This window comes from Dendrobates tinctorius, unplaced genomic scaffold (assembly GCF_039654945.1).
Source record: "Dendrobates tinctorius isolate UK_male_01 unplaced genomic scaffold, ASM3965494v1 ptg000353l, whole genome shotgun sequence".
Taxonomy (NCBI): Eukaryota; Metazoa; Chordata; class Amphibia; order Anura; family Dendrobatidae; genus Dendrobates; species Dendrobates tinctorius.
This window is the reverse complement of record NW_027362019.1, coordinates 2,058,821-2,202,999: the sequence shown is the minus strand read 5'-3', so window position 1 is coordinate 2,202,999 and position 144,179 is coordinate 2,058,821. Positions and strand designations below refer to the sequence as shown.

Here is a 144,179-nt window from a genome sequence, read left to right as displayed (position 1 = left end):
GTGGATACACTGCTTGGGTTATTGAGTAAACCTGTGGATACACTGCTTGGGTTATTGAGTAAACCTGTGGATACACTGCTTGGGTTATTGAGTAGACCTGTGTATACACTGCTTGGGTTATTGAGTAGACCTGTGAATACACTGCTTGGGTTATTGAGTAAACCTGTGGATACACTGCTTGGGTTATTGAGTAGACCTGTGGATACACTGCTTGGGTTATTGAGTAAACCTGTGGATACACTGCTTGGGTTATTGAGTAAACCTGTGGATACACTGCTTGGGTTATTGAGTAAACCTGTGGATACACTGCTTGGGTTATTGAGTAAACCTGTGAATACACTGCTTGGGTTATTGAGTAAACCTGTGGATACACTGCTTGGGTTATTGAGTAGACCTGTGGATACACTGCTTGGGTTATTGAGTAGACCTGTGGATACACTGCTTGGGTTATTGAGTAGACCTGTGGATACACTGCTTGGGTTATTGAGTAAACCTGTGGATACACTGCTTGGGTTATTGAGTAAACCTGTGGATACACTGCTTGGGTTATTGAGTAGACCTGTGTATACACTGCTTGGGTTATTGAGTAGACCTGTGAATACACTGCTTGGGTTATTGAGTAAACCTGTGGATACACTGCTTGGGTTATTGAGTAGACCTGTGGATACACTGCTTGGGTTATTGAGTAAACCTGTGGATACACTGCTTGGGTTATTGAGTAAACCTGTGGATACACTGCTTGGGTTATTGAGTAAACCTGTGAATACACTGCTTGGGTTATTGAGTAAACCTGTGGATACACTGCTTGGGTTATTGAGTAGACCTGTGTATACACTGCTTGGGTTATTGAGTAAACCTGTGGATACACTGCTTGGGTTATTGAGTAAACCTGTGGATACACTGCTTGGGTTATTGAGTAGACCTGTGTATACACTGCTTGGGTTATTGAGTAGACCTGTGGATACCCTGCTTGGGTTATTGAGTAAACCTGTGGATACACTGCTTGGGTTATTGAGTAGACCTGTGGATACACTGCTTGGGTTATTGAGTAAACCTGTGGATACACTGCTTGGGTTATTGAGTAAACCTGTGAATACACTGCTTGGGTTATTGAGTAAACCTGTGAATACACTGCTTGGGTTATTGAGTAAACCTGTGAATACACTGCTTGGGTTATTGAGTAGACCTGTGGATACACTGCTTGGGTTATTGAGTAAACCTGTGGATACACTGCTTGGGTTATTGAGTAAACCTGTGAATACACTGCTTGGGTTATTGAGTAAACCTGTGAATACACTGCTTGGGTTATTGAGTAAACCTGTGAATACACTGCTTGGGTTATTGAGTAGACCTGTGGATACACTGCTTGGGTTATTGAGTAGACCTGTGGATACACTGCTTGGGTTATTAAGTAAACCTGTGGATACACTGCTTGGGTTATTGAGTAAACCTGTGGATACACTGCTTGGGTTATTGAGTAAACCTGTGGATACACTGCTTGGGTTATTGAGTAGACCTGTGGATACACTGCTTGGGTTATTGAGTAAACCTGTGGATACACTGCTTGGGTTATTGAGTAAACCTGTGGATACACTGCTTGGGTTATTGAGTAAACCTGTGGATACACTGCTTGGGTTATTGAGTAAACCTGTGAATACACTGCTTGGGTTATTGAGTAAACCTGTGGATACACTGCTTGGGTTATTGAGTAAACCTGTGGATACACTGCTTGGGTTATTGAGTAAACCTGTGGATACACTGCTTGGGTTATTGAGTAAACCTGTGGATACACTGCTTGGGTTATTGAGTAAACCTGTGGATACACTGCTTGGGTTATTGAGTAAACCTGTGAATACACTGCTTGGGTTATTGAGTAAACCTGTGTATACACTGCTTGGGTTATTGACAGGGCTGTGGAGTCGGTAAGCCAAACCTGCGACTCCGACTCCGACTCCTCAATTTCCCTTACACCGACTCCGACTCCAACTCCGACTCCACGACTCCGACTCCGACTCCCACACATATTGCTTATATTTAAGTGAAAAATTTATTGCAGTACAATGTGAACCTCAGACATTTAATCATTTTTATGATCCAATAATCAAGATATTTAGATAGAACAGAATATATATTGGTGTACTACCCGGTTTTCATTCTTTTTGGTACAGATACGATAAGGATAGACAGATATGGATAAATGGATATATAGATAGAGCAGATTTCTAATCTGCTTTTGCTATTGAGAACATTATCTATGAGCTCAAAAACCTTTCAGGTGATGCGGTTTTTTAAAAAGATGATCAGCTTTTGCAGCTGAAAAACGTATCCTCAAAAAACACAGGAAAAACGCTGTGTGTGAATGTAGCCTTAGATCAGGAATAGAACAGCCATTTATAGGACATTTCATAACTTTCCCAAACTCCTATGAAAAAATATTCAGCACATCCTGCATTGAATTACTGTACCCAATTTATTATATATTTTAGGAGTCGGAGTCGGTCCATTTTATACCGACTCCAACTCCGACTCCGACTCCACCAAAATGAGCACCGACTCCGACTCCACGACTCCGACTCCGACTCCACAGCCCTGGTTATTGAGTAAACCTGTGGATACACTGCTTGGGTTATTGAGTAGACCTGTTTATACACTGCTTGGGTTATTGAGTAGACCTGTGGATACCCTGCTTGGGTTATTGAGTAGACCTGTTTATACACTGCTTGGGTTATTGAGTAGACCTGTGGATACCCTGCTTGGGTTATTGAGTAGACCTGTGGATACCCTGCTTGGATTATTGAGTAAACCTGTGGATACACTGCTTGGGTTATTGAGTAGACCTGTGGATACACTGCTTGGATTATTGAGTAGACCTGTGGATACCCTGCTTGGATTATTGAGTAAACCTGTGGATACACTGCTTGGGTTATTGAGTAGACCTGTGTATACACTGCTTGGGTTATTGAGTAAACCTGTGGATACCCTGCATGGGTTATTGAGTAGACCTGTGGATACACTGCTTGGGTTATTGAGTAAACCTGTGGATACACTGCTTGGGTTATTGAGTAGACCTGTGTATACACTGCTTGGGTTATTGAGTAGACCTGTGTATACACTGCTTGGGTTATTGAGTAGACCTGTGTATACACTGCTTGGGTTATTGAGTAGACCTGTGTATACACTGCTTGGGTTATTGAGTAGACCTGTGGATACCCTGCTTGGGTTATTGAGTAGACCTGTGGATAAACTGCTTGGTTTATTGAGTAGACCTGTGTATACACTGCTTGGGTTATTGAGTAGACCTGTGGATACCCTGCTTGGGTTATTGAGTAGACCTGTGGATACACTGCTTGGGTTATTGAGTAGACCTGTGGATACACTGCTTGGGTTATTGAGTAGACCTGTGGATACACTGCTTGGGTTATTGAGTAAACCTGTGGATACACTGCTTGGGTTATTGAGTAAACCTGTGAATACACTGCTTGGGTTATTGAGTAGACCTGTGGATACACTGCTTGGGTTATTGAGTAGACCTGTGGATACTCTGCTTGGGTTATTGAGTAAACCTGTGAATACACTGCTTGGGTTATTGAGTAAACCTGTGTATACACTGTTTGGGTTATTGAGTAGACCTGTGGATACACTGCTTGGGTTATTGAGTAGACCTGTGTATACCCTGCTTGGGTTATTGAGTAGACCTGTGGATACACTGCTTGGGTTATTGAGTAGACCTGTGGATACACTGCTTGGGTTATTGAGTAGACCTGTGGATACCCTGCTTGGGTTATTGAGTAGACCTGTGGATACACTGCTTGGGTTATTGAGTAAACCTGTGAATACACTGCTTGGGTTATTGAGTAGACCTGTGTATACACTGCTTGGGTTATTGAGTAAACCTGTGGATACACTGCTTGGGTTATTGAGTAGACCTGTGGATACACTGCTTGGGTTATTGAGTAGACCTGTGTATACCCTGCTTGGGTTATTGAGTAGACCTGTGGATACACTGCTTGGGTTATTGAGTAGACCTGTGGATACACTGCTTGGGTTATTGAGTAGACCTGTGGATACACTGCTTGGGTTATTGAGTAGACCTGTGGATACCCTGCTTGGGTTATTGAGTAGACCTGTGGATACACTGCTTGGGTTATTGAGTAGACCTGTGGATACAGTGCTTGGGTTATTGAGTAGACCTGTGTATACCCTCCTTGGGTTATTGAGTAGACCTGTGGATACACTGCTTGGGTTATTGAGTAGACCTGTGGATACACTGCTTGGGTTATTGAGTAGACCTGTGGATACACTGCTTGGGTTATTGAGTAAACCTGTGAATACACTGCTTGGGTTATTGAGTAGACCTGTGTATACACTGCTTGGGTTATTGAGTAAACCTGTGGATACACTGCTTGGGTTATTGAGTAAACCTGTGGATACACTGCTTGGGTTATTGAGTAGACCTGTGGATACTCTGTTTGGGTTATTGAGTAAACCTGTGAATACACTGCTTGGGTTATTGAGTAGACCTGTGTATACACTGCTTGGGTTATTGAGTAGACCTGTGGATACTCTGCTTGGGTTATTGAGTAAACCTGTGAATACACTGCTTGGGTTATTGAGTAAACCTGTGGATACACTGCTTGGGTTATTGAGTAAACCTGTGGATACACTGCTTGGGTTATTGAGTAGACCTGTGGATACACTGCTTGGGTTATTGAGTAGACCTGTGGATACACTGCTTGGGTTATTGAGTAGACCTGTGGATACACTGCTTGGGTTATTGAGTAAACCTGTGGATACACTGCTTGGGTTATTGAGTAGACCTGTGGATACACTGCTTGGGTTATTGAGTAGACCTGTGGATACCCTGCATGGGTTATTGAGTAGACCTGTGAATACACTGCTTGGGTTATTGAGTAAACCTGTGTATACACTGCTTGGGTTATTGAGTAGACCTGTGGATACTCTGCTTGGGTTATTGAGTAGACCTGTGTATACACTGCTTGGGTTATTGAGTAGACCTGTGGATACACTGCTTGGGTTATTGAGTAGACCTGTGGATACACTGCTTGGGTTATTGAGTAGACCTGTGTATACACTGCTTGGGTTATTGAGTAAACCTGTGTATACACTGCTTGTGTTATTGAGTAGACCTGTGGATACTCTGCTTGGGTTATTGAGTAAACCTGTGGATACACTGCTTGGATTATTGAGTAAACCTGTGGATACACTGCTTGGATTATTGAGTAAACCTGTGTATACACTGCTTGGGTTATTGAGTAGACCTGTGGATACACTGCTTGAGTTATTGAGTAGACCTGTGTATACACTGCTTGGGTTATTGAGTAAACCTGTGTATACACTGCTTGGGTTATTGAGTAGACCTGTGGATACTCTGCTTGGGTTATTGAGTAAACCTGTGGATACACTGCTTGGATTATTGAGTAAACCTGTGGATACACTGCTTGGGTTATTGAGTAAACCTGTGGATACACTGCTTGGGTTATTGAGTAGACCTGTGGATACACTGCTTGGGTTATTGAGTAGACCTGTGGATACACTGCTTGGGTTATTGAGTAGACCTGTGGATACACTGCTTGGGTTATTGAGTAGATCTGTGGATACCCTGCTTGGGTTATTGAGTAGACCTGTGTATACCCTGCTTGGGTTATTGAGTAGACCTGTGGATACTCTGCTTGGGTTATTGAGTAGACCTGTGGATACACTGCTTGGGTTATTGAGTAGACCTGTGGATACACTGCTTGGGTTATTGAGTAGACCTGTGTATACACTGCTTGGGTTATTGAGTAAACCTGTGTATACACTGCTTGGGTTATTGAGTAGACCTGTGGATACTCTGCTTGGGTTATTGAGTAAACCTGTGGATACACTGCTTGGATTATTGAGTAAACCTGTGTATACACTGCTTGGATTATATAAATATATAAATTAGAAAGGAGATCCAACACAGATAATTTATCCATACAAAAATTATATCCAGACAGAATACCATGTAACCATATTAACTGCTTAGGCTAGCATACACGTGCTCCCCAATTAGAGCGTAAGAAAAGTCTGACACTTGTAAAAACAGGTTGTCATAATCCAGTCCAGCTCGAGTAATAGACAGCCATAGTGAATGCTTAGGCCGTCAGACATCTGCTCCCCAATCAAGCCATAGGAGAAATTTGACACTTATCATAGAGTTGTTCCAACGCGTTTCCCCCTGTGTTCTTCAGGTTCCTCAGGAGACATCAATCTCTCTCCATTTAGTCCTAATGAAGGACTCTAGAGATTGTCTATCCCCTGACCAAAGGACGAGGATGTCAGCAATGTTTCTTCCCTAGAAGATTAATGTCTTGGGGCACCAGATGACATCCTTGTCCAAGCGTCCATGGGAGAACGAACCATGCGCTCTGGGGCAGAATGACAACAATGGAAATAACTTCATTAGATAACAATGCACATAATGATAATTTAATATTAACCGTCGGTGCTACTCTTTATATCATGTTTAGAAAAATATATTAAAGAAGCACTGTGTAACAAATGTTTTAAAATACATGTCAGTAAATGGATTCAGCTATTGCTTACAATAAAAAAAAAAATTGGTGAAGGAAAAATCATTTGTTGCACATGCATGGTTCGTTCTCCCATGGACTCTTGGGCGAGTGGCCATTTCACACATCTGCGCACGCGCTGGCTCAATAACGGAGGCTGATCGCCTGCGTGTCACCGGACTGCAGTCCGGAATGTCCGAGTATGGGGGATTCTAACGGCACATGCGCCGCACAATGGGCAAATACACGTCATCTGATACTGACGTGTGTATTTGCCCATTCGTCGTGCCTCTGAATTGTAAGCCGTACCAATCCATCCCCCAACACACATCTCCTGTTGAAGACATAACGAAACGTGCGTTGGGGCGGTGGGAAGTCGGCCAACAGCTGATGTGACTTCCATGTAAGTGCTGTATTTTTTTACGTTAGCTCCTCTCCTGTTTGGAATATGTTTTGGAAAGTTCTGTCCGATGTTCGTACATTATATGTAGGTGATCATGCCATACTTACCTAATACCAATGTCTCCAAACATGCTCGAGTGCTAACAGAGTGTCTTCAGTGTGCTCGAAAAAAATGTTTGAGTGCCCATGGCTTCATGTCTCTGGGGCTGTTAGCCTAACACCCTACAGACATGCTGCTGCGGGGACTCTAAATATTTTTCTAGCACACCGAAGACACTCAAACCTGCTTGGATAAGACCTTATCCAGGCATGTTTGCTCATCACTATTTTTTTTTATCAGCACCTATGCTTCACCCACACACCTTCCCTTGTTGACTCATAACAGGGCTGGTCATGGAATGTGGCATCAGTTTCAGAAAATTATAACATTCACGATATCTTCACTCCTGACGATCACAGGCATTCAATATTGACGTCATGTATTTTTGGGGGTGATTTTTATAATAATAATTTTATTTCTATAGCGCCGACATATTCCGCAGCACTTTACATTTCAGAGGGGACTTGTGCAGACAATATACAGTACATACAGTACAGCATAACAATAATCACATAGATCATAACAGATACCAAGAGGAGTGAGGGCCCTGCTCGCAAGCTTACAGTCTGAGGAAAGAGGTAGACACGAAAGGTGGGTGGTAACAGTTGCCCTGATTGTATGGACTAGCCATAATGTTAAGTGTGTAACAGTACAGACACAGAGGGCTAATGGATGCATAAAGCATGTGGGAAGATGATACAGGGAACCTGGTTATTGTAAAACTTTTGGCTGTGCCACACAGGGATAGATTAGGTTAATGTGTTGAGGCGGTAGGCCAGTCTGAATAAATGCGTTTTCAGGGCACGCTTAAAATTGTACGGACTGGGGACTAATCGTATTGACCTGGGAAGTGCATTCCAAAGAATTGGCGCAGCACGTGTATAGTTTTGGAGACGGGAGTGGGAGGTTCTGATTATTGAGGATGCTAACCTCAGGTCATCAGCAGAAAGGAGGGCACGGGGTAGGGTGGTAGATTGAGACGAGGGAGGAGATCGTAGGGTGGTGCTGAGCCATGGAGGGCTTTGTGGGTGAGGGTAATAAGTTTGAACTGGATTCTGGAGTGGATGGGTTACCAGTGTAATGACTGGCACAAGGTAGAGGCATCAGTGTGACGATTGGTGAGGAATATGATCCTGGCTGCAGCATTCAAGACAGATTGGAGAAGGGAGAGTTTGGTAAGAGGGAGACCGATTAGAAGAGAGTTACAATAGTCGAGACGAGAATGAATAAGAGAAACAGTAAGAGTTTTTGCGGAGTCAAAAGTAAGAAAAGGTCGAATTCTAGAAATGTTTTTGAGGTGCAGATAACAAGAGCGACCCAGTGAACGAATATGGGGGGCAAAGGAAATCTCAGAGTCAAGTATGACCCCAAGACAGCGGGCCTGTTGCTGGGGAGTAATAGTGGAACCACACACAGAAATGGCAACGTCGGGTATAGGCACATTAGTAGAGGGAGGAAACAAGACGAGTTTCGTTTTTGACAGGTTCAGTTTCAGATATAGTGAGGACATGATATTAGACACAGCGTTTAGACAATCACCGGTGTTTTCCAAAAAGACAGGCGTGATGTCAGGAGAAGAAGCGTATAATTGGGTGTCATCAGCATAGAGATGGTACTGGAAACCAAATCTACTGATTGCTTGACCAGTAGGGGCAGTGTACAAGGAGAAGAGGAGGGGGCCTAGAACCGATCCTTGAGGAACCCCAACAGTAAGAGGAAGGTGAGAGGAGGAGGAACCGGCAAAAGATACAGTAAAGGAGCGGTCGGAGAGATAGGAGGAGAACCAGGAGAGAACGGTGTCCTTGATGCCGATGGAGCGGAGCATAGTGAGGAGGAGCTGATGATCCACCGTGTCAAATGCTGCAGAATGAAAAAAGTGGTTTGGTACCGTGTTAGCCAGTAGAAAAAAATATAAAGTGCTCTCAGTGAGAGAAACAAAATAGGAATCTTGTGGGTATGATACCTTTTAATGGCTAACAAATAATAGTGAATGTTGTTACAAAGCAAGCTTTCGGGACTGCTTATGTCCCTTCATCAGGCTGATATGACAAAATATTTGAAGAAACCTTATTTATATACAGTTTAAAGCACAACATTTCAATAAACAAACAATGAGCTTGAAGAGAGAATCCTTAATTAGGTAAGATCAGATAGGTAGTATGAAAAGTTCTGAAGATCAAAGGGCTACTTGGAGTAGATAGCTCAGATATGGTAATGGGTCATATGATCTTCATATGATATGATATGATCTTCAGAACTTTTCATACTACCTATCTGATCTTACCTAATTAAGGATTCTCTCTTCAAGCTCATTGTTTGTTTATTGAAATGTTGTGCTTTAAACTGTATATAAATAAGGTTTCTTCAAATATTTTGTCATATCAGCCTGATGAAGGGACATAAGCAGTCCCGAAAGCTTGCTTTGTAACAACATTCACTATTATTTGTTAGCCATTAAAAGGTATCATACCCACAAGATTCCTATTTTGTTTCTCTCACTGAGAGCACTTTATATAAATGCTGCAGAGAGATCCAAGAGAATTAGCATGGAGTAATGACCATTAGGGCCCCGTTACACGCTAACTATGTCCCAGCGATCCCACTAACGATCCGACGTGGATCGGATCGCTGGGACATAGTTAGCTGATCGCTGGTGAGCTGTCACATAGACAGACTCAACAGCAATCGGGACCAGCGAGCAAGCTGGTATCCAAGGTAAACAGCGGGTAACTAAGAGCCGCGCGGCTCTTAGATACCAGCTGTTTACCCAGGATACCAGCTCCCAGTGTCGCTGATTGTTGGTCTCTCGCTGTCACATGCAGCGATGTGTGCTGCCCAGCGGGAGACCAAAGATAGAATTATGGCCCAGACCATTAGGCAACGATTAACGATCAGCCAACTGATCATTGATCGTTGCTACATGTCACACACAACGATGTCCTTTCGACATCGCTGCAACGTCACCAAACTGGTTTACTGGTGTAAAGAGCGGAAACGGATTGTAGAGGGTCGAGAAGAGAGTTATCAGAGAAATTGCAGATAAGACGGGAGTGGACCAGGCATTCCAGTTTAGAGATGAAGGGAAGTTTAGAGACAGGTCTATAGTTAGCGGCACAGTTTTGGTCGAGGGATGGTTTTTTAAGTAGTGGATGTATGATGGCATGCTTAAATGAGGAGGGAAAGATACCAGAAGAGAGAGAGGTTTAATATTTTTGTCAGATGGGCGGTGCCAGCAGGGGAAAGGGACTGGAGGAGATGTGACAGAACTGGGTCACTGGTGCAAGTGGTTGGGCGAGAAGATGCAAGGAGCCTGCTTACTACTTTTGTGACTGGTTCAAAATCAGAGAGTGAGCTAGATGCAGTGGGGGAGGGAGGACAGTGCATGGTATGAGGGGATTGGGAGATAATTTCCTGTCGGATATGGTCAATTTTTTCTTTGAAGTAGTTGGCCAGATCGTCAGCTTGAAGCTCCGTGGTTGGGGCCTGTACTCTTGGGTTGAGTATGGAATGAAAAGTGTCAAAGAGACGTTTAGGGTTGTTGGACAGTGAGGTGATGAGGGTGTTGAAATAGATTTGTTTGGAGAGGTGAAAGGCAGTGTTTTTTCTAAGCATAAACTTATAATAGATGAAATCTTCGTGTAGATTGGATTTTCTCCACAGATGTTCGGTGCACCTGGAGCACCGCTGCAGGAAACGTGTTTGCAGGGTGTGCCAGGGTTGTCGCCGTCTGCGTTGTGTTGTTCTATGTATAGGAGGTGAAATTTCATCCAGGGCACTTTGCAGTGCTTCAGTGCACAATCAGGACATGAGAGGGGCCAATGATGACTGCAAGTTGTTCTTAAGTTTCTGGGTGTTAAAGGCCTGTATGGTTCTATAAATATGGACAGTGGGGGTGACCTGAGCAGGATGACAGCTCTTGATAGAGAATGAAAGAAGATTGTGGTCAGAGAGCGGGAGAGGGGAGTTTATGAAATCATCCACTGCACAAAGCCGAGAGAAGACCAAGTCGAGGGAGTTTCCATCTTCATGCATTGGAGAGTTAGTAAGCTGCAAAAGGTCGAACGAGGAGGTTAGAGATAAAAGGTGAGTAGCAGATGGGGAGAGGGGAAGAGCAAAGGGGATGTTGAAATCGCCCATGATGAGGGTAGGGGTGTCACAGGAGAGAAAATGTGGAAGCCAAGTGGCAAAATGATCCAGGAACTGATGGGAGGGGCTGGGAGGACGATACACCACCGCCACTCGCATGGAGAAGGGGTCGTAGAGTCGACAGCATTGACCTCAAAAGAAGGGAAGACTAGTGAGGGTAGTGGAGCGATAACCTGAAAGCTACATTTTGGTGATAGGAGCAGACCAACGCCTCCACCTTCTCTATTGTCTGATCTTGGGGTATGAGAGAAGTGTAGTCCCCCGTATGAAAGAGCAGCAGCAGCAGCGGTAGTGTCTGACTGCTGGATGCAGGTTTCAGTAAGAGCCAGGAGGTTAAGAGAATTTGAAAGGAAGAAGTCATGGATGAAGGAGAGTTTATTACACACTGAGCGAGGATTCCAAAGGGCACAATTAAGAGAGACAGAAGGCATACAGGTAATATAAGATTAGAGGGGTTTCTGAGTGTAGCAGTTGGGGGGTTTGACTTTCTATAACATGGGGGACCAGGGTTGGGAGCAATGTCTCCTGCGACTAGGAGAAGGAGGATAGAAAAAGTGAGCAGATTGTTAAGTCATTTGTGAGAGCGTCTCTGATGTTGAATGGTGGGACTGAATGGATCTGTGCAATTTAGCAATGTGAAAAGAGCGTGAGTGCTATACATAGGAGAGGAAATAATAATAATAATTTTTATTTCTATAGCGCCAACATATTCCGCAGCACTTTGCATTTCAGAGGGGGTTTGTACAGACAATAGACATTACAGCATAACAATAATCACATAGATTATAACAAATACCAAGAGGAATGAGGGCCCTGCTCGCAAGCTTACAGTCTATGAAGAAAGAGGTAGACACGAAAGGTGGGTGGTAACAGTTGCCCTGATTGTAAAAGGAAAGGACTAAGGGGCCGATATAGATGGAGTGTAAAGAGTTAATGCCAGGGTGGTAGATGTGTATGAATGCAGCGGTCAGGAGATAAATTATACAAATGCATATGGTATATATTTGTTGTAATCCAAATGTACAGAGAATAGATGTATATAAATGTCTTACCTGTCTCCTGCCCTGTTATAACTGCCTCATACTTTGATCAAATGTACTTCTATTAAATGCCTTCCCCAAGCTAGGTCTGAATATATAGGAGTCTAAGGCTTAGATCTGTTTTTTTTTCTCGTTAATAATCAATCAAAGTAAACTAGGACAGCAGGGCACAATAAACGTGATCAGATAAACCACTGTCCAGGCCTACATGCATTATAAACCACTTTGAAATGTTTCTTGACCTCACAACATAAGTGTTAGGCATCGGGTTCCTGTCGCTGCGCAGCAGAAATCCCGAGCCTTGGCTCCTGCGGTCTCCCATTCAGTCCCTGCCACAGAGGAGGCTGCTCAGCAAAGACGTCGTTCCCGGCGTCTTGATCAGGCCAGTGCTGTCGGTTCAGTTGCTGTTGCCATCTCAAGGTCCGCTATAGCAGCCTGCACTGGTCAGCCGCAAGCAGCTCCTGGGACTAAGTCCTTCTTTTGGGCTACTGAGCATGCCCGCGGGATGACCTCTCATTGGAGGTCGGAGGTGACATGATCTGGTCCTCAAGCGCTAAGATTGGATCATCAAGGGGGTCCCGGAAGGACACTGCTATAAAAGGTCCGCATGGCCGTTCGGCCATGCGCTAGTATAGGCTCTTATTTCTATGTGTGTGAGTGATGATGGATGCATGAGACTGGTGACTGACTTATTATGACTCCCCTCCCTTGGATACGCATGTAATAGGGAACTGTTGTTAGAGTCCGTGCCTACCAGTGGCATTGCCTTGCACCACAGTGCTTCCAGGTCAGCACCTCACTTAGCGCCATATTGTGTGATCCAGCACAAGGCACATTAGTACCGCATTTACTGCAGAGCCTGTCTGAGCGGCGCCGTGCGCACTTCTGTAGTATTAGTGTGCTTTCCAGTCCTAAGTCTAGGCTGGTTAGTGGCATCCGCCAGTGCGGCACTGCATGCACTTTAGTGCGGTTTTTCCTTATCTACTCCTCCCTGGCACCGCAGCTGTGGCGCCGAGTGCTGGTGAGTCTAGAGGGACTCTGACCCTGTGTCTTGGGGCAGAGTCCTGTGACTTTTCACCAGCGCTCACTTTGCCAAGCTCTGTGAGCTTAACAGACTTCGGCATTGATATTCAGCGGTAGTGCGGCTCTGTGAAGCAACAGAGTCCGCCCCGTACATACCGGGTGACGTTAACCCACGTGTGTTCATTTATTATACCGCCATATAGCGTCTGCCATTACCAAAGCAGCAGTTACCATCTCTGCACGGTGGACCCCGGGCTGCGAACGCACCTAAATACCTTCTATATTATTTGGTGCATTCCGCCAGCCCCTAACAATAAGGGTACAAACAGAGTAAGTTAAAATTACTATATGCCAGATATAAGCTTGCATATGTTGAAAAGACATATGTAGCATTCAGGATTAACTGCTTGCTGGCATAGAATGGAGTGGATATACACAAGAGATGAGTCAGATTTTTACTTTTTTATAGATGGGAAACATGGCATGGCTGTTGTCAGCAATTAGCCACTATCGATTTGGGGCTGATAGGCAGGTCTCACAGTTATGAGAAATATACATATTCTTCCCCTTTTAGTCCTGAAGTTGAAAATGTATATCCCATCGATATCTGATCAATACTATCCCCAATATTCATAACTGTAAGTTGGAGAGACAAATACTGGGGAGGCTCTTTCATCATAGCTGTTTATTAGCGATGAGCGAATTTGTTCAGAAAACAATCGCCAAACATAAATTTGGCACAAATATGGCACATTCGGATTTGTGATCGGAAACACGAGCAAAGTGTGGGAAAATATTTGCATTGCCACAAAAGTATTTTCAGTACTTTAGCAATGATAATGGTGGTGTATCCTGAGCGTTTGGCACGTGTTTGATGAGGGGAGGGGGTTTGCAGAGCTCTGAGGTGCGGCGTGCTTGTAAACAGTAATTTTTTTTCAACTGCGGCTATCCAATCAGGGCGCAGGAAACACCCACAATATCCTGACACAACGGCTTGTGTCATTGGCTGCTGAAATCACATGTCCCTCTCCATATAAATAGCAGACATCTTGTTTTAGCGCCATTTTGACGCTGTAACAGCGCAGAGAGGCTGCTCCTGACGCTGCCACTGTTAACAGCAAGAATTTAGCTAGTTAGTTAGGCGGTTGTATATCCGTCAGATAGTGGAGCGAGCTACTGTCCAGTGTGGCTGTTAAATTTACCTTCCAGCACCTTTTTTTTTTTTGGCTGTTACTGAGGTCCACAGATAAAGCCGGCAGGGCACCTGTCCTACTAGTGTGCTGTGCTTCTTCTATTGTGCTCCATACACGAGTATAGCACTCTAAATAATATATTTTCACTAGCTAAATGTGAAACAGTCTGCAGTATCCCACCTTGTCACTAAGTGCTGTGGTGATATGAACCTGTCTGCTGACCTAAAGCACATTAAAAAAAAAGTTATAATTTTTCAGTTGCAAACAGATAGGCGCCGTATCACACATTGTCATTTTGTTGGCTGCCATCTTGGAAAATGGCGGGCGCATGCGCAGTGCGCCCGCCGGGACCTGCCGGCTGCAGATTCATTTATTTTCATTTTGATCACTGTGATAAACTGTCACAGTGATAAAAATAAAAAAGTAAATGCACTCCCCCCCTTTATCACCCCCATAGGCAGGATCAAATAATAAAATAAAGAAAATATTTTTATTTTTCCGTTAGGGTTAGAAATAGGGTTAGGGTTAGAATTAGGGTTAGGGTTGGAATTAGGGTTAAGATTAGGGTTAGGGGTGGGTTGGTGTTGGGATTAGTTTTAGGCTTGTGGTTAGGGTTAGAGTTGGGATTAGGGTTGTGTTGGGGTTAGGGTTGTGGTTAGGGTTATGGCTAGGGTTGGGATTAGGGTTAGGGGTGTGTTGGGGTTAGGGTTGGAGTTAGAATTGAGGGGTTTCCACTGTTTAGACACATCACAGGGTCTCCAAACACGACATGGCGCCACCATTTATTCCAGCTAATCTTGCGTTCAAAAAGTCAAACAGTGCTCCCTCCATTCCGAGCCCCGACGTGTGCCCAAACAGTGGTTTACCCCCACATATGGAGTATCAACATACTCAGGAAAAATTGCACAACTTTAGGGGTCTAATTTCTCCTGTTACCCTTGGGAAAATAAAAAATTGGGGGCTAGAAAAAATATTTTTGTGGAAAAAAAATGATTTTTTATTTTCACGGCTCTGCGTTATAAACTTCTGTGAAGCACTTGGGGGTTCAAAGTGCTCACCACTCATCTAAAGTTCTTTGGGGGGTCTAGTTTCCAAAATGGTGTCACTTGTGGGGGAGCTCCAATGTTTAGGTACACAGGGGCTCTCCAAACGCGACATGGTGTCCGCTAACGATTGGAGCTAATTTTCCATTCAAAAAGTCAAATGGCGCTCCTTCCCTTCTGAGCCCTGCTGTGCGCCTAAACAGTGGTTTCCCCCCACATATGGGGTACCAGCATACTCACGACAAACTGGACCACAACTTTAGGGTCCAGTTTATCCTGTTACCCTTGGGAATATAAAAAATAGCGGGCTAAAAAAATCATTTTTGAGGGGAAAAAAATTATTTTTTATTTTCATGGCTCTGCGTTTATAAACGTTTGTGAAGCACTTGGGGGTTCAAAGTGCTCACTACACATCTAGATAAGCTCCTTGGGGGGTCTAGTTTCCAAAATGGGGTCACTTGTGGGGGGTTATACTGTTTAGGCACATCAGGGGTTCTGCAAATGCAACATGACGCCCGCAGACCATTCCATCAAAGTCTGCATTCCAAAATGGTTCTCCTTCCCTTCTGAGCCGTGCCGTGCACCCAAACAGTGGTTCCCCTCACATATGGGGTATCGATGTACGCAGGACAAATTGCACAACAACTTTTGTGGTCCAATTTCTCCTGTTAGCCTTGTGAAAATAAAAAATAGCGGCCTAAAAAATCATTTTTGAGGAAAAAAAATTATTTTCACTGCTCTGCGTTAAACTTCTGTGAAGCACTTGTGGGTTCAAAGTGCTCACCACACATCTAGATAAGTTCCTTGGGGGGTCTAGTTTCCAAAATGGGGTCACTTGTGGGGGAGGTCCAATGTTTAGGTACACAGGGTCTCTCCAAACACGACATGGTGTCCACTAACGAATGGAGCTAATTTTCCATTCAAAAAGTCAAATGGTGCTCCCTCCCTTCCGGGCCCTGCCGTGCGCCCAAACAGTGGTTTATGACCACATATGAGGTATCGGTGCACTCAGGAGAAATTGCCCAACAAATTTTAGGATCCATTTTAACCTGTTGCCCATGTGAAAATGAAAAAACTGAGGCTAAAAGAAAATTTTTGTGAAAAAAGTCCTTTTTTTTTTTTACGGCTCAATTTGTGAAACACCTGGGGGTTCAAAGTGCTCACTATGCATCTAGACAAGTTCCTTGGAGGGACTAGTTTCCAAAATGGGGTCACTTGTGGGGGAGCTCCAATGTTTAGGTGCACAGGGACTCTCCAAACACGACATGGCAAGCGCTAAATATTCCAAAATATTTTCCATTCAAAAAGTCAAATGGTGCTCCTTCCCTTCTGAGCCCTGCCGTGCGCCCAAACAGTGGTTTATGACCATATATGAGGTATCGGTGTACTCAGGAGAAATTGCTTAACAAATTTTAGGATCCATTTTATCCTGTTGCCCATGTGAAAATGAAAAAATTGATGCTAAAAGAAAATTTTTGTTGGAAAAATTAAAATGTCCTTTTTTTCCTTCCACGTTGCTTTAGTTCCTGTGAAGCACCTGAAGGCTTAATAATCTTCTTGAATGTAGTTTTGAGCAGCTTGAGGGGTGCAGTTTTTAGAGTGGTGTCACTTTTGGGTATTTTCTGCCATAGAAACCCCTCAAAGTGACTTTGAATGTGAGGTGGTCCCTAAAAAAAAATGGTTTTGTAAATTTTGTTGAAAAAATGAGAAATCGCTGGTTAACTTTTAACCCTTATAACGTCCTAACAAAAAAAAAATCTTGTTTCCAAATTTGTGCTGATGTAAGGTAGACATGTGGGAAATGTTATTTAGCAACCACTTTGAGTCACATAACTCTCTGGTTTAACAGAATAAAAATTCAAAATTTGAAAATTGTGAAATTTTCAAAATTTTTGCCAAATTTCCATTTTTTTCACAAATAAACGCAAAAATTATCGACCTAAATTTATCACTAACATGAAGCCCAATATGTCACGAAAAAACATTCTCAGAATGGCTAGGATGCGTTGGAGCGTTCCTGAGTTATTACCTCATAAAGGGACACTGGTCAGAATTGCAAAAAATGGCCAGGTCATTAAGGTCAAAATATGCTGGGTCATGAAGGGGTTAAAAGTTGACCAGCGATTTCTCATTTTTACAACACCATTTTTCACATTTGAAGTCACTTTGAGGGGTCTATATGATAGAAAATACCCAAAAGTGACACCATTCTAAAAACTGCACCCCTCAAAGTGCTCAAAACCACATTCAACAAGTTTATTAACCCTTCAGGTGCTTCACAGGAATTTTTTGAATGTTTAAAAAAAAACAAACATTTAACTTTTTTTCACAAAAAAATTACTTCAAGTCCAATTTTTTTTTATTGTACCAAGGGTAACAGGAGAAGTTGGACTGCAAAAGTTATTCTGCAATTTGTCCTGAGTACGCTGATACCTGATATGTGGGGGGGAACCACTGTTTCGGTGCATGGCAGAGCTCAGCAGGGAAGGAGCGCCGTTTGACTTTTTCAATGCAAAATTGGCTGGAATTCAGATCGGACGCCATGTCACGTTTTGAGAGCCTCTGAGGTGCCTAAACAGTGGAAACCCCCCACAAGTTACCCCATTTTGGAAACTAGACCCCCCAAGGAACTTATCTAGATATGTGGTACAGCCGTACAATTAGAAAATCATATTTTCCACAAAAATGATCTTTTCACTCCCAATTTTTATTTCTCCAAGGGTAACAGGACCCCAAAAGTTATTGTGCAATTTGTCCTGAGTATGGTGATACCCCATATGTGGGGGTAAACGACTATTTGGACGCATGGCAGAGCTCAGAAGGGAAGCAGCGCCATTTGACTTTTTTGGCTGGAATTGAGATCGGATGCCATGTCGTGTTTGGAAATCATATTTTTTCCACAAGCATGATCTTTTAGTCCTCAATTTTTTTTATTTTCCCAAGGGTAACAGGAGAAATTGGACCCCATAACTTGTCCAATTTGTCCTGAGTACGCTGATACCCCATATGTGGGAGAAAACTACTGTATGGGCACACATCAGGTCTTGAAAGGGAAGTAGTGACGTTTTGGAATGCAGACTTTGATGTAATGGTCTGCGGGCGTCATGTTACGTTTGCAGAGCCCCTGATGTGCCTAAACAGTAGAAATCCCCCACAAGTTACCCTATTTTGGAAACTAGACCCCCAAGAAACTTATCTAGATGTGTGGTGAGCACTATGAACCCCCAAGTTGCTTCACAGAAGTTTATAACTGAGGCCTGTTTCACACTTGCTTTTTTTTGCAGCGCGTTTTTCCCGCAAAAAAACGCATTGAAAAACGCATACAAAAGCATACAACTGCTGCGTTTTTTTCAAGCATTTTTATGAGCATGCATGAAAAAAACGCAGCGTTTTTATGCGTTTGTATGCGTTTTTAGTGCGTTTTTACCGCGTTTGCGTTTTTTTCCAACATTAGGTGGCCCCTCACACTAACCCAAACCATGACTTTACTAACCCTAACCCTGACCCTAACCCTAACCCTGACCCTAACCCTAACCCTTAACCAAACCATACTTAACCCTAACCCTGACCCTAACCCTTAACCAAACCATACTTAACCCTAACCCAAACCCTAACTAACCTTAACACTAACCCTGACCCTAACCCTTAACCAAACCATACTTAACCCTAACCCTGACCCTAACCCTTAACCAAACCATACTTAACCTTAACCCTGACCCTAACCCTGACCCTAACCCTTAACCAAACCATACTTAACCCTGACCCTAACCCTGACCCTAACCCTTACCAAACCATACTTAACCCTAACCCAAACCCTAACTAACCTTAACCCTGACCCTAACCCTGACCCTAACTCTTAACCAAACCATACTTAACCCTAACCCTGACCCTAACCCTGACCCTAACCCTTAACCAAACCATACTTAACCCTGACCCTAACCCTGACCCTAACCCTTAACCAAACCATACTTAACCCTAACCCTGACCCTAAACCCCCTTAACTAACCCTAACTTTACCCAAACCCCTAAATTCCATTGTCTAAACTAATGGTAAAAAAAAAAACGCATGTGCAAAAAAACGCATACATAAGCATGCCAATGCGCACATATGCTCACCATAGACTTTTAATGGGTGTCTTGCTGTAAAAAAACGCATTGCGCGCGCATGCGTTTTTTTGAGGCAAATCGGACGCACAAAAAATGCAACAAGTTGCATTTTGTGCGCCCGAGCGCATACCGCAAAAAAACGCATGCGCGGTAAAACGCGTACAAACGCATGTGTATGCGCACATAAGCGCATCCCATGCAAAGTATAGGTAAAAAAAAAAGCATGCGCTGTTTAGCGCTAAATTACCGCGAAAAAAAACGCAAATGTGAAACCAGCCTTAGAGCCATAAAAATAAAAAAAATCATTTTTTTCCACAAAAATGTTATTTTTGCCCCCAATTTTTTATTTTCCCAGGGGTAACAGGAGAAATTGGATCCCAAAAGTTGTGCAATTTGTCTGCAGGGTCAGCAGCTCGCAAGGGTGGCAAGGGTTGTTTAGCCTGGACCTTTTTTTTTTTTGACACACCAAAGGATGAGCCAACTCTTGTAATCTGCCAACTTTGCCAAAAAAAGCTGAGTCGAGATAAAAAGTGCAATCATTTGACTCCTATGTGTATGAACCTTCACAGGCGCAGTCAACATGCGTTACTGTGGGAATCCCACTGCACAAAAATGCAGACCAGCGAACCTCAATAACCATCAGCCACCCCATCAATAGCATCTGCTGCTTCTTCCTCCTCCTCTGTTACCGTGCCAACTTTTGAGATGCAGGTCTTCGACCACAGAACCTCAGGTTCTTTACGGGTTTCTTGACCAATCTCGGAGAACGAGCACACCACAGCTTTCTCAATCTACCGTAACATCTCCACCTGCACCACTCTCACGGTCCAGCAGATTGTCCGGTTCACCCTACCTCACCCTCTCTCAGTATTACTGCCAGCCCACGGTTCCGCAGTTGTGGTCACGTAAAAGATTGTTTCCTCTCCTCCTACGCGTGACAAAGCTAAGAAGTTGAATTCTACCATCTCCAATCTGTTGGCCATGGAAATGCCTTTCTGCCTGGTAGATAGTCTGTTTCCGAAAGCTGATGGCTGTCGCTGTACCCCAGTACCTATTGCCCATTTGCCATTACTTTTTTAAGAAAGCTGTGCCTGCACTACACCAGCATGTCGCAGACAACATCACCTGTTCCTTGACTAAATCTCTGTCTGCCAGGGTGAATTTCACCACAGACACTTGGATGAGTAAGCACGGCCAAGGGCGTTACATCTCGCTGACTGGGCACTGGGTGACTCTAGGGGCTGTGGAGACAGGCGCTACTCGACATGTACTGGAATCCCCAAGGCTTGCAGGACAAACCTCTACATTTAACACTTCCTCCACTGCTTCTGCCTCCTCCTCTATCTCCTCTAGGGCCTCCAGCTGCGTCCTATACCTCTGCCTTAATGAGACACTCATTCCAGCAGTGCAGAACAAATCCCCCACCACCTCCGTACTGCACAGCCAGGACTCACTGCAATCAGGCTGTCTTAAAATTGATATTCCTTGGAGATCGCAGTCATACAGCTGAAGCATTGTGGACAGCTCTCCTGGCTGAGTTTGATAAATGCTTGTCTATGCTGAACCTGCATCCAGGGAAGGCTGTGTTCGATAACGGTACAAACTTGGTGGTGGCCCTACGGCAAGGCAAGCTCACACAAGTGCTTTGCATGGCTCACGTCCTCAACCAGGTGGTACAGCATTTTCTCTGCCACTATCCTGGCTTGGGTGAGCTGCTCCAGAAAGCATGTAAGCTGTGTGCTCATTTCCGCCGTTCGCATCCCTCAGGTCATCGACTTGTGTGGATACAGAGGTCTTTGTCCATGTCAGTTAACAGGTTGATTTGTGATGTACTAACACGGTGGAATTCCACTCTGCACATGTTGCAGCGACTGTTGCAACAGCAACAAGCCCTGACGCAGTATGTCATGTCGTTTAGCCTGGGCCAACTCAGTACGGACATGGCGCTTATCACGTTTACAGAGTGGGCACAGATTAAGGACCTCTGCACCCTTGTGCACAGTTTAGAAATGGCTACTAAGATGGTTAGCGCTGACAGCGCCATCATCAGCATCACTATTCCGTTTATCTATATTCTGGAGCAGACTTTGAATAGCCTGCAGGAGAAGATGGTGGTCCATGAAGAGGAGGAGGAAACAGAGGAGGATGCGGAAGGGATAACATTGTCTCTAAGTTCAAGACTGTCATCACACAGGCGTGTGCCAAGGGAGGGTGGATTACTGCAATCGAGGGGGGCTGGTGATAACAGACAAACTGTTATCGAAGGTGCAAGATCCAAGAAACAAATGGAGGCGGAAGAGGTGATGAGCGAGCAACTGTCAGATGAAGAGAATAATCCTCCCCTCTCTGTTGATCATGGTTGGCGGGTGGGGATGGAGGAAACGAGCTTTATTGTTACCCAGCCACCAACACAGCATGGGCTTAGACCTCATGGTAGAGCCCGACATATGAGCGCCTTCTTGCTGCACTATCTGCAACATGATCCCGTATAGTTATGATTAGGAATACTGCTGACTACTGGGTTGCCACTTTGTTAGATCAACGTTTTAAAACCAAATTTTGCCAGATGCTTCCCGCCCTAGAAAGGGAATGCTTGAGTATTGGAACACACTTTTATACAACCTTAAGGCTGAGTTCACACGCGGCGTTTTTTTCGCGTTTCTGCGGCAGTTTTAACCACGCGATTTTGCCACAAAAACGTGAAAAATAAGCATCCCATGCATTCCTATGGGATTCCGCAATGCTGTGCTAATGCTGCGGTTTTTACCAAGGCGGAATCGCTTCGTGGTAAAAACCGCAGCATGCTCATTAATTTAGCGGAATCGCGGCAATCCCGCACCAATAGGAATGCATTGTTCTGCTTACTTCCCGCATGTGGCTGTGCACACCATGCGAAAAGTAAGCAGAACATTTGCGGACGGTACCCACGGTCCGGAGGAGAGGAGACTGTCCTCCGGGCTTTGGGTACCATATCCCTGTAAAAAATAGAATTTAAAATAAAAATATTGTTATTCTCACCTTCCGACGTCCCGCACAGCCTTCCCGCCTCTCTCCACGCTCCCGTTCCCAGTAATCCTTTGCGAAAATGCCTGTGATGACGTCCGTTCTCGCGGGATCGCGAAGTCTCGCGGTCATTCGCGCTACATCAATAACCGCGAGACGTCGCGATCCCACGAGAACGGACGTCATCGCGGGCATTTTCGCAAAGGATTACTGGGAACGAGAGCGTGGAGAGAGGCGGGAAGGCTGTGCGGGACGTCGGAAGGTAAGAATAACACCAATTTTTATTTTTTTTATTATTTTTTTACATTTTATCTTTTACTACTGATGCAGCATAGGCGGCCTCAGTAGTAAAAAGTTGGTCACACTTGTCAAACACTATGTTTGACGAGTGTGACCAACCTGTCGATCAGTTCTCCAAGCGATGCTACAGATCGCTTGGAAAGCGCTAGCATTATGCAAGCTAATTACGCTTGCAAAATGCTAGTTTTTCCGCGGGAAAATCACGGGAATTTAAAATGCGATTTTCCCGCGGAATGGAATTCCGGAACTCTCACAGTAATTTCCGCGAGAGTTCTGCTACGTGTGAACTTAGCCTAAGAGCTTTGCCCCAAGACAGCAGTGAAGCACACAGTTCGCATCGCAGCTGTAGACTTCCAACCTCCAGACCGTCAATTCATCAATGCCAAAACATTAGCAGCAGCAGTGGTGGAAGTGGAAGAAGCAATTTCTGCGAGTCCTTTGACACTTTTTTTTTTTAGACCAGCTTGTCCAAAAACACAGCAGAGTCTTAGGCCTCTTTCGCACTTCAGTTTTTTTATGTCAGTCAAAATTCGCCACTTTTAGAAAAAAACGGATCCGCCCATTTTTGGGCGGATCCGTTTTTTTTCCCCATTGATTTGCATTAGTGGCGGATTTTGACTGATGGTCGTCCGTTGGGTCTGTTTTTTGACGGATCCATGAGAATTGTATCGGCTCCCGGCGGTGACCTCACAGATCGCGGCGATGACCTCGCCTGGAAGTCCGCGAGATCGCAGCGATGAGATCGCGGCAATAACCTTGACCTCGCCTGGAAGCCCGCGAGATCGTGGCGATAACCTTGACCTCGCCTGGAAGCCCCCGAGATCGCGTCGAAGGCCGCGGTCACGTTAAATCACGCCGCTTTCCATCTTCCACGGATCTGTACTACGTGGTCCGCTGTCATCCGTACATCACTAAACGGAGACGGATCATTTGTTTTTCACCTTTGGCGGATTTCAGTTGACTGCCGACAACGTAAGTGTGAAACAGGCCTTACACGTAGTGAACGAATGACGAGGATGGTGCAGGAGTACCTAGAACTAAATATCAATACCATCAGGGAGGGTTTGGACCCTTTCACATTTCAATTTTCCAAAATGGATGAGTGGCCTGAGCTCACCTCACACGCCTTGGAGGTTTTATCGTGCCTGGCAGCCAGTGTTCTCTCAGAACGTGTCTTCAGCACTGCTGCTGGTGGTGTCCTGACGGATAAGCGCAGCCGGCTGTTCCCTGAAAGTGTAGACCGCATAACTTTCATCAAGATGAACAAGTCATGGATCTCCAGGGACTCTTGCACCCCAATCGCAGACTGTCCAGACTAGGCGATATTGCATTGTTTAGTGTGATGCATTAATGTCACGTAACTGCACTCTGTGATATCTTTAGTGTTGCTGCTGTGGCTGCTTCTGATGATAACATAAATTTGTGGAAATGTGAACAGTCATGCTTGGTCTACATCTGCTGCTGTAGTGGAAGATGTTTTGGTCCCAATTATACTATTTCTATAGTTGTGACCGTTATTCCACTTCGGTGGTGTCAGACCCTCATTTGTTTAAATGTGAACACTCCTGGCTGTGTGTCCATCTGCTGGATTGGGTGTAGTGGAAGACCTGTCAGTCCCTACTATACTATTTCTACTGTGGTGAAATTGATGCCACATTTGTGGTGTCCGCCGACTAATTTTTGGAAACGTGAATACTCCTAGTTGGGTCTCCTTCATGCGTGTTGCCTGTAGCAGTAGGCCCCGAGACCGTCAGGCCTCCACCTCCTTGCACTCAACTACCCGTGTTACTATCCTTACATGTTTCTGACAATGGTAGTCTACAAAGCTGATATTTGTGCCAACTGAGTGTGGCTCAGCATGAAAGCAGGTAGAGGTGTTGCATGTGGTATCAGGGCTCCCAGCACAGGAGGCCTACACCGATTCCGCACCCACCTCGTCTTACTGTGACGCCCAATTGAAAGCTGTAAATGCCGTCCCAGACCCCGATACCTCATGCCTGGCTGATTGCTGCAGTGCCATGCTACAATTTGTACTGTGGGTGAATTGAGGCCACTTTCCTGGTGTCTGCCCCTCATTTGATGCGTTTTGGCAGCATTTGGGGCCATTATAAGTGTATGCGTTTGTTTTTGCCTCCCATTGACATGAATGGTGTTCGGAGAATATTCAACAAATTAATATTGCAAATTCAATGATCGTAAACAGAACATTGAAATATTCGCTCATTTCTACTGCTTATCCCTGAGAAGAGCCTACTTTTCCTCCTTTTATTAAACAAACCCCAGACTTCATGTCTTTTTCCAGCAAATATACCAGTTTTAATTATTTGTCAACACCAACGGGTCCTACACTAAGTGTTTTAATGAGTCTTTCTTACCTCCTAGCTACACAGAATTTCCTCTCAGTCCCTATGTTAAATATGTGTTCTATTTCAAAAAGGGATTTAGATAGTAAGCTCTTTCTACTTCTGGAGTTGACTTATGAATTTTAATGTTTTCAATGACAGTGATCACTAGTGACATTATACACAGGAGCTGTGTGTTTAGTGTATATTGTACAGGTAATACAGTGATCACAGGTGACATTATACACAGGACCTCTGTATATAGTGTACAGTGTACAGGTAATGCAGTGATCACCAGTGACATACACAGGAGCTCTGTATATAGTGTACAGGTAATACAGTGATCATCACTGACATTATACACAGTAGCTCTGTATAAAGTGTACAGTGTACAGGTAATACAGTGATCACTAGTGACATTATACACAGTAGCTCTGTATAAAGTGTACAGTGTACAGGTAATACAGTGATCACTAGTGACATTATACACAGGAGCTCTGTATATAGTGTACAGTGTATAGGTAATACAGTGATCACTAGTGACATTATACACAGGAGCTCTGTATATAGTGTCACTGTAAAGGTAATACAGTGATCACCAGTGACATACACAGGAGCTCTGTATATAGTGTCAGTGTACAGGTAATGCAGTGATCACTAGTGACATTATACACAGGAGCTCTGTATATAGTGTACAGTGTACAGGTAATACAGTGATCACCAGTGACATTATACACAGGAGCTCTGTATATGGTGTACAGTGTACAGGTAATGCAGTGATCACTAGTGACATTATACACAGTAGCTCTGTATATAGTGTACAGTGTACAGGTAATACAGTGATCACTAGTGACATTATACACAGTAGCTCTGTATATAGTGTACAGGTAATACAGTGATCGCTAGTGACATTATACACAGGAGCTCTGTGTACAGTGTACAGGTAATACAGTAATCACTAGTGACATTATACACAGGAGCTCTGTATATAGTGTCAGTGTACAGGTAATACAGTGATCACCAGTGACATACACAGGAGCTCTGTATATAGTGTCAGTGTACAGGTAATGCAGTGATCACCAGTGACATACACAGGAGCTCTGTATATAGTGTACAGGTAATACAGTGATCACCAGTGATATACACAGGAGCTCTGTATATAGTGTCAGTGTACAAGTAATGCAGTGATCACCAGTGACATTATACACAGGAGCTCTGTATATTGTGTACAGTGTACAGGTAATACAGTGATCACCAGTGACATTATACACAGGAGCTCTGAATATAGTGTCAGTGTACAGGTAATACAGTGATCACCAGTGACATACACAAGAGCTCTGTATATAGTGTCAGAGTACAGGTAATACAGGAATCACCAGTGACATTATACACAGGAGCTCTGTATATAGTGTATAGTTTACAGGCGATACAGTGATCACCAGTGGCATTATACACAGGAGCTCTGTATATAGTGTCAATGTACAGGTAATACAGTGATCACCAGTGGCATACACAGGAGTTCTGTATATATAGTGTCAGTATGCAGGTAATACAGTGATCACCAGTGACATTATACACAGGAGCTCTGTATATAGTGTACAGGTAATACAGTGATCACCAGTGACATTCTACACAGGAGCTCTGTATATAGTGTCAGTGTACAGGTAATGCAGTGATCACCAGTGACATTATACACAGGAGCTCTGTATATAGTGTACAGTGTACAGGTAATACAGTGATCACCAGTGACATTGTACACAGGAGCTCTTTATATAGTGTCAGTGTACAGGTAATGCAGTGATCACCAGTGACATTATACACAGGAGATCTGTATATAGTGTACAGGTAATACAGTGATCATCACTGACAGTATATACAGAAGCTCTGTATAAAGTGTACAGTGTACAGGTAATACAGTGATCACTAGTGACATTATGCACATGAGCTCTGTATACAGTGTACAGGTAATACAGTGATCACCAGTGACATTGTACACAGGAGCTCTGTATATAGTGTCAGTGTACAGGTAATGCAGTGATCACCAGTGACATTATACACAGTAGCTCTGTATATAGTGTACAGTGTACAGGTAATACAGTGATCACTAGTGACACACAGAAGCTCTGTATATAGTGTACAGTGTACAGGTAATACAGTGATCACTAGTGACATTATACACAGGAGCTCTGTATATAGTGTACAGGTAATACAGTGATCACCAGTGACAATATACACAGGAGCTCTGTATATAGTGTCAGTGTACAGGTAATACAGTGCTCACCAGTGACATACACAGGAGTTCTGTATATAGTGTCAGTGTACAGGTAATTCAGTGATCACTAGTGACATTATACACAGGAGCTCTGTATATAGTGTACAGGTAATACAGTGATCACCAGTGACAATATACACAGGAGCTCTGTATATAGTGTCAGTGTACAGGTAATACAGTGCTCACCAGTGACATACACAGGAGTTCTGTATATAGTGTCAGTGTACAGGTAATTCAGTGATCACTAGTGACATTATACACAGGAGCTCTGTATATAGTGTACAGGTAATACAGTGATCACCAGTGACAATATACACAGGAGCTCTGTATATAGTGTACAGTGTACAGGTAATGCAGTGATCACCAGTGACATTATACACAGGAGCTCTGTATATAGTGTACAGGTAATAGTGATCACCAGTGACATTATACACAGGAGCTCTGTATATAGTGTCAGTGTACAGGTAATACAGTGATCACCAGTGGCATTTTACACAGTAGCTCTGTATAAAGTGTACAGTGTACAGGTAATAGTGATCACTATTGACATTATACACAGGAGCTCTGTATATAGTGTACAGTGTACAGGTAATACAATGATCACCAGTGACATTATACACAGGAGCTCTGTATATAGGATCAGTGTACAGGTAATACAGTGGTCACCAGTGACATACACAGGAGCTCTGTATATAGTGTCAGTGTACAGGTAATGCAGTGATCACCAGTGACATTATACACAGGAGCTCTGTATATAGTGTACAGGTAATACAGTGATCACCAGTGACATTATACACAGGAGCTCTGTATATAGTGTCAGTGTACAGGTAATACAGTGATCACCAGTGACTTACACAGGAGCTCTGTATATAGTGTCAGTGTACAGGTAATACAGGAATCACCAGTGGCATTATACACAGGAGCCCTGTATATAGTGTCAGTGTACAGGTAATACAGGGATCACCAGTGACATACACAGGAACTCTGTATATAGTGTACAGGTAGTACAGTGATCACCAGTGACATTATACACAGGAGCTCTGTATATAGTGTCAGTGTACAGGTAATACAGTGATTCCCCTCCCTGGTGCCTATGTAGTGTAATGTTCCCCTCTCTTGCGCCCATGTAATATAATGTCCCCCTCTTTGGCCTCCATACTTTATAATGTTCCCCTCCCTGGCTCCCATACTCTAGCCCTCAGTTAATGCAATGTCTGTCTAGCCCCCATATAGTATAATGTCTCACTCTCTGTTCCCCATGTAGCATAATGTTCCCATCTATTTCCTGTATGTAGTATTGTATAATTTCTACCTCTCTGGTCACAATTTAATATGTCTCACTGTCTGGCTCTCATGTAGTATAATATCACCCTCTCTGGTTCCTAAGTTGTAGGATATCCCCCTCTGGGTCCCATGTAGTATTCTGTATACCTCTCTTGTAATTAAACGGTACAGTATACAAGCTCCGCCCACTATACAGTGTAAAGCTCTGACCTATATACAGTGCAATATAGAAGCTCCGCCCCTTGTACAGTACGCCATTATTTATGGGACTGCGGACAAGTTCAGCCCCCTACTCAGTATAAAATATTTTTATTCTCTGCCTTCATCTACAGTACAAGCTCCACAACGCGCTGTTCACACTTTCACACTGCCTGCAGATCACACATCGCCACAGTTTTCACTTTATTTGTATAAATCTCATATAAAACATTGCATTCTGGGAGATCACTTCATCTCTGTGTCCGGCACCGGCTGGTGCTTCTGCTTCTTCAGTTTCTTCCTGAAAATGATAGAAAATGAGTAAGATTGGAGATGGAGTGTTAAACAGCAGCTCACAGTGGGCCGTAACCTATGGTTCTGTGTCAGAGGATTCATGAGAAGAAGAACAGTGGAGTCTGGAGGAGGAGGACAGAGGAGTCTGGAGGAGGAGGACAAAATTGTCTGGATGAGATGGCGAAAAGTCAGGAGTCTGGGAAAAAGAGGATAAAGGAGTCTTGAGAATAAGGACAGAGGAGTCTGAAGGAAGAGGTGGAGGATAAGACTGCAGGAGGACTGACAAAGGAGGATAGAGAAGTCTAGAGAAGGAGAACAGGAGTGTAGGGTAGGAGGGGGACAATAAAATGAAGACGGCGAAGGTCAGAGGAGTCTGGGGGCAGACTAAGGACAGAAGAGTCTGGCGGAAAAGGGGGATAGAGAAAGTTGAAGGAGTAACATGACAGTGGTGTGGGGAAATGAGGATAGAAGGCTCTCGAGTTAGGTGGACGATGGCTACCGTAGGAGGTGGCAGAGGAGCCTGGAGAAGGGACAGCAGATGTCTGGAGAGAAGCTGTCCGGAGAGGGCAGTGGTGTTTGGAGGGGACAGCGGAGACAAATGTCTGAAGAGAACCGAGAAGTCTGGAGGAACAGAGGTGTCTGTGGTGCACAGCAGGCTCGAGTGGACAGAGAACTCTATAGGAAGCAGTGGTGTCTGGAGAAGGAGCAGAAATCGGGAACCGAGGTTTGTACACAACAGTCTAGAGAAAAGACAAAAGTCTGGATAGCACAGGTGTCTAAAGGATGCACATGGGACAAATGAGTGTGAAGGGGACATCAGTGTCTAGATGGAACACAGGAAAGCGAGGTCTAGGGGAGGCTGGCTGAGGAGGACATGGGTGAGGAGGAGGACATATTATGGATGAGGAGGAGGCTGGAGGACACAGGTCTGGAGAGTAACGGGCGGCTGACCCAGTCTTTACTTGGCTATCTCTATAAAAAGACATGAATGCCCATAGGAGTCACATTTTTTTATGTATGCGGATACCGGTGGAGAGGTCATCTAGTTGAGACCAAAGATTTTAAGACTAACCCACAATTTAGTCTTCACATTTTTTTGCCTCTTACATGTTTTTCACTCTTTCAATTTGACGTTTCTATGGATACTGACCTAAAATTATAAACATTTAATGTTTTTCACTTTTTCTTCACAAATACGTGAATTTTCTGTAAAGACTCAATTTTTCCAGTGTTGGTTTCTCATCAGAGTTCTGAGGTTATCATAAGTTCTGGGCTTTAGTTTGTCACTTTTTGAGGATCCCTGGTGGAAAATTGTGAGTGACCCCCTCCATGGATGAGAAGCCCGCACACATTGTGAGTGACCCCCTCCATGGATGAGAAGCCCCTGCACATTGTTAGTGACCCCCTCCATGGATGAGAAGCCACCACACATTGTGAATGACCCCCTCCATGGATGAGAAGCCACCACACATTGTGAGGAATCCCCTCCATGGATGAGAAGCCTCCACACATTGCGAGTGATCCCCTCCATGGATGAGAAGCCCCCGCACATTGTGAGTGATCCTCTCCAAGGATGAGAAGCCCCCGCACATTGTGAGTGATCCTCTCCAAGGATGAGAAGCCCCCGCACTTTGAGAGTGACCACCTCTCTGGATGAGAAGCCCCCACACATTGTGAGTGATCCTCTCCATGGATGAGAAGCCCCCGCACTTTGTGAGTGATCCCCTCCATGGATGAGAAGCCCCCACACATTGCGAGTGATTCCCTCCATGGATGAGAAGCCCCCACACATTGCGAGTGATCCCCTCCATGGATGAGAAGCCCCCACACATTGCGAGTGATCCCCTCCATGGATGAGAAGCCCCCACACATTGCGAGTGATCCCCTCCATGGATGAGAAGCCCCCACACATTGCGAGGGATCCCCTTCATGGATGAGAAGCCCCGACACATTGTGAGTGACCCCCTCCATGGATGAGAAGCCCCGACACATTGTGAGTGACCCCCTCCATGGATGAGAAGCCCACGCACATTGTGAATGATCCCTCCATGGATGAGAAGCCCCCGCAGATTGTGAGTGACCCCCTCCATGGATGAGATGCCCCCGCACATTGTGAGTGATCCCCTCCACGGATGAGAAGCCCCCGCACATTGTGAGTGACCCCCTCCATGGATGAGAAGCCCCCGCACATTGTGAGTGATCCCCTCCATGGATGAGAAGCCCCCACACATTGTAAGTGACCCCCTCCATGGATGAGAAGCTGTAATGTAAAATGTCTGTGAGATCTGTATGTTGAAGTAACGTATGATATTTCTAGAACTTTATAGAAATCCCCCCCTTTCCAGCTGAGTTACATTGTACACTGTCAGCTTGCAGCAGCCCCTTCCCCCAAGTCTTATCAGCTCTGTGCTTGCTGGTAACCAGAAACCATCCATTTCCTCTCAAAGAACAGCTAGGAGGAAAGGTCTCTGTTGAAAACACAGGCTGTATGCCAGTATATGGGAATCATTAAAACAAGTCATATTGTAAAAACCATACGCAGCAGAGATATAAAACTCACATTTCTGCAAAGGGCACGAGGCCAGCTTTCTAAGTCCTGATTTTCACAGTTATAACCTCACCAGAACCTGAGATATGTATTGCTCCCAAATGGAATGTCCTATCTAGTGCGTTCTTGATGTCTTCTTGTTGGATTCGTTAAATCACAAACAATGATGCCCTATGTGTGGTGGTACGGGCTTTTCTCGTTTAGATATAGTTATTCTAAGTTTTGCAGCCAAATCATAACTTGGAGAGAGGGAGGTGGGACCTCTCCAGACTGCCCATTTCATGAGGTCACAAACACTAGTCTATAGGTATTCCCTACCAAATTCCAGTCAGTTGAGCTACAGAGTCCGTGCTGACAAGACGTGCCGATGAATGAAGACGTGTGGCTCCACCTCCTCCCAGCCACATGGTCTGCCTGATACCGACTGAACACATGTGAGTGTTACTTTCTGTTCTTTCATCCACTTTGTTTTATATTTGCATTTGTACATATTTAATGTCTCCACTTTATAGCAACTTTTATCTGTATAATCACTGCCCTTTTGGGAATAAATCGTAAAATTATCAGTTTGTGTCCATGCTCTAAGAAACAAACTATGCGCCTCTTTTAGATAATCACTACTGATTTCAGGGGTTTGCCACGGACCCTCTTAATTTAACTCTGTGAATTAAGAAAAGCGTGGATGTGGCAGCGTAGTGTGTGCGATTTGATTAGGCTAGTTGGCAGAACAGAAGGGTCTTATATTGCTAAAAGGGGGGCTGCAGCCACAGCATTCATAATTTCCTTACTGCGGTAGCCTAATTATCCATGCACAACAAGCAGCCTGTCCGGCGACTAATTATCCTAGGTGCAGTTCCCAGACTGACCTGAGGGTAAGGGGGCGCTGGAGAGCTGCGAGTTCCAAAGTGGAACTGAGAAAGTGGGATATACATAAATCCCCGCAGTTCTTGTAAGGTTGTTAGCAGTGGTGGGGCATCCAAAATAACCCCCCTGTGGTAAATTGTTAGAGCAAGGTTAGCTTGCTGCATTTTTGTCACATGATGCCAGTGGTGGGATAACTAAGATAAGCCCCCACTGTGCCTGTGATGGCAGTGTGTCGCGTCCCTCCGTCTGCTGATTCACCCGTGTCAGTGGTGGGATTGTGACATATTGGTGACACAGGGTCCGCTGTCCGTCGCGTTTTGGTGGCAGCGAGAGCCACGTTTGTCACATTGGTGTCAGAGCGGTGAGATAATCCTAGAGCATTAGTGATTTGGTTTGAGCAATTATTCCTCTCACTAAAAACCTGCACGGTTCCTGTGGGAATCCTGCGTCATAGGTTTTGGAGAACAGACTCAGTGGTTACTAGTCCTGAGACATTTGTGTGTACGTGCGAGTATTCCCTCCCTCCTCTCCATTTTTCTTTTCTTTTATTTGGCAATCATGGCTACGCAGGGAGAATCTTATTATAAGCAGCTCAATAAGGACACCCTGAGGTCCCTGTGCACGTCAAAGCAGATTGACATCACCGACAAGACAAAAGCCCAGTTGGTCACGGCTCTAGTGCAATGGGATGAGAGCCAGGGCGCAGCCGCAGGGGTCCAGATGGTGCAGACCGCCAGCTGGGAAGTCCTGGACCCCTCTCTGCAATTGGCCCTACAGCAACTCCCTGCCGAAGACCATGTGGGACGTCTGCAGCTGATCCAGCAAGCTCGGGAGCGAGCGGAGCAGAGAGCCGAGCGCCAAGCAGAAGCTCAGAGGGCCCATGAGCTGGAGATGCTCCAGCGGGGGTGGAATGCCCCCACAGCTCGAAGCAGTGAGCCCAGCAGCGTCCAGAGTCCTAAACCCTGGCCAGAGCATTTTCCCGTGATGGAAAAGGACGGGGACTTGGACACGTTTCTGCGCACCTTTGAGAAAGCCTGCAGACAGTACCAGCTGGATAAGGTCCAATGGACCAGGTACTTGACTCCAGGGCTAAAAGGCAAAGCTCTGGAGGTGTTTGCTTCTCTTCCGCCAGAAGCCGATGGTGACTATGATGCCTTAAAGCAGGCTCTGATTGCCAAATACCGGCTGACACCTGATTTATACCGAAAGAAGTTCTGGAACAACCAACTTGGCCCACACGATAGCTATAGTGATGTGGTGCAAGGACTCAGGACCCACTTTGACCAGTGGATCCATGGACTGTCAGTGAACACCTTTGAGCTGCTACGGGACCTGATGATCAAAGACCAGTTCGTGCATCTCTGCCCAGCTGAGGTCCGACAGTTCATCCTGGACCGTGAACCACCGAATGAGGACAAAGCGGTGTAGATCGCCGACAACTATGAGGCCAACCGGAAGCCAGAGACGCGGAGGCCAGTCACCACCAGCTGGAGAGGGGGTAAGCCTGCAACCAACCCGTGCCCCAGCTAGCTGTCCCTCCGGAGGCCCTGTCCCTGTTGCCCACACCAAGCCTACTATTGACAGTCGCCTGTGTCACCACTGCAAGCGGCCTGGTCACCTTAGTTACACCTGTCCGGAGATGCCGAAGAACCCCCCAGCCAAGTCGTCTGGGCCCAACGCCTCTGTTCTTTTGGTGGGAGGTGTGGTTGGTAAGATTGACGACAACGTTCAACCTGTCCAGGTGGGGGCCCGTCTTGCTACAGGCCTCAAGGACACCGGGGCTGAACGAACCCACATCCGTCCTGGACTTGCGACCCCTGAAGAGTTTATTGAGGGGAAAACCCGGACTGTCACTGGGATTGGGGGTACCTGCTGTCCCTTGCCAGTGGCCCGGGTATTTCTTGATTGGGGTGCTGGGTGAGGGAAGTGGGAGTGTCTGAAAACTTGCCCACTGATGTTTTATTGGGGACTGACTTGGGGAGGATGGTTGCATACTATGTCCCTGACACCCTTCCCCAATCTGATAATAAGGGTAACGTTAACCCTGATGTTGATGATGAGGATGGGAAACTGAACATGTTACCTGCTAATGCCTTGATGAGTAATGATGCAACTAACCACCATTCTTTCCCCAGGTATGATGGTGATGTGAATGTACCAAAGCAATCTGATAACCATTCTGTTCCTAGGAATGATGATGATGTATCTGTGCCGACTGAACCTGTTAACCCTTTCTTTGAAATGGTAGATGTGTCCACAAGTACCAAAGTGCTCAGCCCCATCACTCTGCGGAGTGAGACGGCTGAGGAACCCCTGGCAGGAGCAAGCAACGGTGCACAAGGAAATGGGGAGGTGCATGGGGACCATGAGGAAGGTAATGCCATGCAGCTGACCAGTGCCACCGAGGAAGGTAACTGGCCCATAAGTAGCACTGCTCCTGAAGTGTTGGGGGTGGTTGGGGAGGTAGAGCCCATAGCAGCCCCGACTGGTGGGTCTGTAGAAATCCCCAAGGAGACAGCATGCATAGCAGCTGTCGCACGCAGTCAGAGTGCCCAGATCGCACTTCTGGACCCTCTTCTGCTACAGGAGAGACTGAACCAGAGGTGATCCCCGAGCCGGTTCCAGAGGGTCCCAGTAAGGAAGGAACCCTGACGTCACTTCTGGCAGCCTTCAGCAAGGAGTTCCAGGCTGCTCTGCACTCAGATGCCAGCCTGGAGAAATTGAGACACCTCGCCGAGACGCCCACCTCCGAGCCTGATAAGGAGAGGGTGTTCTGTGAACGAGGAAGGTTGTACCGGGAGACAGTACCCGGAGATCCTCAGAAGGAGTGGCTGAGGGAAAGACAGCTAGTCGTCCCCCTACAGTTCAGAACTGAGTTGTTGCGGATTGCCCATGAGATTCCACTCGCTGGACACTTGGAGATCAGCAAAACAAAGGCACGGCTGTCTCAACACTTCTATTGGCCCAAGATGGGGACAGATGTAACACTATACTGCCGCTCCTGTGACACCTGTCAAAAGGTGGGTAAGGCGGGGCCTGCTCTTAAGGCTCCCCTTATTCCTTTGCCGGTGATAGAGGAACCTTTCCAGAGAATCGTGGTGGACATTGTAGGCCCGCTGGCGTCCCCAGCAGCTCTGGAAAGCGATACATTCTCACTGTGGTAGACTACGCTACCCGGTACCCAGAGGCAGTAGCTCTGTCTTCAACCAGGGCAGATAAGGTGGCTGATGCACTGGTGACCATCTTTTCAAGGGTAGGATTTCCCAGGGAGATGCTTACCGATCAAGGAACCCAATTCATGTCTCGCCTAATGGAGGCTCTTTGTGAGAAAATGCAGGTGAAGTACCTGGAATTGAGTGCGTATCACCCACAGACTAATGGTTTGTGTGAACACTTCAACGGTACCCTCAAACAGATGCGCCGCATGCTGGTTGAGACCCAAGGGCACGACTGGGAGCGGTACCTCCCACACCTGGTGTTCGCTTACAGAGAAGTTCCGCAGGCCTCGACCGGGTTCTCCCCCTTCGAGCTCCTGTATGGCAGGCGAGTCCGGGGACCCCTTGGGTTGATAAGAGAAACCTGGGAAGATGAGCCAAACCCCACAGAAGTGTCCATCGTGGATTATGTCATGCACTTCCGTGACAAGATGCAGACCTTGACGCAGTTGGTGCATGACGCAGGCTCAGGCTGACCAGAAGCACTGGTACGACCAGAACGCCCGGAAGCGGACCTACCAGGTGGGTCAAAAGGTGTGGGTGCTGGCCCCCGTACCAACGGATAAGCTTCAGGCAGCCTGGAAAGGCCCATACGTCGTCCACCAACAGCTCAACCCGATCACCTACGTGGTCACGCTTGACCATGCTCAGGGTAGGAGCAAGGCCTTTCATGTCAACATGCTGAAGGGGCACCACGAAAGTGAAGCTTGCATCCTACCGGTCTGCAACCTGCCCGAGGATGGGGAGGAAGATCCCCTCCTGGACATGCTGGCCCAAGCCAAGGCCAATTGGTCCATTGAGGACATGGAGATAAGTGGTTTGCTAACCGTATCCCAGCGGTCGCAGTTGGTGGAAGCCCTGGAACCCTTCCGGGCCGTGTTCAATAACCGACCTGGGAGGACGGAGTTAGCGGTTCATGAGGTGGACACCGGGAATCACGCCCCACTTCGCGAACACCTTATCGGATCTCTGAGGCGGTGCAACAAGTCATGCGCCAAGAGATCGAGGAGATGTTAAGACTGGGGGTGATTCGACGGTCAAAAAGCGCGTGGGCCTCACCCGTAGTTCACGTGCCTAAAAAGGATCGAACCACCCGGTTCTGCGTGGACTACAGGGGGCTCAACGCCATCACAACCTCTGATGCCCACCTGATGCCGCACATTGAGGATCTGCTTGAGCGGTTGGCAAAAGCAAGGTACATATCCATCATGGATTTGAGTCGGGGATACTAGCAGATTCCCCTGAGGCGCAGGAGAAATCCGCCTTTATCACCCCCTTTGGACTGTACGAGTCCACAGTCATGCCCTTTGGCATGAAAAATGCCCCTGCCACTTTCCAGCGGATGGTCAACCACCTGCTCCGGGGACTGGATGAGTACGCGGTGGCGTACTTAGACGACATCGCCATCTTCAGTTCCACCTGGGAGAAACACCTTCAGCACCTCCAGGAGGTGCTCAAGCGTCTTCACCAGGCAGGCCTGACTCTCGAGCCGGGAAAGTGCCAGATAGGCATGAGCGAGGTCCACTACCTGGGGCACCGGGTAGGCGGGGGTTCCATGAGTCCGGCGCCAGAAAAGGTGGATGCAATCGCGTCCTGGCCCACCCCCAGGACCAAGAAACAGGTAAAGTCCTTCTTGGGCGCTGCAGGGTACTATAGGCGGTTCGTGCAGGACTATAGCGCCCTTGCAAAACCCTTGACCTCACCAAGCAGAGGCTACCCCAAACAGTCAACTGGACTGATGACTGTGAGGCGGCTTTCCAAGCTTTGAAAGCAGCCCTGTGCAGCTCTCCAGTGTTGAGAGCAGTCGACAGCAGTCGCCCGTTTCTGGTACAGACCGACGCCAGCGAGTTTGGCCTCGGTGCGGTGCTCAGCCAGGTCGACTCTGGGAACCAGGAGCACCCCGTGTTGAACCTGAGCAGGAAACTTTTGCTGAGGGAAGTGGCATACTTGACCATCGAGAAGGAGTGTCTGGCCATGGTGTGGGCACTGCAACGTTTGCAGCCCTACCTGTATGGGCGCACCTTCACGGTGGTTACCGATCACAACCCTCTGTGCTGGTTGCACAGTGTCTGGAACTGATGGAAGGTTGCTCCGATGTAGCCTTGCCCTTCAACAGTGCGACTTTACTGTACAACACAAGAAACGCAGCGAACATGGAAATGCTGATGGGTTGTCCCGCCGGGGCGAACCCGCTGAGGTGCGCATGGCCGATTACCGAGAGGTAATGCCTCCGTAGCGCCCTCTAAAAGGGGGAGGTGTAATGTAAAATGTCTGTGAGATCTGTATGTTGAAGTAAAGTATGATATTTCTAGAACTTTATAGAAATCACCCCCCTTTCCAGCTGAGTTACATTGTACACTGTCAGCTTGCAGCAGCCCCTTCCCCCAAGTCTTATCAGCTCTGTGCTTGCTGGTAACCCGAAACCGTCCATTTCCTCTCGAAGAACAGCTAGGAGGAAAAGGTCTCTTAGTTGAAAAAACACAGGCTGTATGCCAGTATATGGGCATTATTAAAACAAGTCATATTGTAAAAACCATACGCAGCAGAGATATAAAACTCACATTTCTGCAAAGGGCACGAGGCCAGCTTTCTAAGTCCTGATTTTCACGGATATAACCTCACCAGAACCTGAGATATGTATTGCTCCCAAATGGAATGTCCTATCTAGTGCGTTCTTGATGTCTTCTTGTTGGATTCGTTAAATCACAAACAATGATGCCCTATGTGTGGTGGTACGGGCTTTTCTCGTTTAGATATAGTTATTCTAAGTTTTGCAGCCAAATCATAACTTGGAGAGAGGGAGGTGGGACCTCTCCAGACTGCCCATTTCATGAGGTCACAAACACTAGTCTATAGGTATTCCCTACCAAATTCCAGTCAGTTGAGCTACAGAGTCCGTGCTGACAAGACGTGCCGATGAATGAAGACGTGTGGCTCCACCTCCTCCCAGCCACATGGTCTGCCTGATACCGACTGAACACATGTGAGTGTTACTTTCTGTTCTTTCATCCACTTTGTTTTATATTTGCATTTGTACATATTTAATGTCTCCACTTTATAGCAACTTTTATCTGTATAATCACTGCCCTTTTGGGAATAAATCGTAAAATTATCAGTTTGTGTCCATGCTCTAAGAAACAAACTATGCGCCTCTTTTAGATAATCACTACTGATTTCAGGGGTTTGCCACGGACCCTCTTAATTTAACTCTGTGAATTAAGAAAAGCGTCGATAGTGGCAGCGTGGTGTGCGATTGATTAGGCTAGTTGGCAGGACAGAAGGGTCTTATATTGCTAAAGGGGGGCTGCGGCCACAGCATTGATAATTCTCTTACTGCGGTAGCCTAATTGTCCGTGCACAACAAGCAACCCGTCCGGCGACTAATTATCCTACGTGCAGTTCCCAGACTGACCTGAGGGTAAGGGGGGTGCCGGAGAGCTGCGAATTCCAAAGTGGAACTGAGAAAGTGGGATATACATAAATCCCCACAGTTCTTGTAAGGTTGTTAGCAGTGGTGGGGCATCCAAAATAACCCCCTTGCGGTAAATTGTTAGAGCAAGGTGAGCTTGCTGCAATTGTTAGAGCAAGGTTAGCTTGCTGCATTTTTGTCACATGATGCCAGTGGTGGGATAACTAAGATAAGCCCCCACTGTGCCTTTGATAGCAGTGTGTTGCGTCCTTCCGTCCGCTGATACACCCGTGTCAGTGGTGGGATTGTGACATATTGGTAACACAGGGTCCGCTGTCCGTCACGTTTTGGTGGCAGCGGGACCCACGTTCGTCACAAAAGCCCCCGCACATTGTGAGTGATCCCCTCCATGGATGAGAAGACCCCACACATTGTGAGCGATCCCCTCCATGGATGAGAAGCCCCAACACATTGTGAGTGATCCCCTCCATGGATGAGAAGCCCACGCACATTGTGAGTGATCCCCTCCATGGATGAGAAGCACCCGCATATTGTGAGTGATCCCCTCCATGGATGAGAAGCACCCGCATATTGTGAGTGATCCCCCATCCATGGATGAGAAGCCTCCGCACACTGAGTGATCCCCCATCCATGGATGAGAAGCTTCCGCACATTGTGAGTGATCCCCCTCCATCGATGAGAAGCCCCTGCACATTGTGAGTGATCCCCCATCCATGGATGAGAAGCCCCCACACATTGTGAGTGATACCCTCCTTGGATGAGAAGACCCTACACATTGTGAGTGATCCCCTCCATGGATGAGAAGACCCTACACATTGTGAGTGATCCCTTCCATGGATGAGAAGCCCCCACACATTGTGAGTGATCCCCTCTATGGATGAGAAGCACCCGCACATTGTGAGTGATCCCCTCCATGGATGAGAAGCATCTGCACATTGTGAGGGATCCCCTCCATGGATGAGAAGCCTCCGCACATTGTGAGTGATACCCTCCATGGATGAGAAGCCCCCACTCATTGTGCGTGATCCCCCATCCATGGATGAGAAGCCACCGCACATTGTGAGTGATCCCCTCCATGGATGAGAAGCCCCCGCATATTGTGAGTGATCCCCTCCATGGATGAGAAGCCTCCACACATTGTGAGTGACCCACTCCATGGATGAGAAGCCCCCACACATTGTGAGTGACCCCATCCATGGAGGAGAAGCCCCCGCACATTGTGAGTTATCTCCCATCCATGGAGGAGAAGCCCCCGCACATTGTGAGTGATCTCCCCTCCATGGATGAGAAGCCCCCGCGCGTTGTGAGTGATCCCCCATCCATGGATCAGAAGCCTCCGCACATTGTGAGTGACCCCCTCCATAGATGAGAAACCCCTGCACATTGTGAGTGATCCCCTCCATGGGTGAGAAGCCTCCACACATTGTGAGTGACCCTCTCCATGGATGAGAAGCCCCCGCACATTGTGATAGATCCCTTCCATGGATGAGAAGCCCCCACACCTTGTGAGTGATCCCCTCCATGGATGAGAAGCCTCAACACATTGTGAGTGATCCCCTCCATGGATGATATTCCCCCGCACATTGTGAGTGACCCCCTCCATGGATGAGAAGCCTCCACACATTGTGAGTGATGCCCTCCATGGATGAGAAGCTCCCGCACATTGTGAGTGACCCCCTCCATGGATGAGAAGCCCCCCGCACATTGTGAGTGATCCATTCCATGGATGAGAAGCCCCTGCACATTGTGAGTTATCCCCTCCATGGATGAGAAGCCCCCCACACATTGTGAGTGACCCCCTCCATGGATGAGAAGCCCCCACACATTGTGAGTGGGAGAAGCCCCCGCACATTGTGAGTGACCCCCTCCATGGATGAGAAGCCTCCCGCACATTGTGAGTGATCCCCTCCATGGATGATATTCCCCCGCACATTGTGAGTGACCCCCTCCATGGATGAGAAGCCTCCACACATTGTGAGTGATGCCCTCCATGGATGAGAAGCTCCCGCACATTGTGAGTGACCCCCTCCATGGATGAGAAGCCCCCCGCACATTGTGAGTGATCCATTCCATGGATGAGAAGCCCCTGCACATTGTGAGTTATCCCCTCCATGGATGAGAAGCCCCCCACACATTGTGAGTGACCCCCTCCATGGATGAGAAGCCCCCACACATTGTGAGTGGGAGAAGCCCCCGCACATTGTGAGTGACCCCCTCCATGGATGAGAAGCCTCCCGCACATTGTGAGTGACCCCTAAATAGATGAGAAGCCCCCACACATTGTGAGTGATCCCCTCCATGGATGAGAAGCCCCCACACATTGTGAGTGATCCCCTCCATGGATGAGAAGCCTCCACACATTGTGAGTGATCCCCTCCATGGATGAGAAGCCCCCACACATTGTGAGTGACCCCCTCCATGGATGAGAAGCCCCCACACATTGTGAGTGATCCCCTCCATGAATGAGAAGCCCCCACACATTGAGAGTGATCCCCTCCGTGGATGAGAAGCCTCCACATATTGTGAGTGATCCCCTCCGTGGATGAGAAGCCCCCACACATTGTGAGTGATCCCCTCCATGAATGAGAAGCCCCCACACATTGAGAGTGATCCCCTCCGTGGATGAGAAGCCTCCACACATTGTGAGTGATCCCCTCCATGGATGAGAAGCCTCCACACATTGTGAGTGACCCCCTCCATGGATGAGAAGCCTCCGCACATTGTGAGTGACCCCCTCCATGGATGAGAAGCCCCCGCACATAGTGAGTGACCCCCTCCATGGATGAGAAGCTCCCACACATTGTGAGTGATCTCCTCCATGGATGAGAAGCCCCCGCACATTGTGAGTGATCCCCTCCATGGATGAGAAGCATCCGCACATTGTGAGTGATGACTGCAGACAGGATCTTATGTATCTCTGTATACAGGGAGATCCCCTTAGTGGTGACTGCAGACAGGATGTTAACATGTATCTCTATATACAGGGAGCTCCCCCTAGTGGTGACTGCAGACAGGATCTTATCATGTATCTCTGTTTACAGGGAGCTCCCCCTAGTGGTGGTTGCAGACAGGATCTTATCATGTATCTCTGTATACAGGGAGCTCCCCCTAGTGGTGGCTGCAGACAGAATCTTATCATGTATCTCTGTATACAGGGAGCTCCCCCTAGTGGTGACTGCAGACAGGATCTTATCATGCATCTCTGTATACAGGGAGCTCCACCTAGTGGTGGCTGCAGACAGAATCTTATCATGTATATCTGTATACAGGGAGCTCCCCCTAGTGGTGACTGCAGACAGGATCTTATTATGTATCTCTGTATACAGGGGCTCCCCCTAGTGGTGGCTGCAGACAGGATCTTATCATGTATCTCTGTATTCAGGGAGCTCCCCCTCGTGGTGGCTGCAGACAGGATCTTATCATGTATCTCTGTATACAGGGAGCTCCCCCTAGGGGTGGCTGCAGAATTCTATTATTTAACTGTGTATTCTGAGGAGTTGAAGCTTTCCATGCTATACAATTTTTGGACTGTTGCTTTAATAAAAATTATTATAATGACATTTTCTTTCTGTGACTATATATTTTTTGATCTTTGTCATAGATCAGACGGCCATTATTTTTCTGTCTGTACATTTGATGTTGCCCCTTCTGCTTCTATCGCAGCTGTAGGTTTCATGCCGACAATCAGTTTGTGTCTGAGTCCGGAGCAGAAGAGCAGAACTCACCTCTGCACCAAGTATAGCCCGAGTGTTACCAGGAAAGCGGCTCCGAAGATGACTCCAAACACGACGCCAACAATTAGACCTGCAGGGTCAGAGGACGACACAGTGAGGTCAGACACAGCGCTCACCCGGATCTGTAACATACAGTGTACAGACCCCAGCCCTGCCCCAGGAAATGATGGGGAGTACCTGCATCTGTTCCTGAACCTGAGGGCTCCGAGTTCTGATCCGTGTCTGAGGAACCCGCCCTCCCTGCAAACCAGAGAGACATGAAATTACCCTACATTCTCCCCAAAGTCACCGCACCCTCGTCCCACCCCACACCAAACCGCTTACCCTAAACCCACCCTTCTCCCCACAGTATACCCCATTTATCACTCCACGCCTGACACCATAGTCACATCACTCCAAACAACTTACTCTACATCACAACACAAACTCCCCAAATCCCCCCATAATAAATGTCTCGCCCCAAGCACCTCACACCAAACAGGCCACATTCACGCCACTCCAGACATCCTCGGTTCACCTCACACCAAACAGCCCACACATCATACAAGACACATACAAGACACACACCACGCAGCCCACACATCATACAAGATAAAGATACACGACATACAGCCCACACATCATACAAGATACACCACATATAGCCCACACATCATACAAGATACACCACATACAGCCCACACACCACACAAGATACACCACATACAGCCCACACATCACACAAGATACACCACATACAGCCCACACATCACACAAGATACACCACATACAGCCCGCACATCACACAAGATACACCACATACAGCCCACACATCACACAAGATACACCACATACAGCCCACACATCACACAAGATACACCACATACAGCCCACACATCATACAAGATACAACACATACAGCCCACACATCATACAAGATACACCACATACAGCCCACACATCATACAAGATACAACACATGCAGCCCACACATCATACAAGATACACCACATACAGCCCACACATCCTACAAGATACACCACATACAGCCCACACATCCTACAAGATACACCACATACAGTCTACACACATCATACAAGATACACCACATACAGCCCACACATCATACAAGATACACCACATACAGCCCACACATCCTACAAGATACACCACATACAGCCCACACATCCTACAAGATACACCACATACAGTCTACACACATCATACAAGATACACCACATACAGCCCACACATCATACAAGATACACCACATACAGCCCACACATCAAACAAGATACACCACATACAGCCCACACATCCTACAAGATACACCACATACAGCCCACACATCCTACAAGATACACCACATACAGCCCACACATCCTACAAGATACACCACATACAGCCCACACATCATACAAGATACACCACATACAGCCCACACATCATACAAGATACACCACATACAGCCCACACATCCTACAAGATACACCACATACAGCCCACACATCCTACAAGATACACCACATACAGTCTACACACATCATACAAGATACACCACATACAGCCCACACATTATACAAGATACACCACATACAGCCCACACATCAAACAAGATACACCACATACAGCCTACACACATCATACAAGATACACCACATACAGCCCACACATCATACAAGATACACCACATACAGCCCACACATCCTACAAGATACACCACATACAGCCCACACATTATACAAGATACACCACATACAGCCCACACATTATACAAGATACACCACATACAGCCCACACATCAAACAAGATACACCACATACAGCCCACACATCCTACAAGATACACCACATACAGCCTACACACATCATACAAGATACACCACATACAGCCTACACACATCATACAAGATACACCACATACAGCCTACACACATCATACAAGATACACCACATACAGCCTACACACATCATACAAGATACACCACATACAGCCCACACATCATACAAGATACACCACATACAGCCCACACATCATACAAGATACACCACATACAGCCCACACATCCTACAAGATACACCACATACAGCCCACACATCCTACAAGATACACCACATACAGTCTACACACATCATACAAGATACACCACATACAGCCCACACATTATACAAGATACACCACATACAGCCCACACATCAAACAAGATACACCACATACAGCCTACACACATCATACAAGATACACCACATACAGCCCACACATCCTACAAGATACACCACATACAGCCCACACATTATACAAGATACACCACATACAGCCCACACATCATACAAGATACACCACATACAGCCCACACATCATACAAGATACACCACATACAGCCCACACATCATACAAGATACACCACATACAGCCCACACATCCTACAAGATACACCACATACAGCCCACACATCCTACAAGATACACCACATACAGTCTACACACATCATACAAGATACACCACATACAGCCCACACATTATACAAGATACACCACATACAGCCCACACATCAAACAAGATACACCACATACAGCCCACACATCCTACAAGATACACCACATACAGCCCACACATCATACAAGATACACCACATACAGCCCACACATCCTACAAGATACACCACATACAGCCCACACATTATACAAGATACACCACATACAGCCCACACATCAAACAAGATACACCACATACAGCCTACACACATCATACAAGATACACCACATACAGCCCACACATCAAACAAGATACACCACATACAGCCCACACATCCTACAAGATACACCACATACAGCCCACACATCATACAAGATACACCACATACAGCCCACACATCCTACAAGATACACCACATACAGCCCACACACATCATACAAGATACACCACATACAGCCCACACACATCATACAAGATACACCACATATAGCCCACACATCATACAAGATACACCACATACAGCCCACACATCCTACAAGATACACCACATACAGTCTACACACATCATACAAGATACACCACATACAGCCCACACATTATACAAGATACACCACATACAGCCCACACATCAAACAAGATACACCACATACAGCCTACACACATCATACAAGATACACCACATACAGCCCACACATCATACAAGATACACCACATACAGCCCACACATCCTACAAGATACACCACATACAGCCCACACATTATACAAGATACACCACATACAGCCCACACATTATACAAGATACACCACATACAGCCCACACATCAAACAAGATACACCACATACAGCCCACACATCCTACAAGATACACCACATACAGCCTACACACATCATACAAGATACACCACATACAGCCTACACACATCATACAAGATACACCACATACAGCCTACACACATCATACAAGATACACCACATACAGCCTACACACATCATACAAGATACACCACATACAGCCCACACATCATACAAGATACACCACATACAGCCCACACATCATACAAGATACACCACATACAGCCCACACATCCTACAAGATACACCACATACAGCCCACACATCCTACAAGATACACCACATACAGTCTACACACATCATACAAGATACACCACATACAGCCCACACATTATACAAGATACACCACATACAGCCCACACATCAAACAAGATACACCACATACAGCCTACACACATCATACAAGATACACCACATACAGCCCACACATCATACAAGATACACCACATACAGCCCACACATCCTACAAGATACACCACATACAGCCCACACATTATACAAGATACACCACATACAGCCCACACATCATACAAGATACACCACATACAGCCCACACATCATACAAGATACACCACATACAGCCCACACATCATACAAGATACACCACATACAGCCCACACATCCTACAAGATACACCACATACAGCCCACACATCCTACAAGATACACCACATACAGTCTACACACATCATACAAGATACACCACATACAGCCCACACATTATACAAGATACACCACATACAGCCCACACATCAAACAAGATACACCACATACAGCCCACACATCCTACAAGATACACCACATACAGCCCACACATCATACAAGATACACCACATACAGCCCACACATCCTACAAGATACACCACATACAGCCCACACATTATACAAGATACACCACATACAGCCCACACATCAAACAAGATACACCACATACAGCCTACACACATCATAAAAGATACACCACATACAGCCCACACATCAAACAAGATACACCACATACAGCCCACACATCCTACAAGATACACCACATACAGCCCACACATCATACAAGATACACCACATACAGCCCACACATCCTACAAGATACACCACATACAGCCCACACACATCATACAAGATACACCACATACAGCCCACACACATCATACAAGATACACCACATATAGCCCACACATCATACAAGATACACCACATACAGCCCACACATCATACAAGATACACCACATACAGCCCACACATCCTACAAGATACACCACATACAGCCCACACACATCATACAAGATACACCACATACAGCCCACACACATCATACAAGATACACCACATACAGCCCACACATCATACAAGATACACCACATACAGCCCACACATCATACAAGATACACCACATACAGCCCACACATCATACAAGATACACCACATACAGCCCACACACATCATACAAGATACACCACATACAGCCTACACACATCATACAAGATACACCACATACAGCCCACACATCATACAAGATACACCACATACAGCCCACACATCAAACAAGATACACCACATACAGCCCACACATCCTACAAGATACACCACATACAGCCTACACACATCATACAAGATACACCACATACAGCCTACACACATCATACAAGATACACCACATACAGCCCACACATCATACAAGATACACCACATACAGCCTACACATCATACAAGATACAACACATACAGCCCACACATCATACAAGATACACCACATACAGTCTCCACACATCATACAAGATACACCACATACAGCCTACACATCATACAAGATACACCACATACAGCCTACACACATCATACAAGATACACCACATACAGCCTACACACATCATACAAGATACACCACATACAGCCTACACACATCCTACAAGATACACCACATACAGCCCACACATCATACAAGATACACCACATATAGCCCACACATCATACAAGATACACCACATACAGCCTACACACATCCTACAAGATACACCACATACAGCCCACACATCATACAAGATACACCACATACAGCCCACACATCATACAAGATGCACCACATACAGCCCACACATCCTACAAGATACACCACATACAGCCCACACATTATACAAGACACATACTATACAGACCACACAGCCCACATATCATACAAGACCCATACCATACAGCCCACACATCATACAAGACACATACTCCACACAGCCCACACATCATACAACACACACACCATACAACACACAGACCACACATCATACAACACACAGCCCACACACCATACAAGACACATACCACACAGCCCACACATCATACAAGACACATGCCATACAGCCCACACATCATACAAGATACACCACATACAGCCCACACATCATACAAGACACATAGCATACAGCCCACACATCATACAAGACACACACCATACAGCCCACACATCATACAACACACATCCCACACACCACACAGCCCACACATCATACAAGACACATGCCATACAGCCCACACATCATACAAGATACACCACATACAGCCCACACATCATACAAGACACATAGCATACAGCCCACACACAACACAGCCCACACATCATACAAGACACATCCCACACACCACACAGCCCACACATCATACAAGACACACACCATACGCCTACACATCATACAAGACACATACCATACAGCCCACACATCATACAAGACTCCATGCAGCCCAAACACCACACAGTTCACACATCATACAAGACACTTACCACACAGCCCACACATCATACAAGACACCATACAGCCCACACATCATGCAAGACACATACCTACAGATCACACAGCCCACACATCATACAGCTCACACATTATACAAGACACATACATACAGCCCACACTCCCCTTACTCTTTACCAAACCCATCACACTCATCCAACACTTAAATCACCACACATCAATCACCCATACTCATCTCACCCACACCAAACAACTGACAATCCATCACACCGATCACTTTCCTCACACCGATCACCCTCCACATACAGTGGGGGAAATAAGTATTTGATCGCTTGCTGATGTTGTAAGTTTGCCCACTGACAAAGACATGAACAGTCTATAATGTATCTAATGTATTATGGTGATGTACAGGATGTAAAGTGTTAAAGTATAGTGTGAATATAGTAAAGGGATAAGCTTAGGACAGCAGAGGATATAGGACAGGTTTTAATCCCACACCAAACACTACATACTCGCCTTACACCAAACACTCCATACTCACCTTACACCAAACACTCCATACTCACCTTACACCAAACACTCCATACTCACCTTACACCAAACACTCCATACTCACCTTACACCAAACACTCCATACTCACCTTACACCAAACACTCCATACTCACCTTACACCAAACACTCCATACTCGCCTTACACTAAACACTCCATAATCATCCCACACCAAACACTCCACAATCATCCCACACCAAACTGTCCATACTCTCCTTTCACCAAACATTTAATACTCTCCTTACACCAAACACTCCACAATCATCCCACACCAAACCCTCCATACTTACCTTACACCAAGCACTCCACAATCATCCTACAGCAAACACTCCTTACTCTCCTTACACCAAACACTCCACAATCATCCCACACCAAACACTCCATACTCACTTTACACTAAACACTCCATAATCATCCCACACCAAACACTCCACAATCATCCCACACCAAACACTCCATACTCTCCTTATACCAAACACTTCACAATCATCCCACACCAAACACTCCACAATCATCCTACACCAAACACTCCACAATCATCCTACACCAAACACTCCATACTCACCTTACACTAAACACTCCATACTCCTCCCACACCAAACTCTCCATAGTCACCTTACACCAAACACTCCACAATCATCCTACACCAAACACTCCATACTCTCCTTACACCAAACACTCCAAACTCGCCTTACACCAAACACTCCATAATCCTCCCACACCAAACACTCCATACTCACCTCCCATTCCAAACAACTCACACTTACTTCACCCCCCCATTATATGACCACACCAAACAGCCTACACTTAGCTCATCCTGCAACAAATATATCAGAAGCAACCCACACCAAACACCCCATACTGAACTCACCCCACACCAAACACCCCATACTGAACTCACCTCACACCAAACACCCATAAGAATCCAATACCAAGCACCCCATAATTACCCAACAATCACTTCTTACCAAACACTTCACACTCAACTTCCCTTACACCACGTATCCCACCCCAAGCACCCTGCACTTAACCTATATTCACTGACACCAAACACTACACCCCAAACATCCCACACTCACCACACATTCACCTTAGCCAACATTTGCTTCACAACTCTCCAAAAACCCCACACTAAAGACCTCACCCTACAAAAAACACCCCACTCTCCTCACCTTACAATAATCATCACATGCCAAACAACCCACCCTCTCCTCAGCCCACACTCCCCTTACCCTACACCAAACATCTCACACTGATCTCCGCTGACACCCACCTCATGTCACTCCAGCCACCCCACACTCACCTAACCTTACACCAAACATCCCACACACCCTAACACCCTAAGCTTATAGTGTGATGTTATCAGTGAAGACCCCCACAATGGTCATAACTTTCCTAGTTGTGAAATCCCTCTAATTTTGGTCCCATGTTTATAGAAGGGGTGGACGTGATGTGTTATTTAAAGGGGTTTTCCCGTGAACAAAAGTTACTTTTATTCAATAGATCTTGGAATAATAATAATTTCCACAATTGGATATGGTTAAATAAAATGCTCCTGTGCTGACATAATCTTATACATGTTCCCGTGCTGTAACGTGTAATGGCCGTGTCCGACCATGCAGGAACATGGTCTGATCATACCACATCTCTTAAGCAAGGGAGAAAAAAGTGTGCAGACATTACAGTCGAGATCACAGATGACTTTTGTTATGAAGTAAAACATTTCCTGCCTGTCTTTAAACAATGTTTTTCTTCAAAGAAAGAATCATCTGCGCTCCCCTGCTGTAATGTCTCTATACTCTTTCTCTTCCCCCCTGCCCAGGATATGTGGTATGATCAGACCCTGTTCCTGCATGGTCAGATACGACCATTATACAATACAGCAGGGGAACATGTATAAGATTTTCTCAGCACAGGAACATTTTATTTAATCACAGTCAATTGTGGAAATTATTATTATTCCAAGATCTGTTGATTAAAGTCATTTTTTATTTGTGGGAAAACCCCTTTAAATGACTTGTATTGCGCAGTTTGCACCTAGATAAGCAGGGACATCAGCTGTTGGTGTTGGACTGAGTTTCTTAGGACCCATCAGTAATATGGGGGCGGCTGTTCAGCTTCACATTTCCCTAATTCACATCTTGCCCCCACTTCAGTATAATCACTCACTGGGCAGATTATTACATGATTACCATACGGCCAGTCTGAACAGAGTGAAGTAATTGTATGGTGCCATATACTGCTCGTATAGAGGGTGGGGCCCACCGGGTGATTCCCCTGTTCCCCCGAGGGCCAGTCCAAGCCTGTCAATAGCACAAGTCTTTCCCATATAGGCCTGTAATTATGACAGACCCAATGATAATACCACCCTGCTGAGGAGAGGACACTCGGAGGCATCACAGCGTGGTCACAAACCTTTCTTTGGCGCCACACAAAGCTGTATACATTCATTCTTGTCCTCAAATCTGTTCCCGTTGCCTTGACATCCACCATAAAAGAAAGAATCACAGATCCTCCGCTCCTGGTCATAATACCACATGAAAACCAAGGCCATACATGGCCCCTGGTCCTTATGGAGGTCGCACACGGCATCTAGGGAGAAGCAGGGGTTAATAATAGTGATGTCACCGCTGACACCTGAGCACTAGCAGTACAGTCCAAGATACTGTCCCCTAGATACCCTCCTAACATGAGCGGTGGATCCACGAAAGACCAGTCACAGTCAGGACACCACACCACAGAGGTGACAGCATTCAGCAGATCAAAAGTCAAGACCCCCCCAGTGATGTCATCACCAGGGGGCGAGGCTGACAACCTCTCACATGTCTACAGGCTGGTTGTCAGAAGTAATATATGAGGGGCTGGTGCTGGAGTATAAGGGGTGTGGTTTCAGGTCATTATACCAGTGATGTCACCACCAGGGGGCGAGGCTGACAACCTCTCACATGTATACAGGCTGGTTGTCAGAAGTAATATATGAGGGGCCGGTGCTGGAGTATAAGGGGTGTGGTTTCAGGTCATTATACCAGTGATGTCACCACCAGGGGGCGAGGCTGACAACCTCTCACATGTCTACAGGCTGGTTGTCAGAAGTAATATATGAGGGGCCGGTGCTGGAGTATAAGGGGTGTGGTTTCAGGTCATTATACCAGTGATGTCACCACCAGGGGGCGAGGCTGACAACCTCTCACATGTCTACAGGCTGGTTGTCAGAAGTAATATATGAGGGGCCGGTGCTGGAGTATAAGGGGTGTGGTTTCAGGTCATTATACCAGTGATGTCATCACCAGGGGGCGAGGCTGACAACCTCTCACATGTCTACAGGCTGGTTGTCAGAAGTAATATATGAGGGGCCGGTGCTGGAGTATAAGGGGTGTGGTTTCAGGTCATTATACCAGTGATGTCACCACCAGGGGGCGAGGCTGACAACCTCTCACATGTCTACAGGCTGGTTGTCAGAAGTAATATATGAGGGGCCGGTGCTGGAGTATAAGGGGTGTGGTTTCAGGTCATTATACCAGTGATGTCATCACCAGGGGGCGAGGCTGACAACCTCTCACATGTATACAGGCTGGTTGTCAGAAGTAATATATGAGGGGCTGGTGCTGGAGTATAAGGGGTGTGGTTTCAGGTCATTATACCAGTGATGTCATCACCAGGGGGCGAGGCTGACAACCTCTCACATGTCTACAGGCTGGTTGTCAGAAGTAATATATGAGGGGCCGGTGCTGGAGTATAAGGGGTGTGGTTTCAGGTCATTATACCAGTGATGTCACCACCAGGGGGCGAGGCTGACAACCTCTCACATGTCTACAGGCTGGTTGTCAGAAGTAATATATGAGGGGCCGGTGCTGGAGTATAAGGGGTGTGGTTTCAGGTCATTATACCAGTGATGTCATCACCAGGGGGCGAGGCTGACAACCTCTCACATGTCTACAGGCTGGTTGTCAGAAGTAATATATGAGGGGCCGGTGCTGGAGTATAAGGGGTGTGGTTTCAGGTCATTATACCAGTGATGTCACCACCAGGGGGCGAGGCTGACAACCTCTCACATGTCTACAGGCTGGTTGTCAGAAGTAATATATGAGGGGCCGGTGCTGGAGTATAAGGGGTGTGGTTTCAGGTCATTATACCAGTGATGTCATCACCAGGGGGCGAGGCTGACAACCTCTCACATGTATACAGGCTGGTTGTCAGAAGTAATATATGAGGGGCTGGTGCTGGAGTATAAGGGGTGTGGTTTCAGGTCATTATACCAGTGATGTCACCACCAGGGGGCGAGGCTGACAACCTCTCACATGTATACAGGCTGGTTGTTAGAAGTAATATATGAGGGGCCGGTGCTGGAGTATAAGGGGTGTGGTTTCAGGTCATTATACCAGTGATGTCATCACCAGGGGGCGAGGCTGACAACCTCTCACATGTCTACAGGCTGGTTGTCAGAAGTAATATATGAGGGGCTGGTGCTGGAGTATAAGGGGTGTGGTTTCAGGTCATTATACCAGTGATGTCACCACCAGGGGGCGAGGCTGACAACCTCTCACATGTCTACAGGCTGGTTGTCAGAAGTAATATATGAGGGGCCGGTGCTGGAGTATAAGGGGTGTGGTTTCAGGTCATTATACCAGTGATGTCACCACCAGGGGGCGAGGCTGACAACCTCTCACATGTCTACAGGCTGGTTGTCAGAAGTAATATATGAGGGGCTGGTGCTGGAGTATAAGGGGTGTGGTTTCAGGTCATTATACCAGTGATGTCACCACCAGGGGGCGAGGCTGACAACCTCTCACATGTCTACAGGCTGGTTGTCAGAAGTAATATATGAGGGGCTGGTGCTGGAGTATAAGGGGTGTGGTTTCAGGTCATTATACCAGTGATGTCACCACCAGGGGGCGAGGCTGACAACCTCTCACATGTCTACAGGCTGGTTGTCAGAAGTAATATATGAGGGGCTGGTGCTGGAGTATAAGGGGTGTGGTTTCAGGTCATTATACCAGTGATGTCACCACCAGGGGGCGAGGCTGACAACCTCTCACATGTCTACAGGCTGGTTGTCAGAAGTAATATATGAGGGGCTGGTGCTGGAGTATAAGGGGTGTGGTTTCAGGTCATTATACCAGTGATGTCATCGCCAGGGGGCGAGGCTGACAACCTCTCACATGTATACAGGCTGGTTGTTAGAAGTAATATATGAGGGGCTGGTGCTGGAGTATAAGGGGTGTGGTTTCAGGTCATTATACCAGTGATGTCATCACCAGGGGGCGAGTCTGACAACCTCTCACATGTCTACAGGCTGGTTGTCAGAAGTAATATATGAGGGGCTGGTGCTGGAGTATAAGGGGTGTGGTTTCAGGTCATTATACCAGTGATGTCACCACCAGGGGGCGAGGCTGACAACCTCTCACATGTATACAGGCTGGTTGTCAGAAGTAATATATGAGGGGCTGGTGCTGGAGTATAAGGGGTGTGGTTTCAGGTCATTATACCAGTGATGTCATCACCAGGGGGCGAGTCTGACAACCTCTCACATGTCTACAGGCTGGTTGTCAGAAGTAATATATGAGGGGCTGGTGCTGGAGTATAAGGGGTGTGGTTTCAGGTCATTATACCAGTGATGTCACCACCAGGGGGCGAGGCTGACAACCTCTCACATGTATACAGGCTGGTTGTCAGAAGTAATATATGAGGGGCTGGTGCTGGAGTATAAGGGATGTGGTTTCAGGTCATTATACCAGTGATGTCATCACCAGGGGGCGAGGCTGACAACCTCTCACATGTCTACAGGCTGGTTGTCAGAAGTAATATATGAGGGGCTGGTGCTGGAGTATAAGGGGTGTGGTTTCAGGTCATTATACCAGTGATGTCACCACCAGGGGGCGAGGCTGACAACCTCTCACATGTCTACAGGCTGGTTGTCAGAAGTAATATATGAGGGGCTGGTGCTGGAGTATAAGGGGTGTGGTTTCAGGTCATTATACCAGTGATGTCATCACCAGGGGGCGAGGCTGACAACCTCTCACATGTATACAGGCTGGTTGTCAGAAGTAATATATGAGGGGCCGCTGCTGGAGTATAAGGGGTGTGGTTTCAGGTCATTATACCAGTGATGTCACCACCAGGGGGCGAGGCTGACAACCTCTCACATGTCTACAGGCTGGTTGTCAGAAGTAATATATGAGGGGCTGGTGCTGGAGTATAAGGGGTGTGGTTTCAGGTCATTATACCAGTGATGTCATCACCAGGGGGCGAGGCTGACAACCTCTCACATGTCTACAGGCTGGTTGTCAGAAGTAATATATGAGGGGCTGGTGCTGGAGTATAAGGGGTGTGGTTTCAGGTCATTATACCAGTGATGTCATCACCAGGGGGCGAGGCTGACAACCTCACATGTATACAGGCTGGTTGTCAGAAGTAATATATGAGGGGCTGGTGCTGGAGTATAAGGGGTGTGGTTTCAGGTCATTATACCAGTGATGTCATCACCAGGGGGCGAGGCTGACAACCTCTCACATGTATACAGGCTGGTTGTCAGAAGTAATATATGAGGGGCTGGTGCTGGAGTATAAGGCATGTGGTTTCAGGTCATTATACCAGTGATGTCATCACCAGGGGGCGAGGCTGACAACCTCTCACATGTCTACAGGCTGGTTGTCAGAAGTAATATATGAGGGGCTGGTGCTGGAGTATAAGGGGTGTGGTTTCAGGTCATTATACCAGTGATGTCATCACCAGGGGGCGAGGCTGACAACCTCTCACATGTATACAGGCTGGTTGTCAGAAGTAATATATGAGGGGCCGGTGCTGGAGTATAAGGGGTGTGGTTTCAGGTCATTATACCAGTGATGTCATCACCAGGGGGCGAGTCTGACAACCTCTCACATGTCTACAGGCTGGTTGTCAGAAGTAATATATGAGGGGCCGGTGCTGGAGTATAAGGGGTGTGGTTTCAGGTCATTATACCAGTGATGTCATCACCAGGGGGCGAGGCTGACAACCTCTCACATGTATACAGGCTGGTTGTCAGAAGTAATATATGAGGGGCTGGTGCTGGAGTATAAGGGATGTGGTTTCAGGTCATTATACCAGTGATGTCATCACCAGGGGGCGAGTCTGACAACCTCTCACATGTCTACAGGCTGGTTGTCAGAAGTAATATATGAGGGGCCGGTGCTGGAGTATAAGGGGTGTGGTTTCAGGTCATTATACCAGTGATGTCATCACCAGGGGGCGAGGCTGACAACCTCTCACATGTATACAGGCTGGTTGTCAGAAGTAATATATGAGGGGCTGGTGCTGGAGTATAAGGGGTGTGGTTTCAGGTCATTATACCAGTGATGTCATCACCAGGGGGCGAGGCTGACAACCTCTCACATGTATACAGGCTGGTTGTCAGAAGTAATATATGAGGGGCTGGTGCTGGAGTATAAGGGATGTGGTTTCAGGTCATTATACCAGTGATGTCATCACCAGGGGGCGAGGCTGACAACCTCTCACATGTCTACAGGCTGGTTGTCAGAAGTAATATATGAGGGGCTGGTGCTGGAGTATAAGGGGTGTGGTTTCAGGTCATTATACCAGTGATGTCATCACCAGGGGGCGAGGCTGACAACCTCTCACATGTCTACAGGCTGGTTGTCAGAAGTAATATATGAGGGGCTGGTGCTGGAGTATAAGGGGTGTGGTTTCAGGTCATTATACCAGTGATGTCATCACCAGGGGGCGAGGCTGACAACCTCTCACATGTATACAGGCTGGTTGTCAGAAGTAATATATGAGGGGCTGGTGCTGGAGTATAAGGGGTGTGGTTTCAGGTCATTATACCAGTGATGTCATCACCAGGTGGCGAGGCTGACAACCTCTCACATGTATACAGGCTGGTTGTCAGAAGTAATATATGAGGGGCCGGTGCTGGCGTGTAAGGGGTGTGGTTTCAGGTCATTATACCAGTGATGTCATCACCAGGGGGCGAGGCTGACAACCTCTCACATGTATACAGGCTGGTTGTCAGAAGTAATATATGAGGGGCCGGTGCTGGCGTGTAAGGGGTGTGGTTTCAGGTCATTATACCAGTGATGTCACCACCAGGGGGCGAGGCTGACAACCTCTCACATGTATACAGGCTGGTTGTTAGAAGTAATATATGAGGGGCCGGTGCTGGAGTATAAGGGGTGTGGTTTCAGGTCATTATACCAGTGATGTCATCACCAGGGGGCGAGGCTGACAACCTCTCACATGTCTACAGGCTGGTTGTCAGAAGTAATATATGAGGGGCTGGTGCTGAAGTATAAGGGGTGTGGTTTCAGGTCATTATACCAGTGATGTCACCACCAGGGGGCGAGGCTGACAACCTCTCACATGTCTACAGGCTGGTTGTCAGAAGTAATATATGAGGGGCTGGTGCTGGAGTATAAGGGGTGTGGTTTCAGGTCATTATACCAGTGATGTCACCACCAGGGGGCGAGGCTGACAACCTCTCACATGTATACAGGCTGGTTGTTAGAAGTAATATATGAGGGGCTGGTGCTGGAGTATAAGGGGTGTGGTTTCAGGTCATTATACCAGTGATGTCATCACCAGGGGGCGAGGCTGACAACCTCTCACATGTCTACAGGCTGGTTGTCAGAAGTAATATATGAGGGGCTGGTGCTGGAGTATAAGGGGTGTGGTTTCAGGTCATTATACCAGTGATGTCACCACCAGGGGGCGAGGCTGACAACCTCTCACATGTCTACAGGCTGGTTGTCAGAAGTAATATATGAGGGGTTGGTGCTGGAGTATAAGGGGTGTGGTTTCAGGTCATTATACCAGTGATGTCATCACCAGGGGGCGAGGCTGACAACCTCTCACATGTATACAGGCTGGTTGTCAGAAGTAATATATGAGGGGCCGGTGCTGGCGTGTAAGGGGTGTGGTTTCAGGTCATTATACCAGTGATGTCATCACCAGGGGGCGAGGCTGACAACCTCTCACATGTATACAGGCTGGTTGTCAGAAGTAATATATGAGGGGCTGGTGCTGGAGTATAAGGGGTGTGGTTTCAGGTCATTATACCAGTGATGTCATCACCAGGGGGCGAGGCTGACAACCTCTCACATGTATACAGGCTGGTTGTCAGAAGTAATATATGAGGGGCCGGTGCTGGAGTATAAGGGGTGTGGTTTCAGGTCATTATACCAGTGATGTCACCACCAGGGGGCGAGGCTGACAACCTCTCACATGTATACAGGCTGGTTGTCAGAAGTAATATATGAGGGGCTGGTGCTGGAGTATAAGGGGTGTGGTTTCAGGTCATTATACCAGTGATGTCACCACCAGGGGGCGAGGCTGACAACCTCTCACATGTATACAGGCTGGTTGTCAGAAGTAATATATGAGGGGCCGGTGCTGGCGTGTAAGGGGTGTGGTTTCAGGTCATTATACCAGTGATGTCATCACCAGGGGGCGAGGCTGACAACCTTTCACATGTATACAGGCTGGTTGTTAGAAGTAATATATGAGGGGCTGGTGCTGGAGTATAAGGGGTGTGGTTTCAGGTCATTATACCAGTGATGTCATCACCAGGGGGCGAGGCTGACAACCTCTCACATGTCTACAGGCTGGTTGTCAGAAGTAATATATGAGGGGCCGGTGCTGGCGTGTAAGGGGTGTGGTTTCAGGTCATTATACCAGTGATGTCATCACCAGGGGGCGAGGCTGACAACCTCTCACATGTATACAGGCTGGTTGTCAGAAGTAATATATGAGGGGCTGGTGCTGGAGTATAAGGGGTGTGGTTTCAGGTCATTATACCAGTGATGTCACCACCAGGGGGCGAGGCTGACAACCTCTCACATGTCTACAGGCTGGTTGTCAGAAGTAATATATGAGGGGCCGGTGCTGGCGTGTAAGGGGTGTGGTTTCAGGTCATTATACCAGTGATGTCATCACCAGGGGGCGAGGCTGACAACCTCTCACATGTATACAGGCTGGTTGTCAGAAGTAATATATGAGGGGCTGGTGCTGGAGTATAAGGGGTGTGGTTTCAGGTCATTATACCAGTGATGTCACCACCAGGGGGCGAGGCTGACAACCTCTCACATGTCTACAGGCTGGTTGTCAGAAGTAATATATGAGGGGCCGGTGCTGGAGTATAAGGGGTGTGGTTTCAGGTCATTATACCAGTGATATCATCACCAGGGGGCGAGGCTGACAACCTCTCACATGTATACAGGCTGGTTGTCAGAAGTAATATATGAGGGGCCGGTGCTGGCGTGTAAGGGGTGTGGTTTCAGGTCATTATACCAGTGATGTCATCACCAGGGGGCGAGGCTGACAACCTCTCACATGTATACAGGCTGGTTGTCAGAAGTAATATATGAGGGGCTGGTGCTGGAGTATAAGGGGTGTGGTTTCAGGTCATTATACCAGTGATGTCATCACCAGGGGGCGAGGCTGACAACCTCTCACATGTATACAGGCTGGTTGTCAGAAGTAATATATGAGGGGCTGGTGCTGGAGTATAAGGGGTGTGGTTTCAGGTCATTATACCAGTGATATCATCACCAGGGGGCGAGTCTGACAACCTCTCACATGTATACAGGCTGGTTGTCAGAACTAATATATGAGGGGCCGGTGCTGGAGTATAAGGGGTGTGGTTTCAGGTCATTATACCAGTGATATCATCACCAGGGTGCAAGGCTGACAACCTCTCACATGTATACAGGCAGGTTGTCAGTACAGGGGCAAGGCTGAAAACCTGTCACCCATACTACACTGATGGCGGCTGTGTATGAATAGTGGAGTATGTTGAGGAAATATTCACCTGTTACTCCATGTTGGGGGCTCTCGGGTGGGGGCTCTCGGCTGTCGGCTCATGGGTGTGGGTTCTCATTCCCATGGTGCATTGCACTCTTCTGTTAGGCTGCTTTCACATTTGCATCTGTTTGCGCAGCGTTTCATCCGCAGTAATCAGCATGCGTCATGTTTTCCTATCTCTAACATAGTGTACACAGGGGCATGCGTTTGCATCAGTTCGCATGCGTCAGCGTATGCATGCATTGTTTTTTGGCGTGCAGCGGGGTCCGGTGAATGCATCATGTTGGAATATTGGAAGCAGCAAAAATCCGGCAAATATGCAGTCTTGCGTATCGGATGATTGCGTCAAATAACGCATTGCTGGCTATGGAAACGCATGCGTACACAAAGACATGCGTACGCACATGCGTTCTATACACATGCATTTTTTTGGTCCAGGAAGTGATTCATCCACCTGATAATTGAGAGCTCTATATAAGGAAGTGTGGACACCGCAAGGCCATAACTCTCTGGACGATACCACAACACTGGCTATGTAAGTATAGAACCTTAGAAAATGTCTCCCTCCCTCACAAAGTGGGTGTCTCTCGATGCAGCGGGTTTCTCCAGTTTGTCTCCTGGTGCTGTTTTCTGTCATGGTGAGGACATCACTGTCTAAGTAAGTATAGAAGCTTTGGAAATGTCTGTCTCTCTGAATACTTGGCCTGTGCTGACTGCTGTGGTGTTGGACTACTGCCTGTAATGTAAGTATTGTTGTCCATTTGTTTTTGGATCTTTACAAGTTTAATTTTTCTTCTGTTCTTTTCTGTAGTGTTTCACTTGACTGCTGCCTGCTCTTCATAACGTTCTCAAGTGAAGAGCAGACTTCTTCCCAGGGTGACCGGACAGAGATTATGTAAACACATTCGCTTTACTGATTGGTATGTAGTGACTGGCAATACTCCACATGTGTTAAATCATGTAATTTCTTTACAGGTACCTGGCAGTAATGAGGAGCAGGAGCAGTCCAGTGGAGAGGATTCTTCCCAGGGTCATCGGGCTCATGTGTTTCAGGAGGAAAGACGGGGTGTAAGTATCCCTTTCATCAGAGTTGTAATTCATTTTTTTTCAGTTTTACTTAAAATTCTTTTTTTTTTCTATTTTATCTATAGGTTTCACAACGGGAAGAAGCCACACTGGATATAGATAACGAACAACTTATCCACCTTGTGCAAGATCGAGTACTGTTGTGGGACACCCGTGACCGTCAGCACTCTGACAATGTGGTGATTCGACGGCTCTGGGAAGAAGTGGCAACATCGCTGCTGCCTGGTTGGGACCGTGACATGCCGCGAGACAGAATGGATTTTGGTAAGTATTGCAATGTGGTCTGGACCGGCAGTGAACCTGTGAATGGATGTGCATTGTTTTCTAATTCTCTTTTTTCACAGTGAAGCGAATCAAAATCCGTTGGCGCTCGATGAAGGACTGCCTCAACAAGGACATGAGAGAGGAGGTTCGGGTTCGAAGTGGTTCTGCTGCAAGGCTCCGGAAATACAAGTACCACCGGGACCTTGCCTTTCTGAGGCCTACGCTTGCTCAGCGAACGTAAGTATATAATTTTTTTTTTCTTTTTACCAATGTTTAATTTTTTTTTCCACACACAGAACCTGCAGCAGCACAACACAACCTTGGTGTTTGCACACAACCCGGAGTCTCCTCGGTTGAAGCGGCCCCTCATCTACCAGCCACTGGACAGACATAGTCCCAGTCATCCACCAGCGATGGAGCAACCTTGCAGGCTACACAGGCTGGGGAAGAGGCAGCCAGGCTATCAGGTTTTCCCCTCTTCCAGCCCTCTGCCTCTGCTTTTGCTGGGTCTTCTCGTCATCGGCAGAGGGCCTGGGAGAGGTCAGCCATGTCCGAGTTTATGCACTTAAGCTCGGTCTTCCAGGATGGGATTGCTGACAGAGTGAAGCGATGGTTCAAGGAAGTCAACAATCACATTGACCACCTGGAAGCCAACCTTGAGAGACCGGCGCAACATTTTTTTTCTGCAATTGAGCGGGGCGTGTCAGAAAACCTTACGCCTCAACTCCAGCTGAACGTCATGCAGGCCTGCCAGGTTGCTTACAGCCACGCATTACAGCAGCAGCAGCAGCAGTCCCAGCAGCCGTCCCAATCCTACAATCAACAGGCCGGAGGATATTACCAGCAGACAATCTACTTTCCAGCTCCCACAGCACTGAACTTTCCGCCACCACCACCGCCTCCAGTTCATTGGGCGACCACGCTGCCAAGTTCATCAACCTTGCAACCGGCAGCATCCACCATGCTCCAGAGTCCAGCACCCATGCAGCCAGCAGGATCAACGATGCTCCCAGTTCAGCAGCCCTGCCTATTTCAGCACCCCTGGAGCCAGCAGTATCCACAATGCGGCCCAGTCCAGCACCATGCTAGATGACTGCTACAGAGCCCAGCACTCCCACTCAGCCAAGAAAAGCGAAGCGCAAAAAAAATCTTTGCATCAGGACCAGAACCAGGAGCTAAAAAATTTGCCCAACTTGAACCCACCACCTCCAGCCTCACCTACCAATTTGTCACTACCTTCCCTTGTGTCTCTGTCTGTCCCTTCCAGTTTGTCTATCGATTCCCATGATTCCACTTTGTCATCTATCCCCAATGTCTCCACTGCCAATTGGTTGCTCCGTCTCCTGTAGACCCTTCCCCTGTAACACCTTCCTCATCAACTACCACCCAATCCTCACAGCTCCTCACCCCCAAGGTCCTACCCATTTCACCCTCACGTAAACCCCGAAGAAAAAACAAATCACCCCTTTTTTAAGAAAAAAATCTTGAAAATAAAAGTTGTATTTGGTTAGCACTATATCTTGTGAGTTTTTTTATCTTTATGCGCAGTCGCCGACACAAACACACTTTTTTTTTGAGGGAAGGTCGTTTAAATTTAACTCGGCAAACATTAGGGGTGAATTTTTACCTTACATTTCCATTTTAACATCACAGGTACATTTAAACATAACAGGTATGTATTATTTGACATTACAGGTATGTTTTAAACATAACAGGTACAAAACATAACAGGTACATTTTAGTGGCTTAAATCATTTTGTCTTGCCAGGTCACACATCCATTATCTGAAACAAAATAAGCAGCAAACTTATCCCTCATCTGGGCAACTTCCACTGTTCTCAGAGGGTGAAATTGGTAATAATGCAATGTAACAGGTTCCTTAGGTTGTACAGTCATGGCCAAAAGTTTTGAGAATGACACAAATATTAATTTTTACAAAGTCTACTGCTTCATTTTTTCTAATGGCAATTTGCATATACTCCAGAATGTTATAAAGAGTGATCAGCTTAACAGCAATTACTTGCAAAGTCAATATTTGCCTAGAAAATTAACTTTATCCCCCAAAACACATTTCAACATCATTGCAGCCCTGCCTTAAAAGGACCAGCTAACATCGTTTCAGTGATTGCTCCATTAACACAGGTGTGGGTGTTGATGAGGACAGGGCTGGAGATCAATCTGTCATGGTTAAGTAAGAATGACACCACTGGACACTTTAAAAGGAGGCTGGTGCTTGGCATCATTGTTTCTCTTCTGTTAACCATGGTTATCTCTAAAGAAACACGTGCAGTCATCATTGCACTGCACAAAAATGGCCTAACAGGGAAGAGTATCGCAGCTAGAAAGATTGCACCTCAGTCAACAATCTATCGCATCATCAAGAACTTCAAGGAGAGAGGTTCCCTTGTTGCGAAAAAGGCTCCAGGGCGCCCAAGAAAGACCAGCAAGCGCCAGGACCGTCTTTTAAAAGTGTTTCAGCTGCGGGATCGGGCTACCAGCAGTGCAGAGCTTGCTCAGGAATGGCAGCAGGCAGGTGTGAGTGCATCTTCACACACTGTGAGGCGGAGACTCTTGGAGCAAGGCCTGGTCTCAAGGAGGGCAGCAAAGAAGCCACTTCTCTCCAGAAAAAACATCATGGACAGACTGATATTCTGCAAGAGGTACAGGGAGTGGACTGCTGAGGACTGGGGTAAAGTCATTTTCTCTGATGAATCCCCTTTTCGATTGTTTGGGAGATCTGGAAAATGGCTTATTCGGAGAAGACCAGGTGAGCGCTACCACCAGTCTTGTCTCATGCCAACTGTCAAGCATCCTGAAACCATTCATGTGTGGGGTTGCTTCTCAGCCAAGGGAATGGGCTCTCTCTCAGTCTTGCCTAAAAACACAGCCATGAATAAAGAATGGTACCAGAATGTCCTCCGAGAGCAACTTCTCCCAACCATCCAAGAGCAGTTTGGCGATCAACAATGCCTTTTTCAACATGATGGAGCACCTTGCCATAAAGCAAAGGTGATAACTAAATGGCACAGGGAACAAAACATAGAGATTTTGGGACCATGGCCTGGAAACTCCCCAGATCTTAATCCCATTGAGAACTTGTGGTCAATCATCAAGAGACGGGTGGACAAACAAAAACCTTCAAATTCAGACAAAATAAAAGCATTGATTTTGCAAGAATGGACTGCTATCAGTCAGGATTTGATCCAGAAGTTGATTGAGAGCATGCCAGGGAGAATTGCTGAGGTCCTGAAGAAGAAGGGTCAACACTGCAAATATTGACTTGCTGCATTAACTCATTCTAACTGTCAATATAACCTTTTGCTACTCATAATATGATTGCAATTATATTTCTGTATGTGATAAAAACATCTGACAAACACACATAAAAACCAGAGGCCAGCAGATCATGTGAATATATTATATTTGTGTCATTCTCAAAACTTTTGGCCATGACTGTAAGCTTGGTTGCTCTTTTACCATGATGTAGTTGTGCAGAACAACACAAGCTTTCACAACCTCATCAATATCGTCAATTTTTAGAATAATGGATGTGCACAAAATGCGCCATTTCAATACCAGCAATCCAAATGCACACTCCACGGTTCTTCGTGCCCTTGTCAGTCTGTAGTTGAAATTTTTTTTGTGTGATTTAAGTTTCCACTAAAGTATGGTTTAATGAGGTTGGCACACATTAAAATCATTCCCATATATACATTGGCTCATGTCTGAGTTTTTGAACATCTGCGAGTCATTGCCTCGTCCAAATGAGTCAATGTCCACGTCTACAATCGGCATCTGCAATAGCCATTAGAACAATGGAAAAATATTTTTTTTATAATTGAAGTACTGTGCTCCACTTCCAGCTGGTTTCATAATCCTAATGTGTTTGCTGTCCACAGCCCCCCCCCCCCACAGTTAGGAATATTGCAAATTTCCTGGAATTTGGAAGCATTTTCAATCCGGAGTTCACTTGTGGGTTGGGGGAGGTATTCTTTCGGCGGAATGCCAACTAAAGCACGACAAGTGTCTACAATAATCCCAGAAAGGGTGGATACCCCAATCTGGAACTGAAAATGCAACGATGACAATGTCTCTCCAGTAGCCCGGAATCTGCTGAAAAGAAAATGAAAAACAAAAATCAGTACACTGCATAGGGTTATTTGTGACAGGAGTTTCTTTTTCAATACTATGTACCTCAGGGTGACCAAGAGACGTTCCTCAGCAGGAATTGCTCGGCGGAGCTGTGTGTCCTGCCTGGTGATGGATCCTTGGACACGTAGCAGCAAGTCATGGAAGTTCTGTTGCGACATCCTTGTGTAGTCAAAAAACTTCTCCGGGGTTTGATGCAGCTCGGTGTACAAGGAGTGGTAGGCTCCATGGCTCTCGAGGAGTTCAAGGATGGGGTGTTGCCAATAGCAACGACGACGTCATCTCGGTCTTTCTCTTCTGTGTTCTTGACAAGCAAAGGCAGCAGCCAACTTCAATTGGAAATCCAGATCTAGGAAGCTGTGCAGGTTAAGATCCATCTTGCAGCTAGATTCAGCAGCCAAAGATGAGGATTTCCTCAGTGCAGTGTGTCTATATATAGAAATCCCATGAGACATGCCTACTGGGTGTCTGATGTCAAGGAAAAGCTACTGGAAAAAATTGGAAATTTCAAACGCATGCGCATAAAAGCGCATACACACGCATGTAAATGCTGCGGCTTTTTGCCGTCATGTGTAAGTTGATGCAGATAAAAAACGCTGCATTAACATGTGTTTGCATGCGTTTTTGCTTGCGTTTGGGAATGCGGATGATGCGCTGCAGAATCAAATGCAAATGTGAACCTAGCCTTACAGGCGGGCATTATAGATGTCATGCAGACTGGTGTTTCTGGACCCTTTTCTACAGATTCTATAACAGATTTGGGGTCTGCCTGTATGCCCTTTCCCCCTCTGTTAGACGCAGCTCACCTCCAGGGGGGTACAGGCTGCTGTACACTCGGGAACAGTTGTGCATGCAATCCTTCTCAGTCCTAAAGGTAATTACTCCATCGGATGGGACGTTTTGTCGGATGATTTTGCAGGAGTCTTGAGAATACTGATATACCCAGTTAACTTCTTTCCCACTGGGTTCTTCCTCCACCATACTCCCACAAGCAGAAGCATGCGCTGTAAGAACAGAAAAATGAAAAGGTTATGCCAGAGCAGGGGAGGTACTGAGGGACCACCAGAGCAGGGGAGGTACTGAAATGCTATCAGAGCGGGGCAGGATACCAAAACACCATCAGAGCTTGGGAGGATACCAAGGTGCCACCAGTGTAGAGAAAGGTACTGAGGCACCACCAGAGCAGGGGAGGTACTCAAGGGCCACTAGAGCAGATGAGGCTAATGAGGGACCACCAGAGATGGGAAGAATACCTATTGGCCATCTCAGAAGGGGGGGTACTGAGGGACCACCAGAGCAGGGGACGATACCAATGGGCCACCAGACCAAGGAAAGAAAACCAAGGGGCCACCAGTGCAGGGGATGATACTGAGAGTTTACCAGAACAGGGGAGGATACTAAGAGGCCACAAGAGCAGGGAAGGTTACTTAGGGGCTGCCAGAACTGGGGAGGCTAATGAGGGGTCACCAGAGCAGGGGAGGAAACCAAAGGAACACCAGAGCAATAAAGGATACCGAGGTACCATCAAAACAGGGAATGATACCGAGGGGCCACCATAGCAGGAGAAGATACTGAGTGGCTATAAGAGAAGGGGAGGATACCGAGGAGCAAAAAGAGCATGGGAGGATACCAAGGGCCCATCAGTGTAGAGGAAGGTACTGAGGGGCCAATAGAGCAGGGGAGGCTAATGAGGGGCCACCAGAGCAGTGGAGGCTAGTGCAGGGCCACCAGAGAGGAATATGCAGAGGGGCCATTAGAGCAGGGTAGGATACTGATGGGCCAGTAGAACAAGGGAGGATACCAAAGGACCACCAGAGCAGGGGAGTTACCAAAGGGCCATCAGAGCATGGGAGGATACAGAGGGGCCACCATAGCAGAGGAGGATATCAAGATGACAACAGAGCAGGGGAGGATATTGAGGAGCCACCAGAGCAGGGGAGGATATCGAGGGGTCACCATAGTGAGACATGATACAGAGGGGCCACCAGAGCAGGGGAGGATACTGACAGGCTACAAGAGAAGGGGAGGTTACTGAGGTGCCACCAGAACAGGGAAGGCTAATGAGGGACCACCAGAGCAGGGGAGGATACGGATCGGTCACTACAGCAGGGGAGGATACAGAGGGGCCACCAGAGCAGGGGAGGAGACCGAGGAAGCTTCCAGAGCAAGCTAGGATACCGAGGGGCCAGCAGAGTATGTGAGGATACGAAGGGGCTACCAGAGCAGGGGAGTTACTGAGGTGCCACCAGAGCAGGGAAAAATACAGAGGGGCTACCATAACAGGGTTGGCTATTTAGGGGCCACTAGAACAGGGTTGCTATCAAGGGGTCACCAGAGCACGTGAAGATACCGATGGGTTACCAGAGCAGGGGAGGTACAGATTGGCCATTAGAGCAGGGGAGGATACAGAGGCCATCAGAGCAAGGGAAGATACCAAGTGGCCACCCAAGCAGGGGAGGATACCGAGGGGCCACCAAAGCAGAGGAGGATACCGATGGGCCACCAGACCAGGGGATGATACTGAGGGGAGACAAGAGCATGGGAGGATACAGAGGGAGCACCAGAGCATGAGAGGATACCAAGGATCACCAGAGCAGGGGAGGATATCAAGGGGTCACCAGAGCAGGGGAGGATATTGAGGGACTATCAGAGCAGGGGAGGTACCGAGTGGCCAATAGAGCAGGATACAGAGGGGCCACCAGAGAAAGGGAAGATAACGAGGGGCCACTAGAACAGGGGAGGATGCCGAGTGACCATCAGAACAAGGGAAGATACTAAAGGGGCACCAGAGCAAGGGAGGATACTGATGGGCCACACTAGTAAGATTACGTAATAAAGTAAGCAGGGGAGGTCACATAGAGAACCGTAAATAGTGAAAGTGACTGTGGAGGTGATATCTGCACAATGATTAGTGGATCGTAAGAGGAATCCATCCACATACCTAATCTTCTCTGTAGACCATTAGCAGTCCTCCTGTAGATACACAATATCTTCTGCATAGTAAGTGCAAGTTACCTAAAGATACTCAATATCCTCTGTATGACAAGAGCAGTCCACCTGCAGTGCCCAATATGCTCAGTACACCCAAAATCTGTAGCGTCTATTGGAAGTGACCCTCTAAGGAGGTCACATATTATTGAAATTAAGTTTGTCATGCACGGTGATGTCAGGGGTACCTGGTATGTGACCAGTGTTTGATCACGTGGCTGATGTTGACTTTGGAGACGACCACTGTGTGATTATATTAATGGTCACGTGACCGGTGCTGCGGTGTCATGAACCCAGTGTGGGACTCTGCCAGTGTCTTGGTGACACCGTCCTCTGGTCTGATCTCAGATGTGACAATGTTTGAACGCGGCCAGCCCTATTGCGACTTCCTCACATGTGGGTGCTGGATGCGGTGCTTTAGCTCCATGATGTTTCTTCTAGACATGTGCCACTGGGGTAAGCGACCATTGCTAAACATAATAGTATTGGACAAATGTCTTTCTGGATGAATGTAATCTGCAATAGAATTGGTCACTGACCCTAAGTGACGCCTCTGCGGATGAGACGTACATCCATTACAATGGAGATGGACGGGAGGATGAGAGATGAGGAGCGGCCCATGGATGTCTCACCATAACTAGCATGGTATGTCTCTCTCTGACTGAATCGTGTTTTTCCAATTTATGGCTTGAAAATGGCCATGTTGAAATCTGTAATTTTTGTATGTCTTGCACAATGAAGAATTTTCATGAGGAATATACTCGGTGCCTTGGATACTTCTTTTGGTTTTATTGGCCATATCGTGTAGAGTTGCCCCATGAAAGCTCGGGTCTGAGGGATGGTGCAATGCATTCTGTGATTACAAAATGGAAGTCACCACTTTTCCATATTTGCACACCCCTGAATCCTCTTGTACCCTTAGAGATTTGACAAGTGAGACTATGGATAGTAATACATTTGCATGTTCAGATGAAGAATAGTAGAAGAGAAAGCGACGAGGAGGCAGCATAACCCATGGTAAGAAACTGTCCAGGGAGTTGTCCCCCGAGGAGGAATCCATCAGAGAACTAGAAGTCACTCCAGGATTAGAGGAAAAAATAACTGATAAAATACTTAACAGTGATGATCTGACCTTATTAAATAAGGGACCTTCATTCTTCCCTGTGAGGGCCCTGAAATCCATCAATACTATGCAAGATGGCCGACAAGGGTGCATCAGTTACCATGGACAGAGACAAGCACACTAGTGAAATAAGTGCTGGAGAGGTTTATGTCCCCATCGGGAGACTCACAGGGGGGGCATTTTGTTTTTTTGTGATTGCTAATGGTTTGTGTGAATATCTTGTACAGGAGAGGCTGATTACCCTTGTTCTGTAAACGAGCGTATACTCTCGTGGATACACAAGGATTGGAGGACCCTCCCGGCAGACACATTGTGGCCAGCATGGAGTCAGAGTTCAGACCTTTGTCTGTCTTATTGGATACGTCCTTACACCTGTTCTATATACAGTTGTGGCCAAAAGTATTGACACCTCTGCAATTCTGTCAGATAATACTCCGTTTCTTCCTGAAAATGATTGCAATCACAAATTCTTTGGTATTATTATCTTCATTTAATTTGTCTTAAATGAAAAAACACAAAGAGAATTGTCCTAAAGCCAAATTGGATATAATTTCTCACCAAACATAAAAAAGAGGGTGGACAAAAGTATTGGCACTGTTCGAAAAATCATGTGATGCTTCTCTAATTTGTGTAATTAACAGCACCTGTAACTTACCTGTGGCACCTAACAGGTGTTGGCAATAACTAAATCACACTTGCAGCCAGTTGACATGGATTAAAGTTGACTCAACCTCTGTCCTGTGTCCTTGTGTGAACCACATTGAGCATGGAGAAAAGAAAGAAGACCAAAGAACTGTCTGAGGACTTGAGAAACCAAATTGTGAGGAAGAATGAGCAATCTCAAGGCTACAAGTCCATCTCCAAAGACCTGAATATTCCTGTGTCTGCCGTGTGCAGTGTCATCAAGAAGTGTAAAGCCCATGGCACTGTGGCTAACCTCCTTAGATGTGGACGGAAAAGAAAAATTGACAAGAGATTTCAACGCAAGATTGTGCGGATGTTGGATAAAGAACCTCGACTAACATCCAAACAAGTTCAAGCTGCCCTGCAGTCCGAGGGTACAACATGTCCACCCGTACTATCCGTCGGCGTCTGAATGAAAAGGGACTGTATGGTAGGAGACCCAGGAAGACCCCAATTCTTACCCCGAGACATAAAAAAGCCAGGCTAGAGTTTGCCAAAACTTACCTGAAAAAGCCTAAACTCTTGGAAGAATGTTCTCTGGTCAGATGAGACAAAAGTAGAGCTTTTTGGGCAAAGGCATCAACATAGAGTTTAAACTAGAAAAAAGAGGCATTCAAAGAAAAGAACACGGTCCCTACAGTCAAACATGGCGGAGGTTTCCTGATGTTTTGGGGTTGCTTTGCTGCCTCTGGCACTGGACTGCTTGACCGTGTGCATGGCATTAGGAAGTCTGAAGACTACCAACAAATTTTGCAGCATAATGTAGGGCCCAGTGTGAGAAAGCTGGGTCTCCCTCAGAGGTCATGGGTCTTCCAGCAGGACAATGACCCAAAACACACTTCAAAAAGCGCTAGAAAATGGTTTGAGAGAAAGCACTGGAGACTTCTAAAGTGGCCAGCAATGAGTCCAGACCTGAATCCCATAGAACACCTGTGGAGAGATCTAAAAATGGCAGTTTGGAGAAGGCACCCTTCAAATATCAGGGACCTGGAGCAGTTTGCCAAAGAAGAATGGTCTAAAATTCCAGCAGAGCATTGTAAGAAACTCATTGATGGTTACCGGAAGCGGTTGGTCGCAGTTATTTTGGCTAAAGGTTGTGGAACCAAGTATTAGGCTGAGGGTGCTAATACTTTTGGCTGGATCATTTTTGGAGTTTTGTGTGAAATGATCAATGTTTTGCTTCATTCTCTTTTGTGTTTTTTCATTTAAGACAAATTAAATGAAGATAATAATACCAAAGAATTTGTGTTTGCAATCATTTTCAGGAAGAAACTGAGTATTATCTGAGAGAATTGCAGGAGTGTCAATACTTTTGGCCACAACTGTATACTCTCACGGCTACACAAGGATTGGAGGACCCTCCCGGCAGACCCATTGTGGCCAGCATGGAGTCACAGTTCTGACCCTTGTCTGTCTTATTGGATACGTCCTTACACCTGCTCTATACTCTCACGGCTACACAAGGATTGGAGGACCCTCCAGGCAGACCCATTGTGGCCAGCATGGAGTCACAGTTCTGGCCCTTGTCTGTCTTATTGGATACGTCCTTACACCTCTATATTAAAGAAACCATATTGTTTGTTTGTGATACTGGATGTTTCATGGCTCATATCTTGACTAGTCCTTAGTCCATCGCATTCAACCTACACCCCACCATGTTGATCCAGAGGAAGGCAAAAACCCCAAGGAACAGACACTAATGGGTCCATGTTAGGAGAAAAATTCCTTCCCGACTCTACATTTGGCAATCAGACGGGTTCCCAGGATCAAAGTCCATCAAAGAAACAGTGACCATCATCTACAATATTATATTAGGCGTCCAGAACTGTTATGAATGAGTCACCGAAGGAGGAAAAAAACAAAAATACAAGCTAAGTCCAGAAAACCGGAGAGGTTGGTAGCTATCGGATTGCAGACCCCTGACCCTATCCACAACAACTAACAGTAGCCGTGGGGGTTCCTACGATGCCCTAGACCCCTCGATCACAGCCAGAAAACTAAATAGGCCTAAAGAAAGAAAGGGGAAATCTAAACTGCCCCAGAGCAGACCCCAAAGCAATAGGCAGCCCCCAACATATAATGATGGTGAAGCAAGATGAAAACACTAACACACATAGAAAGATAGGTTAAGCAAACGATGGGGCCCAAGCTAACTAAAAAGGACAGGATAGAAAAGCTGCTGTCTGCAATCCATAAAAAACCCTACCAAAAAATGTCCCAACCGTCTGATAGGAAAAACAGGCCCTGAAGTCGCTACGACTTCAAAATGACTATATCAGCACTCATGTATATTCTGAAGACAGAGCAAAGAGAAAAACTGATCAGAGACAAAAATGGAACTCAGCACACCCCCGACCGGGGATGGCTGAACTCCAAAAACAAGGTAAACAAAACAAAACTAATAAGTTCAATAGCAGAGCAAAAACTTATCTTTGGGAAGCAGGAATCAGACTGGTCTCCAAGAATCCAGCAGAGAAATCACCAGCCACTCAGAAGGACGTCGGCTGCCTTATATCCAGTCAGAAGTTCCTGTTACCCAGTCATCATCTACCAGATCAGGTGTTTGGTAATCAGCCTCACTACCTTCCTTCACCAGAAGAGGGAGTTCATCAGACATCGACGGTGAAGGGGAAAATGAACTCACAACAGTACCTCCCCCTTGAGGAGGGGTCACCGAACCCTCATCCACGCCACCAGGGCGATCAGGATGGGCCCGATGAAAGGCACGAACCAATCTTTCGGCATGAATATCAGATGCAGGGACCCAAGAATTATCCTCCTGGCCATAACCCTTCCATTTAACCAAATACTGGAGTCTCTGTCTAGCCAGGCGAGAATCCAGTATCTTCTCAACCTCATATTGCACATTACCTTCAACCAATACCGGGTCAGGAGGTGCCACTACAGGAACTACTGGCTCAACAAACCTCTTTAACAGAGACTTATGAAACACGTTATAGATCTTAAATGTAACAGGAAGAGCCAATCGAAAAGAGACTGGATTAAGAATCTCCAAAATCTTGTAAGGTCCAATAAATTTAGGTTTAAACTTTGGAGAAGCCACCTTCATAGCGATATTCTTTGATGACAACCAAACCATATCACCCACCTTAAACTGGGGACCAATGGTCCTATGCCGGTTGGAAAACCGCTGGGCCTTTTCCTGGGAGAGAGACAACTTATCCACCACTTGGTCCCAGATCTGGTGCATTCTCTCCACCACAGTGTCAACACCTGGGCAGGCAGAAGGCTCCACCTGCCCTGAAGAGAATCGAGGATGAAACCCAAAGTTACAAAAAAAAGGTGACATCAAAGTGGCAGAACTAGCTCTATTATTTAAAGCAAATTCGGCCAAGGGCAAAATGAAACCCAATCATCCTGATCAGCAGAAATAAAACATCTCAAATACGACTCCAAAGTCTGGTTTGTTCTCTCCGTCTGCCCATGGTCTGAGGGTGAAACGCAGAGGAGAAGGACAACTGAATTCCCAGCTTGGAACAGAAAGTCCTCCAAAATCTAGACACAAACTGAACTCCTCTGTCAGATACAATGTCCTCAGGAATCCCGTGCAAGCGAACCACCTGTTGCAAAAACAAGGGCACCAACTCTGAGGAAGATGGCAACTTAGGGAGTGGTACAAGATGGACCATCTTAGGCCTCTTTCACACATCAGGTTTTCGCCGTCAGGCGCGATCCGGCGCTTTTGACAGAAACCGGATCCGGCGAAATGCAATGCCGGATCCGGTTTCCCCCCCATTGACTTGCATTTGCGCCGGATCGCGCTGGATGGCCATGCGTTTCATCCGGTTTTCGCCGGATCCGGCAATATATCGCGATCCGGCGTCTGGAAAAAACGGCTACTGTAACGTTTTTTGTCTCCGGCGAAAAAGCCGGACACGCCGGATCCGGCGCGTCCGTCTTTTTCACACAATGAAAGCCTATGAGCGCCGCAATGCGCCTGATCCGGCGAAAGCCGGATCCGGTGGCCGGATCCGGTTTTTTTGGTCTGAGCATGCTCAGTAGCTCTGCCCACTACAACCTGTCAAAGAAGGGCTGTAGGAACATGCTATATATAGTTTTCCAGTAGCCAATCCTGTTCGAAAGGCCACAAGGGTCAATTTTAAAAACCAGATCCGGCGTAATCCGTAGAAAAACGGATAGAAAAACGGATGAACCGGATGAGACGGATCCGGTTTTGTCTGTCAAGAACAAGACGGATCCGGCACATCAGGTTTTACAAAACATTTGCCGGATCCGGCATTCCGGCACGACGCCGGATCGCGCCTGACGCCGAAAACCTGATGTGTGAAAGTAGCCTTAGAGAATCTATCACAAATCACCCAAATAACAGTCATTCTCTGAGAGACAGGCATATGAGAGATAAAATCCATTGAAATATGGGTCCATGGCCTCCTGGGCACCGGCAAAGGCATCAACAACCCACTAGAGCGAGAACAAGGTTTAGACCGGGAGCAAGTCCCACAGGACTGCACAAAATTCCTGACATCACGAGACAAGGCGGGCCACCAAAAAGACTGACTGACTCACCAAATCTCTAGTACCAAAAATACCTGGATGACCAGCCAATGCAGAGCAATGAACTTCAGACATCACTCTCTTCCTCCACTGGTCAGAAACATACAATTTTCCAATGGGACAACGCTCAGGTTTGTCCTCCTGAAATTCTTCCAGAGCACGTCTCAAATCAGGCGAGATGGCAGAAAGAACTACCCCCTCACCTAAGATGGTAGCAGGCTTAGTCACAACTGGAGAATCAGCAAAGAAACTCCTAGAGAGGGCGTCTGCCTTGACATTCTTAGTGCCCGGAAGAAAAGAGACCACAAAATCAAAACGTGTGAAAAACAAGGCCCACCTAGCCTGTCTAGGATTCAAGCGTTTGGCCGACTCCAGGTAAATCAAATTCTTGTGGTCAGTAAGGACCACGACTTGATGTTTAGCTCCCTCCAACCAATGTCTCCACTCCTCAAATGCCCATTTCATGGCTAACAGTTCCCGATTCCCCACATCATAGTTACGTTTGGATGGGGAGAACTTTCGGGAAAAGAAAGCACAGGGATTCATTTTAGATGTTACAGGATCTTTTTGGGACAAAACAGCTCCTGCACCAATCTCAGAAGCGTCCACCTCTACCTGAAACGGGAGTGAGACATCAGGTTGCCGCAAAACCGGAGCAGAAGTGAACCTTCGCTTCAGCTCCTGAAAGGAAGAAACAGCCTCCGGAGACCAATTCAGCACATCAGCACCCTTCTTAGTCAAATCAGTCAATGGTTTGGCAATACCAGAAAAATTAGCTATAAATTTACGATAAAAATTAGCAAAACCCAAAAACTTCTGGAGGGCCTTCAAAGAAGTGGGCTGAACCCAATCATAAATGGCCTGTACCTTGGCCGGGTCCATTTCAATAGTTGACGGAGACAAAATAAATCCCAAAAATGAAATCCTCTGTACACCAAAAAGACATTTCGATCCCTTGACATACAGGGAATTCTCCCTCAAAATCCGGAACACAGTCCGAACATGTTCCACATGAGAGTCCCAATCCTTGGAAAAGATCAAAATATCATCCAGATAGATGATCAAAAATGTATCCACCAAGTCTCGGAAAATATCATTCATGAAGCACTGGAAGACAGAAGGGGCATTAGTGAGCCCAAAAGGCATCACCAGTTACTCAAAATGTCCCTCCAGAGTATTAAACGCCGTCTTCCATTCATCCCCATGCTTAATACAACTAAGATTATACGCCCCCTGAGGTCAAGCTTTGTAAACCAGCAAGCACCTTTAACTCTGGAGAATAGATCAGAAATCAGGGGTAACGGATACTGATATTTAACAGTAATTTTGTTGAGGGAACGATAGTCAATACAAGGCCTTAATAACCCATCTTTCTTAGCCACGAAAAAAAACCCAGCACCTAAGGGTGAAGAGGATGGTGTAATATGACCCTTCTCCAACGACTCCTTAATATAGGATCGCATAGCCTCTTGCTCGGGTACAGATAAATTGAAAAGTCGACCCTTGGGAAATTTACACCCCGGGCTCAGCTCAATTGCTGTCATAACTCCTATGAGGAGGCAAAGACGCAGACTTACTCTCACTAAATACATCATAAAAATCAGCCAATTAGTCAGGAACATCATGCGACTGGGGAGAGGTGGAGAAAACAGGAGCATCACTAAGGGCACACCGACAACCCCAACTCACCACAGACACAGATTTCCAATCCAAAACTGGATTATGGATTTGCAACCAGGGAAACCCCAGAACAATGGTATCATGCAAATTATGCAACACCAAAAATCTGCAATTCTCTTGATGGTCTGGGGTGACCCGCATTACCACCTGGGTCCCAAACTGAGGTTTATTCTTCGCCAAAGGAGTAGCATCAATAACCCTCAAAGGGATAGGCGTCCGCAGAGGTGTCATAGGAAGTCCACAACGTTTAGCAAAATCCAAGTCCATCAGGTTCAGAGCTGCTCCCGAATCCACAAAAGCCTTAGCGGAAAATGTGGACAGGGAGCAGATCAGAGTAATTGCCAGAAGAAACTTAGGTTGAACACCACCCACAGCAAATGTGTGTGCAAAATGTTTCTCTCGCTTAGGGCAGACAGAAATAATATGCGAGGCATCACCACAGAAAAAACACAGCTTATTACGCCTTCTGAACTCCTGACGTTGTGCCCTAGACAAAACTCTATCACATTGCATAGGTTCAGACATTTGTTCAACAGGTGGCAACACCTCTCGTGAGGTTTTGCGTTCACGCAAACGCCGATCAACCTGAATGGCTAATGACATATAATCGTCAAGACCAGAGGGAACAGGAAATCCCACCATAGTATTTTATGGTTTCTGACAAACCCTTCCGAAAGAGAGCTGCCAAGGCACCATCATTCCAGGTAGTAAGGACCGCCCACCTTCGGAATTTTTGACAGTACAGCTCTGCAGAATCCCGACCCTGGCTCAATGCCAACAGGGCCTTTTCAGCCTGATCAATAGCATTAGGTTCATCATACAACAACCCCAAGGCTTGAAAAAATGCGTTCACATTAGTTAGAATAGGATCATCAGGTTTCAAAGAAAACGCCCAATCCTGGGGATCGCGGCGTAGCAAAGAGATGACAATTTTAACCTGCTGCGTGGAGCTCCCCGACGAGTTAGGCTTCAAGGCAAAAAATAATTTCCAATTCTTAAAATTCAAAAATTTAGACCGATCCCCAAAAAACACATCAGGAGTAGGGATCTTTGGTTCAGCAGCATGTGAATGAGCAAGATAGGCGGAAATTCCCCGCACTTCAGCAGTGAGCTGCTCCACATGATCAGACAATTGCTTCATCTCCATTGAGAAAGAAAAAAAAATTCCCCCTACGGCCTCAGAGACATAGAGGAAAAAATATACACACAAAAAAAAAAATTCTGACAAACTCTTTTCTTTTTTTTTCTCCTTTTTACAATTTTTTCCTGCTATTGAGTACCCTAGGATCTGCGGTATGGCTGGTGATTCTGTTATGAATGAGTCACTGAAGGAGGAAAAAACAAAAATACAAGCTAAGTCCAGAAAACCAGAGAGGTTGGTAGCTATTGGATTGCATACCCCTGATCCTATCCACAACAACTAACAGTAGCCGTGGGGGGTTCCTACGATGCCCTAGACCCCTCGATCACAGCCGGAGAACTAAATAGGCCTAAAGAAAGAAAGGGGAAATCTAAACTGCCCCAGAGCAGACCCCAAAGCAATAGGCAGCCCCCAACATATAATGACAGTGAAGCAAGATGAAAACACTAACACATATAGAAAGATAGGTTAAGCAAACGATGGGGCCCAAGCTACCTATAAACCTTACAGGATAGAAAAGCTGCTGTCTGCAATCCGTAAAAAACCCTACCAAAAAATGTCCCAACCGTCTGATAGGAAAAACAGGCCCTGAAGTCGCTAGGACTTCAAAATGACTATATCAGCACTCATGTATATTCTGAAGACAGAGCAAAGAGAAAAACTGATCAGAGACAAAAATGGAACTCAACACACCCCCGACCGGGGATGGCTGAACTCCAAAAACAAGGTAAACAAAACTAATAAGTTCAATAGCAGAGCAAAAACTTATCTTTGGGAAGCAGGAATCAGACTGGTCTCCAAGAATCCAGCAGAGAAATCACCAGCGACTCAGAAGGGCGTCGGCTGCCTTATATCCAGTCATCAATTCCAGTCACCCAGTCATCATCTACCAGATCAGGTGTTTGGTAATCAGCCTCACTACCTTCCTTCACCAGAAGAGGGAGTTCATCAGACATCGACGGTGAAGGGGAAAATGAACTCACAACACAGAACTCTTTGTAGTTTTGTAGTACATCACCCGTTATTACATCATACGACAGAGAGTTCCATAATCTCACTGCTCTTACAGTAAAGAATCTCCATCTGTGACGATGATCAAACTTCCTTTCCTAGATGTAATGAATGCTCCCTTGTCAGCATTGCAGTTCCAGGTTGCTTGACGTTGACAGTGTTACTTTCTGAGGTGTCTCAGATGCACCACGTTTTTATGTTACTGCTTCGGTGCATTTTTTGCAATGACTTTATATAAAGTGCAGCAAAATTGTAACATTTTTACAGCAATTTTCCAAAGGTAGGGTATGTTTCCCCGGGCACAAACCGGCAGCGCTTTGGATGCAGCACATGTCCACTCTGTCCAAAGCGCTGCCGGCTTTTGTATGTGCGGTGATTCCCCTTGTGTTCATTGAACCATTCATTGACTGAGCGTCTCCGCAGGATAAATTGAGATGCTGCGGTCGGTAAAGACACACCGCATGTGCGTATACGCAGGGAAGACAGAGGCGTCTCTGAACGCATAGTGGAGATGGGATTTCATGAAATCCCCTCCACTATGCTGTAACATCTGGCCGCTGCGGATTGGACGCTGTGGAGGTACGCAGCGTCCAATCCGCAGCGTTTACTGACCGTGGAAACTTACCCTTACAGTTTTATTGGTGCAGTTGTGTTGTGAATATAAAATATGCCCCGTTACGCAGCTGCAGTTTACTATATGATCCCAGCTAACATGTTGAATAGCATGGGGGTCCACCTCCTATTTCTTCAGTTCAGGTGTTTCAACCAGTCACAAACGTTCTCTTAGAACTTTGATGTCAAATTCTGATGTATGTAGAGTGTACAAATCACATATTCTCTGCTACATCACTTGCTTAGAGCTCCAAAATGTGACAGAAAGTGGCATCAGCGCAAGAAATTTTCAATGTCACAAGACTGACATCAGCCTGCACAATGCCAGGCGGCAGCTGGAGTGGTGTAAAGTACGTCGGGGCTGCACTCTAGAGTAGGGGAAACATTCAGGGAACCGCTCCATATCCGGTGCTGTGATGATGGATAAATCTGGGTTTGGCAAGTGGCTGGAGTGCACAGAGCTTGATGTCAGTTTGGCAGAAGTAATGTTCTGAGGCTGTTTTCTCAGGCAATCATGTTTACATTAGACAGTAGTTTTCAGGCCCAGTTGTCATTGATCTCTTGGTGGCAGGACTCATTTGGGTAAACGTTAATTGGTAACAGAAGTTTTCTTTAATGATTGGAATTTGTTGACAAGTCCCAAGTCCACTGTAATAATGTGTCGCCTTCCGGCCATGTCCTAGATACCAGGTGAGTCATAGATACTGGCAGAGTCATAGATACCAGGTGACGTACCGATGATAACACTCAGAACCGATACAGAAATTCCCAAACAAGAGACAGGAAGAAGCTTCTGTGTAAAATGGGTCCGAAACCTTCTGATTATTAGCTACGACCTAAGTACATGACTGCTGTGAATATTCTGCTGGTATAACTGGCATCTCCCTCCATGGCCAACAGACTCCAGACATGGGTGGCAATAGTTACGTAAACTGAAAAACTTAGGACACAGGTTATAGAGGGAATCATGTAAAAAATTGATCAGAGCTTAAAAGTGGTCCTCACATAAGGGGCCCATAAGAAGCAAAGAGAATGAGTTGGAGAATGTCAGAGGCCTCTTACCTTCCGCTCTCGCGACTCCAGTCAGGAGAAGTCCCAGGAATATCCACATGGATCCCATCATCTTCAAAGTAAAGGTCCTTTACCAGGGATGGTAATGGGATCTACAACCACCCAACCACAGCTAACAAAGTCTATATCAAGGATGGTAATGGGTTCTACAACCACCTAACCACAGCTAACAAAGTCTATATCAAGGATGGCAATGGGTTCTACAACCACCTAACCACAGCTAACAAAGTCTATATCAAGGATGGTAATGGGTTCTACAACCACCCAACCACAGCTAAAAAATTCTATATCAGGAGAAGAAGACTCCGTCCCATGCGTCTGAGAGCTGAATGATCTTTGGATCTTGTGTGTGGAGCAGATAATGTGTTCTTCCTGATAACAGCACTAGCCAATAGCTGAAGATTTATGAGGCCAATTTCAAAGAAAACACTGAGGAGAACTGATCTCCAACGTCAGCACAAAGGAGGGATCTGTAGAAGAACTGGAACCGTCGAGATGCCATTATTTCTGGGCACACATAGTGTGACCACCAGATGTAGTGCCTTGTATTATTATTGTATTATACATGATTATTATGTTACATTATATTGTTTTGTTTATTATAGATTTTGTCACATCATTATATTAAGTTGCATGCATCCTGTATATTGCATTGTGTTATGATGTGCTATACCGTATTATGTGTGACTTAGGCATTGCTGGAATGAGAAGATGTGGTGCTCTTCAATCTTCAGCATCCAGAATGTGTGGTGTGGAAAGGGCTTTTCCATTATGAAAGTATGAAAGTCATGGAACGGGGTCTGGAGCCTGGAGTGGAATCAGACGCCCGAGTCCACGCTTTATCACTGAGTGTAAAGTGGATAAAGCAGCTAAGAGTCCCAGGTACAGGACATGGAGTGATTTTTAGGTAAACCATGTGACCATTAACCATCCATTTTGGCCACATTTTTGTTGCTCCATGTGGTTTTCTTACCAGTGGATCCTCCATCTCTGCAGCCACTGTGATCACATCATGTGGTGCTGATGATGATATTAGCCCCTTCACTATATGGATCACCAGTAATGGTGACATTAACCCCTTCATTTCACTAAACCAGAGATGATGATTTAAACCCATTTTCATTAAAAGTCTAGGCCAGCAGAGTCAGCTCATTATCATTAAGGGTGGAGTCAGAAGAGTTATCGCATTATAATAGAGGGTGGGGTCAGCAATCATCACATCATTAAAGGGTGGGATCAGCAGAGTCATCTCATTATCATGTGAGGTGTAGTCAGCAAAGTCATCTCATTATCATTAGAGGGCGGGGTCAGCAGAGTCATCTCATTATCATTAGAGGGCGGGGTCAGAAGAGTCATCTCATTATCATGTGAGGGTGTAGTCAGCAAAGTCATCTCATTATCATTAGAGGGTTGGGGTCAGCAATCATCACATCATTAAAGGGTGGGATCAGCAGAGTCATCTCATTATCATGTGAGGTGTAGTCAGCAAAGTCATCTTATTATCATTAGAGGGCGGGGTCAGCAGAGTCATCTCATTATCATTAGAGGGCGGGGTCAGCAGAGTCATCTCATTATCATGTGAGGGTGTAGTCAGCAAAGTCATCTCATTATCATTAGAGGGTTGGGGTCAGCAATCATCACATCATTAAAGGGTGGGATCAGCAGAGTCATCTCATTATCATGTGAGGTGTAGTCAGCAAAGTCATCTCATTATCATTAAAGGGTGGGGTCAGCAGAGTCATCTCATTATCATGTGAGGGTGTAGTCAACAAAGCCATCATCTCATTATCATTAGAGGGCGGGGTCAGCAAAGTCATCTCTTGTTAGAGGGCGTGGTCAGTAGAGTCATCATTATCATTAGTGGTCAGGATCAGCAGAGTCATCTCATCATTAGAGGGCGAGGTCAACAGTCATCTCATTACCAATGAGGGCGGGGTCATCAGAGTAATCTCATTATCATTAGAGGGTGAGGTCAACAGTCATCATTAGAGGGTGGGGCCATAAGTCATTTCTTTATCAGAGCGGGCGTGGTCGGCATAGTCACATCATTAAAGGGTGGGGTAAGTAGAGTCATCTCATTACCATTAAACGGCGGGGCCATCAGAGTCATCTCATTAACATTAGATGGTGGAGTCAGCAGAGTCATCTCATTATCATTAGAGGGCAGGGTCAGTAGAGTCACATCATTATCCAGATCCAGATACTGGATCTAAATGTGCGGCTGGCAACACTGAGATCCATAGACAATATGGAAAGGAGTCTTCTGCTCACTGAGCAGACGCTCAATGGGATAGATGAGGGGGGGATGCTAGGTTGGAGCTGCAGGACAGTGAAGCAGCTAGCTGGGTGACAGTTAGAAGGTGGGATAGAGGGAAGAGCACCAGGGGGGCTAGTCCTGATCTGGCACACCCCAATAAGTTTGCTAAGTTGGCAGATGAGGGGAGTGTTAGTGCAGGAGCAGCGCTGCTGCAGCAAGGCATGTCCTCTGAAAGCCAGAGGAGTGTCTGCTCCAGTAAGGGGGGAAATAGGAGAGCAGGGCAGGCCAGACAGGTTCTGGTAGTGGGAGACTCAATTATTAGGGGAACAGATAGGGCAATCTGTCACAAAGACAGGGATCGTCGGACGGTGTGCTGCCTACCTAGCGCTCGAGTCCGACACATCGCTGATCGGGCTGACAGATTACTGGGAGGGGCTGGTGAGGATCCAGCGGTCATGGTGCACATTGGCACAAATGACAAAGTTAGAGGTAGGTGGAAGGTCCTTAAAGATGATTTCAGGGAATTAGGCTACAAGCTTAAAGCGAGGACCTCCAAGGTGGTATTTTCGGAAATACTTCCTGTACCACGTGCCACGCTAGAGAGGCAACGGGAGATTAGGGAGGTTAATAAGTGGCTCAGGAATTGGTGTAGGAAGGAGGGTTTGGGTTCCTGCAGAACTGGGCCGACTTCTCAGTTGGCTGCAGGTTCTACGCCAGGGACGGGCTGCACCTCAGTGGGGAGGGAGCAGCTGTGCTGGGGGAGAAAATGGCTAGAAGGTTGGAGGAGTGTTTAAACTAGGGACGGGGGGGAGGGTATTCCTTTTATAGGAGGGGAAGACAGTGCAGATAGAGACCTGGGCACAAATAATGAAATTGGGGGTGTGGGTGGCATGGGGGGTGGGGTTAGAACAGTTAATAATTTCAGAAAGAATAGAGGTACAGAGAGATACATAAAGTGCATGTATACTAATGCCAGAAGCCTCGCCAACAAGATGGAGGAATTGGAGTTAATGTTGTTGGAGCATAATTCTGCCATGGTGGGGATATCTGAGACATGGCCGGACGAGAGCCGTGACCGGGGGATAATTTACAGGGCTATAGTCTGTTCAGAAATGACCGAACAAATAAGCGAGGGGGAGGTGTGTGTTTATATGTAAAATCATCCTTACAACCCATCCTGTGTGATAATATATATGAATCTAATGAGAATGTAGAGTCCCTGTGGGGGGAGATAAGGGGAGGGGGGAAATAATAAATTACTGATAGGGGTTTGTTATAAATCTCCAAAAATAATGGAAGCTACAGAGAATATCCTCATAAAGCAAATAGTGAAGCAGCGACTCAATGAGAAGTCATTATTATGGGGGACTTCAACTACCCTGAAATACATTGGGGAACCGAAACCTGCAGTTCAGCAAAGGTGATAGGTGTCTGACAACTATAAGAGACAATCACCTTTCACCACTGGTTCAGGACCCAACAAGAGGGGGGGCACTGCTAGACCTAATATTACCCCACAGGCCAGACCGCAGATCAGATATAAGGGTTGGGGGTCACTGGGGGGATAGTGATCACAAATTAATAAGTTTTCATGTGTCCTGTAATAAGATGTGTAGTAGAGGGGTTACAAGGACACGAAACTTCAGGAAGGCAAATTTCCAACGGATGAGAGATGATCTTGGTGCAATAACTGGGACGATATCCTGAGACATAAAAATACACAAAGAAAATGGGAGACGTTTATTATCCTCCTGAATAGGAGCTGTGCACAATATATACCGTATGGGAATAAATCTGCGAGAAATAGGAGGAGACCACTATGGCTAAATAGAGCTGTAAGGGGAGCAATAAGGGACAAAAAGAAAGCATGTAGAGAATTACAGCAAGTAGGTAGTGATGAGGCATTAACTAAATACAGAAGAATAAATACATTCTGTAAAAAGCAAATCAAGGCAGCAAAGATTGAGACAGAGAGACTCATTGCCAGAGTGTCACATCGCCGCCAGACTCAGGGCCTGCTGTTCCGGTTTCGGCCACTAGGAGACGCCGGACTGGTACCTCGCCGCCAGACTCAGGGCCTGCTGTTCCGGCTTCGGCCACTAGGAGGCGCCGGACTGACACGTCACCGCCAGAGTCAGGGCCTGTGGTTCCGGTCTCGGCCACTAGGAGGCGCCGGACCGTCATGTCGCCGTCGGACTCAGGGACGGCTGTTCCTGCCTCAGCCACAGGAAGGCGCCGTGGTTTGCTCCAGGGGGTGAGGGTGGTGACAGAGAAGAGGCTCCTGCGCAGGCATCTGGTGGGTGCAGGCTCCGCCCCTCTGTCAGTCATGTAGGGCTTACTGCATCTCCATCTGGCCTGGTCCTGGCGGCGGCCCTAATTACATCATCAGTCCAGGAACCTGTGAGGGAGGACCTGATCCCTAAAATACCTTGGGACTGGTCTTGCAAGCCGCCGGATATATTCTTGGTTCCCCTGCGTAATACTTTGTAATTTGCTATAGTGAAAACTCTTCTATTGCCTGCCGTTTTGGTACCTCCACCTCTCTTCCGATTTTTTGACGCTGACCTTCACTTGGATTCAGTGGCGGATTATAATGAGGTCAATTTGGGCAGTTGCCCCGGGCCCAGTGGGGTTAAGGGGCCCACAGCCCAGGCCAGTAAATTGCCCCATTATAATCCGCCACCGCGCAGGGCCGGATTATAGGCAGGGCAGGCGGGGCTTCAGCCACGGGGCCCCCACCACAAGAGCTTCTAAGGGGGCCCCCACCACATTCCTGCTGGCTGCTGCAATGGCACTCCATCTTCTCCCCACCTAAAAGTGAGTGACCGTGGGGGCGGCATTATGTGCTCTGCTACCAGCAGCATCTACAAGTAGCGTGAACGCTGGTGCTGCTGGTAGCAGAGCAAAGGCTTGTGATGAGATCACAGGAGGGAAGGTGTCAGGACCCCCGATCATGTGACCCCTGTCTCCTCCCCTCCTGTGACCTCATCACAGGTCCTGTGCGCACAGCACAGAGAGCAGCCATGTATGTGGAGTGCGGCTCTGCGGGTGGAGGTCGGTGCTGGAGGCTCCATTATTCTCTATGTGGAGTGCGGCTCTGCGGGTGGAGGTCGGTGCTGGAGGCTCCATTATTCTCTCTGTGGAGTGCGGCTCTGCGGGTGGAGGTCGGTGCTGGAGGCTCCATTATTCTCTATGTGGAGTGCGGCTCTGCGGGTGGAGGTCGGTGCCGGAGGCCCCATTATTCTCTATGTGGAGTGGGGCTCCGCGGGTGGAGGTCGGTGCTGGAGGCTCCATTATTCTCTATGTGGAGTGGGGCTCTGCGGGTGGAGGTCGGTGCTGGAGGCTCCATTATTCTCTGGAGTGTGGCTCTGCGGGTGGAGGTCGGTGCTGGAGGCTCCATTATTCTCTATGTGGAGTGAGGCTCCGCGGGTGGAGGTCGGTGCTGGAGGCTCCATTATTCTCTATGTGGAGTGGGGCTCTGCGGGTGGAGGTCGGTGCTGGAGGCTCCATTATTCTCTATGTGGAGTGGGGCTCTGCGGGTGGAGGTCGGTGCTGGAGCCCCCATTATTCCCTATGTGGAGTGCGGCTCTGTGGGTGGAGGTCGGTGCTGGAGGCTCCATTATTCTCTATGTGGAGTGGGGCTCTGCGGGTGGAGGTCGGTGCTGGAGGCTCCATTATTCTCTATGTGGAGTGGGGCTCTGCGGGTGGAGGTCGGTGCTGGAGCCCCCATTATTCCCTATGTGGAGTGCGGCTCTGTGGGTGGAGGTCGGTGCTGGAGGCTCCATTATTCTCTATGTGGAGTGCGGCTCTGCGGGTGGAGGTCAGTGCTGGAGGCCCCATTATTCTCTATGTGGAGTGCGGCTCTGCGGGTGGAGATCGGTGCTGGAGGCTCCATTATTCTCTATGTGGAGTGAGGCTCCGCGGGTGGAGGTCGGTGCTGGAGGCTCCATTATTCTCTATGTGGAGTGCGGCTCTGCGGGTGGAGGTCGGTGCTGGAGGCTCCATTATTCTCTATGTGGAGTGCGGCTCTGCGGGTGGAGGTCGGTGCTGGAGGCTCCATTATTCTCTATGTGGAGTGAGGCTCTGCGGGTGGAGGTCGGTGCTGGAGGCTCCATTATTCTCTGGAGTGTGGCTCTGCGGGTGGAGGTCGGTGCTGGAGGCTCCATTATTCTCTGGAGTGTGGCTCTGCGGGTGGAGGTCGGTGCTGGAGGCTCCATTATTCTCTATGTGGAGTGCGGCTCTGCGGGTGGAGGTCGGTGCTGGAGGCTCCATTATTCTCTATGTGGAGTGGGGCTCTGCGGGTGGAGGTCGGTGCTGGAGCCCCCATTATTCCCTATGTGGAGTGCGGCTCTGTGGGTGGAGGTCGGTGCTGGAGGCTCCATTATTCTCTATGTGGAGTGCGGCTCTGCGGGTGGAGGTCGGTGCTGGAGGCTCCATTATTCTCTATGTGGAGTGAGGCTCCGCGGGTGGAGGTCGGTGCTGGAGGCTCCATTATTCTCTATGTGGAGTGCGGCTCTGCGGGTGGAGGTCGGTGCTGGAGGCTCCATTATTCTCTGGAGTGTGGCTCTGCGGGTGGAGGTCGGTGCTGGAGGCTCCATTATTCTCTGGAGTGTGGCTCTGCGGGTGGAGGTCGGTGCTGGAGGCTCCATTATTCTCTATGTGGAGTGGGGCTCTGCGGGTGGAGGTCGGTGCTGGAGGCTCCATTATTCTCTATGTGGAGTGGGGCTCTGCGGGTGGAGGTCGGTGCTGGAGCCCCCATTATTCCCTATGTGGAGTGCGGCTCTGTGGGTGGAGGTCGGTGCTGGAGGCTCCATTATTCTCTATGTGGAGTGCGGCTCTGCGGGTGGAGGTCGGTGCTGGAGGCTCCATTATTCTCTATGTGGAGTGTGGCTCTGCGGGTGGAGGTCGGTGCTGGAGGCTCCATTATTCTCTGGAGTGTGGCTCTGCGGGTGGAGGTCGTGCTGGAGGCTCCATTATTCTCTGGAGTGTGGCTCTGCGGGTGGAGGTCGGTGCTGGAGGCTCCATTATTCTCTGGAGTGTGGCTCTGCGGGTGGAGGTCGGTGCTGGAGGCTCCATTATTCTCTATGTGGAGTGCGGGTGGAGGTCGGTGCTGGAGGCTCCATTATTCTCTATGTGGAGTGCGGGTGGAGGTCGGTGCTGGAGGCTCCATTATTCTCTATGTGGAGTGCGGCTCTGCGGGTGGAGGTCGGTGCTGGAGGCCCCATTATTCTCTATGTGGAGTGCGGCTCTGCGGGTGGAGGTCGGTGCCGGAGGCTCCATTATTCTCTATGTGGAGTGCGGCTCTGCGGGTGGAGGTCGGTGCTGGAGGCCCCATTATTCTCTATGTGGAGTGCGGCTCTGCGGGTGGAGGTCGGTGCTGGAGGCCCCATTATTCTCTATGTGGAGTGGGGCTCTGCGGGTGGAGGTCGGTGCTGGAGGCTCCATTATTCTCTATGTGGAGTGCGGCTCTGCGGGTGGAGGTCGGTGCTGGAGGCCCCATTATTCTCTATGTGGAGTGCGGCTCTGTGGGTGGAGGTCGGTGCTGGAGGCCCCATTATTCTCTATGTGGAGTGCGGCTCTGCGGGTGGAGGTCGGTGCTGGAGGCTCCATTATTCTCTATGTGGAGTGGGGCTCTGCGGGTGGAGGTCGGTGCTGGAGGCTCCATTATTCTCTATGTGGAGTGCGGCTCTGCGGGTGGAGGTCGGTGCTGGAGGCTCCATTATTCTCTATGTGGAGTGTGGCTCTGCGGGTGGAGGTCGGTGCTGGAGGCCCCATTATTCTCTATGTGGAGTGCGGCTCTGCGGGTGGAGGTCGGTGCTGGAGGCTCCATTATTCTCTATGTGGAGTGCGGCTCTGCGGGTGGAGGTCGGTGCTGGAGGCTCCATTATTCTCTATGTGGAGTGCGGCTCTGCGGGTGGAGGTCGGTGCTGGAGGCTCCATTATTCTCTATGTGGAGTGCGGCTCTGCGGGTGGAGGTCGGTGCTGGAGGCTCCAGTATTCTCTATGTGAAGTGCGGCTCTGCGGGTGGAGGTCGGTGCTGGAGGCTCCATTATTCTCTATATGGAGTGTGGCTCTGCGGGTGGAGGTCGGTGCTGGAGGCTCCATTATTCTCTATGTGGAGTGCGGCTCTGCGGGTGGAGGTCGGTGCTGGAGGCTCCAGTATTCTCTATGTGAAGTGCGGCTCTGCGGGTGGAGGTCGGTGCTGGAGGCTCCATTATTCTCTATGTGGAGTGCGGCTCTGCGGGTGGAGGTCGGTGCTGGAGGCTCCATTATTCTCTATGTGGAGTGCGGCTCTGTGGGTGGAGGTCGGTGCTGGAGGCCCCATTATTCTCTATGTGGAGTGAGGCTCTGCGGGTGGAGGTCGGTGCCGGAGGCCCCATTATTCTCTATGTGGAGTGTGGCTCTGCGGGTGGAGGTCGGTGCTGGAGGCCCCATTATTCTCTATGTGGAGTGTGGCTCTGCGGGTGGAGGTCGGTGCTGGAGGCTCCATTATTCTCTATGTGGAGTGCGGCTCTGCGGGTGGAGGTCGGTGCTGGAGGCCCCATTATCCTCTATGTGGAGGTCGGTGCTGGAGGCCCCATTATCCTCTATGTGGAGTGCGGGTGGAGGTCGGTGCCGGAGGCTCCATTATTCTCTATGTGGAGTGCGGCTCTGCGGGTGGAGGTCGGTGCTGGAGGCTCCATTATTCTCTATGTGGAGTGCGGGTGGAGGTCGGTGCCGGAGGCTCCATTATTCTCTATGTGGAGTGCGGCTCTGCGGGTGGAGGTCGGTGCCGGAGGCTCCATTATTCTCTATGTGGAGTGCGGGTGGAGGTCGGTGCTGGAGGCTCCATTATTCTCTATGTGGAGTGCGGCTCTGCGGGTGGAGGTCGGTGCTGGAGGCTCCATTATTCTCTATGTGGAGTGCGGCTCTGCGGGTGGAGGTCGGTGCCGGAGGCTCCATTATTCTCTATGTGGAGTGAGGCTCTGCGGGTGGAGGTCGGTGCCGGAGGCTCCATTATTCTCTATGTGGAGTGCGGCTCTGCGGGTGGAGGTCGGTGCTGGAGACTCCATTATTCTCTATGTGGAGTGTGGCTCTGCGGGTGGAGGTCGGTGCTGGAGGCTCCATTATTCTCTATGTGGAGTGCGGCTCTGCGGGTGGAGGTCGGTGCTGGAGGCTCCATTATTCTCTATGTGGAGTGCGGCTCTGTGGGTGGAGGTCGGTGCTGGAGGCTCCATTATTCTCTATGTGGAGTGCGGCTCTGCGGGTGGAGGTCGGTGCCGGAGGCTCCATTATTCTCTATGTGGAGTGCGGCTCTGCGGGTGGAGGTCGGTGCTGGAGGCTCCATTATTCTCTATGTGGAGTGCGGCTCTGCGGGTGGAGGTCGGTGCTGGAGACTCCATTATTCTCTATGTGGAGTGCGGCTCTGCGGGTGGAGGTCGGTGCTGGAGGCCCCATTATTCTCTATGTGGAGTGCGGCTCTGCGGGTGGAGGTCGGTGCTGGAGGCTCCATTATTCTCTATGTGGAGTGCGGCTCTGCGGGTGGAGGTCGGTGCTGGAGGCTCCATTATTCTCTATGTGGAGTGCGGCTCTGCGGGTGGAGGTCGGTGCCGGAGGCTCCATTATTCTCTATGTGGAGTGCGGCTCTGCGGGTGGAGGTCGGTGCCGGAGGCTCCATTATTCTCTATGTGGAGTGCGGCTCTGCGGGTGGAGGTCAGTGCTGGAGGCTCCATTATTCTCTATGTGGAGTGCGGCTCTGCGGGTGGAGGTCGGTGCTGGAGGCCTCATTATTCTCTATGTGGAGTGCGGCTCTGCGGGTGGAGGTCGGTGCTGGAGGCCCCATTATTCTCTATGTGGAGTGTGGCTCTGCGGGTGGAGGTCGGTGCTGGAGGCTCCATTATTCTCTATGTGGAGTGCGGCTCTGCGGGTGGAGGTCGGTGCCGGAGGCTCCATTATTCTCTATGTGGAGTGCGGCTCTGCAGGTGGAGGTCAGTGCTGGAGGCTCCATTATTCTCTATGTGGAGTGTGGCTCTGCGGGTGGAGGTCGGTGCTGGAGACTCCATTATTCTCTATGTGGAGTGTGGCTCTGCGGGTGGAGGTCGGTGCTGGAGGCTCCATTATTCTCTATGTGGAGTGCGGCTCTGCGGGTGGAGGTCGGTGCCGGAGGCTCCATTATTCTCTATGTGGAGTGCGGCTCTGCGGGTGGAGGTCGGTGCCGGAGGCTCCATTATTCTCTATGTGGAGTGCGGCTCTGCGGCTGGAGGTCGGTGCTGGAGGCTCCATTATTCTCTATGTGGAGTGGGGCTCTGCGGGTGGAGGTCGGTGCTGGAGGCTCCATTATTCTCTATGTGGAGTGCGGCTCTGCGGGTGGAGGTCGGTGCTGGAGGCCCCATTATTCTCTATGTGGAGTGCGGCTCTGCGGGTGGAGGTCGGTGCTGGAGGCCCCATTATTCTCTATGTGGAGTGTGGCTCTGCGGGTGGAGGTCGGTGCTGGAGGCTCCATTATTCTCTATGTGGAGTGCGGCTCTGCGGGTGGAGGTCGGTGCTGGAGGCTCCATTATTCTCTATGTGGAGTGCGGCTCTGCGGGTGGAGGTCGGTGCTGGAGGCTCCATTATTCTCTATGTGGAGTGCGGCTCTGCGGGTGGAGGTCGGTGCTGGAGGCTCCATTATTCTCTATGTGGAGTGCGGCTCTGCGGGTGGAGGTCGGTGCTGGAGGCTCCATTATTCTCTATGTGGAGTGCGGCTCTGCGGGTGGAGGTCGGTGCTGGAGGCTCCATTATTCTCTATGTGGAGTGCGGCTCTGCGGGTGGAGGTCGGTGCTGGAGGCTCCATTATTCTCTATGTGGAGTGCGGCTCTGCGGGTTGAGGTCGGTGCTGGAGGCCCCATTATCCGCTATGTGGAGGTCGGTGCTGGAGGCTCCATTATCCTCTATGTGGAGTGCGGCTCTGCGGGTGGAGGTCGGTGCTGGAGGCTCCATTATTCTCTATGTGGAGTGCGGCTCTGCGGGTGGAGGTCGGTGCTGGAGGCCCCATTATTCTCTATGTGGAGTGCGGGTGGAGGTCGGTGCCGGAGGCTCCATTATTCTCTATGTGGAGTGCGGGTGGAGGTCGGTGCTGGAGGCTCCATTATTCTCTATGTGGAGTGCGGCTCTGCGGGTGGAGGTCGGTGCTGGAGGCTCCATTATTCTCTATGTGGAGTGCGGCTCTGCGGGTGGAGGTCGGTGCCGGAGGCTCCATTATTCTCTATGTGGAGTGCGGCTCTGCGGGTGGAGGTCGGTGCTGGAGGCCCCATTATTCTCTATGTGGAGTGCGGGTGGAGGTCGGTGCCGGAGGCTCCATTATTCTCTATGTGGAGTGCGGCTCTGCGGGTGGAGGTCGGTGCTGGAGGCTCCATTATTCTCTATGTGGAGTGCGGCTCTGCGGGTGGAGGTCGGTGCTGGAGGCTCCATTATTCTCTATGTGGAGTGCGGCTCTGCGGGTGGAGGTCGGTGCTGGAGGCTCCATTATTCTCTATGTGGAGTGCGGCTCTGCGGGTGGAGGTCGGTGCTGGAGGCTCCATTATTCTCTATGTGGAGTGCGGCTCTGCGGGTGGAGGTCGGTGCTGGAGGCTCCATTATTCTCTATGTGGAGTGCGGCTCTGCGGGTGGAGGTCGGTGCAGGAGGCTCCATTATTCTCTATGTGGAGTGCGGCTCTGCGGGTGGAGGTAGGTGCTGGAGGCCCCATTATTCTCTATGTGGAGTGTGGCTCTGCGGGTGGAGGTCAGTGCTGGAGGCTCCATTATTCTCTATGTGGAGTGCGGCTCTGCTGGTGGAGGTCGGTGCTGGAGGTCCCATTATTCTCTATGTGGAGTACGGCTCTGCGGGTGGAGGTCGGTGCTGGAGGCTCCATTATTCTCTATGTGGAGTGCAGCTCTGCGGGTGGATGTCGGTGCTGGAGGCTCCATTATCCTCTATGTGGAGTGCAGCTCTGCGGGTGGAGGTCGGTGCTGGAGGCTCCATTATTCTCTATGTGGAGTGCAGCTCTGCGGGTGGAGGTCGGTGCTGGAGGCCCCATTATCCTCTATGTGGAGTGCAGCTCTGCGGGTGGAGGTCGGTGCTGGAGGCTCCATTATTCTCTATGTGGAGTACGGCTCTGCGGGTGGAGGTCGGGGCTGGAGGCCCCATTATCCTCTATGTGGAGTGCGGCTCTGCGGGTGGAGGTCGGTGCTGGAGGCCCCATTATCCTCTATGTGGAGTGCGGCTCTGCGGGTGGAGGTCGGTGCTGGAGGCTCCATTATTCTCTATGTGGAGTACGGCTCTGCGGGTGGAGGTCGGTGCTGGAGGCTCCATTATTCTCTATGTGGAGTGCGGCTCTGCGGGTGGAGGTCGGTGCTGGAGGCTCCATTATTCTCTATGTGGAGTGCGGCTCTGCGGGTGGAGGTCGGTGCCGGAGGCTCCATTATTCTCTATGTGGAGTGTGGCTCTGCGGGTGGAGGTCGGTGCTGGAGGCCCCATTATTCTCTATGTGGAGTGCGGGTGGAGGTCGGTGCTGGAGTCCCCATTATTCTCTATGTGGAGTGCGGCTCTGCGGGTGGAGGTCGGTGCTGAAGGCCCCATTATCCTCTATGTGGAGTGTGGCTCTGCGGGTGGAGGTCGGTGCTGGAGGCTCCATTATTCTCTATGTGGAGTGTGGCTCTGCGGGTGGAGGTCGGTGCTGGAGGCTCCATTATTCTCTATGTGGAGTGCGGCTCTGCGGGTGGAGGTCGGTGCTGGAGGCCCCATTATTCTCTATGTGGAGTGCGGCTCTGCGGGTGGAGGTCGGTGCTGGAGGCTCCATTATTCTCTATGTGGAGTGCGGCTCTGCGGGTGGAGGTCGGTGCTGGAGGCTCCATTATTCTCTATGTGGAGTGCGGCTCTGCGGGTGGAGGTCGGTGCTGGAGGCTCCATTATTCTCTATGTGGAGTGCGGCTCTGCGGGTGGAGGTCGGTGCTGGAGGCTCCATTATTCTCTATGTGGAGTGCGGCTCTGCGGGTGGAGGTCGGTGCTGGAGGCCCCATTATCCTCGATGTGGAGTGCGGCTCTGCGGGTGGAGGTAGGTGCTGGAGGCTCCATTATTCTCTATGTGGAGTGCGGGTGGAGGTCGGTGCCGGAGGCTCCATTATTCTCTATGTGGAGTGCGGCTCTGCGGGTGGAGGTCGGTGCCGGAGGCTCCATTATTCTCTATGTGGAGTGCGGCTCTGCGGGTGGAGGTCGGTGCTGGAGGCCCCATTATTCTCTATGTGGAGTGCGGGTGGAGGTCGGTGCTGGAGGCTCCATTATTCTCTATGTGGAGTGCGGCTCTGCGGGTGGAGGTCGGTGCTGGAGGCTCCATTATTCTCTATGTGGAGTGCGGCTCTGCGGGTGGAGGTCGGTGCTGGAGGCCCCATTATTCTCTATGTGGAGTGTGGCTCTGCGGGTGGAGGTCGGTGCTGGAGGCTCCATTATTCTCTATGTGGAGTGCGGCTCTGCTGGTGGAGGTCGGTGCTGGAGCCCCCATTATTCTCTATGTGGAGTGCGGCTCTGCGGGTGGAGGTCGGTGCCGGAGGCTCCATTATTCTCTATGTGGAGTGTGGCTCTGCGGGTGGAGGTCAGTGCTGGAGGCTCCATTATTCTCTATGTGGAGTGTGGCTCTGCGGGTGGAGGTCGGTGCTGGAGGCCCCATTATTCTCTATGTGGAGTGTGGCTCTGCGGGTGGAGGTCGGTGCTGGAGGCTCCATTATTCTCTATGTGGAGTGTGGCTCTGCGGGTGGAGGTCGGTGCTGGAGGCTCCATTATCCTCTATGTGGAGTGCGGCTCTGCGGGTGGAGGTTGGTGCTGGAGGCTCCATTATTCTCTATGTGGAGTGTGGCTCTGCGGGTGGAGGTCGGTGCTGGAGGCTCCATTATTCTCTATGTGGAGTGCGGCTCTGCGGGTGGAGGTCGGTGCTGGAGGCCCCATTATTCTCTATGTGGAGTGCGGCTCTGCGGGTGGAGGTCGGTGCTGGAGGCTCCATTATTCTCTATGTGGAGTGCGGCTCTGCGGGTGGAGGTCGGTGCTGGAGGCCCCATTATTCTCTATGTGGAGTGCGGCTCTGCGGGTGGAGGTCGGTGCTGGAGGCTCCATTATTCTCTATGTGGAGTGCGGCTCTGCGGGTGGAGGTCGGTGCTGGAGGCTCCATTATTCTCTATGTGGAGTGCGGCTCTGCGGGTGGAGGTCGGTGCTGGAGGCTCCATTATTCTCTATGTGGAGTGTGGCTCTGCGGGTGGAGGTCGGTGCAGGAGGCTCCATTATTCTCTATGTGGAGTGGGGCTCTGCGGGTGGAGGTCGGTGCTGGAGGCTCCATTATTCTCTATGTGGAGTGTGGCTCTGCGGGTGGAGGTCGGTGCAGGAGGCTCCATTATTCTCTATGTGGAGTGCGGCTCTGCGGGTGGAGGTCGGTGCTGGAGGCTCCATTATTCTCTATGTGGAGTGCGGCTCTGCGGGTGGAGGTCGGTGCTGGAGGCCCCATTATTCTCTATGTGGAGTGTGGCTCTGCGGGTGGAGGTCAGTGCTGGAGGCTCCATTATTCTCTATGTGGAGTGGTGCTCTGCGGGTGGAGGTCGGTGCTGGAGGCTCCATTATTCTCTATGTGGAGTGCGGCTCTGCGGGTGGAGGTCGGTGCTGGAGGCTCCATTATTCTCTATGTGGAGTGGTGCTCTGCGGGTGGAGGTCGGTGCTGGAGGCTCCATTATTCTCTATGTGGAGTGCGGCTCTGCGGGTGGAGGTCGGTGCTGGAGGCTCCATTATTCTCTATGTGGAGTGGTGCTCTGCGGGTGGAGGTCGGTGCTGGAGGCTCCATTATTCTCTATGTGGAGTGTGGCTCTGCGGGTGGAGGTCGGTGCTGGAGGCTCCATTATTCTCTATGTGGAGTGCGGCTCTGCTGGTGGAGGTCGGTGCTGGAGGCCCCATTATTCTCTATGTGGAGTGTGGCTCTGCGGGTGGAGGTCGGTGCTGGAGGCTCCATTATTCTCTATGTGGAGTGCGGCTCTGCGGGTGGAGGTCGGTGCTGGAGGCTCCATTATTCTCTATGTGGAGTGTGGCTCTGCGGGTGGAGGTCGGTGCTGGAGGCTCCATTATTCTCTATGTGGAGTGCGGCTCTGCGGGTGGAGGTCGGTGCTGGAGGCTCCATTATTCTCTATGTGGAGTGGGGCTCTGCGGGTGGAGGTCGGTGCTGGAGGCTCCATTATTCTCTATGTGGACTGTGGCTCTGCGGGTGGAGGTCGGTGCAGGAGGCTCCATTATTCTCTATGTGGAGTGCGGCTCTGCGGGTGGAGGTCGGTGCTGGAGGCTCCATTATTCTCTATGTGGAGTGCGGCTCTGCGGGTGGAGGTCGGTGCTGGAGGCCCCATTATTCTCTATGTGGAGTGTGGCTCTGCGGGTGGAGGTCGGTGCTGGAGGCTCCATTATTCTCTATGTGGAGTGCGGCTCTGCTGGTGGAGGTCGGTGCTGGAGGCCCCATTATTCTCTATGTGGAGTGTGGCTCTGCGGGTGGAGGTCGGTGCTGGAGGCTCCATTATTCTCTATGTGGAGTGCGGCTCTGCGGGTGGAGGTCGGTGCTGGAGGCTCCATTATTCTCTATGTGGAGTGTGGCTCTGCGGGTGGAGGTCGGTGCTGGAGGCTCCATTATTCTCTATGTGGAGTGCGGCTCTGCGGGTGGAGGTCGGTGCTGGAGGCTCCATTATTCTCTATGTGGAGTGTGGCTCTGCAGGTGGAGGTCGGTGCTGGAGGCCCCATTATTCTCTATGTGGAGTGTGGCTCTGCGGGTGGAGGTCAGTGCTGGAGGCTCCATTATTCTCTATGTGGAGTGCGGCTCTGCTGGTGGAGGTCGGTGCTGGAGGTCCCATTATTCTCTATGTGGAGTACGGCTCTGCAGGTGGAGGTCGGTGCTGGAGGCTCCATTATTCTCTATGTGGAGTGCAGCTCTGCGGGTGGATGTCGGTGCTGGAGGCCCCATTATCCTCTATGTGGAGTGCAGCTCTGCGGGTGGAGGTCGGTGCTGGAGGCTCCATTATTCTCTATGTGGAGTACGGCTCTGCGGGTGGAGGTCGGGGCTGGAGGCCCCATTATCCTCTATGTGGAGTGCAGCTCTGCGGGTGGAGGTCGGTGCTGGAGACTCCATTATTCTCTATGTGGAGTGCGGCTCTGCGGGTGGAGGTCGGTGCTGGAGGCTCCATTATTCTCTATGTGGAGTGCGGCTCTGCGGGTGGAGGTCGGTGCTGGAGGCTCCATTATTCTCTATGTGGAGTACGGCTCTGCGGGTGGAGGTCGGTGCTGGAGGCTCCATTATTCTCTATGTGGAGTGCGGCTCTGCGGGTGGAGGTCGGTGCTGGAGGCTCCATTATTCTCTATGTGGAGTGCGGCTCTGCGGGTGGAGGTCGGTGCTGGAGGCTCCATTATCCTCTATGTGGAGTGCGGCTCTGCGGGTGGAGGTCGGTGCTGGAGGCCCCATTATCCTCTATGTGGAGTGCGGCTCTGCGGGTGGAGGTCGGTGCTGGAGGCTCCATTATTCTCTATGTGGAGTACGGCTCTGCGGGTGGAGGTCGGTGCTGGAGGCTCCATTATTCTCTATGTGGAGTGCGGCTCTGCGGGTGGAGGTCGGTGCTGGAGGCTCCATTATTCTCTATGTGGAGTGTGGCTCTGCGGGTGGAGGTCAGTGCTGGAGGCTCCATTATTCTCTATGTGGAGTGTGGCTCTGCGGGTGGAGGTCAGTGCTGGAGGCTCCATTATTCTCTATGTGGAGTGTGGCTCTGCGGGTGGAGGTCGGTGCTGGAGGCTCCATTATTCTCTATGTGGAGTGTGGCTCTGCGGGTGGAGGTCGGTGCTGGAGGCTCCATTATTCTCTATGTGGAGTGTGGCTCTGCGGGTGGAGGTCAGTGCTGGAGGCTCCATTATTCTCTATGTGGAGTGTGGCTCTGCGGGTGGAGGTCGGTGCTGGAGGCTCCATTATTCTCTATGTGGAGTGTGGCTCTGCGGGTGGAGGTCGGTGCTGGAGGCTCCATTATTCTCTATGTGGAGTGTGGCTCTGCGGGTGGAGGTCAGTGCTGGAGGCTCCATTATTCTCTATGTGGAGTGTGGCTCTGTGGGTGGAGGTCGGTGCTGGAGGCTCCATTATTCTCTATGTGGAGTGTGGCTCTGCGGGTGGAGGTCGGTGCTGGAGGCCCCATTATTCTCTATGTGGAGTGCGGCTCTGCGGGTGGAGGTAGGTGCTGGAGGCCCCATTATTCTCTATGTGGAGTGCGGCTCTGCGGGTGGAGGTAGGTGCTGGAGGCTCCATTATCCTCTATGTGGAGTGCGGCTCTGCGGGTGGAGGTCGGTGCTGGAGGCCCCATTATTCTCTATGTGGAGTGTGGCTCTGCGGGTGGAGGTCGGTGCTGGAGGCCCCATTATTCTCTATGTGGAGTGGGGCTCTGCGGGTGGAGGTAGGTGCTGGAGGCCCCATTATTCTCTATGTGGAGTGCGGCTCTGCGGGTGGAGGTAGGTGCTGGAGGCTCCATTATCCTCTATGTGGAGTGCGGCTCTGCGGGTGGAGGTCAGTGCTGGAGGCTCCATTATTCTCTATGTGGAGTGTGGCTCTGCGGGTGGAGGTCGGTGCTGGAGGCCCCATTATTCTCTATGTGGAGTGGGGCTCTGCGGGTGGAGGTAGGTGCTGGAGGCCCCATTATTCTCTATGTGGAGTGCGGCTCTGCGGGTGGAGGTAGGTGCTGGAGGCTCCATTATTCTCTATGTGGAGTGCGGCTCTGCGGGTGGAGGTCGGTGCTGGAGGCTCCATTATTCTCTATGTGGAGTGCGGCTCTGCGGGTGGAGGTCGGTGCTGGAGGCTCCATTATTCTCTATGTGGAGTGCGGCTCTGCGGGTGGAGGTCGGTGCTGGAGGCTCCATTATTCTCTATGTGGAGTGCGGCTCTGCGGGTGGAGGTCGGTGCTGGAGGCCCCATTATTCTCTATGTGGAGTGTGGCTCTGCGGGTGGAGGTCGGTGCTGGAGGCTCCATTATTCTCTATGTGGAGTGCGGCTCTGCGGGTGGAGGTCGGTGCTGGAGGCTCCATTATTCTCTATGTGGAGTGCGGCTCTGCGGGTGGAGGTCGGTGCTGGAGGCCCCATTATTCTCTATGTGGAGTGCGGCTCTGCGGGTGGAGGTCGGTGCTGGAGGCTCCATTATTCTCTATGTGGAGTGCGGCTCTGCGGGTGGAGGTCGGTGCTGGAGGCTCCATTATTCTCTATGTGGAGTGCGGCTCTGCGGGTGGAGGTCGGTGCAGGAGGCTCCATTATTCTCTATGTGGAGTGCGGCTCTGCGGGTGGAGGTCGGTGCTGGAGGCTCCATTATTCTCTATGTGGAGTGCGGCTCTGCGGGTGGAGGTCGGTGCTGGAGGCCCCATTATTCTCTATGTGGAGTGCAGCTCTGCGGGTGGAGGTCAGTGCTGGAGGCTCCATTATTCTCTATGTGGAGTACGGCTCTGCTGGTGGAGGTCGGTGCTGGAGGTCCCATTATTCTCTATGTGGAGTACGGCTCTGCGGGTGGATGTCGGTGCTGGAGGCCCCATTATTCTCTATGTGGAGTGCAGCTCTGCGGGTGGATGTCGGTGCTGGAGGCCCCATTATCCTCTATGTGGAGTGCAGCTCTGCGGGTGGAGGTCGGTGCTGGAGGCTCCATTATTCTCTATGTGGAGTACGGCTCTGCGGGTGGAGGTCGGGGCTGGAGGCCCCATTATCCTCTATGTGGAGTGCGGCTCTGCGGGTGGAGGTCGGTGCTGGAGGCCCCATTATCCTCTATGTGGAGTGCGGCTCTGCGGGTGGAGGTCGGTGCTGGAGGCTCCATTATTCTCTATGTGGAGTACGGCTCTGCGGGTGGAGGTCGGTGCTGGAGGCTCCATTATTCTCTATGTGGAGTGCGGCTCTGCGGGTGGAGGTCGGTGCTGGAGGCTCCATTATTCTCTATGTGGAGTGCGGCTCTGCTGGTGGAGGTCGGTGCTGGAGGCTCCATTATTCTGTATGTGGAGTGTGGCTCTGCGGGTGGAGGTCGGTGCTGGAGGCTCCATTATTCTCTATGTGGAGTGCGGCTCTGCGGGTGGAGGTCGGTGCTGGAGGCTCCATTATTCTCTATGTGGAGTGTGGCTCTGCGGGTGGAGGTCGGTGCTGGAGGCTCCATTATTCTCTATGTGGAGTGCGGCTCTGCGGGTGGAGGTCGGTGCTGGAGGCTCCATTATTCTCTATGTGGAGTGTGGCTCTGCAGGTGGAGGTCGGTGCTGGAGGCCCCATTATTCTCTATGTGGAGTGTGGCTCTGCGGGTGGAGGTCAGTGCTGGAGGCTCCATTATTCTCTATGTGGAGTGCGGCTCTGCTGGTGGAGGTCGGTGCTGGAGGTCCCATTATTCTCTATGTGGAGTACGGCTCTGCGGGTGGAGGTCGGTGCTGGAGGCTCCATTATTCTCTATGTGGAGTGCGGCTCTGCGGGTGGATGTCGGTGCTGGAGGCCCCAGTATCCTCTATGTGGAGTGCAGCTCTGCGGGTGGAGGTCGGTGCTGGAGGCTCCATTATTCTCTATGTGGAGTACGGCTCTGCGGGTGGAGGTCGGGGCTGGAGGCCCCATTATCCTCTATGTGGAGTGCAGCTCTGCGGGTGGAGGTCGGTGCTGGAGACTCCATTATTCTCTATGTGGAGTGCGGCTCTGCGGGTGGAGGTCGGTGCTGGAGGCCCCATTATCCTCTATGTGGAGTGCGGCTCTGCGGGTGGAGGTCGGTGCTGGAGGCTCCATTATTCTCTATGTGGAGTACGGCTCTGCGGGTGGAGGTCGGTGCTGGAGGCTCCATTATTCTCTATGTGGAGTGCGGCTCTGCGGGTGGAGGTCGGTGCTGGAGGCTCCATTATCCTCTATGTGGAGTGCGGCTCTGCGGGTGGAGGTCGGTGCTGGAGGCTCCATTATTCTCTATGTGGAGTGTGGCTCTGCGGGTGGAGGTCGGTGCTGGAGGCCCCATTATTCTCTATGTGGAGTGTGGCTCTGCGGGTGGAGGTCGGTGCTGGAGGCTCCATTATTCTCTATGTGGAGTGCGGCTCTGCGGGTGGAGGTCGGTGCCGGAGGCTCCATTATTCTCTATGTGGAGTGCGGCTCTGCGGGTGGAGGTCGGTGCTGGAGGCCCCATTATCCTCTATGTGGAGTGCGGCTCTGCGGGTGGAGGTCGGTGCCGGAGGCTCCATTATTCTCTATGTGGAGTGGGGCTCTGCGGGTGGAGGTCGGTGCTGGAGGCCCCATTATTCTCTATGTGGAGTGTGGCTCTGCGGGTGGAGGTCGGTGCTGGAGGCTCCATTATTCTCTATGTGGAGTGTGGCTCTGCGGGTGGAGGTCGGTGCTGGAGGCTCCATTATTCTCTATGTGGAGTGTGGCTCTGCGGGTGGAGGTCGGTGCTGGAGGCTCCATTATTCTCTATGTGGAGTGTGGCTCTGCGGGTGGAGGTCAGTGCTGGAGGCTCCATTATTCTCTATGTGGAGTGTGGCTCTGTGGGTGGAGGTCGGTGCTGGAGGCTCCATTATTCTCTATGTGGAGTGCGGCTCTGTGGGTGGAGGTCGGTGCTGGAGGCTCCATTATTCTCTATGTGGAGTGCGGCTCTGCGGGTGGAGGTCGGTGCTGGAGGCTCCATTATTCTCTATGTGGAGTGTGGCTCTGCGGGTGGAGGTCAGTGCTGGAGGCTCCATTATTCTCTATGTGGAGTGTGGCTCTGCGGGTGGAGGTCGGTGCTGGAGGCTCCATTATTCTCTATGTGGAGTGTGGCTCTGCGGGTGGAGGTCGGTGCTGGAGGCTCCATTATTCTCTATGTGGAGTGTGGCTCTGCGGGTGGAGGTCAGTGCTGGAGGCTCCATTATTCTCTATGTGGAGTGTGGCTCTGTGGGTGGAGGTCGGTGCTGGAGGCTCCATTATTCTCTATGTGGAGTGTGGCTCTGCGGGTGGAGGTAGGTGCTGGAGGCCCCATTATTCTCTATGTGGAGTGCGGCTCTGCGGGTGGAGGTCGGTGCTGGAGGCTCCATTATTCTCTATGTGGAGTGTGGCTCTGCGGGTGGAGGTCAGTGCTGGAGGCTCCATTATTCTCTATGTGGAGTGTGGCTCTGCGGGTGGAGGTCGGTGCTGGAGGCTCCATTATTCTCTATGTGGAGTGTGGCTCTGCGGGTGGAGGTCGGTGCTGGAGGCTCCATTATTCTCTATGTGGAGTGTGGCTCTGCGGGTGGAGGTCAGTGCTGGAGGCTCCATTATTCTCTATGTGGAGTGTGGCTCTGTGGGTGGAGGTCGGTGCTGGAGGCTCCATTATTCTCTATGTGGAGTGCGGCTCTGCGGGTGGAGGTCGGTGCTGGAGGCCCCATTATTCTCTATGTGGAGTGCGGCTCTGCGGGTGGAGGTAGGTGCTGGAGGCCCCATTATTCTCTATGTGGAGTGCGGCTCTGCGGGTGGAGGTAGGTGCTGGAGGCTCCATTATTCTCTATGTGGAGTGTGGCTCTGCGGGTGGAGGTCGGTGCTGGAGGCCCCATTATTCTCTATGTGGAGTGCGGCTCTGCGGGTGGAGGTAGGTGCTGGAGGCCCCATTATTCTCTATGTGGAGTGCGGCTCTGCGGGTGGAGGTAGGTGCTGGAGGCTCCATTATTCTCTATGTGGAGTGCGGCTCTGCGGGTGGAGGTCGGTGCTGGAGGCTCCATTATTCTCTATGTGGAGTGCGGCTCTGCGGGTGGAGGTCGGTGCTGGAGGCTCCATTATTCTCTATGTGGAGTGCGGCTCTGCGGGTGGAGGTCGGTGCTGGAGGCTCCATTATTCTCTATGTGGAGTGCGGCTCTGCGGGTGGAGGTCGGTGCTGGAGGCCCCATTATTCTCTATGTGGAGTGTGGCTCTGCGGGTGGAGGTCGGTGCTGGAGGCTCCATTATTCTCTATGTGGAGTGCGGCTCTGCGGGTGGAGGTCGGTGCTGGAGGCTCCATTATTCTCTATGTGGAGTGCGGCTCTGCGGGTGGAGGTCGGTGCTGGAGGCCCCATTATTCTCTATGTGGAGTGCGGCTCTGCGGGTGGAGGTCGGTGCTGGAGGCCCCATTATTCTCTATGTGGAGTGCGGGTGGAGGTCGGTGCTGGAGGCTCCATTATTCTCTATGTGGAGTGCGGCTCTGCGGGTGGAGGTCGGTGCTGGAGGCTCCATTATTCTCTATGTGGAGTGCGGCTCTGCGGGTGGAGGTCGGTGCAGGAGGCTCCATTATTCTCTATGTGGAGTGCGGCTCTGCGGGTGGAGGTCGGTGCTGGAGGCTCCATTATTCTCTATGTGGAGTGCGGCTCTGCGGGTGGAGGTCGGTGCTGGAGGCCCCATTATTCTCTATGTGGAGTGCAGCTCTGCGGGTGGAGGTCAGTGCTGGAGGCTCCATTATTCTCTATGTGGAGTACGGCTCTGCGGGTGGATGTCGGTGCTGGAGGCCCCATTATTCTCTATGTGGAGTGCAGCTCTGCGGGTGGAGGTCAGTGCTGGAGGCTCCATTATTCTCTATGTGGAGTGCGGCTCTGCTGGTGGAGGTCGGTGCTGGAGGTCCCATTATTCTCTATGTGGAGTACGGCTCTGCGGGTGGATGTCGGTGCTGGAGGCCCCATTATTCTCTATGTGGAGTGCAGCTCTGCGGGTGGATGTCGGTGCTGGAGGCCCCATTATCCTCTATGTGGAGTGCAGCTCTGCGGGTGGAGGTCGGTGCTGGAGGCTCCATTATTCTCTATGTGGAGTACGGCTCTGCGGGTGGAGGTCGGGGCTGGAGGCCCCATTATTCTCTATGTGGAGTACGGCTCTGCGGGTGGAGGTCGGTGCTGGAGGCTCCATTATTCTCTATGTGGAGTGTGGCTCTGCGGGTGGAGGTCGGTGCTGGAGGCTCCATTATTCTCTATGTGGAGTGCGGCTCTGCGGGTGAAGGTCGGTGCTGGAGGCCCCATTATTCTCTATGTGGAGTGCGGGTGGAGGTCGGTGCTGGAGGCTCCATTATTCTCTATGTGGAGTGCGGCTCTGCGGGTGGAGGTCGGTGCTGGAGGCTCCATTATTCTCTATGTGGAGTGCGGCTCTGCGGGTGGAGGTCGGTGCAGGAGGCTCCATTATTCTCTATGTGGAGTGCGGCTCTGCGGGTGGAGGTCGGTGCTGGAGGCTCCATTATTCTCTATGTGGAGTGCGGCTCTGCGGGTGGAGGTCGGTGCTGGAGGCCCCATTATTCTCTATGTGGAGTGCAGCTCTGCGGGTGGAGGTCAGTGCTGGAGGCTCCATTATTCTCTATGTGGAGTACGGCTCTGCGGGTGGATGTCGGTGCTGGAGGCCCCATTATTCTCTATGTGGAGTGCAGCTCTGCGGGTGGAGGTCAGTGCTGGAGGCTCCATTATTCTCTATGTGGAGTGCGGCTCTGCTGGTGGAGGTCGGTGCTGGAGGTCCCATTATTCTCTATGTGGAGTACGGCTCTGCGGGTGGATGTCGGTGCTGGAGGCCCCATTATTCTCTATGTGGAGTGCAGCTCTGCGGGTGGATGTCGGTGCTGGAGGCCCCATTATCCTCTATGTGGAGTGCAGCTCTGCGGGTGGAGGTCGGTGCTGGAGGCTCCATTATTCTCTATGTGGAGTACGGCTCTGCGGGTGGAGGTCGGGGCTGGAGGCCCCATTATCCTCTATGTGGAGTGCGGCTCTGCGGGTGGAGGTCGGTGCTGGAGGCCCCATTATCCTCTATGTGGAGTGCGGCTCTGCGGGTGGAGGTCGGTGCTGGAGGCTCCATTATTCTCTATGTGGAGTACGGCTCTGCGGGTGGAGGTCGGTGCTGGAGGCTCCATTATTCTCTATGTGGAGTGCGGCTCTGCGGGTGGAGGTCGGTGCTGGAGGCTCCATTATTCTCTATGTGGAGTGTGGCTCTGCGGGTGGAGGTCGGTGCTGGAGGCTCCATTATTCTCTATGTGGAGTGCGGCTCTGCGGGTGGAGGTCGGTGCTGGAGGCCCCATTATTCTCTATGTGGAGTGCGGCTCTGCGGGTGGAGGTCGGTGCTGGAGGCTCCATTATTCTCTATGTGGAGTGCGGCTCTGCGGGTGGAGGTCGGTGCTGGAGGCTCCATTATTCTCTATGTGGAGTGTGGCTCTGTGGGTGGAGGTCGGTGCTGGAGGCTCCATTATTCTCTATGTGGAGTGCGGCTCTGCGGGTGGAGGTCGGTGCCGGAGGCCCCATTATTCTCTATGTGGAGTGCGGCTCTGCGGGTGGAGGTCGGTGCAGGAGGCTCCATTATTCTCTATGTGGAGTGCGGCTCTGCGGGTGGAGGTCGGTGCTGGAGGCCCCATTATTCTCTATGTGGAGTGCGGCTCTGCTGGTGGAGGTCGGTGCTGGAGGTCCCATTATTCTCTATGTGGAGTACGGCTCTGCGGGTGGATGTCGGTGCTGGAGGCCCCATTATTCTCTATGTGGAGTGCAGCTCTGCGGGTGGAGGTCAGTGCTGGAGGCTCCATTATTCTCTATGTGGAGTGCGGCTCTGCTGGTGGAGGTCGGTGCTGGAGGTCCCATTATTCTCTATGTGGAGTACGGCTCTGCGGGTGGATGTCGGTGCTGGAGGCCCCATTATTCTCTATGTGGAGTGCAGCTCTGCGGGTGGATGTCGGTGCTGGAGGCCCCATTATCCTCTATGTGGAGTGCAGCTCTGCGGGTGGAGGTCGGTGCTGGAGGCTCCATTATTCTCTATGTGGAGTACGGCTCTGCGGGTGGAGGTCGGGGCTGGAGGCCCCATTATCCTCTATGTGGAGTGCGGCTCTGCGGGTGGAGGTCGGTGCTGGAGGCCCCATTATCCTCTATGTGGAGTGCGGCTCTGCGGGTGGAGGTCGGTGCTGGAGGCTCCATTATTCTCTATGTGGAGTACGGCTCTGCGGGTGGAGGTCGGTGCTGGAGGCTCCATTATTCTCTATGTGGAGTGCGGCTCTGCGGGTGGAGGTCGGTGCTGGAGGCTCCATTATTCTCTATGTGGAGTGCGGCTCTGCGGGTGGAGGTCGGTGCCGGAGGCTCCATTATTCTCTATGTGGAGTGTGGCTCTGCGGGTGGAGGTCGGTGCTGGAGGCTCCATTATTCTCTATATGGAGTGTGGCTCTGCGGGTGGAGGTCGGTGCTGGAGGCCCCATTATTCTCTATGTGGAGTGCGGGTGGAGGTCGGTGCTGGAGGCCCCATTATTCTCTATGTGGAGTGCGGCTCTGCGGGTGGAGGTCGGTGCTGAAGGCCCCATTATCCTCTATGTGGAGTGTGGCTCTGCGGGTGGAGGTCGGTGCTGGAGGCTCCATTATTCTCTATGTGGAGTGTGGCTCTGCGGGTGGAGGTCGGTGCTGGAGGCTCCATTATTCTCTATGTGGAGTGCGGCTCTGCGGGTGGAGGTCGGTGCTGGAGGCCCCATTATTCTCTATGTGGAGTGCGGCTCTGCGGGTGGAGGTCGGTGCTGGAGGCTCCATTATTCTCTATGTGGAGTGCGGCTCTGCGGGTGGAGGTCGGTGCTGGAGGCCCCATTATCCTCGATGTGGAGTGCGGCTCTGCGGGTGGAGGTAGGTGCTGGAGGCTCCATTATTCTCTATGTGGAGTGCGGGTGGAGGTCGGTGCTGGAGGCTCCATTATTCTCTATGTGGAGTGCGGCTCTGCGGGTGGAGGTCGGTGCTGGAGGCTCCATTATTCTCTATGTGGAGTGCGGCTCTGCGGGTGGAGGTCGGTGCTGGAGGCCCCATTATCCTCGATGTGGAGTGCGGCTCTGCGGGTGGAGGTAGGTGCTGGAGGCTCCATTATTCTCTATGTGGAGTGCGGGTGGAGGTCGGTGCCGGAGGCTCCATTATTCTCTATGTGGAGTGCGGCTCTGCGGGTGGAGGTCGGTGCTGGAGGCTCCATTATTCTCTATGTGGAGTGCGGCTCTGCGGGTGGAGGTCGGTGCCGGAGGCTCCATTATTCTCTATGTGGAGTGCGGCTCTGCGGGTGGAGGTCGGTGCTGGAGGCCCCATTATTCTCTATGTGGAGTGCGGGTGGAGGTCGGTGCTGGAGGCTCCATTATTCTCTATGTGGAGTGCGGCTCTGCGGGTGGAGGTCGGTGCTGGAGGCTCCATTATTCTCTATGTGGAGTGCGGCTCTGCGGGTGGAGGTCGGTGCTGGAGGCCCCATTATTCTCTATGTGGAGTGTGGCTCTGCGGGTGGAGGTCGGTGCTGGAGGCTCCATTATTCTCTATGTGGAGTGCGGCTCTGCTGGTGGAGGTCGGTGCTGGAGCCCCCATTATTCTCTATGTGGAGTGCGGCTCTGCGGGTGGAGGTCGGTGCCGGAGGCTCCATTATTCTCTATGTGGAGTGTGGCTCTGCGGGTGGAGGTCGGTGCTGGAGGCTCCATTATTCTCTATGTGGAGTGTGGCTCTGCGGGTGGAGGTCAGTGCTGGAGGCTCCATTATTCTCTATGTGGAGTGTGGCTCTGCGGGTGGAGGTCGGTGCTGGAGGCCCCATTATTCTCTATGTGGAGTGTGGCTCTGCGGGTGGAGGTCGGTGCTGGAGGCTCCATTATTCTCTATGTGGAGTGCGGCTCTGCGGGTGGAGGTCGGTGCTGGAGGCCCCATTATTCTCTATGTGGAGTGCGGCTCTGCGGGTGGAGGTCGGTGCTGGAGGCTCCATTATTCTCTATGTGGAGTGCGGCTCTGCGGGTGGAGGTCGGTGCTGGAGGCTCCATTATTCTCTATGTGGAGTGCGGCTCTGCGGGTGGAGGTCGGTGCTGGAGGCTCCATTATTCTCTATGTGGAGTGCGGCTCTGCGGGTGGAGGTCGGTGCTGGAGGCCCCATTATCCTCGATGTGGAGTGCGGCTCTGCGGGTGGAGGTAGGTGCTGGAGGCTCCATTATTCTCTATGTGGAGTGCGGGCGGAGGTCGGTGCCGGAGGCTCCATTATTCTCTATGTGGAGTGCGGCTCTGCGGGTGGAGGTCGGTGCCGGAGGCTCCATTATTCTCTATGTGGAGTGCGGCTCTGCGGGTGGAGGTCGGTGCTGGAGGCCCCATTATTCTCTATGTGGAGTGCGGGTGGAGGTCGGTGCTGGAGGCTCCATTATTCTCTATGTGGAGTGCGGCTCTGCGGGTGGAGGTCGGTGCTGGAGGCTCCATTATTCTCTATGTGGAGTGCGGCTCTGCGGGTGGAGGTCGGTGCTGGAGGCCCCATTATTCTCTATGTGGAGTGCAGGTGGAGGTCGGTGCCGGAGGCTCCATTATTCTCTATGTGGAGTGCGGCTCTGCGGGTGGAGGTCGGTGCTGGAGGCTCCATTATTCTCTATGTGGAGTGCGGCTCTGCTGGTGGAGGTCGGTGCTGGAGCCCCCATTATTCTCTATGTGGAGTGCGGCTCTGCGGGTGGAGGTCGGTGCCGGAGGCTCCATTATTCTCTATGTGGAGTGTGGCTCTGCGGGTGGAGGTCGGTGCTGGAGGCTCCATTATTCTCTATGTGGAGTGCGGCTCTGCGGGTGGAGGTCGGTGCTGGAGGCCCCATTATTCTCTATGTGGAGTGCAGGTGGAGGTCGGTGCCGGAGGCTCCATTATTCTCTATGTGGAGTGCGGCTCTGCGGGTGGAGGTCGGTGCCGGAGGCTCCATTATTCTCTATGTGGAGTGCGGCTCTGCGGGTGGAGGTCGGTGCTGGAGGCTCCATTATTCTCTATGTGGAGTGTGGCTCTGCGGGTGGAGGTCAGTGCTGGAGGCTCCATTATTCTCTATGTGGAGTGCGGCTCTGTGGGTGGAGGTTGGTGCTGGAGGCTCCATTATTCTCTATGTGGAGTGTGGCTCTGCGGGTGGAGGTCGGTGCTGGAGGCTCCATTATTCTCTATGTGGAGTGCGGCTCTGCGGGTGGAGGTCGGTGCTGGAGGCTCCATTATTCTCTATGTGGAGTGTGGCTCTGCGGGTGGAGGTCGGTGCTGGAGGCTCCATTATTCTCTATGTGGAGTGCGGCTCTGCGGGTGGAGGTCGGTGCTGGAGGCCCCATTATTCTCTAGAGTGTGGCTCTACGATTCGTGACCCCCGTCACGTGACGAGGGGGGCCCACAGAGTCTGAACTGCCCCGGGCCCTGGCTACCCTTAATCCACCCCTGCTTGGATTCCCGACTCTCCTTCTGCCTGCTGATTTTGTACCTTGCTGCTCTCCTGGTTTTACTGACCCTGGCCCGGATTTTTGACTCTCCTGCTGCCTGCTGATTTCCTACCTCTGCTGCCCTCCGGCCTCCGACTCCTGCCTCCTGACCTCGATTACGGGTTTTAGTTTTGACCCCTTGGCGGTCGTCCTGCTCTGACACACTGTTCCTCTGAACAGCTACCCCCTGGGCCTTGCTACAATTCCAGATCCCTGTATGGGGTTAAGGGTCTCGGGGTTACTCGGGGTGCTGTCCCTACTGCAGCCCATATTCACAGATGGCCGTCACATTATATCCGGCCAAAAAAAATGCTTTTTGTGTATATGTCCAGCATATATAAAAGCAGTCTCCAGAATTTTTTTTTTCTTCCTTCTTCTGACTGAGCTGATTTCCTGGCCTAACACCTGCTTCAGTGCACAGCCTGAAGGAACAGTCCCATCTTCCTATACCAGCATGCTGCAGCCTGGAGACTTCAAGGGAAATGCTGAGCGTCAGAAATCCACATTCCTGGGACATCGGCCTCTGGGCAGCTCTGGTCGTGCTGGCCCAGAGGCTCAGGTATTGCCCGTAAATGCGGCTAAACTTTTGTTACCCGTCTCACTCTTGTTTTCTAAGAAATCTCTGTGTGTGAAGGCCTATGTGGATTGTGGTTCTGCAGGCAACTTCATGGATTTTTTGCTTGCAAGGAATCTTGGTGTACCTTTGCTAAGACTTAATGCCCCTATTCAAACCACGGCGATTAATGGTACATCCATTATCCAGGGGGAGTGGAATTTGTTACTACAGAGATTATGTCAGTGGGGGCATTACACACAGAACAGATGTCGTTTTTTGTTATTCACAATTTATCACATGCGGTTGTTCTAGGCATGCCATGGCTGCACCAGCATAATCCTATTATTGACTGGCACCAAGGGGATATCGTGCACTGGAGTCCACAGTGTCAAAACCACTGTATGTTGCTGTCAGTGAACCAAATTAAAATTAAAACACCCTTTATACCATTTGCATTCAGGGACTATGAGGACGTCTTTTCCATAGTGGAGTCTGAGAAATTACCTCCTCATAGAGAGCATGACTGTCCTATAGACTTGGTTCCAGGTGCTCGTCTCCCTAAGGGGAGAATATTTAACCTCTCTGGTCCAGAGCGTGTAGCCATGAATGACTACATAGCAGACAGCTTGCAAAAAGGTTTTATTAGACCCTCCACCTCACCTGTAGGGGCTGAGTTTTTCTTTGTAGAAAAAAAAGATGGTGGACTCAGACCATGCATTGATTATTGGGACCTGAACGCTATTACTGTAAAGAATCAGTATCCGCTTCCACTCATCCCTGTTCTGTTTAATCAGCTACTGGGAGCCTGTTGGTTCACTAAGCTTGATCTCCGGGGAGCTTACAATCTTGTCCGCATAAGAGATGGAGATGAGTGGAAAACCGCGTTTAACACATCCCTTGGTCATTTTGAGTATCTTGTGATGCCGTTTGGGTTAAGTAACGCACCTGCCGTGTTCCAACACTTTGTGAATGATATCTTCAGGGATATCTGTGGGGTATATGTAGTGGTTTATTTGGATGACATCCTGATCTACTCCGCTGATGTTCTTACACACGCGCAACATGTCCGTTCTGTGCTCCAGAGACTTCGAGAACATTCTCTATTTGCTAAGTTGGAAAAGTGTGTTTTTATGGCTGAGGAAGTACAATTTTTGGGGTACATGATTTCTGCTAAAGGGTTTCGCATGGATCCTGCCAAGATTCGACCCATTAGAGAATGGGTGCAGCCCAAAACTCTAAAAGCGCTGCAGCGATTCTTGGGATTTACAAATTATTACCGTAAATTCATCAAAGGCTTCTCTGAGATCGCCAAACCGCTCACGGATATGACCCGGAAGGGGGCAGACGTGGTTAATTGGAAGCCTGAGGCACTTCAGGCATTTTCTGTTTTAAAGGATTGTTTTTCTGCCAACCCGATATTAATTCAGCCTGAGCTACACTGCCCCTTTGTGGTAGAGGTTGATGCCTCTGAGGTTGGGGTAGGCGCAGTGCTTTCCCAAGGCACTGCTTCCCTCACTCAACTCCAGCCACGTGCCTTCTTTTCCCAAAAATTCTCCCCTACTGACAAAAATTATGATATAGGGAATCGGGAATTGTTGGCCATAAAGTGGGCCTTCGAAGAATGGCGCCACTTCCTCGAAGGTGCTAAACACAATGTTACAGTGATCACAGATCACAAGAACCTGACCTACTTGGAGTCAGCTAAAAGACTGAATCCTAGGCAGGCCAGGTGGGCTTTGTTCTTCTCAAGGTTTAACTTTGTGATCACGTTTCGTCCAGGGACTAAAAATGTAAGGGCTGATGCCCTCTCTCGAAGTTTCTGCCCCTCACAGGCTGAGGACTCGGAACCAGTTCCAATACTGGCCAATGGGATCGTTGTGTCGGCCGTGTCTCTGGACCTTCTGGAGGAGATCCGTAGATCCTCAGAACAAGTCCCGGACACAACGCCCCCCCAGAAATTGTTCATTCCAGCCCCGTTTCGTCTACAAGTTCTGAAGGAGTCGCATGACTCTGTCCTGGCTGGCCATCCTGGTGTTAATAATACCGCCAGACTAGTGACTAGGAACTTTTGGTGGCCGACGGTGGTTAAGGACTGTAAAGATTACGTACTAGCTTGCGAAACTTGTGCTCTTGCTAAGTCTCCCCATAATCGGCCTGCCGGCTGGCTCCAGTCCTTGCCTGCCCCAAAGAGTCCATGGTCCCACATCTCCATGGACTTCATTACTGACCTGCCGCCCTCAGAAGGGAAGACATGTGTCTGGGTGGTGGTAGACAGGTTCAGTAAGCAGTGCCATTTTGTTCCCCTGTCTGGACTACCTAATTCAGAAACGTTGAGTAAGTTGTTCGTCACTCATGTAATACGACTGCATGGCGCACCGGTGAATATCGTGTCCGACCGAGGAACCCAGCTCGTTTCTAAATTCTGGAAGGCATTCTGCAAACGCATTGGCGTTGAATTATCCTTCTCCGCTTACCACCCTGAGACTAATGGTCAAACTGAGCACACTAACCAGGCCCTAGAGCAGAATCTCCGCTGCTATGTCTCGGAACATCAAACTGATTGGTTGGAACATCTCCCGTTAGCCGAATTCGCCCTAAATAACCAATACCAAGAATCCATCAAAACCACCCCGTTCTTCTGCAATCTTGGTTTACACCCACGTTTTGGTTCATTTTCGGCTAAGATGTCGGAGCTCCCGGGGGTAGAGAAATCCATACATCACTTAAGGACCATCTGGTCAGAGGTGAACTCAAACTTGAAAGGCTCCCAGGTCAGACAGGCTTTGGCCACAAATAAACAGCGGTCCAAGGGGCCGCACCTGGGAGTTGGGGACAAAGTTTGGCTGTCTACCAAGAACATTAAACTTAAGGTACCATCTGCCAAACTGGGGCCCAGATTTATTGGTTCCTATGAGATTTTAGAGGTAATTAACCCGGTAGCCTTTCGTTTAAAGCTCCCTCAGTCTTTCAAAATACCCAATGTTTTCCACAAATCCCTCCTCAAGATGTACTGCTCCCCAATTCATCCTGTCCAGTCCCCTCCTCCTCCAGTCATTGACAAGGGTGCCTTGGAGTACGAAGTCCAAGGTATCCTTGATTCCTGTTTTAGTGAGAGGGTCCGTGCAATATTTGGTGCATTGGAAGGGCTACGGTCCAGAGGAGAGGTCCTGGGTCCCTGCTGGTGACATCCATGCCAAGGGGTTAATTAGAAGGTTTCACCTCCTTCACCCTGACAAACCGGGTTTTGAGGGTCCGGAGGCCCCTCTTAGAAGGGGGAACTGTCACGTCGCCGCCAGACTCAGGGCCTGCTGTTCCGGTTTCGGCCACTAGGAGGCGCCAGACTGGTACCTCGCCGCCAGACTCAGGGCCTGCTGTTCCGGCTTCGGCCACTAGGAGGCGCCGGACTGACACGTCACCGCCATACTCGGGGCCTGCGGTTCCGGTCTCGGCCATTAGGAGGTGCCGGACCGTCACGTCGCCGTCGGACTCGGAGACGGCTGTTCCTGCCTCAGCCACTGGGAGGCGCTGTGGTTCGCTCCAGGGTGAGGGTGGTGACAGAGAAGAGGCTCCTGCGCAGGCATCTGGTGGGCGCAGGCTCCGCCCCTCTGTCAGTCATGCAGGGCTTACTGCATCTCCATCTGGCCTGGTCCTGGCGGCGGCCCTAATTACATCATCAGTCCAGGAACCTGTGAGGGAGGACCTGATCCCTAAAATACCTTGAGACTGGTCTTGCAAGCCGCCGGATATATTCTTGGTTCCCCTGCGTGCTACTTTGTAATTTGCTATAGTGAAAACTCTGACCTCAGCCTGGATTTCTGACCATTCTATTGCCTGCCGTTTTTGTACCTCCGCCTCTCTTCCAATTTTTTTTAGACGCTGACCTTCACTTGGATTCCTGACTCTCCCGTTTTCTAAGAGATACTATACTGGAGTATCTGGAGAAGAATAACCTCATGACCCAATATCGAAATGGGTTTACAAGGGACCGTTCCTGTCAGACTAATCTTATAAGCTTTTATGAAGAGGTAAGTTCCGGACTGGACCAAGTGAATGCAGTGGACGTGGTGTACATGGACTTTTCAAAAACTTTTGATACGGTGCCACACAAAAGGTTGATACATAAAATAAGAACAATGGGGATAGGGGAAAATATGTGTAGGTGGGTTAAGACCTGGCTCAGGGATAGGAAACAAAGGGTGGTTATTAATGGAGCACACTCAGACTGGGTCACGGTTAGCAGTGGGGTACCACAGGGGTCAGTTTTGAGCCCGCTTCTTTTTAGCATATTAATGACCTTGTAGGCGGCATAGAGAGTAGAATTTCAATATTTGCAGATGACACTAAACTCCGCAGGGTAATCAATACAGAGGAGGACAATTTTATATTACAGGAGGATTTATGTAAACTAGAAGCTTGGGCTGATAAATGGCAAATGAGCTTTAATGGGGATAAATGTAAGGTCATGCACTTGAGTAGAACAAACAAGATTTATAATTATGTGCTTAATTGTAAAACACTGGGCAAAACTGTCACTGAAAAAGACCTGGGTGTATGGGTGGATGACAAACTCACATTTAGTGGCCAGTGTCAGGCAGCTGCTGCAAAGGCGAATAAAATAATGGGATGCATTAAAAGAGGCATAGATGCTCATGAGGAGAACATAATTTTACCTCTATATAAGTCACTAGTGCGACCACACTTAGAATACTGTGTACAGTTCTGGTCTCCGGTGTATAAGAAAGACATAGCTGAACTGAAGCGGGTGCAGAGAAGAGCGACCAAGGTAATTAGGGAACTAGGGGGTCTGCAATACCAAGACAGGTTATTACACTTGGGGTTATTTAGTTTGGAAAATCGAAGGCTTCTCATTATCATTAGAGGGTGGAGTCAGCAGTCATCTCATTATCATTACAGGACAGGGTCAGCAGTCATCTCATTATCATTACAGGGCAGGGTCAGCAGTCATCTCATTATCATTAGAGTGTGTTGTCAGCAGTCATCTCATTATCATTAGAGGGTAAGGTCAGCAGTCATCTCATTATTAGAATGTGGGGTCAGCAGTCATCTCATTATCATTAAAGTGTGGAGTCAGCAGTCATCTCATTATAATTAGAGGATGGGGTCAGCAGTCATCTCATTATCATTAGAGTATGGGGTCAGCAGTCATCTCATTATAATTAGAGGGTGGTGTCAGCAGAGTCATCTCATTATCATTAGAGTGTGGGGTCAGCAGTCCTCTTTATCATTAGAGTGTGGGGTCAGCAGTCCTCTCTTTATCATTAGAGTGTGGGGTCAGCAGTCCTCTCTTTATCATTAGAGTGTGGGGTCAGCAGTCCTCTCTTTATCATTAGAGTGTGGGGTCAGCAGTCATCTCATTAGAGGGTGGGGTCAGCAGTCATCTCATTATCATTAGAGGGCAGGGTCAGCAGTCATCTCATTATAATTAGAGGGTAAGGTCAGCAGTCATCTCATTATTAGAATGTGGGGTCAGCAGTCATCTCATTATCATTAAAGTGTGGAGTCAGCAGTCATCTCATTATCATTAGAGTGTGGGGTCAGCAGTCATCTCATTATCATTAGAGTGTGGGGTCAGCAGTCATCTCATTATTATTAGAGTGTGGGGTCAGCTGTCATCTCATTATCATTAGAGTGTGGGGTCAGCAGTCATCTCATTATCATTACAGGGCAGGGTCAGCAGTCATCTCATCATTAGAGGGTAAGGTCAGCAGTCATCTCATTATCATTAGAGTGTGGGGTCAGCTGTCATCTCATTATCATTAGAGGGTGGGGTCCGCAGTCATCTCATTATCATTAAAGGGTGGGATCAGCAGTCATCTCATTACAGGGTGGGGTCAGCAGTCATCTTATTATCAATAGAGGGCGGGGTCAGCAGTAATCTCATTATCATTAGAGGGTGGGGTCCGCTGTCATCTCATTATCATTAGAGTGTCGGGTCCGCAGTCATCTCATTATCATTAGAGGGTGGGGTCAGCAGTCATCTCATTATCATTAGAGGGTGGGGTCAGCAGTCATCTCATTATCATTAGAAGGTGGGGTTAGCAGTCATCTCATTATCATTAGAGTGTGGGGTCAGCAGTCATCTCATTATCATTAGAAGGTGGGGTTAGCAGTCATCTCATTATCATTAGAGTGTGGGGTCAGCAGTCATCTCATTATCATTAGAGTGTGGGGTCAGCAGTCATCTCATTATCATTAGAGGATGGGGTTAGCAGTCATCTCATTATCATTACAGGGTGGGGTCAGCAGTCATCTCATTATCATTAGAAGGTGGGGTTAGCAGTCATCTCATTATCATTAGAGTGTGGGGTCAGCAGTCATCTCATTATCTTTAGAGGATGGGTTAAGCAGTCATCTCATTATCACTAGAAGGTGGGATCAGCAGTCATCTCATTATCATTACAGGGTGGGGTCAGCAGTCATCTCATTATCAATAGAGGGCGGGGTCAGCAGTCATCTCATTATCATTAGAGGGTGGGGTCAGCAGTCATCTCATTATCATTAGAGGGTGGGGTCCGCTGTCATCTCATTATCATTAGAGTGTCGGTTCCACAGTCATCTCATTATCATTAGAGGGTGGGGTCAGCAGTCATCTCATTATTATTAGAGTGTGGGGTCAGCAGTCATCTCATTATTATTAGAGTGTGGGGTCAGCAGTCATCTCTTTATCATTAGAGTGTGGGGTCAGCAGTCATCTCTTTATCATTAGAGTGTGGGGTCAGCAGTCATCTCATTAGAGGGTGGGGTCAGCAGTCATCTCATTATCATTAGAGGGTGGGGTCAGCAGTCATCTCATTATCATTAGAGTGTGGGGTCAGCAGTCATCTCATCATTAGAGTGTGGGGTCAGCAGTCATCTCATTATCATTAGAGTGTGGGGTCAGCAGTCATCTCATTATCATTATAGTGTCGGGTCAGCAGTCATCTCATTTTCATTAGAGTGTCGGGTTCGCAGTCATCTCATTATCAGAGTGTGGGGTCAGCAGTTATCTCATTATCATTAGAGTGTGGGGTCCGCAGTTATCTCTGGGAAGGGAGACTCCATGACAGTCCGTACAATAAATGTAAAGAGTCTGGGATTTTTTTTGAAGATGAAGAGACGTCTCCTGATCATGTTTATTGTAATTTTCTTCCTTTTCCGGCTTCCTGTGACTGCAGCTGATTTCTGAGATCAGAGTTCTGGGCTGTGGACACTGGTCACCGATATCAGAAGGATTTATTATGGTTTTCCAATGTGGCTGTAACCAATATTATCTGTCTGTGAACTTTGAGGATCCTTCTGGCAATCCTGCTCTGCTTTTCTCTGACTTTTGCTCGTTTCTCCTCTTTCTGTCCCATGATGTCACATTTCATCTACATGATTGTACGCTCTGAACCTCTTGTGTCCTGGACGGACCTGAATCTGAAGGATTTTGGAGAAGATCCCTGAGTTTAACAGTGATAATCCTGCGCCTCTGTGTGGTCAGCCGGGACATCCTCCAGCTGTGGTCGGACAGGAACAGAGCTTAGTCAGAAGGAACATGTTGATATTAAGGATTATTCAGACCCATGGAGAACAGTAAAACCTGAGCAGATAAACAAGGAGGGGGCTGCGACAGATGAAGCGTTAAGCTGGGTCTGGTCCCCTACAGGACTTCGCCATCTGATGACATAAGTATTTGGCCGCTATTTTTCCATATTTGGTCGCTGGATGTTTGGACGGTCCAGGTTGTTTATCTGGTTGTTTGTTCTGGAGAAGTCACAATTTAAGACTGTAAAATGCTGCACCCAAGATGATACCGGAAGATGTATATCCTTGTACCGTGTTGGCCAGTAGATAGAATATTCAGAATTGAGAGTCCTCAGTGGTTGATGCCTTTTAATGGCGAACTGAAAAGATGGTGACACATTGCAGTTTTCCAGACTCCTCAGGTCTCTTCATCAGGCAAAGACTAATACAAAATCTGAAGAATCACATATTTATATACAAGACAGCACAGAAATAACACAATAGATAAGACAAGTGATGTGAAGCAGAACTATCAATATGGGAGAGGGAGAAACATAAATATTGGACCAGTACATAGATAAGGAGTGTGAAAGTTTTATTGTCCTCTGATTGGGGTCTAGTTCTGTGTTGTGATTCCCCCAGAAGGTTTGAAGAGCAAATTCCTTAATTGAGTGTGTCAAAGGTCGTCATGCGTTTGTACTCCCAGACCCTCCTGTCTCTCTGAGATGTGAAGTTACCTTTCACAGCCAGTAATTTAATGTCCATCATGCTATGACAGGGGATACAAAAATGTTTGGCCACAGGTAGATCCTTTTTTTTTTTTCTTATTGTGTGGCAATGAGAATTCACCCTTGTTCTCAGCTTTTGCCCGGTCTCCCCCACATACAGACCCCCTGTTGGACATTTAGTACAAATAATTAAGTACACCCCATTAGATGTGATGCAGCTGAAAGTACCTGGGATCTTGTAGTCCTGATGTGAGTTGGGGATCTTTATCTTGTCCGTGGTCATTATAAATGGACAGGTGTTACATTTTTTTCTGGTTACAAGGAAAGGTTCCTGCGGCTGTTGGGGAGGACAGGGGGCTCCTGCCAATGATGCTTCATAGATTTGGGGGCTGCCTAAAGCACCGCAGTGGGGGTTCTTGAAACATGGATTGTAATCGGGCATCTTTTTGCAGTAAAGGTTGTAATTTCCGTGCAGCTCCCCTTACCACCTACAGATTTGGGTTGTAGGTGACTACTAGAGGCTCCCGGTTATTTTCTTCTTTAGCTTTGTAATTTAGCAGGTGATTCCTTGACATTCTGGTGGCTCTTGTAATTTGGATTTCAATTGTTCTTGGATGGTAGCCCTGATTCAAAAAGGTCTTTCTGAGGTGACCAAGGTGTTTGTCTCTATCCATGGGGTTGGAACATATACGATTGAAGATGGAAACTGGACAAGTGCAATTCTAACCAGTGAGTCTGTCGGGTGCTGCTGGTATCTAAAATGTCCAGATCTGGTAAATGCGGCCCTCACATTTACTTGTTAGGCTCTATTAACAGAGCAAAATGGTGGATTTAACAAATGGAGATGAGAATGAAGGTTTAAAAGAAAGGTGAAAGCCTGAAAGGGGATTTCTCAATGGTTAGAAAAAGCCATTGTTTTCCATCAGTTCACGATTCCTCGAGATTCTGTGTGCGAGACAGCGCCATGATTCATTTCCATCACCACCATCATCCATATGGTGGGTGGAATATGTTTTTTTTATTTTCATTTTTTCAGTCATGGGAAAAAGAGGATCGGGGAGTATTTATATCAGATAAAGGATTTTATTCTTGCTGAGTATATTTCTAACTTATAGTCACCCCTCCATTATTAACTTGTGGGCTTGATGACCTCTGATAATACAAAGCTGAATTCAGCCCCAACTTATTACCCAACTTGCCACCGCCACAGGGCAAGTGAGAGGAGCGAGACTGAGCATTAGATTTAGCACATCTTATGGAGATAATAATATGAACCTATATCTAAAGAAGAATATAATGCTGTCTGCAGAAACTGCAGGGCACAAATCAGATTAGCTAAAGCTGAAAATGAATTGAGGCTTGCAAGAGATGTCAAAAGCAATAATAAAGGATTTTGGGGATATGTCAAAAGTAAAAGAAAAGTCAAAGATGCTATAGGATTTTTACAGGATGAAAATGATGAAATGGTAAGACAGGATGTTGAGAAGGCCGAACTTTTAAATTCCTATTTTGCATCTGTTTTCTCTCAGAAAGGAAATGTAACATCAACTGTTCTTCACTGTGCTATTAAGGGAATAGAAGAATCCAGGATATCTATAAACAGAAAGATAGTGAGGAAACACTTAGCTAACCTAAATGAATTCAAGTCTCCAGGTCCAGATGAATTACACCCCAGAGTACTGAAGGAGATAGCAGAAGAAATTTTTGAACCCCTCTCCATAATCTTTGAAAATTCTTGGAGAACAGGAGAAGTCCCAGAAGACTGGAGAAGAGCAAATGTTGTTCCTATCTTCAAAAAGGGGAAGAAGGTGGACCCAGGCAACTATAGGCCGGTGAGTCTGACTTCTATACCAGGAAAGATCTTTGAACAAATTATTAAACAACATGTATGTCAGTACCTGGATAAGAACGAAGTGATTAAACAGAGTCAGCATTGGTTTGTAACTAATAAGTCATGTCAGACTAACTTAATTTCCTTCTATGATGGTATCACTGATTGGGTGGATCAAGGAAATGCTGTAGATATAGTATATCTTGACTTCAGCAAAGCATTTGACAAAGTCTCTCATACAATCCTTATTGAAAAAATGACTAAGTATGGAATGGACAAGGCAACTGTTAGGTGGATTCATAACTGGCTTAGTGATCGGACCCAGAGAGTGGTCGTAAATGGCTGCACATCCAGTTGGAAGAATGTCTCAAGTGGGGTACCACAGGGCTCTGTCCTGGGCTTTGTATTGTTCAACATCTTTATCAACGATTTAGATGAAGGAATTGAGGGTAAACTGATTAAATTTGCTGATGACACAAAGCTAGGAGGGATAGCTAATACTAGAGAAGGGAGAGAGAGGATTCAAAAAGATATAAATAAACTGGAGAAGTGGGCAGCAACTAACAGAATGGTTTTTAACAGGGAGAAATGCAAAGTACTACATCTGGGCAATAAAAATGAAAAAAGCATATACAGAATGGGAGGAATAGGGCTAAGTGACAGCACATGTGAAAAAGACTTGGGAATACTAATAGATCACAGACTGAATATGAGTCAACAGTGTGATGCAGCAGCAAAAAAGGCAAATGCAATTCTAGGATGTATTAACAGAAGCATACAGTCTAGATCATGTGAAGTCATTATTTCCCTCTACTCCTCTTTGGTCAGACCTCATCTGGAATATTGTGTCCAGTTTTGGGCACCACATTTTAAAAAAGACATCAACAAACTGGAGCAAGTTCAGAAAAGAGCGACCAGAATGGTGACCGGTCTGCAAACCCTGTCTTATGAGGAAAGGTTGCAGGATTTGGGAATGTTTAGTTTGCAAAAGAGAAGACTGAGAGGAGACTTAATAGCTGTCTACAAATATCTAAAGGGCTGTCACAATGTAGAAGGATCAACTTTATTCTCATTTGCACAAGGAAAGACTAGAAGCAATGGGATGAAACTGAATGGGAGGAGACACAGATTAGATATTAGAAAAAACTTTTTGACAGTTAGAGTGATCAATGAGTGGAACAAGCTGCCACGAGAAGTAGTGAGTTCTCCTTCAATGGAAGTCTTCAAACAGAGGCTGGACAGACATCTGACTGGGATGATTTAACGAATCCTGCTTTGAGCAGAGGGTTGGACCAGATGGCCCAGGAGGTCCCTTCCAACTCTATGATTCTATGATTCTAACCTACCACTGTTTGTTTAGCCTTTTCTGATTGGAATTTAAATATTTTTTTCTGGGGTCCCCCATAAACTAATTAGTAAAGGCTAGTCAAGCTGTGAGCTGTTATTAATAGCCTGGGAGCCTTTTGGGATATTGGCCCCATCCCCAAATGATTAACATCAGTCCCCAGCCATGGGTTTCCCTCTGCTGGTTATGAAAGCCATTTTTTAAATGTAATTCTTAATTTTACACAAGGGGGAAATAGCTGCTGGTGAAGACAACTCCCATCATTGTCACTTGGACGCGCTAAGCTCAGGGAGACCAGGCGAGAATGAAGAAAGCTGTTTTTCAACTTTGGATTTTTTTTTCCACCACTGAAATAAAAAATAACCTATAAATGTTTGGCATCTACAAACTGGTAGTGACCTGGGAATCATAATGGCAGGTCACTTGTAGCGTTTAGTTAACATGTTAAAAAAAAATTACAAAAACAATTGTGTAATAGCGCTTTTTTGCAACTTCACCTCACAATTTGGTAACACCAAAAAAGGTATGGCTCTGGGAAGAAGGGGAGCAAAAAACGGAAAATCCCAAGGTGGTGAAGGAGTTAAGAATAATTACCCATTTCCACTCATTCCTGACATATATAATCAGTTTACGGGGGCTAAATGGTTTTCTAAAATTCATCTTAGAAGGGCTTATAATCTGATACGGATTCGGGGGGATGATGAGTGGAAAATGGCGTTTTCAATGTCTGAGGGTTTATTTGAAAATCTTGTGATGTTTTTGGGTTACCCGATGCTCCAGCGGGATTTCCTGTTTTAGGTCAGTTAGGATCACCATAATTATTAATATTTGCCAATTGCCAGAATAATGATAGAGAGAATATTTTAACCCTTTTGCGCCACAGCCTGTTTTTGACTTTGTGACCAAGCCAATTTTTACAATTCTGACCACTGTCACATTATGAGGCTATAACTCTGCAATGCGTCAACGTATCCCACTGTTTTTTAATGAAATATTGTACTTTATGATAGTGGTAATATGTGTTCAATATGACTTGCATTTATTTCTAAAAATATCAGAAATTTGAAGAAACTTTTGAAAATTTCACAGTTTTCAAATTTTTAATGTTTATGCCGTTAAACCAGAAAGTTATGTCACACAAATTAGTGAATAAGTAACATTTCCCACATTTTTACTTTACATCAGAATCACTTTTGAAACATAATAAAAAAAGTGAAGAAAAAATAATTACATTTTTAACAAAAAAAAAATTGTTTTAGCCCCAGATTTTACATTTTCACGATGGGAAATTAGTAAAAATGGTGCCAAACCATGTCACACAATTTCTGCTGAACGTAGAAATACCCCATATGTTGCTGTACAGTACTGATTAACCATACGGAGAGACTCAGGAGGGACAGAGTGCTATTTGACTCTTGGAGAACAAATTATTATAAAATAGTTTCCGAACTCCATATACAGAGACCTTAAGTGCCAGAAAAGCAGAAACCCACCTCAAGGGACCCCAGTTTGGAAACTATAACCTTTGGGAGTTTAACTACAGCTGTAGTAATGATTTTGACTCCATAAGTGTTTTCCAGAAACAGGCAGCAGTGGATGTTGATGAGCGAAAAATTGCAAACTGTCTTTGTAGTGACCAGTACGTTGTAGTGACCAGCACACTGCAGTGACCAGTACGTTATGCCTAGCACGTGTTTCTGGAGACATGCACCTGTAAATTAGGAGGGCTCTCATCACTACAGAAATGCCAAACATGTGGACGCTATATGTTGTTTAGACACGCTGGGGCTCAGAAGGGAGGGGGGCATTTGGATTTGGGAGAGCAGAATTTCTTTTAAGGGTGTGAGGAGCCATAACGCTTTTCCAGAGCCTTTGTACTAGCAGTAACATTGGAGCCACCTATATTTCTGTTAACAGCTGGCAGACCTGAGTGGAGACTTGCTTTTTCGTGGATTGAGTTGAAACTTTTATTGGGAACATTTTACATAACGTTTGGGATCACATTTATCCGGCGCTCTACGCTGAGCGCTTACATTGGTGTTTCCATCTAAATCTCAGAGTGATGTGATTCAGATAAAACCCCCGGTGGATCCATTCACTATAATGAGGCAGCAGAGTTACTTTAGACTCTGTGTGGCCTCTGTTCAGTGGTGTCCATCTTTTCAGAAGTGCACAAAACTGGCAGACTGCACTTTTATAGATAACTAAAAAGACAGACATCGTCAGATCAAAGGTCTTATTTTGTCTACAGTGCCTACATCTGCCTCACTATAGGGAATCTTCCACCAGAGGTTCTGTCTGAATCACGTGTTTCAGAGATTTACATGGAAACCCCGGAGTAAGCGCTCAGCACAGAGCGCAGGATAAATGTGCACCGAGCCTTACTGCAATCTTTGGGAGGTAGAATGAAAAAATTAACAGCATGTGAAGAATTGCTTTTATTTATTTTTACGCTGTTCCTCATGCAGTATAAGTGATTAGTGACGTTATTCTTCAGGTTGGTGTGATTACAGTGATACCAGGTTTATAGCGGATTTTTATGTTTGGCTGCTGCCGCACATTAAAAGACTTTTTTACTGCAAAAACTAGTTTTTGCATCACCATATTTTGAGAGCTATACTTTTTCCATATTTCGGCTGACAGAGTCATGTCAGGTCTTGTTTTTTGCGGGATGAGCTGACGTTTTTATTGGCACCATTTTCTGGCACATGACATTTTTTGATCATTTTTTATTCTGATTTTTGGGAGACAGAATTAACAGAAACCAGCAATTCTGGAATTGCTCCTTTTTTTTATACCGTTCCGCGTGTGGTAAAATTGATGAGACAGTTTTACTCTTCAGGTCAGTACGATTACAGTGATACCTCATTTATATATTTTTTTTCTGTTTTGGGTCTTTTACACAATAAAAACTATTTTATTGAAAAAAATTAATTGTTTTTACATCGCTTTATTCTGAGAGCTATCACATTTTATTTTTTCTGCTGATGGAGCTGTATGGCGGCTTTTTTTTTTGCAGGACAAAATGACATTTTCATCGCTACTATTTTTATTTTGATTTGACTTTTTGATTGCGTTTTATTGCAATTTTTGTTTGGCAACATGATAAAAAAGCAAAGGTTTTTGCTCTGTTTTTTTTTATAGTGTGCACTGAAGGAGTTAACAAGTGTGACAGTTTTATAGGTAGGCTCGTGCCGGATCCGGTGATGCCAAATATGCGTATTTTTTTGTTTTTACAAAGAATATATGTATTTATTGGTTTAATATTTTTTCTTCTTTTATTTCGTAATTTTTTTTATAGTTTTAAAACTTTTATTTTTTTTAAACTTTTTTACTTAGTCCCTGTCTAAGATTTCAGTGCTTATTTGTCTGATCACTGGTCACATGCTCTGGAATACACGTGTATTGCACTGTATGAGACCAGTTAGTGCTAGGGTCCCGTCACACTTAGCGATGCACCAGCGATCCCGACAATGCTACGACCCGCTGGTGCATCGCTAAGTGGTCGCTAGTGAGCTGCCAAACAGGCAGATCTCGCCAGCGACGTAGCAGTGGTCAGCGGTCGTTACTTACCTGTCAGACGCAGCGATGAAGACGTCCACGCGTCGCTCGTCGGCACCAGCAGGAAGCCGCCGATGAGAACCCAGGACGTTCTCGCGCGATCAGCGACAGACAGCGGGGGAGCCAGTCGGAGGTAAGTATCACACATAGCGATATCGCTAGCAATATTGCTGCTGCGTCACAAAATCGGTGACGCTTAAGCGATATCACATGTGATCTCGCTTAGTGTGACGGGGCCTTTACACTGTCAGCTGCAGGCTGAGTCTAACAGGCCACCGTAGCTTCCAGACCCGGGAGGTCATCACGTGACCTTCAGCTTCCAGGACAACGTAGGATCCCCTGTGATGTGATCAGATCTTATCACGGGGCGTCGGAGAGGTGAGTATAGCAAGGGTCTCCCTCTGCTATCTTCTAAATGCCGCGATCACAGCATCTAATCAGGTCCTGATGATGTCACCTGTCAGTTACTGCTCTGCACAGGAATCGCAGCGCTTGCAGGACCCTGGGGATTCTGAGCGCTGCGAGACCACCGGCTGCTTATTAATGTTGGCGCTGCACAAAGCACAGCAAGTGCTGATGTTTATGTACCGTGGGTGGTCGTGAAGCCGTTAAGGCATTTTTATTACTTACTGCAAAGTCAGAAGTTTCCATACACTAAGATTATTATGCCTTTAAACAATTCTGGACTGCCCTTATGATGATGTCATGTGTTTGGAAGCTACAGGTTTTTGGCACCATCTGAGACACACCTGTAGATGTATTTTAATGCACACCTGAAACACACTGCTTCTTTGTGTAGCATCATGTGAAAGTCTAAAGAAATCAGCCAATATATCAGGAAGAGAATTGTGGACTTGCACAAGTCTGGCTCATCCTTGGGTACAATTTCAAGATACCTGAAGGCGCCTCGTTCAACTGTACAATCAATTATACACAAGTACAAACAAGATGGGACTGTGCAGCCATCATACCGCTCAGGAAGGAGATGTGTTCTGTGTCCCAGAGATGAATATGCTTTGGTTCGACATGTGCATATCAACCCAAGGACAAAAGCAAAAGACCTTGTGAAGATGATGGCGGAAGCTGTTAAGATTGTGTCAATATGCACAGTGAAACGAGTACTGTATCAACATGGACTGGAAGGCCACTCTGCCAGCAAGAAGCCATTACTCCAAAATACGTATGAAAAAGCCAGATTAATGTTTGCAAATGCACACAGGAACAAAGACCTTAATTTTTGGAGACGTGTCCTGTGATCTGATGAAACTAAAATTGAACTTTTTTGACATAATGACCATTGTTACATTTGGAGGAAAAAGGGAGAAGTTTGGAAGCCTCAGTTTTTTTGTGTGGTTACAGTACACATAAAGGAAATAAGCCTGAGTATAACGAAACATGTGGAATTATAATATTCAGGGAGAAATACTTCATTTTCTGGAACAATTTTAAGGTTGACAACTAGTGATGAGCGAGCACTAAAATGATCGGGTGCTTGTTATTTGAATCGAGCCGGCTGGATGCTCTGGTGCTCGACTCAAGTAGCAAGTGGGAGGCTGTCTGCACACGGTGCGGATTCTGCTGCGGATCCGCAGCGGTTTTGGCTCTGCGGGTCCGCAGCAGATTTAGCTGCGTTGTACAGTACCATTGTTTTCAATGGTAAACTGGAAAACGCTGTGCATATGCTGTGGATTTTTCCACGGGTTACAATCCGCAGCATGTCAATTCTTTGTGCGGATTCCGCTGCGGTTTCACACCTGCTCCATTATGAGGTGTGAAACCACAGGGCTAAACTGCAGGACTTTTGACCTGCGGGTTTACCTGCGTTTTTTACAAATCCGCTGGGACAAATCCGCAGCACCTAGAAACTACATGGACACATAGCCTAATGGAGGCTCGAGCATTTTTCAGCGGACCCTCCAAGGAGGTCTTGGGGGCTGCAAAATCACTGAAATGGGTGTAAAAAGTGCTCAAATGGAATGAGAACAGAGCGGGGGAAGACGCTTGGAAGCATCTCTGACTCACAGGTCGCTGCTGGGAACAATGTTGTCTGACACAAAGAGCCACTAAAATCCCTGAATGACTCTCACTGGACATAAAATCCTGTTGTTCAGCAGACGTAACTCCGCCCACCCGAACACAACGCCGCCCATTCAGAAATTTAATTGGTCCCTAGAAAGTGGGCGGGGTTTATGTGATAGGTCTCTTCATCTCTTCAGCCTATCACTAACAACTGGTGTTTTCCCCTCAAGCTTTAAACATGCTTCCATCACACCTATCCTCAAAAAGCCCTCTCTTGACCCATCCTCTGTGTCTAGCTATGGCCCTATATCACTTCTCCCCTATGCCTCCAAGCTCCTGGAACAACACGTCTACCTTGAACTGTCCTCCCATCTCTCTTCTTGCTCCCTCTTCGACCGCTTACAATCTGGCTTCCGGTCACACCACTCCAGTGAAACTGCCCTTACTAAGGTCACCAATGACCTCTTAACCGCCGAGAGCAAGCGACACTACTCTGTCCTCCTCCTCCTGGACCTGTCGACTGCCTTTGACACAGTGGACCATTCCCTATTATTACAGACCCTCTCATCCCTCGGCATCACAGACTTGGCCCTATCCTGGATCTCATCATACCTAACAGACCGGACATTCAGCGTCTCCCACTCACACACCACCTCCTCACCGCGCCCCCTATCTGTCGGAGTCCCACAAGGTTCAGTCCTAGGACCCCTGCTCTTCTCCATTTACACCTTTGGCCTGGGACAGCTCATAGAATCTCATGGCTTTCAGTATCACCTCTATGCTGATGACACACAGATCTACATCTCTGGACCAGATATCACCTCCCTACTAAACAGAATCCCTCAATGTCTGTCCACTATTTCATCCTTCTTCTCTGCTAGATTTCTGAAACTTAACATGGACAAAACAGAATTCATTATCTTTCCCCCATCTCACGTGACCCCCCCCAACGAATCTATCCATTACAGTAAATGGCTGCCCAGTCTCTCCAGTCCCACAAGCTCGCTGCCTTGGGTTCATCCTTGACACTGATCTCTCTTTCAAACCACATATCCAAGCCCTTTCCACTTCCTGCCGACTTCAACTCAAAAATATTTCACGAATCCGTTCATTCCTCAACCAAAAATCTGCAAAAACCCTAGTCCATGCCCTCATCATCTCTCGCCTTGACTACTGCAACCTCCTGCTCTGTGGCCTCCCCTCGAACACTCTCGCACCCCTCCAATCTATTCTAAACTCTGCTGCCCGACTAATCCACCTGTCCCCCCGCTATTCCCCAGCTTCTCCCCTGTCAATCCCTTCACTGGCTCCCCATTGCCCAGAGACTCCATTACAAAACCCTAACCATGACATACAAAGCCATCCACAACCTGTCTCCTCCATACATCTGTGACCTCGTCTCCCGGTACTTTCCTGCACGCAACCTCCGATCCTCACAAGATCTCCTTCTCTACTCCCCTCTTATCTCCTCTTCCCACAATCGCATACAAGATTTCTCTTGCGCATCACCCCCACTCTGGAACTCTCTACCACAACATATCAGACTTTCACCTACCATCGAAACCTTCAAAAAGAGCTTGAAGACCCACCTCTTCCGACAAGCCTATAACCTGCAGTAACCACCGATCGACCAAACCGCTGCATGACCAGCTCTACCCTCGCCTACTGTATTCTCACCCATCCCTTGTAGATTGTGAGCCTTCGCGGGCAGGGTCCTCTCTCCTCCTGTACCAGTCGTGACTTGTATTGTTTAACATTATTGTACTTGTTTTTATGTATACCCCTCCTCACGTGTAAAGCGCCATGAAATAAAAGGCGCTATAACAATAAATAATAATAATAATAGGTGGGCAGGGTTTCGGATGCCTACACAAGTATGCAATAGGGATCAATTTAGGATCCAAAAAGAGCCGGACTGCCCATCACTAGCACCCACTCACCTAGAGCGAGCTAACCTTGTGAGGACCACCCCTATAGAGGGAGTGTCAGCGGCAGGACCAAGGAGGTGAGCCACCACGACTGCTGGAACCAGACGACCGGCTCATGGTAGACACAAGTGTGAGTGTTTTGCAACAGGGAACAGGGCCGCCATCAGGGCATAACAGCCCTTACTGCTGTATGGGGCACAGTGAACAGTGTAATGATAAGTAAGATATGTCTGTAAGGTATGACTTAAGGTTCCCTGATTATTACACTACAGATGAGAATCGCCTGTCACATAGCTGCGGCCCCTCCTTATTTTCCCCACAGCTCTGTGCCTGCATCTGTAACCCTACACCAGACACTTCCTGTGCACACATTCCTTTCTCCACAGCTAACAAATGTTAATTAAGCTGAGTGGAAAGAATATCTTTGTCCTTGCCATGCGGCTAATTCATGTATGGGAAATATTAAAAGAAGCCATAGCTCGCACCGCGTTCGTGAAAGGAAAATGAAACGGACATTTCTGCGACATGCTCCGATCCAGCGTCATGGTGGTTCTTGCGAAGTTCTAACCCCAACGGAATCCGAGAAATGGGTTCCTCCTAAACGGTGTGACATAACTACTGCATGTTTGGTTTTTAATTTTTGTCTGCGACAGGCTAAAAAGAATGATACCATGTGCGTGTTTATACGAGGTACCCTCTGCGAGATAGTCATTAAAAGTTTTGTAGACAGAATTGTAACTTAGAGCAGGGGGGGGACCGACACCAGACGGCTCCTTTTATGATGTCACAAACCCAAAGCTATAAAGGTACCCCCTCCCTGAAATTATTAATTTGAGCTGGAGGTTTGCTGCCAAAAGGACCCCAGATGCAGGGCGACATGTGGCTCCGCCTCCCCACATGGCTAGCCTAAAGATCATTAAGCAACTGTAAGTGTTGATCTCTATGTTAATTCCTTTTATTTTATATTTGCATTGTACATATCTAATGTCTCAACTTTGTAACATCTTTTAACTGTGTAATCACTGCCCCCCTTTGGGGAATAAATTATAACTTTATTAGTCTGTCTTCATGCTCTAGAAACGAACATGTGCCTTTAAGATAATTACGCTACTAATTTGGGGGTTTGCTACGGACCTTCTTAATTAACTCATTGATTAAGAGAATCATAGCTGGTGGCGGCGATGTGTGGTCTGGGTCCCAGGTACTGCTGATTGTGACGGAAAGGGATTTTATAAGCTAAATTGGGGTGGCTGCTGCCAGAGCGTTTTATAATTCCCTCACTGCAGCGTGCCAGGTGGCCAGACCTCATTGAGGCAGCCGACCTGCGACCAATTATCCCAGGTGTAGTTCCCTGACTGACCTGAGGATAAGGGGGCACCGGAGAGCTGTGAGTTCCAAAGTTGAACTGAAAAAGTGGGATATACATAAATCCCCGCAGTTCGTGGAAGATTGGTAGCAGTGGTGGGGCATCCAATATAACCCCCCTGCGATAAATTGTTAGGGCAAGACTAGTTTGCTGTTTTCTGTCACATGGTGACAGCGGTGGGATAACTAAGATAAGCCCCCCTGCGCCTGTGATAGCCGTGTCTGCAGTGCGTCGCGCGCCCTCTGTCCGTGACATACTGGTGTCAGCGGGTGGGTCCGTGACAAACAGCAGTACAGAAGGGGGCCTGCAGATCAGGGGCCCCACTCCTGTGCTTCTAGTCATCGAGCCCCAAGTGTGCCTGCAGCGCACACATCAGAAGAGCCGCCACAGCTGCCGACATCCGAAAGCTACAGAAGTGCTGAAGGACCTGTTGTGACGTCATCATTACCACAGGCCTTCACCATTGATCAGCTCTGCCCCCTGATTACATGACGATGACGTCACCACCGGTCCTTTCAGCTCACAAAGCAGCAGCTCCATCTTCAGCACAGGAGCGCGGCCAGGTAAGAAGAAAGTTTTTATTTTATGTTGTTATTGAAGGGCAATATGTTTCCCTGGCATGAAGGAGACATAATGGAGACTCAGGGGCAGGATTGGAGACACACAGGGGCAAATATGGAGACATGGGAGCAGAATGTGAGACATGGGGGGCATAATGCAAGACATGGGGGCAGAATGTGAGAATACAAGACATGGGGCAGAATGCAAGGCATGGGGGCAGAATGCAAGACATGGGGGCAGAATGGGAGACGTGGGGGCAGAATGTGAGACGTGGGGGCAGAATGTGAGACATGGGGGCAGAATGTGAGACATGGGGGCAGAATGCAAGGCATGGAGCAGAATGTGAGACGTGGGGGCAGAATGTGAGACGTAGGGGCAGAATGTGAGACGTGGGGGCAGAATGTGAGACGTGGGGGCAGAATGCGAGACATGGGGGCAGAATGCGAGACATGGGGGCAGAATGCGAGACATGGGGGCAGAATGCGAGACGTGGGGGCAGAATGCGAGACGGGGCAGAATGCGAGACGTGGGGGCAGAATACGAGACGTGGGGGCAGAATGCAGACATGGGGCAGAATGTGACAGTAAGACACAGGAGGGGACAGTGAGACACAGGAGGGGCAGAATGTAAGACATGGGGGCAGAATGTGAGACATTGCGGCAGAATGCAGGACGTGGGGGCAGAATACAAGACATGGGGTAGAATGTGACAGTAAGACACAGGAGGGGCAGAATGTGACAATGAGACACAGGAGGGGCAGAATGTAAGACATGGGGGCCGAATGGACATGGGGCAGAATGCAGGACGTGGGGGCAGAATGTGAGACATGACGGCAGAATGCAGGACGTGGGGGCAGAATACAAGACATGGGGAAGAATGTGACTAAGACACAGGAGGGGCAGAATGTGACAGTGAGACACAGGAGGGGGCAGAATGCAAGACATGGGGGCAGAATGTGACAGTAAGACACAGGAGGGGGCAGAATGTGACAGTGAGACACAGGAGGGGGCAGAATGAGAGAAATGGGGGCAGAATGCAAGACATGGGGGCAGAATGTGACAGTAAGACACAGAAGGGGGCACAATGCGACAGTGAGACACAGGAGGGGGCAGAATGTGACAGTGAGACACAGGAGGGGCAGAATGTAACAGTGAGACACAGGACGGGGCTGAATGAGAGACACATGGTGCAGGATCATGGGGCAGGATGGATACGATGTAGACGGGGCAGGATCGGGAGATCATATGGGGGAGAATGGATACTCATGACTCATGAGGGCAGGATGAGAGAAAATATGGCTGGAGCCAGGAATGAGACACATGGGGGCCAGGATGGGGGATATTATTACCATAGGGGCTAATTAAGGGATATTATTACTGCAGTGATGTATTTATTTTATTTTTTTGAGGATACTGTTTTAAATGGGGGGAGGTTCTGTTACTCTGCAGAACAACACTATGTCACCCTTTTTTCTTCATGTGGTGCAATGTAGAAGTTGGGAAAAAATTAAGTAATGTGTTCTGCAAGTGGAGCTCTAGATAACTGTGTTATTTCCTGCAGAGACGAGTCCTGGCTGGAAGAAGTGATGGCGGTCTGTTCTGGATGAAAGATGAAAAGCGAAGATGAAGGACTTCACCTAGAGACGTCACTGGTGAGTCAGTGTGTTACCTATACACTGTATACTATATACAGAGGTCCTGTGTATAATGTCACCAGTGATCACTGTGCTACCTGTACTTTATATACCGAGCTCCTGTGTATAATGTCACCGATAATCACTGTATTTCCTGTACACTATATAGAGAGCTCCTCTGTATAATGTCACCAGTGATCACTGTATTACCTGTACACAGACGCTACATACTAAGTACAGATCTCCTGTGTATAATGGCGCTTATGGTGATAATATTATGTTTTTTTATTAATGATCAGTATTGTAGTATCCAGTCACCATTTGGTGGTGATATGTGGTCTGGTCGTGGTGCGGTGGTATTTGTCCCTTGTCTGTGCTATTATTCTGTCACTGGTGATATAAGTTCAAGAGAAATGTGCTGTCTTCCAGGTGCAAAAATTAAAGATGTGTCTGACAGGATATCAGGACTCTTCAGACCTACTGATGACTACCCATTCCTGCTACTACATGTGGGGACAAATGACACCGCAAGAAACGACCTGGAAACCATCTGCAGAGACTTTGAAGACTTAGGCAAGAAAGTGAAAGAACTGGGAGCGCAGGTGGTCTTCTCTTCCATCCTCCCAGTGGATGGCCATGGAACAAGGAGGTGGAATAAGATTCTGCAGGTGAACAACTGGCTACGTCGATGGTGCCGTCAGCAACGATTTGGATTTCTGGATCACGGAGTGAATTACCTTTACGATGGACTACTTGCTAGAGATGGGGTGCACCTTACGAAGACTGGAAAGCATGTATTTGGAAGTCGCCTTGCTACACCTGTAAGGAGAGCTTTAAACTAGAACAACATGGGAAGGGAAGCAAAAGACCAGAAAAAGCCATACACCTGACAAATGCTATTGAGAACTCTGCTATTAGAAGTGGAAAGGAAGAACAAAGACAAAAGAATCTAATTAATAAAAATATTGGGGAAAGAGAAACCAATCACAAACTAAAATGTTTCTATACTAATGCACAAAGCATGGGCAACAAACAAGGAGAATTGGAACTACTAACACAGGAAAAGAAATATGATGTCATTGGAATCACTGAAACTTGGAGGGACAATACACATGATTGGAATACAAGACTAGAAGGATACAACTTATTTGCAAGAAACAGACTTGATAAACGAGGAGGAGGTGTTGCATTATATGTTAGAAACGCGTATATCTGCACAGAGATCCAAGCTTCAGAGACTGGGAGTTCTGTGGAAACTGTTTGGGTAAGAATACAAGGACAGAACAATGGAAAGGACACCATTGTAGGCATTTACTACAGGCCGCCTGTGCAAGCTGAAGATATGGATGAACTCTTTATGCATCAAATGGCCAAGTTCTCCAAAAAATATGACATAGTTGTCATGGGAGATTTCAACTATCCAGACATTTGTTGGGAATCTCTCTCAGGCAAAACTAACAGGTCAAGGAAATTCTTATCCTCTCTTGCTGACAACTTTATCTTCCAAAAGGTAGGGGAGAAAACAAGGGGAACTGCTACCTTAGATCTAATCCTTATAAACAGGGAGGAAATGGTTGAGGAGGTAAAAGTGGCTGGGACCCTAGGAGGTGGCGACCATGCTATTTTAGAATTTTGGATAACTAGAGGAGGAAGACCTGTGAAGACTCAGACGTCAAGGTTAGATTTCAGAAAGGCAGATTTTAAGGGATTCAGAAAGAGAATTGGAGGGATCCAATGGCTGGATATCCTTAAAGACAAAAATGTCCAGGAGGGATGGGAAATCTTGAAAAATGAAATTCTCAAAGCACAATTGTTAACAATTCCGAAAAGAGGGAAGAATAGGAAGCATTTAAGGAAACCAGGATGGATGAACACAGAACTTAAGCACATGCTAAAAAGGAAGAAAAAAAGTTTATAAAATGGAAAGAGGGAGGCATATCTAAAGAAGAATATAATGCTGTCTGCAGAACCTGCAGGGCACAAATCAGATTATCTATAGCTGAAAATGAATTGAGGCTTGCAAGAGATGTCAAAAGCAATAATAAAGGATTTTGGGGATATGTCAAAAGTAAAAGAAAAGTCAAAGATGCTATAGTATTTTTACAGGATGAAAATGATGAAATGGTAAGACAGGATGTTAAGAAGGCCGAACTTCTAAATTCCTATTTTGCATCTGTTTTCTCTCAGAAAGGAAATGTAGCATCAACTGTTCTTCACTGTCCTATTAAGGGAATAGAAGAATCCAGGATATCTATAAACAGAAAGATAGTGAGGAAACACTTAGCTAACCTAAATGAATTCAAGTCTCCAGGTCCAGATGAATTACACCCCAAAGTACTGAAGGAGATAGCAGAAGAAATTTTTGAACCCCTCTCCATAATCTTTGAAAATTCTTGGAGAACAGGAGAAGTCCCAGAAGACTGGAGAAGAGCAAATGTTGTTCCTATCTTCAAAAAGGGGAAGAAGGTGGACCCAGGCAACTATAGGCCGGTGAGTCTGACTTCTATACCAGGAAAGATCTTTGAACAAATTATTAAACAACATGTATGTCAGTACCTGGATAAGAATGAAGTGATTAAACAGAGTCAGCATGGGTTTGTAACTAATAAGTCATATCAGACTAACTTAATATCATTCTATGACGGAATCACTGATTGGGTGGATCAAGGAAATGCTGTAGATATAGTATATCTTGACTTCAGCAAAGCATTTGACAAAGTATCTCATACAATCCTTATTGAAAAAATGACTAAGTATGGAATGGACAAGGCAACTGTTAGGTGGATTCATAACTGGCTTAGTGATCGGACCCAAAGAGTGGTCGTAAATGGCTGCACATCCAGTTGGAAGAATGTCTCAAGTGGGGTACCACAGGGCTCTGTCCTGGGCCCTGTATTGTTCACATCTTTATCAATGATTTAGATGAAGGAATTGAGGGTAAACTGATTAAATTTGCTGATGACACAAAGCTAGGAGGGATAGCTAAAACTAAAGAAGAGAGAGAGAGGGTTCAAAAAGATATAAATAAACTGGAGAAGTGGGCAGCAACTAACAGAATGGTTTTTAACAGGGAAAAATGCAAAGTACTACATCTGGGCAATAAAAATGAAAAAAGCATATACAGAATGGGAGGAATAGGGCTAAGCAACAGCACATGTGAAAAAGACTTGGGTATACTAATAGATCACAGACTGAATATGAGTCAACAGTGTGATGCAGCAGCAAAAAAGGCAAATGCAATTCTAGGATGTATTAACAGAAGCATACAGTCTAGATCACGTGAAGTCATTATTTCCCTCTACTCCTCTTTGGTCAGACCTCATCTGGAATATTGTGTCCAGTTTTGGGCACCACATTTTAAAAAAGACATCAACAAACTGGAGCAAGTTCAGAAAAGAGCGACCAGAATGGTGACCGGTCTGCAAACCCTGTCTTATGAGGAAAGGTTGCAGGATTTGGGAATGTTTAGTTTGCAAAAGAGAAGACTGAGAGGAGACTTAATAGCTGTCTACAAATATCTAAAGGGCTGTCACAGTGTAGAAGGATCAACTTTATTCTCATTTGCACAAGGAAAGACTAGAAGCAATGGGATGAAACTGAATGGGAGGAGACACAGATTAGATATTAGAAAAAACTTTTGACAGTTAGAGTGATCAATGAGTGGAACAGGCTGCCACGAGAAGTGGTGAGTTCTCCTTCAATGGAAGTCTTCAAACAGAGGCTGGACAGACATCTGACTGGGATGATTTAGCGAATCCTGCTTTGAGCAGGGGGTTGGACCAGATGGCCCAGGAGGTCCCTTCCAACTCTACGATTCTATGATTCTATGGTGGTAATATGTGGTCTGGTCATTGTGTGGCTGTATTTGTTCCTTGTATGTGGTATTTTTGGTCACTATGTGGTGGTAATATGTGGTCTGGTCATGGTGTGGTGGTATTTGTCCCTTTGGATGTGATATTATTGGTCATTTTAAAAATTGAAAAATAAATAAAAATATACCGAAATTGTATTGGATATTTTAGAAAATGTTTAATAGGATAGAGTAAAGTAGGGCCTGGCCAAAAGAGTCTACCTTGTCATGGTGGCAGATTTAAAAAATCTTTTGGCCAAAACAAGAGCTGCCGGCTATGTGTGTGTTCTGGAGATGGGAACTGTTAATGTGTGATTGGTGAGAAGTGGATTTTTTCCAAGAGAGCGATGGAACTGTGGACAGTTTGAGGGGTGGAGGGCGGGGCTGGGGTGGAGCCTGGGTGAAGTCTCAAGAGGGCCCCGAAAATTTTGCCAGTATGGGGCCCTGAAATTCCTAGTGGCAGCCCTGCCTGAGGAGGTGGTGATGGTAAACTCAGTCGAGGGGTTCAAGAGAGGCCTGGATGTCTTCCTGGAGCGTAACAATATTGTATCTTACAGTGATTAGGTTCTTTAGAAGGACGTAGATCTGGGGATTTATTCTGATGGAATGTAGGCTGAACTGGATGGATAAATGGCTTTTTTTGTCCTTGCTAACTATGTTACTGTGTTACTATAATATGTCTCGTCATTCTTTTCTTCCTTTCATCTGGGTGATGGCGCCTCTACAGAATAAGCCGGCTCTAGTACAATCTCTGCAGGGCGAGGCCTTTTATCTGGTCATGATAATGTTTAGTGAGTGGGGGAGGGGAGCTTGTAATAAAATCTCAAAGAGAAGCATTTAGCAACATTCATCTGATAAGGGACAATGTGATATACCTGCGAAAACATTGACCTTGTCTTGAAACGGCTGTGGGGAGTGGCGGGGGTTAATAATTAATGTCACACTCATTCAATCATTTTTATCGGCACCCCCGAGCACACAAAGGGCTCGTCAATCACAGTCATGGCCACCACAGCGGTGGTTTATATAATATAATACACTACAGGACACATTCTGCTCCACCGGCTGCACCAGCATAATCACAGGATAGTAACAAAATAGTCACATAGTGTCCTAACCCGCAAACAATGAAACAAGAGTCATCACACCGCCAAAGACTCAGCCCCTCAGGTTCCATCATCGTTCTAGTCCCACATCTTGGGTCTGACGTTATCTGCCTACCTAAGCTATACTACTGGGGTAATCCCTCAGACTGAATCTAGTCATTACTAGAGATGAGCGAATATTTCAATCTTCGGTTCAGATCACGATCGCCGAATTTACAATATTCGCTGATTTATTTGTTGAATATTCGCTGAACATAACCAAACGCCATTCAGGTCAATGGAAGGCAAAAGCAAACGTATACGCAACACCTTCAAACGGGCCCAAATGCTGCCAAAACACATCAAATGGGGAACAGACACCAGGAACGTTGCCTGAATACACCCACAGTACAAATTGTAGCATGGCACTGCAGCAATCAGCCAGGCATGAAGTATCGGGGTCTGGGACAGCATTTACAGCTTTCCAATGAACGTCACAGTAAGACGAGGTGGGTGAGGGATTGGGGTAGGCCTCCTGTGCTGGGAGCCCTGATACCACATGCAACACCTCTACCTGCTTTCATGCTGAGCCACACTGAGGTGGCACAAATATCAGTTTTTTAGACTACCATTGTCAGAAAAATGTAAGGATAGTAACACTGGTACTTGACTCCAAGGTAGTGGAGGCCTGACGGTCTCGGAGGCCTACTGCTACAGGCAACACACATGAAAGAGACCCAACCAGGAGCCTGCAGATATACAAAAATTAGTGGCGGACAACACAAAAGTGGCATCAATTGCAATAGAGTAGAATTAGTATAATGGGGACTAACACTTATTCCACTACAGCCAACCCAGCAGATAGAGGCTGTAACGGGCAAGGTTGTGGAACCACTGTGTCGTAGCCCTCAGAAAGCCTGGAGGGGGTTTTTAGTAGGTGGTCTACCAAATCCGGCATCAGATAAGCATCAGCTGGTGAAAACCGCAACCCAAGGAAGATAGGTGTCATGCCGCTCTCACCGCACTCCTCAGATCCGGGACACAGCGCCCGAAGGTCATTACTTCCAAGGGTCCCGTCGGGTGCGCACGCGCACCCCTCACACTGTCCTGACTGCGGCCGAGCTATCTCTGACGTCTCTATGGTCCTGGAGGACCTGACCCGGGAGTCCCAGCACTCAAGCCCTATATCAGGCTGCCTCTTCCTGTAGGAGGCACCTGATTATCATTCTGGCTTCCTTGCTAGACCTGCTTGGTCCCTGCTTGGCCGCTCTCTGTACTCGGGTCCTCTGCCCTGTGCTCTGATGTGCTCCTTAGCACCCACTCCACTTTGCCTTGTACCTAGATTTGCTTTCCTGCATGCGCTCTGCTTTGCCTTATACCCAGGCATACTTCATTGCACGTGCTCTGCTTTGCGTTATACCCAGGCGTGCTTCCCAGCACGTGTTCTGCCTTGCTTTGCACCCATATGCAAAACACAAGCCGTGGAGACACCATCACATGTTTCTCAACGCAAGCAATGACTAGCCAGGTCTTTCCCTGGGAAGGAACAACCACGGGAAGGGCAGTCTCCAATGAAGGAAACCACCTATGCCAAACCATGGTATCCATCCACAGGGTATTGCCCCTCATCATTGTGGAGTAGGAAACTGGCCAGTAGCTTTGTACCCAGGCGTGCTTCTCTGCACACGCTTTGTTTCGCCTCATACCCGGGTGTTCTTCTCTGTGCACATTATACGCACTCCTGTACCCAGCGTGCCCCCGTGTACATGCCCTGCACTCTCCTGTACTCAGCATGCCCCCGTGTACACGCCCTGCACTATCCTGTGCCCCCGTGTACACGCTCAGCACCATCTAGCACCCTGCGTGCCCCCGTGTCCGCGCTTTACCCATTCCTGTATCCTGCATGTTCCTGTCTTCTCCTTGCTGACAAGGTCTCTCGCGTCTTCTGTGAGCCAGCCACACGGTTCCAGCAGTTGTGGTACTTTACCCCCTGGGACTGCCCCTGACGCTCCCTGAATAGGTGGTGGTCCTCACTAGGTCAGCTCGCCCAGGGTGGGTTGGTATCATGACCCAGATGGTCCACTCCAGGAGTCGTCACAGTATAATCAGGCCATGGACCTCGATGGTACCACGACCTCTGCCCAAAAGGAACTGGTGTTTCTACGGGAGAATCAGACTAGGATTATGTCCTTTTTGAAGGAACCCTAAGTCCCGCCTGTCGGTTTACCATCCTATGATCCTAGGAATGCCTCCCAATTGGCCAGTCTACAACAAGAGCTCACCCAGCAATGCAACACCCAGGCCCACATTCTCAATTATATGGCTTCGGTTGATAACCGACTCCTTTCCCTACAACCTGTTGCCTCCATTTCTGCCCAAGCCTCGGTCTCGGACCCGCTGCCCTGTTTAGGCAAACCACCCTGGTATAGTGGTGACCCTAAGCTGTGTCGGGGTTTTTTTGAATCAATGCCGACCACATTTTGAGCTCCTGCCGCAGCAATATCCCACCGATCGTGCTAAGGTGGCCTTTATTGTTTCCCACTTAGAGGGGGAGGCGTTAGCGTGGGAGAATCCCTTCTAGGAGCGTGATGATCCATTCGTCTCTCAGCTCTCCACCTTTTTGGACACCTTCCGCAAGGTGTTCGATGAGCTGCATCATCTGGCTTCCACCACCGAATCCCTCTTCAACCTCCATCAGGGTACTCTATCTGTTGGATAATACGCCATCCGTTTTTGCACACTGTCCTCCAAACTCAGTTGGAACAATGAGGCCCTCATAGGGGCCTTTTGGCGAGGCCTGTACGGTCGGATTAAAGACGAACTGGCAGGTCGGGATACACCTACCTCTTTGGAGGACTTAATTTCTCCTGCGACACGCATTGATATGCGCTTCCAAGAGCGCACCCGTGAAGAAGAGAGCCAGAGAGAGAACACCTCCTCATCTCTCCTCATCTTCTCACAGTCCTCCTCGCTTGCGATCCGTGTTATCTCCTGCGGGCCCTGTATCGGAGCCTATGCAGGTGGACCGACTCAAGATTGCGGAACGGCGTCATAAGGAGAGGCTTGCACAAGGACTCTGCTTTTACTGTGGGAGTGCTTCTCATCTCCTTCGCTCCTGTCCCTAGAGGCTGGGAAACTCCTCCGCCTAGATCTGGTAAGAGAGGCATCACTAGGTGTGTGCGATTCCTCTCCCCCCGACCGTGTCTGTCTTGCTGAATTTTTGTTTCAAACATTGTGAGTAGGCTTATGTGGATTCAGGCGCGGCAGGGAACGTTATCAGGCTTGAGGCGGTTAAAAAATATCGGATTCCTGTCAGGTCCCTGGAGACTCCTTGGCTGATAGCTTCAGTTGACGGTAAGCCCTTGCAGGAGAGCGTTACCCAGGTCACCGAAGAAGTGGAGCCGCAGATTAGAGCCCTTCATCGAGAGATCTCCTTCCACGTCCTGTCGACTTTGTCTCGCATGCTTCTTTCTTGGTCTCCCTTGGTTGGAAGCACATGAGCCAACTCTTGACTGGCGATCCAGCGATGTACTCCGTTGGGGACCATCTTGTCAGAAGAAGTGCCTGTTGCTCGTCCCTCCGATGGATTCTGCTTGTCCGTCCTCGTCAACTGCAAGTCTGCCGTCGGCTTAATGGTCTTTTGCAAATGTCTTCGACAAGAAGGAGGCCTGCCTCCACATCAACCATGCGACTGTCCAATTAACCTCGTTCCTGGCTCTACCCCACCCAGGGGTAGAATATACCAGCTATCTCCTGCTGAAACCTAAGCTATGTTGGAATATATACTTTTTTTTATAGTTGTGTTTTTAAAAAAAATAAAAGTATATATTCCAACATAGCTTAGGTTTCGGCAGGAGATAGCGGGTATATTCTACCCCTGGGTGGGGTAGAACCAGGAACGAGGTTAATTGGACAGTCGTATGGTTGATACAGGAGAATCTAGCTAGAGGTTTCATCCATAAGTCTTCCTCGCCCGCAGGAGCGGGGTTTTTCTTTGTCAAAAAGAAGGACGGCTTCCTCCATCCCTGCATAGACTATAGAGGGCTGAACGACATCAGGGTCAAAAACAAGTACCCACTGCCACTGATCCTGGAGCTCTTTGACCACCTAAGAGGAGCATGAATTTTCACCAAGCTGGATCTTCATGGGACCTATAACTTGATCCGTATTCGTTCCGGTGACAAGTGGAAGACCGCCTTTAACACTCAAGACGGTCACTACGAATACTTGGTCATGCCCTTTGGCCTCTGCAATGCTCCAACAGTATTCCAGGAGTTCGTGAACAACGTTTTCTTGGATATACTGTACTCCTGCGTGGTGGTCTACCTGGATGATATCCTTGTGTTTTCTCCAGATCTGTCTGCCCACAGAAAGAACGTACGCCAAGTACTCCTGCATTTGAGGGAGAACTGCCTTTACCCTAAGATCTTTACCGTTCTTGCGGTACATTATCTCGGACTCTGGTCTATGCATGGATCCGGCGAAAGTGTCCATCGTTCTCGATTGACCACGGCCCCATGGGGTAAAGGCAATTCAACGCTTCCTTGGCTTTGCTAATTACTATCGGCAGTTTGTCCCCCATTTCTCCTCATTGATTTCGGCCTATCTCGTCTCTTATTTGCAAAGGAGCTAACCCTAATGCTTGGAGCTAAGTATAACCCAGTCTGAAGGAGCGCAAAGACAAGGGATGATGTATTTAAAATTCTTCTTTTATTGCATATCCACAACGCGTTTCGACAGTCATCTGTCTTCTTCAGGACGTCTAGTCACCTGCGGCTTATTTTCCAAAGTATTCTCCCCGTCTGAGCGTAATTACTCCATTGGTGACAAAGAGTTATTGGCCATTAAATTAGCTTTGGAGGAATGGAGATACTTACTAGAAGGTGCCATACATCCGTTTAAGATCTTCACGGACCATAAGGACCTGGCGTACATTCAGTCTGCTCAAAGGCTCAATCCCCGGCCAGCCAGGTTGTCATTGTTCTTTGCCCATTTTGACTTTGAACCCCATTTCCGGCCTGGCAGTAAAAACATTAAAGCCGATGCTTTATCTAGGTCATTCTAGTCGATCGATACTGAAGAGGAGCCTTCACATATCATCGATCCCACCAAGATAATTACCGTGGCTCCTGTCAACTTGACTTCCTTACCCCCAGGAAAAACCTTTGTGGCAGAGAGCAATCGAAAACGAGTCTTATGTTGAGGACATTCATCCAAAATTGCCGGCCACGTTGGATGCAAGAAGACTCTCTCTCTGTTATCTCACTACTACTGTTGGCCATCTATTTCCCAGGATATCAAAGACTTTGTGGTCTCTTGTCCATCCTGTACCAAGAACAAGGTACCCAGACAACCACCCTCCGGCCTCCTGCTTCCTCTTCCATTACCTTCGGCTCCATGACAGCACATAACCATGGATTTTATTACTGATCTGCCTCATTGGGTCATTCCAGATCTACAGACGGACAGTAGCTCCCCCCCAATGCAGTGCCGTCACTGGCTCTGCAAACACACGTGGCCTGTCTGTGTGCTGTTCAGGACGTTTGTCCCCACTTTGGAACTTTCCAACACACAGGCCTCACGGGGTGCTATTCAGGGATCCAACCCTCCTCCCAGGGTTTCCCAACACACCGGCCACCAGGTCCAGGGCCTCAGCGGGTGCTATTCAGGATGTCCGTCCCCTCCTGAGAACGCCCAACACTCACGCCTCACCAGGTCCAAGGTCGCAGCAGGTGCTATTCAGGAAGGCAGCACACCTTCCAACACCTAGGCCTTCCAGGACCTTTCACATGAACCAATCAAGTCCATGCACTCTCTATCCTTGTGATCAGGTGAGGTATGGATCACATGGTCAAGACCTCACTTCAGGTCCTATTCCACACATACAGCCACACACACAGGCTTTACTTTGGGCATTCAGACACACACCCCTGGGTGGGTGTGTAGGTGACTGGTCCCACCCATCTCACCAAGTAACCCGGAAGCTTCCCTAATACACAGTAACAAACCCTCAGCAGTACCTCTGCTGATCAATACACATTCCAGCTTCCATCACAGGGCACCCACCCTTGTGATACATATCGGCCATTTACAATCCTGTTGCTCATCATTTCCCCATCACAATAAAGGAAACGCCTGCATGCTTGTGCTGGGAAGACCACACATCGTCCCCTAGCTGTCACAGGGATCACTGCATCACAATACACAGACACACACACAACATACATATATACACAGACACACACACATACAACATACATATACACACAGACACGCACACACACAAATTACATATTTACACAGACACACACACACAACATACATATATACACAACATACTCTACATACTGTATATACACAGACACGCACACAACATACATATATATACAAACACGCACACACAACTTACATATATACACAGACAAGCACACACAACATACATATATACACACGCACACACAACTTACATATATACACAGACAAGCACACACAACATACTGTATATACAAACACACAAGATATATACACAGACATGCACACAACATACATATATACAACATACATACACACATACATAACATACATACACAACACACATATAGACACAGACATGCTCAGAACATACAGACACACATACATAACATACACACACGTATACGCATGGACACACAACATACATACACACGCATACATAACATACATACACATGCATACACAACACACATATAGACACAGACATGCTCAGAACATACAGACACGCACACACATACATACATACACACACATACATAACATACACACACGTATACGCATGGACACACAACATACATACACACACATACATAACATACACACACATACACACACAACATACATATTGCTGCTTACATTTTACCTAAAACTCCACCAGATTTTTACAGAATTCCTATGAGAAGATAAAGAACCAATTCAAACAACTGAGTCATAATATTAAACTTTGTATTTTTCTAAGTGAGG

The 144,179-nt window shown here is 48.4% G+C and overlaps 1 protein-coding gene across 1 annotated transcript; it reads right to left on the bottom strand.

Moving 5' to 3' along the window:
* Nucleotides 1–29,198: 29,198 nt before the first annotated feature.
* On the bottom strand, nt 29,199–81,089 carry LOC141075444 (amblin-like). Its single transcript, XM_073562499.1, has 6 exons — nt 80,815–81,089; nt 66,784–66,981; nt 52,100–52,276; nt 43,270–43,332; nt 43,084–43,162; nt 29,199–29,308 (listed from the first exon to the last, which is right to left on the bottom strand). The coding sequence occupies exons 1-6, from the start codon at nt 80,873–80,875 to the stop codon at nt 29,254–29,256; spliced, it is 633 nt and encodes a 210-aa protein (XP_073418600.1). The 5' UTR covers nt 80,876–81,089; the 3' UTR covers nt 29,199–29,253.
* Between the last annotated feature and the right edge of the window lie 63,090 nt (nt 81,090–144,179).

What these genes read in the sequence shown, in the direction of transcription:
- LOC141075444 (XM_073562499.1), bottom strand. Translation starts at nt 80,875, where the DNA reads ATGATGGGATCCATGTGGATATTCCTGGGACTTCTCCTGACTGGAGTC. An exon ending in CAGCCTGTACCCCCCTGGAG is followed by an intron (nt 52,277 to 66,783) that starts GTGAGCTGCGTC and finishes GCTTCTCCCTAG; the next exon opens with ATGCCGTGTGCGACCTCCAT. An exon ending in TTGTGTGGCGCCAAAGAAAG is followed by an intron (nt 43,333 to 52,099) that starts GTTTGTGACCAC and finishes TCTGGTTTGCAG; the next exon opens with GGAGGGCGGGTTCCTCAGAC.